General features: G+C 36.7%; 6 protein-coding genes and 3 pseudogenes across 11 annotated transcripts; 5 read left to right on the top strand and 4 right to left on the bottom strand.

The window, feature by feature from the left end:
* Positions 1 to 2,666: 2,666 nt before the first annotated feature.
* On the bottom strand, positions 2,667 to 4,250 carry LOC132179721 (uncharacterized). Its single transcript, XM_059592484.1, has one exon. It carries the CDS (start codon positions 3,707 to 3,709, stop codon positions 2,819 to 2,821), a length of 891 nt encoding a protein of 296 aa, XP_059448467.1. The 5' UTR covers positions 3,710 to 4,250; the 3' UTR covers positions 2,667 to 2,818.
* A 1,308-nt stretch (positions 4,251 to 5,558) lies between these two features.
* Positions 5,559 to 7,340, bottom strand: LOC132178021 (uncharacterized). Its single transcript, XM_059590488.1, has 5 exons — positions 7,330 to 7,340; positions 7,085 to 7,157; positions 6,878 to 6,985; positions 5,799 to 6,248; positions 5,559 to 5,687 (listed from the first exon to the last, which is right to left on the bottom strand). The coding sequence occupies exons 1-5, from the start codon at positions 7,338 to 7,340 to the stop codon at positions 5,559 to 5,561; spliced, it is 771 nt and encodes a 256-aa protein (XP_059446471.1).
* A 9,448-nt stretch (positions 7,341 to 16,788) lies between these two features.
* Positions 16,789 to 23,388, top strand: LOC132178989 (2-carboxy-1,4-naphthoquinone phytyltransferase, chloroplastic). Its single transcript, XM_059591589.1, has 12 exons — positions 16,789 to 16,897; positions 17,991 to 18,102; positions 18,758 to 19,004; positions 19,575 to 19,678; positions 21,026 to 21,097; positions 21,209 to 21,347; positions 21,771 to 21,877; positions 21,953 to 22,052; positions 22,137 to 22,175; positions 22,270 to 22,380; positions 22,512 to 22,577; positions 22,889 to 23,388. The coding sequence occupies exons 2-12, from the start codon at positions 18,017 to 18,019 to the stop codon at positions 23,024 to 23,026; spliced, it is 1,209 nt and encodes a 402-aa protein (XP_059447572.1). The 5' UTR covers positions 16,789 to 16,897; positions 17,991 to 18,016; the 3' UTR covers positions 23,027 to 23,388.
* Positions 23,389 to 30,216: 6,828 nt separating this feature from the next.
* LOC132177773 (uncharacterized) lies at positions 30,217 to 42,978 on the bottom strand. Of its 3 annotated transcripts, none has more exons than XM_059590223.1 (11): positions 42,764 to 42,978; positions 41,369 to 41,868; positions 40,919 to 41,008; positions 40,569 to 40,808; positions 34,905 to 35,126; positions 33,798 to 34,104; positions 33,402 to 33,703; positions 33,195 to 33,316; positions 32,572 to 32,678; positions 32,377 to 32,474; positions 30,217 to 32,288 (listed from the first exon to the last, which is right to left on the bottom strand). In XM_059590223.1, exons 1-11 carry the CDS (start codon positions 42,879 to 42,881, stop codon positions 32,199 to 32,201), a joined length of 2,196 nt encoding a protein of 731 aa, XP_059446206.1. In that variant the 5' UTR covers positions 42,882 to 42,978; the 3' UTR covers positions 30,217 to 32,198. The 3 variants fall into 3 exon arrangements, with proteins under 3 accessions (XP_059446206.1, XP_059446207.1, XP_059446205.1); XM_059590224.1 differs by having other exon boundaries at positions 32,377 to 32,465; XM_059590222.1 differs by having other exon boundaries at positions 32,377 to 32,480; positions 42,764 to 42,977.
* Positions 42,979 to 52,938: 9,960 nt separating this feature from the next.
* Positions 52,939 to 64,456, bottom strand: LOC132178932 (uncharacterized mitochondrial protein AtMg00820-like). Of its 4 annotated transcripts, none has more exons than XM_059591518.1 (2): positions 63,561 to 64,452; positions 52,939 to 53,021 (listed from the first exon to the last, which is right to left on the bottom strand). In XM_059591518.1, exons 1-2 carry the CDS (start codon positions 63,942 to 63,944, stop codon positions 53,019 to 53,021), a joined length of 387 nt encoding a protein of 128 aa, XP_059447501.1. In that variant the 5' UTR covers positions 63,945 to 64,452; the 3' UTR covers positions 52,939 to 53,018. The 4 variants fall into 4 exon arrangements, 1 of the variants encoding a protein (XP_059447501.1); XR_009439872.1 differs by lacking the exon at positions 52,939 to 53,021 and adding an exon at positions 58,479 to 59,352 and having other exon boundaries at positions 63,561 to 64,456; XR_009439873.1 differs by lacking the exon at positions 52,939 to 53,021 and adding an exon at positions 58,479 to 59,343 and having other exon boundaries at positions 63,561 to 64,456.
* Positions 64,457 to 65,778: 1,322 nt separating this feature from the next.
* Positions 65,779 to 72,568, top strand: LOC132177580 (eukaryotic initiation factor 4A-3). Its single transcript, XM_059589955.1, has 8 exons — positions 65,779 to 66,241; positions 67,556 to 67,796; positions 67,904 to 67,984; positions 68,560 to 68,667; positions 68,793 to 68,912; positions 70,322 to 70,489; positions 71,418 to 71,504; positions 72,169 to 72,568. The coding sequence occupies exons 1-8, from the start codon at positions 65,931 to 65,933 to the stop codon at positions 72,280 to 72,282; spliced, it is 1,230 nt and encodes a 409-aa protein (XP_059445938.1). The 5' UTR covers positions 65,779 to 65,930; the 3' UTR covers positions 72,283 to 72,568.
* Positions 72,569 to 73,162: 594 nt separating this feature from the next.
* LOC132178020 (14-3-3-like protein A) lies at positions 73,163 to 81,392 on the top strand (annotated as a pseudogene).
* Positions 81,393 to 87,405: 6,013 nt separating this feature from the next.
* LOC132178837 (uncharacterized) lies at positions 87,406 to 104,648 on the top strand (annotated as a pseudogene).
* Positions 104,649 to 109,764: 5,116 nt separating this feature from the next.
* LOC132178019 (ferritin-like catalase Nec2) lies at positions 109,765 to 111,043 on the top strand (annotated as a pseudogene).
* Positions 111,044 to 131,141: the final 20,098 nt, after the last annotated feature.

The raw sequence follows: 131,141 nt of genomic DNA, 5'->3' as shown, positions 1-131,141 counted from the left end.
AGTGATCAATTGTTGTGAGCCTTATTATTCCTTGTAGAGGATTTGTGTTAGTTTCATTATGCTTAATTGAAGTCTATCGGAAGGGTCCGATAAAGGAGAATCACGTTGAAAAAGATTGTGAGCGCAGAGACAAGTTGGAAGCTTGTCGATCTTATAGAGTTAAGGTCTTATATCGGTTTATAAGTGTTCCTAGTGTCTGTAATCTCTAGGTAATCTTTTGATAGTGATTTCATGGGCTTGGCTACCCTAGAGAGGTTTTACTTTTAAAACATTTTCTAAAAGGTTTCCTCTTCATCACCAAAATTCTTTGTGTTAGATTTTACATATTTTGGTAATTGTTTGCTTGTTGATAAATATCTGTTAATTCCGCATAAACTGTGATAATTATCCGTTAAGCGTTTTTCAAAGGGTTTGGCAGCCAGCCATATATACATATGTGTGGATGAAAGAAGGAGAAATTTTGAAGTTGTTAGGTGTGTGTGTGATTGTTATAAATACAAATTTTGAGAGCCAATATTTTTAAAAAGGGTTAAATACCTCAAACCCCCCTAGGGTTTACCAACTTTATTTTTTTCTCCTAGGGTTTCATTTTTATCACAGGACCCCCCTGGGGTTTTGATAAAGGACCAATTTAGTCTATCCGTTAGTTGACCGTTAAGACTGACACGTGAACCGATCAGATGTTGACACGTGGCACCTATTTAATTTTTTTTTAATTAAAAAAAATGTATTAAAAAAAAAAAAGGAAAAAATTGGGGGTGGCCTGGCCGGATGGGGGTGGCCAAGCCACCCCTATGGCCAAAGGCCACCCCAAGTTTTTTCCTTTTCTTTTTTTTTTTTTTATTATTATTTTTTTTAAATACATTTTTTTTAAATTTTTGAAAAAAAATTAAATAGGTGCCACGTGTCAACATCTGATTGGTTCACGTGTCAGTCTTAACGGTCAACTAACGGATGGACTAAATTGGTCCTTTATCAAAACCCCAGGGGGGTCCTGTGATAAAAATGAAACCCTAGGGGGGAAAAAATAAAGTTGGCAAACTCTAGGGGGTATGAGGTATTTAAGCCTTTTAAAAATTACGTGTCGTTTGAATAGTAACACACTGTTCAAACAACACATTTCAACGCGTGAATAGTAACAATGTTCAAACGTCGCCTAATAGTGACGCCAATAACACTATTCAAATGCCGCGTAATAGTGACATGTGAATAATAACATTGTTCAACGCCTAATAGTGACGCATGAATGGTAATAATGTTCAAACGCTGCCCAATAGTGACGTATGAATAGTAATATTGTTCAAACATCGCCCAATAGTAACGCGTGAATAGTAATAGTATTCAAATGTCGCCTAATAGTGACATGTGAAAAATAATAATACTATTCAAACGTTGTCTTTCAACACGTGAATAGTAATATTATTCAAATGTTACTACTTTATAAATAGTGTTGTTTGAACAATAAAATATCGCAATTTAGTGACGTTTTTTCGAACATCATTAATTGACCCTTCTTTTTCTTTTTTTTTTTAGTGTGATGTAAGACGAAGAGGCCCTCCCTGTCTGAGCAACTTGTTTGAACACGATGGGTGGGCCCCCTTAAGCAAACAGTCTTTATTGGAGAGGGCTCTCTCTTTCAGCCTCTGCCCAATTATAAGATGGGAAAGGAATAATAACACTTAACAATTGTTGTGATAATTTGTAACCAAGTCTAACCACCATTTTGTAGGAAAAGGATGCAAAAAACCACAAAAATATTGGCAGGAGAGTGAAGAGTGTTGTTTCACCTTTCATTCTGTTAAGTCAAAATGACAATTAATAATAAAGTTGGAATCAAAACAAATTAATATAATGATTCTTACATGTTAAAGTAAACTAAAAAACGAAAATTTGAATATAACTATACATTTCTGTGTGTATATATAATCAGCCTAAACAAGGAAATAAGTCAATCAAACAAACAAAACAAATATCAAAATATATTCTTAAATTCCACCTCAAACTTAAAGGTGATAATGTAAATGTCAATTTGAGTTTGGAGATGATATTACGAAAATGTTCAGATGGATGTGCTTTGGTGAACATATTAGCTAACTAATGACCAGCATATGCAATAAGACAAAGGCGAAGAGTTTCATGCAAGAGATGGTGGCACGCAAAATAGCAGTCAATCCTTAATTTGTTTATTGCGTTTGTGAAACTGTGGTGTTAATAAGAACACGGTACTCAACTTTAGTACTACAATAGGCAATAATTCACTATTTCTTGCTAAGCCAAGAAATGAGAGAATATGGAATAGAAAACAATAATTTGTGGTGGAACCTACTCAATCAACTTTTGAATACACATGTAAGTCTAATGATCAGTGAGAAGATAAATGCAAACTGTGAAACAATGTGCCCTTCACATAGAAAAGGATTCAAAGAACAAAAACATAGTGAACTAAATGCAGTGCGATCATGAACTCACTAACAAGATGAACAGTATAGGCAATGTCTTGTCCTATGACAGTAAGATAGATGAAAATCCCAACTAATTGTTTATGGAAAGTGTCATCTAAAAGTAATTCACCATTAGTGGCCTCTTTTCTTTTCATTTTTTTTTTTTTTTGTCTCTTTTTTTTTGTTTCTGTTTTTATGAATAAGCAACTTCATTAAAAGCACAAAACCAAAACACGAAAGTAGCACCAAATACGCCCTACCAATGGGCTAAAGCACAACCTCACAAAGGCCTAACCAACCAAACTAAACCAGAAAACACAAAGCTGCAGTAACATCAAAACTGCAGGAAAAGAAACCAACAAAAAAATACCAACATATCAAAACCCCTCAAAACCATAAACAAACCTCACAGAGAACAACCCTAACAACAAACAGACCACAAAACATAGCCTACAGAAACAGCTTACAACAACAAATCTGTAGGCAGGTTCCACAAAGACAGTAAGACAAGACGCTCTCTTAGGAAATTTTTCCTTCCCAACTATTCTAGCCCTCACTTCCCAAAGAATTTTCTTTAGAAGTTGCTCTTCAGTGTTAGGCTGGCCAGAGTGCTTAATCTCATTCCTTGTGCACCAAAGATTATAGATTACAGAACCCAAAACTAGGCGGCAGATGAGACCTTTGAGAGCCTTATTCCCCCAGTTGCTGATTCGTAGCTGCAAAATCTCATCCCAAATTACAAAAGGGTTGTCCACTCTGCATCGAAACATAAAAAACTTCCAAATTCGATAGCTAAAATTGCATTCAAAGAACAAATGATCTCTACTTTCAGTTTGACTATGGTAGAAAAGACACTTGACATCACCTTTATAACCCCACTTAAGCAAACAATCCCCTGTGAGGAGCCTATCCTGCATAGCAAGCCATAAAATGAAAGCTTGCTTGGGTATGGCTATAGGGGACCACGCCAGTTTCCACCAAGCTGTCTCCACCTTCTTCTTTCTAAGAATCTCCCAAGTTTCTGAGCTAACATAGCAGTCTTTCCTAGAAGCAGTCCTTATAGGCTTATCATGAAGACCTAAACATACTTCAAGAAGCCCAGATTGAATTTCAACTAAGGTCTCAGATCTAGCTGGTCTCCAAAACCAATCTCCATTAAGGATAATAAAGGAAAGTTTAGCCTCCACACTGCTCTGAGCATCATAAACCACCCTCTGTCCAAAAATCTCCAATAGAATACCAAAAGGATGCCATGGATCCCGCCACATTTGAATATTCTCCCCATTGCCATCCTCAAACTTCAAGAACCTCTTAGTAATGTCCCTCAACTTTAAAATCTTCCTCCAGCTCCAAGAACAATTTTAGGGGATACCAACACTCCAGAAACTCTTTCTTTTTAGCAAGTTTTCCTTCACCCAAGCCACCCAAATAGAACCAAACCTAGCAAAAAGGCTACAAACATGCCTAAGCATAGAAGTTTGATTCCAAACTTCCAATCTTTTCAACCTCAAGCCTCTTTCCCTCTTAGGAAAACACAAATCCTTCCAGGAAACCTTTGTCTTAGGGAGAATAAAAATTCCAGTCCAGTACACTTACAAACTGTACAGAACAAAGGACATTAATTGGAGCCTACCTACATAGGAAAGATTCCTAGACAGCCAAGAATCAATGGGCCCTGAAACTCTATCCAACGAAGCCCCACAATCTGATGCAGACAATCTAGTGGAAATGAGAGGAACCCCAAGATACCTTACTGGAAGATGACCTTCATTCATCTTCAATTCACCCAACAGTAAATGCTTCACTCTACCCGAGAGACAAGAACGAGAAAAAAAAAAAAAAAAAAAAAAAAAAGCTCTTGGAAGGATTAGCTTTTTGTTTTTTTGACATGTCCACACAAGAGAAGGGGGAGTGGAGATTCGAACTAATGATATTCGCTTCATGAGACGTGGTTCACAGCCGATTGAGCTACCTCTTGGGGATAGAAGGATTAGCTTTCAAACCAGAAAGTTCTTCAAACTCAAGCAAAGCAGCTTTATTGATGTTTATGGACCTCAAACTAGCCTTAGGAAAAATAAGAAGATCATCTGCAAAGCACAAGTGAGTAAGTTTTAACTTCAAACACTTAGGGTGAAACTTAAAACCTGAACCATCATTTGTATGGTCAACCATAATCCTAGCAATCACCTCAATAGCTAGCCTAAAAAGATAAGGAGATAAGGGATCCCCCTGCCTCAGCCCATTCTTTCCCTCAAAATAACCAACCAAAGTTCCATTCAGACAGATAAAAAACCTATACAAGGTAATACACTCCTTAATCCATCTTAGGAACTTCTCTGGAAAACCAAAACAATGAAGGCTATGTATCATGAAATCCCAATTAACAGAGTCATAGACCTTCATAAGGTCAATCTTCAATGTACACTGAGCATCCCCTTTATCTTTGTGATCATTTCTAACAATTTCCTAAGCCAACAAGACATTTTCAGAGATATTTCTTGAGGGGATAAAAGCTGATTGATTCAAGCTAACCAAATCACTCAAAAGTGGAAGCATCCTATTTGAGATGATCTTAGTAATACACTTATAAACCACATTGCAACAAGCAGACCAGAAGGATTCACCTTCTTAGGAACCAAAGTAAGGATAGTAGCATTTACTTCTTTAAGCAGCAGACCAGAGGCAAAAAAAAAAAAACCTTTATAGCTGCCACCATCCCTTCTCCAACTATAGACCAAGAAGCCTTTAAAAACTCAGCTGAATAACCATCAGGACCAAGAGCGTCAATTGCAGGCCTATGAAACAAAGTATCCCTTATCTCCTCAGCAGTAACCTCCCTCTCCAACTTAGCTACCTTATTAGAAGGAATAGCAGCAGGAATAAGAGACCTAATCCTATCTACTTTCTCTTTAGTAAACTGCATCTAATTGGTCCCTAATAGCTTATCATAAAACTTCACAACCACCTATTTGATTTGCTCAACATCCTCCACTCTAGTTCCATGCTCATCCCATAAATGAGTGATAGTGTTCTTTGCATTTTGAATCCTAAGGCAATGATGAAAGAAACTATTATTTTGATTACCCAGCTACAACCATTGGTTCCTAGATTTTTGTTTTAAGAAAGATTCCTCAGCTTTTGTGATAGACACTCCCTCTCCTTGAGCAAACAGTAAGCCCTCCCAAAAGAAGCAATAACTTCCTTATAAGCTGGATCAAGATTATCTTGAGCCTCCATAACTCTCTTCTACAGATTCCCAAAACAAGATAGGTTCTGCTTCTTTAAAACAACTTTCACATATTTGAGCTTAGCATACAACTAGTACATAGGAATCCCATCCGCCTAAATATCCCATACCTCCTTAACCCAACTCATAAAATCCTTATGGTCCAACCAATAATTAAAAAACTTGAAAGGCTTAGGACCAAAACTCTGCAAACTGCCTACTGAAATAATAGCAGGAGAGTGATCAGAAATGCCTCCTGAAAGGAATTCCACAATAGTCTTTACAAAGTAGCTCATCCAGAACTCATTTACCAAAACTTTATCCAGCTTCCCGGCCACAAACCGAGGCTCCTCACTCTTATTAGTCCAAGTGTAAAAGCAGCCACTTGAATTGAGGTCCAAAACCTCCAAATCATTTAAACACTGCCCAAACTCAACATCATATAAATTCAACTTATCAGACCCCCACTTTTCTGCTAAAGACTTAACAACATTAAAATCTCCACAGATCATCCAAGGATTGTTAGCTACTCTAACCTTCATAGAAGCTAGATTGATCCACAGCAGCTTCCTATCCACACCCTTGTTATCCCCATAGATAAAAGAATGATACCAACAGAGATTATTCTTGAGGGAATTAATGACACAATTAATGCTTTAAGCACTCTTATCAAGCACAGTCACAGTAAAATCTGACTTCTTCCAACAAATCCAAATCCTCCCCTAAATATGTTGATCATACTTATATTAATAGCCCCAATCAAGAACATTGCAGGATCTAATTTTATCAGCTTTAGGCAGCTTAACCCAAGTTTCAATTAGGCAAATTAATCCAATCTTATGAAACCTAACCATACTCTTCACCTCTTGTTGTTTAGAATGATGATTCAAACCCCTCACATTCCAAATCAAGAAGTTCATGTAGTAGGAGAGAATCGTCTCATCAAGACCTCCTCCTCTTCCCCCATTTTGCCTTTCCCTTTAGCTAGCAAGAGATTAGCACTCTACTCATTCAAAGCATGCTCAATAACTTTTTGAAGAGAGTTAGAAACAGCACCTAGTCCTCTCACCTCCCTTAATTCAAACTTGACATCAGCTCTAGCCAACAAGCGAAAAGAATTAGTCCAATGCCTTTGACTATCACGAACAAATGGTTTAGAAATATGAGTTCTCCTAGCACTTCTAACTTCATTTCACTGGTCTTTAGCTACAACACCAGGAGTAGTCACAATCTTAACCTCGGTGACCTTATTAGTCACAGAACCAATTTGTTTAGGCAATTCCTGCTGAACAGGTTCAGACCTTCTAGGAACCCAAACCTACCTCTCAATTTTAGTACAAGCATAGGTTAAATGACCAAAGGACTTACACTTCTTACACTTAACAGGTAGCCAAGGGTACTCAATACCTACTACAACCCTCTCCCCATCAGCAGCCACAACTTCAACCTCCTTAGGAAAATAAGAATCAACATTCACATCAACCAAGACCCTAGCAAAGCCAAGCCGAAGCTATTCTTCATTAACAGAATCAGCACAAAGAGGCTTGCCAACACCACTAACCACATAACTCAAACAAGTAGAATTCTAAAACTGAATTGGAAGATTATGTAGCTTGATCCAAACAGGCACTGTAGATAATGAAATCTTAAGGAACTGCATACCTGGAGTCCATTTCCACAAAATTAGAGGTTTATTTGCTATATGCCAAAGTTTTGCCTCTAAGACCTCATCTATGATCCTTTCATCAGCAAATCGAAACAAGTATAGACGATTCTCCAATAAAAACACCTCAACTTTTCCATATTGAGCCCACAGAGTATCCACAGTACGTTTGAAAATATAATAGGGAAGAGGTGTTTGTCAAGAAATTGGGCTACCATAGATGGAGACCAATTCGAAATTCCTTCCTCAATTGCTTTCTTAGGAGGTTTCACTACAACTTTACCATCCTCACGAGAAGGTGCAAAGTAATGCAAAGCACCTAAAGATTTCTCCGATCGAAACAATTGCCTCCAGTCCTATGCTAAATTCTTCTGATCCAGCTTTTCAACAGGAACAACAACTGTTGGCTCCCTCTTAGTCTCAGAGAAACCAGGATTTCGCAGAACCACCATCTCAGGAGTAGCTGAGATAACCTCCACACCATTAATAGCCAATTTAACAGTAGAGACACTTCCAGCAGGTCTCCAAGCATCCAACTCCGAAATCACAACTTCACAGTCCAGTGATTCATAAATCTCCTCCACCTCACTCAATTCAGCATCACAATCCAAAGAGTGTGAAGCATTTTCCAAAGCAACTGAAGCCTCTTGTACACGCAACTTCGAATTCTTCTTCCTGCCACGACCCCTATTTGCTCGCTTAGCCATAAATTGCCAATTGAGCACTCCGCCAGGTAGGGATTGTAAGAACCAGAAATATCCAGCAAGTCTTCACCGGAAACACAGTCTTCGGAGAAAGCATGCGCCTGCGTGCACGAAAACAGAAGAACGCGTAGATTAGAAACGCAGGAAAAATAACTACCTCAAAAAACGTCAAGGAGACCTTTGCCATGTTAGTAGAGGACCCAAAAACCTGTCACCATCAGTGGCTTGAAGCTTGACATAAGAGGACTACCAACGATCTTACAATCAGTAAGTCTAGCAAGTGAGATAATATCATAAGCATATTTAGCCAGAGAAAGATAGCTAATACCATCTAATTAATTAGAAGACACTTCAAATCCTAGAAAGTAGCTTTAGGAGCCCAAATCCTTTTATGTCAAATTGTTAGCTCAAAAAATGCTGAAGGCTACTAATGTTGGCATGATTATTATCTATATATATTAAAAGAAGAATAAGATCAGCTAGAGATGTACGAATAAAAATTAAAAGGATAGTTAGACCATAATATAACTTTTTTTGTGTGTGTTTTTATTTTTATTTTTTTGGCGCAATGCATAATGTTTCATAAATTTACGGACATGTGCTTCACCGGTAAGAAAGGGACATTGCGAGACTCGTTGAGTATGGGGTCTCTGAGCATCACGTGTTGATGTTGCATCCATGATCCAGCAAACTGAGTTCATGGATGACGTAGTGCGTGTGCGAGACTCATTGAATATGGGGTCTCTGAGCATCACGTGTTGATGTTGCATCCATGATCCAGCAAACTGAGTTCATGGATGACGTAGTGTGTGTTTGGAACACTACTTTTTTTTTTTTTTTTTTAATAATAATAAAAATAGATTAATTTGAGATAAAGGTCAATTTTCTTTTCTTTTCTTTAAAACGAAAGTTAAGAAAATTATTTAGTTATGTGAAAAAAAAAAAAAAAAAAAGATTTGACTTTTTTTTTAAAAGAAAATTAAAAGTTGATTGATGTAATATAAATGTAAAGTGCTTTTTTTTAAAAAAATAATAATGAAAAAAGAAAGTGAAGATAATATGTTTGGAACACTACTTTTTTTTTTTAATAATAATAAAAATTGATTAATTTGATATAAAGGTCAATTTTCTTTTCTTTTCTTTAAAACAAAAGTTAAGAAAATTATTTAGTTATGTGAAAAAAAAAAAAAATTAAAAATTGATTGATGTAATATAAATGTAAAGTGATTATTTTTTTTGCAAAAAAAAATTGAAGATGATATGGAAAAATGCGTTTAACCATTTTAAAAAAAAATAATAATTGCTAAACTGGCTATGATTACAGGTTTGTTGGACAAGTAATTTTAGAAATAAGACTCGTGTCTCATTTGAATACTCATAAAATTGATGTAACTTTTAAAATTATTATTGAATCAAATTAAATAATGGTCAATACAAATTTACTAATAATTTCAAAAAAGACAAAAAAAAAAAACATTTTTTAAAAAACATTTTTTTTTTAACAGTATTTTTGTCCGACATGCAAACTCGATAGGAGGCAATTAATGTATTAGTATTGTACATGCAAACTCGATATAAGAATGACTATAATCTTCTTAATGTTCTTGTAAATGTGACGTAAATTTTAAAATTATTAATAAATTAAAAGTTAAAAATTAATAATAATTATATTAAATTTAATAATAATTTTAAAATTTATGACATATTTAAAATAACTTTAAAATAATTCTAACCATTTTTATATCATTACTCGTACGTCCGAGGTTGCCATCAAGCACAGCAAATAACAATAATGCGAATACAGAGAGACATCAATCAATCAAAATAGTATGGGACTAGTGCAGTACGATTGAGACAGCTGTAATAAATTAAATATGGGCTATAAATTTTCTTGTACAAATTACTTGCTGTAAAAGTCACAATAAATTTTCTGGTACAAATTGCATGTTGTACTTGTACAGTTATATTATATCTAAACGCCCTGATAAATTTGCTGACTCATACAGTTTCTTACGACCACAAAAACTTACACGTAGTCACGTAAATATCTAACAATTGTAAATATATCTTGAGAAAAATGATTATCTTTCTCATCTTTAGTCTGATTTTTACAAATTTATTATTAAATTTGTGAGACTAAAAGTGTTTTCAGTTATCATTAGACATGTGATTATTACTATTAAATTCTAAAATTACATTATTTTTAGAAGGATAGAAGAGAAACTTTAAAATTGCTCAATCCAACAATATCAAAATATTTCCTCATTGTAAAATGTAACATGCTATGTGCATATATGTACATCCAACAGGAACAATTAGAGAAAAGTCTACACCCCCTTAAACTACTATCTAATTGATAATATTTTTCTAAATTTTTAATTAGGACAACTACAATATCTCCCAAATTACAAAAAAATTGATAATGTTCCTCCCAAATGCCAATCAAAAGACAAAAATGACCTTAATTTTTTGTCAATAAAACAAAAATGTTTTTTTTTTTTTTTAATTTTTTTAATTCCACTCCCTTTTTTGTTTAATTTTAGTTTTATTAATGATATTTTCGTCATTAATGGGGACATTGATAATTTTTTGATAGTTTGGGAAAATGAAACATTGTCACAATTAAAAATTTGAAAAAACTATTATCAATTAAGTGGTAGTTTAAATAAATATGTGTACTTTTCCCAAAAGAACAAAGACAAAGACAACTGCAAATTTCAAAGGCAACCACCACAAATACCAATTATAAATATGCACTTACCACCATAAACAAAAAGTAGAAAAATCATTAATAGCAAAATATTTCTTCCTCATAATACATAAGTACGTAACATGCACATGCATGTACATCTAACACAACAATAAAGACAAACCATCTCATATCATTATTAGGGGTGTATAATGGGTGAACAACCGAAACGGTGTTTGTAATACCCAAATTATTTATTAGGGTTAAATGAGCCTTGGATGGGCTAATTAGTTTGTTAAGGTTCATTAGCGACCATTGGGAGTAAGAATTTCGACTTTTGTTTCAATCGAACGTTCAAAGTGGATAGCTGAACATTCAAGTCAAACTCTAGGTGCAATGTCTGAACATTCAACAATAACCCTAGACACTAACATTCGAAGTGTATGATATGAATGATTAATTAAAAATCAAATGACGATTGGTCTAATAGTATACTGAACGTTCGAAGGTACACCATGGATGTTCAGTAGTTGGCAATACTATAGATAAAGCTTTACCTTTATTCTCAGACTATAACATTATGGTTTCATATTAAAAAAATAATGAATAATCCACATAGAATGTGTGGTTTATAAGGATAGTAATAAGTCTCACATTGCCTAGTTATTATGTGAAATTAGGCTTTATAAGAAATTTTATGAAAGTTTTAAATTCATTAGTCATGTTGGAGCGATAGCGTAGATGTGGCTAGCACTTTTTCTTGGATCATTACAAATAATATCAAAGCCACTTAGTAATGCCAGACCATGTGGTATTTGAGCACTACATGATGTGGCCTTAATGAAGATATCTAAAGTTTAAGATGGAAAGTTTTTAACACCCTGGTCCTATATTAGAAAAATAAATAATAGCCCACATAGAGTTGATGATTTATAAAGATAGTCGTGAGTACTAAGTCTCACATTGTCTAGTTACTTAGGTAAAACTAGACTTTATAAGAAATTATAGGGAAGCTCCAGATAGACTAATCATTTTAGGGTGATAGCGTAAATGTGGTTAGTGTCTTTTTCTAAATCGTTACACGGACCATTGGGCATCTATAAATACACTCCCCTCCCCCCCGCCCCGCGTCAATGCCCTTTCAGTCTATTTCCACCCCTTGCAATCCTTTTCTCTCGTGTGTGTGTGTGTGTGTGTGTGTGTGTGTGTGTGAGTAATTTGGTTGAGAAGGAGTCTCTTGGTCCTTTGTGCTTCTAAGGAGGTAATTTTCTTAGTTCAACTCATTCTTGTAGTCGTTGTTTCACTATTGGTTTGTTTTCATAATATAAGCTTGTAGGTTTAAACCTCTAGGCTCTAGATGTTATTTGTTGACTTTAATACTAGTTTAATGATAGATTAACATATTAATGATATTTGACATATTATGGCTTAGGACTCTGTTAGAGATCATGTTAAGACTTTAGAAGTCAGTTGCAAGTTTGTGTTCATTCAAAATAATAATAATAATTTGTTTAGTTTTGGTAACACTTCTTTGATAGGAGATGCGATTTTTTTTTTTTTTTTGTCGTTATTATATATATATATATATATATATATATATATATATATAGGGACTAGGGAATGGTCCAACTATTAATTAATTGTACAGAAAATCAATTCCAAGATCATGATATTTCTCTAGTCATTGCAACACCAAAAAAAAACAAAAAGTATTGGCCGGATATGAATTTGATATTCCTTCGCTATATATATATAAAAAAAATAATAATAAAAATAAAAAACATGAGCTTATAAACCGTAAAAAGGCCCAAAACACTAAAGAGGCCTAAAAGGCACATTATTTAGAAAATGTTAATGGTTAATAATCGACCTTTAATAACCACATAATCACTTATTGTGGTTAACCAATAACTGGCCCAACGGTTGTGGTTAATTTCTAGCCACAAATCTTTTCTCGACATTTAATTTAGCCACCAGTGAATAGTAAAAAAACGATGTCAAAATAGTGACTCATTTATTGACTTGCATTATAAAAGGTCGCTAAATTGAAAATTCTAAATATAACGTCCACTTAATCCCTTCAAATTATTACTTTAATGATAATTTACCCATCAAATTATCAATTACGACAATTTACCCCCCAAATTATCAAAACAATGACAATGTACCTCTCCAAATACTAGCAAAATGACGAAATTACCCATATATAATTTTCAATAAAACAAAAATACCCTTAAAATTTTGAAGAAAAAAAAATAGTATTTTTGTTTTTATTTTAGTAAGGGTAATTTTGTCATTTTGTTAAAAGTAGAGGTACATTGTCATTGTTTCGGTAGTTTGGGGGTAAATTGTCGTAATTGATAGTTTGAGGGGTAGATTGTCATTGGGGTGGTAGTTTGAGGGGATTAAGTGGACTTTACATTAAATGTTTTATAAACTCCGGCATCTTCTAAATATATCTACGTTGTATAAATGCTAGAAACTTCTAAATTTGTAGGCATAAATGTTGCTTATTTCTTATTGGAAAATGCTAGGTTTTTCTTCTAGTGTTTTCTTGGTGTCCTTCCAACTGTGACGTGACTTTTAAAATTATCGTTGAACTTGAGATTATTATTATTGACTTTTAATCTATTGATGATTTTAAAAATCACATCATAGTTGAGAGGACACCAGAAGAATAATAGAAGAACATTAACATTTCTCTTTCTTATTTTTCGGTGTATACGCATTGCTAGTCAAAGGTCAATTTATCGGCTAGTTATGCATTTATAGAAAATGTTAGTAATTTTTACATTATTTTATATATATTTGTATACATTTAGCATTTTTTAGAACATCCAAACACAAAAACTCACTAACTTGAAATGATCAAATTCAATCAATACTGCATCATCCATGGTGGATGAGGAGCCAAGATCAGCAGTGGGCCGCTTAAAATCTCTTTTATTTTATGCTTTACAACACTAATTTAGTTGTATTGAGGTTTATTGTCGGGTTACCCAGCCCATTTGTTGTGTTTTGATATGTTGTAATTGTTTCCTTTTTCCCTTTTTCTTTATTTCCTTGAAAAAAAAGTAAAAAAAGAAAAAAAAAAAAAAAAAGCAGAGATTTATGTATAGACATAATTAGGGGTGTAAACGAGCCGAGCTTGAGCGAGCTTCCCTTGTTCAGGCTTGGCTCGTTTAAATTTTACTCGAGCTCAAGGGCGAGCCAAAAAAATCGAGCTCGAGCTAATAATAAGTCTAGCCGAGCCAGCTCATTAATGTTTTTGTTTTTTTTTAAAAAAATTTAACTTCAAGTACTCTTAAACAGCTTAAGAAGTTAGTTTGCATATGAGTATTTGCTTAACCTGGCTAATCGAGTATGGAGCCTGAGTCAATACAGCAAGGCATTTGGTTTCAAAGAGAGAGGATATGCAACCTTTTATAGATAAGCAAACTTGGAGATTAATGTTTTCTTAACAATGTGGGACAAGTTAACAGGTTACATTTAGACTGCATTGAGACAACGCCCCTACAAAAAACTATTTTTTCAACGTCTCTCTCTCAATCCCCCTCACCAGTCACAACGCATCTTCCACCTGAACTCTCATTTCCCACTCTCTCACTCTCGCTCATCAAACAGGTAGTGATAGTGTTTGAGTCTGTATGATTCTTCAATAGTTTATGCCTTTTGCAATCTCCCTCAATAGTTTCTATTTGATTCTTCTTCCTTTCGTTTGGGTCTGCTCTAATTGAATCGAGGTTTTTTTAATGATTGCTCTCTCTCTCTCTCTCTCTTTAATCACGAAGGGTTTAGAATTTTTCATTCTCTAACGCTTAAATATAAATGCAATTTTAAGATTTTAATAATTATGAGATTTATAATTAATTATGTATTACTTAGTTTATATATATATATATATATATATATATATATATACACACACACACGAGCTTATACGAGCTTGCTCACGAGCCTAGCCAAGTCGAGCCGAGCTTGCTTCGTTTAATATTCGAGCTAGGATTTGTGTTCATAAAGTGCTTCATTTAATATTCAAGCCGAGCCTGAGCTTGCTCGCCATACGCTTCGCTCACTTAACAGCCCTAGACATAATATGTGATGTTATGTTAGTTTCGAGAAATGCTATGTAACTAATCATGGGCGTGTGCTTCATGTAAGATTGTGCTTGGACTAGCTTTTAATTGGGTCGGTGGGAGATGTAAGTTGCCATTTCAGTAGTCTTTTGGACTATTTGTTCAAGCCAATGAGAATTAAGTTAAAGATGAAATCATGGGCTTTCATTCGATTTAAAAATAGTAGGCGCTATTTCATGGGTAGTTGAAAATATCTTTCCAAATATTTGGTTTCTAATTAAGACAATTCAAATTTGTAATTTGTCCCTTTTTGCAATTTTGGGATTTTTTTCAACTCAACAAAAACAAAGCGGTGTCATCAGCCCCACAAGGATTAGAACCACCTCCATGTACAACACTACTCCTTAAACCACTAAAAAACATGTTACTTTCAAAATAATTTTGAAAAATAGAATTTTTAACTAATGGGCCATTATGTCTGTTTTTTTTTTTTTGACATGTTCGCACAAGAGGGGGAGGAGAATTCGAACTAGTGACATCTACTTCATTAGGCGTAGTCCCAGCTGATTGAGTTATCTCTTGAAAACTTCTTTTGAGCTGTTAGAGTAATTAGAAGTGACGTGGTACATTTTTGAACGAATGTTAATTGGGATAACATAATTTTTACTATAATTTTTTTTTTTTTTTTGTAAATTTAATGTAACTGTTTAAAATTGGTCAAATAATTATAAACAGTCACATTAATTTATAAATAATAATAATAATAATTATCCAAAAAATAATAATTAGTAAAATAATTAAATAAAAATATTACTTATCAATTCAATTAATTAATGACTAGATAGTCAACTATATACTTTTAATTATTAAACTAATTATGAACAACCACATGATCAGTTGAAAATTACAGTAAAAACATTCTTAAGGAGCAGCTCAATCAGTTGTAAATCATACATCATGAAGTAGAGATCATTAATTCAAATTTTTTTTCCCTTTCACTCCCTTGTGCGGACATGTCATTGGTAAAAGCTATTCAGCCTATATACCATTAGCACTTTTCTTTATAATCATGTATTGGAACAAATGAGAGGAAACTCAATTGGAGAGAGTGGTGAACAGGTTTATGAGATTTATGGATTTCTGCATTATTTAGGTGGAATGTTTTGTCGATTTAAACTTTTATGGGGAAAAAGCAAATTGTTATTTTGTTTTAAGCCGTTACCAATTAATTCTTTTGGTTTTCAATTTTATCAAATAGCATATTACATTTTGGGCCATTATCAATTCTGTCCATATCTTATTACTTCTTTTTAACAAATGTGTGGAATTATTTGATAACAATTCAAAATAGACAGAGTTAATTTACTTTGTTTTTGTTTTTGTTTTTGTTTTGTTTTTTTTAGAAAATACACTTTAACCTCTAAAAGTATTAATCATTTTACGCTTGTACTTCAAAACTTAAAAAAATGACATTAGGGTCTTCCATACTACTACTCCGTGTCAAATTAGACATTTTTACATTTTTTTTTCCAAAATACCCTTAAGTTTATTAAAAATTAAAATTATTAAATAACTAAATTTTTTTAAAAAAAATTAAAAATACCAAAAGGGTTAGCGCCCCCCCCCCCCCCCCCTTTTTTTTCAAATAAATGTTATTTTGTACATTTTTAATTTTATTTATTAATAATTTAAAGAGTATTTTGAGAAAAAAAAAATGTATAAGAGCCTAATTTAACACACAATGACAGTATATGTCGTTTCAACGTTTTACAAAATAAATAATAATTGGAGGAACTAAAATATATTTTCCTTTTTATTTTTTCACTTAGTGAGCTCGTCTTGGTGGGTTCCATTTGTAATCCTAGGTGGCGATACTTTACTGGGCACGGATTCATTAGATAGATTACAGGATCAGAGTGGATTGGGGCGGCACCCTTTCGACAGTCCACTCTTTTACCGTTAACTTTTATTGTATTCCCAAAGAGACCCTGACAACAGCACCCCTTATCTTGTCTCAGATACATAGCAAAAGGAAGAGGAGGAGAGAGAGAGACTCAGAAAGATGACCCTTTTCCAGGTGCTAGAGTGACCCTGCAAGGTACTTTTCTTTCTTGAAGCACAGGAAGTCTAATATATATTACTAGGATATTTTCTTTTTAGTTCCAAGTTTTGTATTTTTATTTGAAATTGTCTATCTATGGAATGTTAAAGAGTACGCTATGATTGTTTGCTAAATGAAATCTTCCCAGTCTGTGTTCTTAGGAAATGTTATTACTGAGTGTTGGAATCGTTTGAAAAAAAGAAAAAAAAGAAATGAGTGAGACATGTAACTATAAGCGCTAATTACATTTGCAATATCACTCCAAAATAATTGCAGTTTTCGAAGAATCGCTTATTTAGGAGTACTTATGAGTGTCTTTATTAACCGCTCACTCTATGTGAGCTACTATTTTTCTTAATATGAGACTGAAGTGTTACATGACATGTCATGTCACCGAATCGACTTATTCTAATTTAAGTTCATCCACAACTAGACTAGGCAGAATCCTTTGGGGAACCAAGAAGGATGGGGAGCCTGCAAGAAAATACTAGTACTATAGCTGAATTATTATTTTCATTTTTACACTTTTGGGTCAATTATAGGCTGCATTATACTTAATAACTAAATAAATCATTCACAAACTGTTCTCAGCCCATTCAGTAAGATATAAGGACATTTTAGGATAGAAAAGCTAAAAAATTTAAACAGTAAGCAGCTGGACTTTCTTTGTTATCTACATATCGATTTGATGGAATCTCTGTATCTGTTTACATTGATGACTGACTCAACCTTCTCTCATATTATTTGGTTCATTTCAAGCAATTATTCAAGATGCCAAATGATTGCAATATTCTGAAGTACTTAATTTCTTTATTTTGATTGATGGTTTGGTGCTTCTGTTAATATACAATGTATGAATTGTGCCATTGGATGTAGCAACCAGGCCCCATATAAAACCATGCTGTACATGATCACTGATCTGTCTTTATGTAACCAGGCCTAATAGAAAAATTTTCCAGCCTCAAGTAACTTTCATCATTTAAGTGCAGATCCTTGTTACTATTATTCTTTTCTTTTTGTTGTGTTTTTCAACTGTTATTCTCTATGCTTATAGCTCAATAGCAATAAATGTCTCTCTCCTTGTTTCTAGATAATAATGATTCGAACAGATTACCAATGGCCTCCACATTCTGTAATCTAAACCCAGGGTCTGGTCTGAAGAAACTAAATGAATACCTCCTGTATCAGAGTTACAGGACAAGGCAAGTTTCATTTCTTTCTTTTACTCTCAGAACACTAGGTAATTGTTCTCGTGAGACTGGACTTCTTTGGTACAAGAATGGCTTCAAAACAGGATTAATGCTATTGTGATTACTTTAACGGCTTCAAAACAGGATTAATGCTATATTGTAATTACTTTTTTTATTTTTTACCTTTCAAATGACTAGGACAAGAAAACACCAATCATGAGATAGTTCCTTCTTATACCTCTCAACTAAATTGAGTTCTGTATTATTCTTAGAAGCTTTGAATAAATTTAAGACATTCTGTTTGAAGTTTACAGATACTTGTGATTTATGATTCCAATTTGTGAGGTCTATGAGTGATCTTATAAAGGATAGTGGAACCCATCCAATCTGGCTTTTTGTAGAGAGAAAGAATAGTTCTTTTGCATGGTGAAATGCTAAGAATTTAAATTTTTGGAGCAGATAACTTTTTGGGAAGCATGTCTTACTCTTACTGATTATTATTTGAGACACCTTCTCCTTAGATTGCAAGATTGATGATTAGCTAAGAGTTAAGATTTGCCTTATTTGGTTTTTACTCTAAAATAAATTTTCTTTAGGGTGGACGAGTGAAAGGGAGAGAGGGCTCATTACCAAATTTTCAGCATTCACTGACATTGCTCATTTCTAGGTGTAATCCGGACTCCAAAAGATCATCATGTTTCTTCAACAATGGTAGACAACTTTTCCAAAGAACTTGCATAAGACAATTAAAATTCAAAAAAGGGCACCAATCTCGACAAGTAATTTTGGATAGTAAAGCAGACCATTCTGGCACTACCAATGAAGAGGAAAAAGAAGGTGCTGTTTCTAAGGCAACCTTGATATGGAGGGCAGTTAAATTACCAATATACTCTGTTGCTTTGGTTCCTCTCACGGTGAGTTTTTCTAACACTTTAAGTACCATTCTAATCACTTAAGATTATAGTTGTTAGCATCAGAAATAAGTTTTTGGTAAAGCAAATCTCTTAATTTTTATCTTACTCTTTAATTTACATATAATTTCAAAGTCTTTGTGTGTGTGCACTTACTAAATAATTTGTCTGCAACCAAATTTACTTATGATAGCACTCAGTGTCTGCTTCGCTAGTGGTGAATCCTGAATCAAGGTTTTGGCTGGCAAAAGGACAGTTCTAAAGTTGTTGAGAATTTAGGAAGAATGTTGTCTAGCAAAATGACAGTTCTGAAGGAGTGCAATGTACTTTCTTTTCTAGAAATGTGAACATAAATTAAGGGCTGATTTAATCTTTTGTGCTAATTTGGTGAAAAGTTTGCAGTCTTTATCCATCCACTCACTTTTTATTTGTCACAATGAACTTTGAATATGTTACTGTCAACTGGGATCAGAATCTCAATAATGCACTCATCTGTGAGTCTTTTTCCCTGCAGATTAAATCATATACGCTTCGTTTGTGTCTTACTCTCTTCATTTTATTATTCACAAGCAGGTAGGCAGTGCAGCTGCTTATTTTCAGACAGGCGTCTGCTCAGCAAAGCGTTATTTTGTTCTCTTGGCTTCCTCAGCTCTTATTATCACATGGCTTAACTTAAGGTGAGTCATTTATTTTTTCCTATTCAAAGGGGAAAAGGAGGCTAAAGGGTTAAGGTGAGTCATTTGCTGTTTCGGGTAGTGAGTTGAGTATGAGTTGTGTCTGAGCAAGCTTAACTGTGAATCTGATACAGAGCTACAGTTTATCTAGTAGGCATTGAAATATGACATTTCTTTTGTTTTTATTTTTTTTAGGTTTCAATCATTGTTTTGTTGTACTTGCATACATTTATAGTATGAGGACACACACATATGGAGTAGCTGTTATTTTCTTGTTGGATTCCTTCCTCAGGAATCCAACAAGAAAATAACAGCTAGTTGCTTTTTATCATTAAGTACCTAACCAGACTACAACATCCACCCAGTCTCAGACCTCCTATACATGAGGATTCATAACAGATTTGCTTCTTTCAATAGTTCCTAATAATCCAGTATAAGCTGAAGGAGAGTCTTTAACTATTTTGCACAATAACTTGTTATATTCTAAATGAGTCTTTTGCTATTCTCAAGCCATAGCTCTCATTTAGCAACTTTGCAACTAATTGTCATGCTCTTGGCACTTGGCAGGTTGACTTCCTGTTTCCTGCAATATGTAGAAAGTACACGCTTGCCTTATACTCGACCTTCGGCACTATTTCCCAATCCTAACTCCTCTGATAAGAGGGTTTAAGACTCCATATGCTCATGTTCCTGATCTTCATTTCATGCACATACTTCACCTACAAGAGCTTTAGTCGTTATAGACCACAGATGCCATAATAGAGAAGCTACATCCACTCTTCAAGCCTTATAAGGTCCTCTCCCTTATAGTACTGCATGTGCCCTTCCAAGCCACCAAACCAGCTTTTCTATGCACATGGGCCATCTCATGACATTGCTGTGCATTTCTGATACCAATTTGTTGCGAAGAAACCTAGATCCAGTCAGATTTCCAACTAAATTCAATGACACAACCTATAAGTAAATGGAAGCACACTGACATACATGGTTTGACCTTTGGCATAGGTTCACAAGCAAAACTGACAGTGTATCTCAATAGAATCAAGGAGGTTATAGTTTTTTGTTTCAGACAAACCCTGACCCCTAAATGCACCTAAATTCTTGATCCTTTTCTACTCTCTTTTCTATTTCTCTCTCTGAAATAACCCTAAGTGGGCCCTTATGTTAGTGGTCATTGCAAGAGAAGACGATCCGGTTGCATCCTATAATTACATGTGTAGAGTCATCTAATGAGCTTAAGTCAATATTCCAACAGAAATCCTTATATTCATAACTGTAATTTGTTGACTCCCTCCTACTAATTATCTTCATGACAGATTTATGCTAACTGCTTTCCTCTGGCCTCTTCAGCAATGACGTTTATGATTACGACACTGGAGCAGATAAGAACAAAAAAGAATCTGTTGTAAACCTAGTTGGCAGGTAAGTTCTATTTTTTGTTTTTGGATGTTATGAAATTTTATTTTTAATTCATTCTATGTTTTAATCTAGAATAACAATTGGCTAATTACAGTATGTAATGCATTTGGGAAGCCGTACAGGAACCTTAGTTGCTGCTTATTCATTTCTTGCCCTTGGCTTCATGGGGCTGACTTGGGCCTCTGTGGAGGCTGGAAATATGCGTTCAATAGTATTACTGGCATGTGCAATTATTTGTGGTTATATATATCAGGTATAGACATGACTGTTGGAATTTTTGGAAGTAAAATAATGAATTCTAAATCTTAGGTGGAAGAACTAATATGAACAGTTATGTATGTTACTTAGATGCCACTCTATGCAAAAGGCTTTTCATGCTTTTTACTAAATTTTTACTTAGCTTCCCATTTTAAAACCATTAATTTTATTCAGTCTCTTAAGTAGTAGAAGGGTCTTCAAGCTCCTGGATTTTGAAATATTTATAAGAACTTGATTCCCCAGTGGGCAATAACTTTCAACCTAAACATTGGAAAACCATGTTTTCTCATTGCTATCCTAGTGCCTTGGTTTAGTGGCAAAGGGCTGGGGTTCGGCTTATGGCAGGTCTTAGGTTGGAATCTTACCAGAAATAAGGAACAAAGGTTTTTGCATCTGTTTGATGTTGTCTCTATTGCAGTGTCCACCATTTCGGTTAAGCTACCAAGGATTGGGAGAACCCCTGTGCTTTGCAGCATTTGGCCCATTTGCTAGTACTGCTTTTTACCTAATGCAGGGCAGCCCAAGGTTATTTGACCTATATATAGCTTTATATTTCAGTTTTTGCATGGCTATAATATTGACTTCAGGTGGTTTTGACAGTGAGATGAACTATCTTCCCTTAAGTGACACAATTCTTTCTGCATCAGTCCTTGTTGGCTTCACAACAGCCCTTATCCTTTTCTGTAGCCACTTTCACCAGGTATTTTACTTCTATAGCAACAAACTCTGCATTCCAGTTTCCTTGGTTGACTGTGTCAGCTGACATGAATTACCTATCATTCAGGTGGAAGGAGATAGGGCAGTTGGAAAAATGTCCCCTCTGGTGAATAATCTTAACTGGCCTATTAAGTTTAAGACATTGAAAGAGAAACAAATAAAGTAATATAATTTATCTGTATTTTCATATTTGTATGCAGGTAAGGGTTGGCACCAGAGGAGGTTCAAGAGTAGTGAAGGTGGCTGTCATAGCACTTTACTTCTTTTTGTTTGCTTTTGGTCTAATCAAGGCCCTCCCTTTTACTTGCATTGTAAGTCCTTTAATTGGATATATGGCAATATATTTCTTTTTGTTTCCTCTTCCTTCAACTTTCTGCCTGGTTAATTACTCATTTTAGACCGGGTTCTCGTCGCTCATTTGCTCAATAATGGCTTATTCCAGATTCTCTGTGCTTTGACATTGCCCATGGGAAACATGGTCGTTAGATACGTCGAAGATAACCATAAGGTCAGTGGTGAACTTGTAAGATGCCTCAATTCTTAGATTTCAATTGTCTCTATTTCTGATAGAGCCATTACATATGATTTCACAATTGTGGCATCATGCCATGGTGAACACCCAAAGATGCAAATTTGCTAAAAAAATGCAGTCCAAGTGATAGTTGTGCCAGATGGTATATGTTGGTTGTGCTATGATTGGGAAGTGTATGGGATGGTGAAATCAGAAAGCAGAGGGAATGCAGACCCTATTCTTTTTTCCTTTTATTTACTAACCTAAATTTGGATTTTAGCTTAGTTTTATAAAATTTACTCTTACAGGACAAACAAAAGATCTTCATGGCTAAGTACTACTGTGTGAGATTGCACACATTATTTGGAGCTGCATTGGCTGCTGGACTGGTGGTGTCTAGAATGGTCACTAAAGGAGGATATGTTCCAAGGCTTATCTTCTCTTGAGGCCTCAAGAACATGATAAACTAGAGTTACATTAGCATTAGAATTAGAAATTATGTTAGATTAGAATTTGTATTGAAGTAGAATTTTAGTTAATAAGGATTATTAGTTATCAATTAGGTTAAGATGTTTATTTAAAATTAAGTCTATCATTAGTTGAGTATTATCTATCTTATCTTATTGTAAGTGTCTATTTAAAGACATGAGAAAAGTTAATAAAATAGTCAATGAGTTAATTTATCAAATGTTTACCTTTGTTATTGGGAGGTTTAGGGTTCCTCGAACTACCCTAAAGTAAGGAGGCCTAAGTTTCCACGAATAATCCTGTAAAAAATTATTATTTTTGTAATTTTTCATCCCACATTATGTAGCATGTTACACATTATGGATGACGGGATAAGAATGATTGTTATCGGATACAAGTTAGATGTGTACAAGATAGTTTGATGGATTGAGAAACAAACTATGAGACTTGGTCCTAGACAAATGTTTTGCGTTGTCATACAATATTTTGCAATGATTTTAGGGAAGGAATGTAACACATTGGTCCTATATTGAGAAGATGAGGAGTAGTCAATATAGTGTGTGATTTATAAAGATAGTCATAAGTACTACGTTCCATATTGCCTAATTACTTGATAAAATTATGCTTTATAAAGAATTCTAGAGAGTTCCAAATTGATTAGTTATTTTAGAGTGATAGCGCAAATGTGGCGAGAGCTTTTTTCTGAGTCGTTACAAGGAACCTTTTTGTATCTCTTGAGATACCTATAGTCTTAAGGCTAATCTAGCATCAACAAACATGTGATCGAAATGCATTCATCCAAGTTTTGAGATTTGAGAGGATTTGTTGGCTTCAGATTATTTGTAGTGTGAGGACTGAAGAAAATCACAAAGGAATTACAAATACATAACGGAATAAATGCAAAATAGGGACGGGTTTTTATGTGGTTTGATTTATGACCTACATTCACATGATAAAGCCTTTGCTCTTATTGACTTAATAATCTGATTGTGTACAAAAGACTCTATTTATAAAGCTTAGAGATGATTTGAATTTATTCAAATCTAATCAAATCTCTAAATGTAGGGTAATCAAATATACTCTAAAAAATTCCCTCAAATTTAAGGTGAAAGATTTTGGAAGGTTGAAGTTGAAAGGAAAGCTTTTTCGCCATATTTTTTTGGAGATGGTAGGTGACAGCCGAGGTTAGAAACTCGTTGGAGTTGGTAGCGGCCAGCCGCAATGACTAGAGGCGATCAACAACGTTATTAAAGATGGGCTTTAATAACAATTTTCGGATGGAATACGCTCATGTTTTTAGTCTCAGCTTGCGGGCCCATTTTAGTATAGTAAACGTCAGAATTTCAAAAATCCCATTTCATCAAAAGTTGTACACATTTTAATTAACTTTCCAATTACACTAGTTTCACCTAAATCCGATTATTTAGCCCAAAGTTATGCTTGTGATTCGATTTTTTCTACTTTTGAGCCACGTCACAATCTTTTCTCATACGGTCACCATCGTATATGAAAATTTAGGCACAACTCATAGGCTTTTGTCGTCTAAGATGAATAATCTCCATTCTCCAGCATAAATAAAAAAATTAAAAAAAAAAAAAAAAACCCTTGTAAGTATATCTGAATTCAATACACTTACTAACTATAAAATACAATTTTGGGAAAACATAATATCAACATTTCATGAATATCACTACCCTCTAAGGAGGTGGTGGAGGTAGTTCAATTGGCTAGAGACCACGTCTTATGAATCGGAGGTCACTAGTTCGAATCCTTCATCCCCTCATGTAAGGTGGTGGAGGGGAGCTATTATAATGCCCCCAAAATTAATTAAAATGTTTTCATATTCATTGATTATTATTTATCATGTACATATAAATCGTCCTTGGATTATATTCAGTTGACATGTAAAAGTAGACTTCTGGATAAAATTTGGACAACGAAGTTGATGAACAAGTCTAATTGGCAAACGAACAAATCATAGGAATAATGCTAAGGGTCATAGTTTTATCCTCCCAAAGTTGACGTGGCTTTTAAAATCACAATTGAATCAAAATTCAATAGTTATCCATTACAAATTTAATGGTGATTTTAAAAGTCGAATCAATTTTAGATGGTGAAAAGAGGATAATAAGATGGTTCATATCATTACTTCAAATCTTAGATCCTTATTTGCCCAAAAACATTTTCCTTTTCCATTTGTTGAAGCGATCCAATGACCGCGTTGTACGGATTTTCATTGCTTCATACTTGAATCCTTGAAGAGAAGGAAAAGAATAAATAAACAGACGGGAAGAGAGAGAAAAAAAAAAAAGAATCCATAATGGCTTACGGCTTAGTGCTTGAAGTCTCAAAGAGAGGAAAAGAATAAATAAACAGAGAAAAGGAGAGAAGAAAAGAATCCACAATGGCTTCCCGCTTGGTGCTTGAAGATAAGAAAATAATAAAGAAAGAGAGAAGGAAAAAAGAAAGAAAAAATCCAAGCCTTTAAAGAAATGAAAATAATAAATAAACAAAAGAATGGAATGGGGGAGGGGGAAGAAGAAAAGAATCCACAAAGTGACAAAAGGGTTAAGAGGTACAAATAGAGAACATGTTTGAAACAGAGAAACAAACAAAACCCATAAGAAAAAAATTTATACAGAGAGAGAGAGAGACTGAGAGAAATCTTGAAGGATATGGGGAGCAAATATTTCATCCACGAGCATCCATTGATCTTTATAGAAGATTTGAACGTTGAGGGAGAGAAGGAAGTTGTTTGTGGGGTATGCGAGGAAGCACCATTGGGTCCCGGGTACAAATGCTCCGAGTGCAATTTCATCTGCCATAAATCATGCTTCGAGCTAGCCGACGAGATACAACATCCCTTGCACCCAAACCACACCCTTCGAATCCGAGCACCACAGCATTATAGTTACTGTTATGCTTGTGCAAAATGTTGCAAAAGTTGCTTCTTTTACCATTGCAATGACTGTGATTTCAACTTTGACACTAGATGTGCTTCTCGCTGGCGAGTGGATAAGGCTGATTGTCACCAACACGTGTTCACTCCCTTCTTGAAACAAATTCAGGTCACATGCGAGGCTTGTGGTGAGGAAGGCAAGGACAACATATTCCTATATTGTAGTATATGTCTACTCTTTATTCATGCCAAATGTGCTTTTCTTTCACGCACCATCAAAATTCTAGATCATGATCACCTCCTCACACTCACCTATTCTATTAATCAATTCAAGGAGCATGCCAACATATTATGTAGACTTTGTTATAAAGAGATAAACACAAAGTATGCAGCTTACTATTGTCATAAATGTAGTTACACTTCTCACTTGAGTTGTGCAAAAGAGCGTGAGTTGGAGGAGGACGGCGTGAATACAATCATTGATTCGGTACCCATTGGATCCATTGGCCATGTAACTGGCTTATTCAATGATATCAATCGAGCAGAGAATGAAAGCGGTCTACCTCAGGAGATCAATCATTTTAGTCATCAACATGTCTTGACTCTCAACTATGAAGCGGCCAAGGATGATAAACCTTGTGATGGGTGCATGCAATTGATCTCGCCTCCGTTTTACAGTTGTGCGCAATGCAATTTTTTTCTCCATAATATATGCACTAAACTACCCACAAACGCTAGACACCAGCTTCTTCCATTTCCTTTCACTCTTTTGTCACAAGCACCTTTCTCTGATGGTGTGTTCAAATGTGATGCTTGTCAACAATATCGCCATGGATTCGCCTACAATTTGGAAAGTGATAAGGTAATATTGGACATTCAATGTTTTGCAATTCCAGAAAACCTAGAGCATAAGGGTCACCAACACCCCCTATTCCTAGCTAAAACTTCCCATCAAAAATGCAATTTTTGTGAGGAACATGGTATTTTTGTATGCTCTACTTGCAATTTTGCCATGGGTTTTAGATGTGCTACTCTTCCACTTGTATCCAGCCACAAGGATGATGAGCATCCCCTCGAACTCACCTACATTACTGAAGACAAATTTAGTGACTATTATTGTCTAATTTGTGAAGAAACAAGAGATTCAAACCATTGGTTTTATTACTGTGTAAAATGCGACTTTTCTGCTCATACTCAATGTGTTCTTGGAAAGTATCCATACGTTAAGTTTGGAAAAACCTATAAAGATGAACATCATCAACATCCTTTCACTATTGTTCGAAAGACAAAATACTCCCATTCATGTGATGTTTGTGGCGACCATTTCGACGAGGTGGCCCTAGAATGTACTCAATGTAAATTGACCGTTCACCCGAGGTTTGGTGATCTTCAAAAAGATTGTTTGCAAAAACTAGATAAACATGGAGTAAAATGATTGTGGCAAGCCACAACAGCAAGTGATTGGGGACCTACAAGGGACTTCCAAGCTGCGTTGTTTATAGAGTTGTTATTAGAATAGGAGGATTACCTATCTTGTTATCTTCATTAATAATTGCTTAAGTGCCCATAGTGGGTTACATCTCTATGAGTGTAGCTCCATTGTTGTCGCACTGCTTTGTAAGCCTATAGAGCCCGATTGGGTTGGTGAATAAAATTTGATCAAAAGTTAATTATCTCAATTTTTGTAGTTGTTGGGATGTCTAGAGTACGTACCTCAAACTACCCTGCCACCTTCTTTTAAGTCTTGAAATTATTATTACATTGTCTACCATAAGAAAATTAACTTAGGAAGCAAGATCCTGCAGCCTTTGCCCCTCTTCAACGCTATAACAACACGTTCTCGAGCTCAGACCCCATAATCTAGGGGGTAATTTTTTTTATATTTGCTTTAAACCCCATAATCTACTAGGGCGTTTTAACCCTCCCAAGGAGTTTGGCTCAAGTGGTAAGGATTTTTGTATTAGTGGTATTTCCATCACGTCTAAGGTTTGAATCTTCTTGGGTGTAAATAATTTCTTAGGGCTAGCCCGCCGGCAAAGATTACTTGATTTCCTGTGAAGGAAGCGTTTTGCACGGGTCCGAAGTTTACCCAACATAAGTAAGTTGTCGTAAAAATAAAAATAAAATCTACAAGGGCATTTTCAATTGGGTCCTCTCCCAATATCACATAAATTTCTAGTATAACCCACTTTAATTTCATCTCTATTATGAACTATATTTTTTAATTAACTTCAAAATCATATGCAAAAATTGATATATATATATATATATATATATATATATTTCTCCATCACAATGAGTGATAAAAACGTAGCTAGAGTTGTGGTCCAAAGCCTTAAAATGCGTTCATTGGTCACGCTGGAGGTGTAAGGATTTCATATTTATAACAAATTATATATTTTTTTGTCGTACAATGAATTATTGATATTTTATTTTATGCATTTATCTACAAATATAGGCAATTACATTCTTGACTCGTATTTATTAACCTATTCAAAAATATATTATTATATTTGAGTTTGTTAGTTTTATTTTTTAAAATAAACTACCATGAAAGCACTCAAAAATTCGAGCGAACCCAAATTATTTATTAATAATTTGATTTGCTTATAGTCCTAATTAATAGGTATTGGAAGATGACTCGACAATATACTCATTATTCATCCAAAAATCCAATTATTACCTTATAATAAAATTATAATTTAATTAGTCATTTTAGAGTTATAACACGTCTAATTGTTACAAATCACATTTAAAGGGTTACCCTCCCAAAAAGCAGGTGGGCCCTCTTTCTCCATAAACTCTCTCCAATTAGTAGTTTAATTTCATAACAATGAATTGACTTAAATTTGGAGGCTCTCACGTCCCCCGGGAATTAGTGCTTTTTCAGTAATTTTTTTCATTATTTTACAAGAAACTTGGGTCTTATTTGTTTGGCTCGTATTCCTCCATATTATAACAGATCGTTGAGTTAACTTCACTGAATTTGGCAAGCATCAGCATGAAATCTCAATAAAATAGAAGGGAAAAAATATATATATCATTAAGCCCCTTTTTTATTTGGCAATCCGTATCCTTAAGTATCAAACCTTTACCATAAAAAAATAAAAAATAAAAAAAATAAAAAAACTTTTACCATAGAAAATGTAAACACAAATGAATATGGGTGAAAAGGCGCTAAAACCATTAACCATAACCACCTACGCAGTTAATAAAATTCACTAACTGCCTAGACAGTTGACTGGCGGTTAGTAACTCTAATAACCGTTTTTTAAAAGAAAAAATTTAAAATTAAATAAAAAATTAAATAAAAAAACTGACGTTTCTATAGTAATACGATAATATCATACTATATACATTGTTTCATGTATATATATGCAGTTAGTAGTTAACGGTTAGCAATGAAAAAACCATTAACTGTAACCACCTAGGCGGTTAACAGTTTTTTCTAACCGCCTTAAAAAACAGTTAGCCTAGATGATTGTTTGCTCGATCGTTGTTGTCGACCCAGCAGGAAAAACACCAACTCAATGACGAATTCCTGATATTTTCCTCGGCATTCTCGCTTATGATTTCCTATGAAGCACATGGACTCAACATCTGTGAGTGAGTCCATGTAACAATATACTTATCTCCCACCCCCCACCGGCTGCCTAGTATTAGGCAATGTACACTTGCACGTGTATCAGATAATTGAGGAGACTCGAAAAACCAATCTCGTTGGGTCGTTGTATTACATCAAACAAACGACCATTCGAGCTAACCCTCGCAGGCCAAAAGGTTATATCTTTATTACAGGAGTGAACCATGGACCTGCTTTAGCCCAAAGGCTGTAGGCAGGGATCCTCATTTCGTCACGAGAACAGCACCAACCAGAGAAGAGAACCACACAATATCTGGTTGGCAAAATGGTTAGTGAAAATTGCAAAACTTTATGATTGCTTCTGGCACGAGATCCGGAGACATTTTTGAGTTAATAAATGCAGTTTAACTCAAAACATTATTAATTAAATGTTTGTTCATACTCGATTACATAAAAAAAAAATATAATAATAAAAAAAAAAAGTTTCAAATGAGATTAAAACTTATTCAATTTTCCAATTACAGGCTCTTTTTTTTGCCCTCAATCGAACATAACATGGATCAGGCCAGTAAAAAAGCAATCATTTTTTGTGCAACACCAAGTTTCTATGCTAAACCTGCAACGGTAAAATCCCACCCATTCTCATAACATGTATCATAACTAGGGATCATATCAACAAGAACACGAGCACAATATCAACCAGATAGACATTTAGAAAATAGCTACAGAAAAGTTTAAGGTGCAATTTGTGAATTTACAGGCTACAACTCTCCCTGGAAAAGCTACTCAGTTGTTCGATATCCATAAGAAGCCACCAAGAATTATAAAATTTGTAGATTTATCTCCTAGAAAATAATCCCTGCCGAAATCAATCTCCCAATGATTTTGGCACTACCATGTATTTTGAATCTCATACAAGGAGCAACCAGCCCCTTAGAGAAATTGAGCACGTTTGGATCCACGAAGACAATCGCTCGGACGTTCCCCTAACCCAACCCGGGAACAGACCGGAGGGAACTGCAGCATGGGGATTGAGCGGAATAGTCACTTTCTCAAACTGATGTCCCCAGCAGGGATTAATATGGTTCTTGCCATCAATAAGTCATCCTATCAATGTGACCTTATTTTCAAACTCATATGCATCAAAGATTCAAATGACTGCCAGAGTTTTTAAGCCCTTCAGATTTGAGAGCAACATAGTGCTCATAAACTATACTCGCTAATGCAAGGAACAACTCTATCAATGTGACCATCACATTAGGGATTTACCATCATGATCAATCAGGTGTTCACAACTCACCATAACACTTCAGTATGTTAACTCTCTATCGTTTGTTTCTTTAATTATTTTTGTCAAGCTCCAATGAACATACCCATAATCCTAGATCTCCACAAAATAAGTATATCATGAAGAGTGGAGATTACTAAAAGCAAATGTTGATACCACTGAAATCGGTCAAAACCTAGCTGAGCAGAACCATAGAAAATTTTCTGAAAGTATTTTACTGGTGTCAGATCCATGGTCCTGGATAAATCATGTTTTGTTTCTCCAAAAATTACTGCACTTCTAGGCAATCACAAAAATGCAGTAGCTATCCGAGTATTTATTCCTTTGAATCACCAAAAGACTAATTTCTTAAAAGTTCATAAGCTACCGAAGTACTAGATAACTTATGTCAAAATGCATGTGTTCTTTATAGTGAATTAGCTGAAAATAATTGTCTTTCACAACAATCAGAACCCAAAGTCCAGAAGCCGCAGCTCCCATTTGTAATTTGAAGCAAACTTCTTAAGCAAATTTAATCAATAACCATTTGATCTCAGTACAATCATTCACAAGCTTTACTGGTCAAATAACTCTTCAGTTATGGAAAGCCCTGTGCAATGCAAGTCCACCTAATATATAAAGTAAATCAACTTCTTTGAGATTCCATCATTAATCCAGGTGTGTGTAAATGGAAGTACATTAAATGTATAGAAAACTCTTAGGGGATAACTTCCCCCACAGTCATTTTAGATACTCATCATCCCACCCCACTTCAATTGTTTTACTAACTCAAGACCATAATTTGTTATCCATCACAAAGCATTCCATGAAGCTTATAACTGGAGTTCCACAAAATATTCAAGACCATAAACAATATTAACAGCATGTGCTGCTGTTTTATAACACTTTAATTTACCCACCTACTTGGGCAATGCCAAACAGAAGAATCAGCAGCATGAGCTTCAATTTTGTACATAACAAGTCCATAGTCTCTCATCCTCTCCCTTTTCATTTGTTAACCAAGGGCCAAAGACATTGTAATTTTCATATATCCTCTAAATAGCTTACCACTGCAGATCTCATCCTCAAACCTTCCTCTCTTAATACCAATTTCTTAGTAGATTAACTTCAGAATACATATGATAAATTGGACAAGGCAAACATTTTCTCTGAAGGTCTTCAAGTAATGAGAAGCCTTACTCTCAACACCAAACTCATTCTGGTAATGATGCAGCGAGTCTCCAAGATAACCACTAAATCAACCCCCAAAGGAGCACTCCAACTTGAGAGGCTAGTTTATAGACGCAAAATGTGCTATTTGATACACATCCATACAAGGTCCTTTTTTTGGCTGAATAAAATTCATACAAGGTCTTAAAGAAAACCACACATAAACTCACCTTAATAATATGAGCCAGAACTTCTGCCACTTATGTAGTTGTCATCCAATTGACGGGTGGAGTAATCAGATGGGTATGGACCTGCACCTAGCTGCAAATATAATCATGTTAGCCAAAGAAAAAATTTCTAAACCTACAAATCATTGCAAAATAATAATTTCAAGAACAATAAACCATACATCTGATTGAGAAGGCGCATAATCCCTAGACATATAGTCCCTTCCATATCTGGAATACACCCTTTCTGCATCTCTTCTACTAATCTCGTCTGTTAGAACTGAATCTATGAAACAATATCCAATATATAACTAGCAAGCAGATGAAGAATGATATATTTATATGCATACGTGTGTTGTGTGCCTGTTTTGAATTACCTCTTCTGTACCCAATAGTTGATGTTTTTGTGTCATACAGTCCACGAGAATGCCCTGCAGATCTCCGACTTCCTTCATCGTACACAAGACGAGACCCACGTCCCAGCCTAACAAAATAGCTACAAAATCAGCCAAACAAAAAGCAAAAATAATGATGATGATGAGGATGAGGATGGGAAAAATAGCAACACTTGCTCTGTCCCAAAATGACAATCAGGTTTGAGAACATCAATTATTAAGGAGAAATAAATTAATGTTTTGTAAATAAACTAAATTTTGTTGAACTCTAAAAAAAATTAAATAATAAAAGATTGAAAGTTATTTAAGTGAGAAAAAAATAAATAAATAAAATAACATAAAATAAAAAGGAAAATGCGCCAATGCCATCTTGCACCACTCCTTTAGATTTGATGTTATAATACAATGAGGGGCATTTTGGGGAAGTGATATAAATGATACCATTGACTTTTCAAAATTACCACTTACTAGGGGACAAACTAAATAAGAAGAGAGACTAGTTGCAGGACGGAGGGAATAATAACAATAACGTAAACAACAATGACAAAAGTAATAGATGGTAGGCCAGAAAAGAAGAAAGGTAAAGCACCCAAGCAACAGACAACCTTGTAGAGTTACTTCCATAAGACTTATCACTGTAAGGCAAGTCAGAACTGCTTCCTCCATAATCATAACAATCTCGTGATTGCCTGATTGAAGCTTCAGCATATCGAGGGTGAACTTCCTCCTAAAAAACCAGGGTTATACTTAATTAAGAAAAGATGAGGAAATACAGCAGCAAGCGTAAAGAGACTTTCAAAAAGATAACTGACAATTGTAGAATGGGGTCGCTTTGAGCTGGGATTAGCACTGTAATCACTGATATGACTGTCACGATAGTTTGAGGGTCGTTCCACGTATCTGCCATAGTCATAATCATCATAAGGAGGAGATGGTCTACGAGCAGCAGCACGAGAAACTTTCCTTGGAGGACTTCCCAAATACCCAGATCCACGTGAAGGGTAAGCATCTCTATAAGAGTGTCTATCGATAGGAACTCTCCCATAATCAGATGGCCTGGGTAATAATTCATCTTCCAGGATGTAGTCCCTCTTTGAGCTGGTCTTTCCATAACCTTGAATTGTCACAAAAGAGACAGGAATAAACCAGGGGGAAAAGGGGGAAGCAAAATACTAGAAGTGCTATGATTACAGACAGTAACATCATACCACTGGACCTGCTACTATACGATTTCTCTGGTGAAGAAAATTGTCGTCCACTCCTAACTCCGTACGGTACTGCATCTCTGTCTCTTGAACCATATGATCGGTTAGGGCCACCATCAATCAGGCCACGACTTCGAATGCTTCTCCCACCATGATCTATAGACCTGCTAGGATCAATGCGAGAACTACTAGAGCCCCAGGGATCCCTGCCACCCCGACCACTGCCATGTGCAACAACAAAGCCTCCTCGAGCCTGTCTAGCTGACTTACCTCTCTGGCGTGGCCTAGACAATCTTGCCCGTACCTTTAACTGAAAAACATTGCAATATATCTTTGTGAACCTACAGTATGTGGAGTCTAGCTTGCCAGTGAATATGGATAAATGCCAATTCAGTATTACTGGTAATCAAGATGAATAACTGTGAAAGAATGTTACAAAATTCAGAAGTAAAATAAAAGTATAAGATTAGAATGTAAAATACTCACAGCTACAGCTACATTACTTTTTTTTAGCAATTCAATCTCATTAGAAAAGCGCATAGCGGGCACAACCCTAGTACAGGGAAAATATACAAGAGAACCCCCAATTAGAAAAAAAAAAAAAAAAAAAAAATTGTCCAAGAAGTCAGAAAAACTACATAACTATGGAACCTCATGATCTTCTATCTCACTCTTTCTAAGCAGTTAAATTTATTTACTTACTTTCCAGATAGCAGCCATGTCCCTCACCACTTACATTAAGGAAGATCACGATCTAACATTTCAAAGTCCCCCACAACCCAACACCCCCCCAAAAAAAAAAAAAAAACAATATTCAATTAACTTGACAACTCTGGTGGATTCCAGTAGATGTCCTAATTATGTTTCCTATGCTTGATTTGAAAAGATATTATAGAAGCACGAATAAAAATCATGTTTACATCTACATATTTTCCCCTTTTCAGATACCTTCTACCTTTTATCACTGGAAACTTAATTATGTTTCTTTATGATGTTAGAGAGAATATAAGCGTATACATTTTCTACAACATGACTGTACAAAATATCATAATTGCCACAAGAATGCTTAAAGATCAAGCAAACATGATTAAAAAACAAGCCGCAGCATACCTTCCTATCTCCTTCACCAAGTTCAGCATTATTAACACCATCAACACAAGCCACCGCATCAGTATGAGAGTCAAATGTTATAAAACCAAAATCAGTTCTTTTAGCAGCTGGCATATTCCGAGCAAGTTCCACCTTCACAATCTTCCCAAACTTTTTAAGATGAATCCTGACGCGATCCTCATCCCAAGCAGGAGGCAAACCATCAAGGAATACTGTCCTTACCTGGAAAAGAGAAAGACAAATCTGTTATAACCACTGCTAAAAGCTTCAACATAATCATTAGAAACATTTCTAGTTTTAGATCATAACAACAAAAAGCTGTCATGTTATTGTTTCTCATCAGAGTAAAGTATGATCATTAACAAGAGCATAAACTACAGATAGATTCCAATAAAGGTTGCCAAAAGATGGGACAAACTGCAATGTCATGGTATCATAGCGAATTCAGTGAGTACATGACTACTTTAAAATGGGATAAGAGTGAACTCAAATTTGTGAATCAAAACCAAACAACATGAGTATGAAACTTAAACTTACTACGTATTTAGAAGACTTTCAGAAAGGGTAGAAGATAATTTTCCCCAATCCAAAGAATTCTTCTATTCATGCATACGCAACATAGGAGAAGATAAAATGACAGCCAAAAAAAAGGAAAAGGTGCAACCCCTACTAATCTATTACAGATAACACGTTCAATATCATGCATGTGTATCAGGCACTGAGGCAAAGTTTCTTTGCAAAGAGCTAAGTTGTTGATAATGGAAGTTGTTGGTTCACTGGGTAGGTTTGTATAGGGGTTATAGTTGCTTTAGCTCTACTAAAGTTTCTTTGCAAAGAGCTACGTTGTTGATAATGGAAGTTATTCATCAAAAAAAATAAAAAAAATACATTCCAAAAAACCTATTGAGATTCAGTTGCTATCTATAATTACACCGAAACCTAGTTTTTATTGTTTCCATGCACTGATGTAGGCACTAATGCAACCAGTTGAATAAAGCACTTGCCAAGAAGATTTCTTTTTGACATCATAAAAATCAGATAACACCTCTTCACTTACATCTCACCACTGATTATGACAATTGCCTTAGATATTTGGTGCATTTACCTTGCACTTTTTCTACTCCAAGAGCACCTGGAGTCATTTTCCAACTCAGTGGAAGGAAATATTACCATTAATATTTTCTGCATTAGCATACACCAAACACTTCCATAGATTAGAAAGAAACTAAAATAAAGCACCACCAGCTCATTCAAAATTGTTTCTTCGTTACTTATTCACCGGATTTTATACAAAAGACAAAAATCGGCTCTGCTTTTGGCACGATGTCTGGTATATGGGAACTCCTTAGAAATGCATGTTCCCAGAAGTGTGTAATATAGCATTGCATGGGAAAGTGATAATGGCAGATTATATGGAAATGCCAGTTGCACCTACGGTGTCCAAGATTCCTTATGGAATCCAACATTGGAAGTTGTAGCGATTAGTTTCTTTTATGGATATGCCATATGTTAGTGAACTCTGCAAGGTTGGTGAGGGTAAGATGTTTATGGGTGTCATCCAAGAAGTGTCACACCGAGGTCAGAACTTTCCATATAAGGAGGGTGGAGGAATTCTGACCTTGTGAAGAAATGCAGGCTTCATTTTTTTTTCCCCTTTATATAAGGTAAAGGCAAAACAAGGGGAGAAACCCTAACACGTAGGAAGTTTATAAGAGAAACACCAAAAACAGAAAAAAAACACACAAATACTGAACCTGGCTTCAAAGTTCAGAGAAACAGAATAGGATAACCCTTTAACTTGCTCAATCATAGCCCCTCAAATGTTTTATTGATTTTTCTAAATGTTTTAATGTGTACTAGGAATCATTATTGGAATTAATTATATATTGCATTTCAAAACTGTGCACTTTAAGTTGATCAAATTCACATAGCTGCTTTGCACTTTGCACCTAGGCTCCATGAGGCCTTTGAGATCAAGGGTGCCTTGATCTTTTAACAGAAATCATTACAAACCTTTTTGAGCTTTTCAGTGATTTAGTACCTTCCAAAAACAAGTTCTCTCTGTATAGACAAGCTCACCAACAAATAAGATGCAAGGAGGGTCCATCATAGGAGCCCACGCTTGCTAGATCATCTGTTTGACGGCAAAATATGAAAAATTTAGGCCAAAACAGTCCTGCCATCTTATAATCCTCAACAATCTATCATCAGCACAAAGCATACACCAGAATTATGTGACTTAAACCATGCAACTCTGAGTGTTTCACATACTATAAGCACAATAAAATGTAAGAGATCAGTATCAGATATCTTCACACCAAAGAAACAAAGAACATAAGAATTACATGAAGAAAAAAAAAATACTGAAACAAGTTCAAGGAACCAAAAAGTAATAAATGCATGCCAATGTCTGAAAGTAATCTATCAAAGCTTATATTCTAAGCGAAGTTCTTGGAGACCTAAAATGGATAATCAATTTTTTTAATCAAGTTCACCATGGCATTTTTCCAATCTTGTTGGGCTGTGGTGAAACATAATGTTATGGCTATTTTTTCTAAATTCCATCGAAGACGTCAGTTGGTGAAGAGAATGAATGTAACGTTTGAGTCCTTGGTTCCAAAGAAGGCGGATGCGATAGAGGTGAAGGATTTTCAGCCCATTAGCTTGGTGGGAGGGGTGTATAAAATTTTTTTTCAAGGTCTTGGCCACTAGAATGAAAATTGTTTTAGGAAAGATCATCTCTAACTCTCAAAAAGTTTTTATTGGTGGGCGACAAATATTAGATTATGTGCTCATTGCTAATGAATGTTTGGATGGTCGTATGAGATCAGGGGTGGCAGGTGTTATTTGTAAATTGGACTTGGAAAAGGCTTATGACCAGGTTAACTGGGACTTTTTGTTGTACTTTCTAAAAAGATGTGGGTTCGGAGAGAGATGGAGGGGCTGGATAGAGTGGTGTATTTCATTGGTCAAATTCTCCATTTTGGTAAATGGAACGCCAGAAGGTTTCTGTAATAGTTCGCGGGGGATTCGGCAAGGGGACCCGATGTCACTGTTACTTTTTGTGTTCGTTATGGAGGCTTTGAGCAGGATGGTGAATGCGACAATAGAGTAAGGTTTATTGTCAAGTTTCTCTATGGGGGAAAGGGCCTTTTCAGATTTGGTGGTTTCTCATTCTTTATTTGCTGATGATACTTTGAATTTCTATGAAGCATATCCTAAGCAAATCCGATACGTATGCCTTATTCTCTTGTGCTTTGAGGTGGTTTCGGGGCTGAGAGTTAATCTTGGTAAATCAGAACTTGTTGCAATAGGGGAGGTGGACAACATTGGGGCTTTGGCTAATATTCTTGGGTGTAGTGTTGCGGCTTTGCCCATGAAATATCTGGTTTTGCCACTAGGGGCTACGCACAAGGCTACGTCTATGTGGAATGGTGTGCTTGAGTAGATGGAACGTCGTATGGCATGATGGAAGAAATTGTATCTATCAAAGGGAGGTCGATTAACTCTTATAAAGAGTATGCTGTCTAATCTTCCAACTTATTTTTTATCTTTGTTTCTTGTTCCTATGAGTGTGGTCAAAAGGATTGAGAAACTTCAAAGAGATTTCCTATGGGGAGGAATGGGAGATGAACAAAACTTGCATCTTGTTAATTGGAACCAAATATGCCGTCCCCTACGGGCCAGCGGTCTTGGCATTCAAAATATACATAAGTTTAATCAAGCTCTCTTGGGGAAATGGTTATGGAGATATGTGACAAAGAGTGAGGCTCTTTGGTACAAGATCATTAAAGCCAAGTATAAAGATCAGGATGGAGGGTGGTGTTCGAAGGAGGTGTCGGGTTCTTATGGTGTGGGTTTGTGGAAGCATATTAGAAGAGGTTGGGATACTTTTGCAAAAGGTGTGAGGTTTGAGGTGGGGATGGGGTTGAAAGTTCGCTTTTGGCATGATATTTGGTGTGACGATCAACCGTTGAAGCATGCTTTCCCTTCCCTGTTTAGTATTGCGAGGTACAAAGAAGAGTGGGTGAAGGATAATTTTAGTTGGAGGAATGAGATAGATGAGTGGAATGTCATTTTTGTGCGCTCCGCCAAGGATTGGGAATTGGATGTGGTCTCATTTTTCTTTGAATTGTTGTACTCTTGTAAGGTTTCTTATAGTAATGCAGACCATATTCAATGGTCCTCATCTAAAAAGGGTACGTTTGAGGTGAAATGGTTCTATAAGGCCTTGTCCATTCCAGATTGTGAGGTATTTCCATGGAAGAGTAATTAGCACTCTAAAGTGACATCGCGAGTGGCATTTTTTGGGTGGACTGCGGCTCTCAGCAAAATTCTGACACATGAGAATTTGCAAAAGAGGAGAATTGTAGTAGTGGAATAGTGTTGTATGTGTAAGAAGAATGGGGAGTCTGTAGATCATTTGATAATTCATTGTGAAGTGGCTACTCGGTTATGGAACTGTGTTTTTACTTTGTTCGGTATTGAGTGGGTCATGCCGCAAAGGTTCCTTGACTTGCTTTCTTGTTGGAATTAGCTGGGGGGTAGGGTTATCTCTAAAGTCATTTGCAGGATGGTTCCTTTGTGCATCACATAGTGTATTTAGCGGGAGAGCAATGCCCGAATGTTTGAAGATAAGGAGTGTTCGGTGGATGGGATGAGGAAGAATATGATCTCTATGCTACACTTGTGGGTGTTGGCTCATCATTGTAGTGTTGTCCTGACTAAAGATGAGTTCTTGAATATGTGCTCTCTGTATATTCCGTAGGGGTTTCTACTGTATATATTTTTGCATTAGGGTTGCGTCCCTCTGCGCTTTTTCAATAATATTTACATTACTTATCAAAAAAAAAAAAATGTCTGAAATCACTGGTCCAAAATAACAATTAATCCAATATATTCAAATGAGCATACACACACGAACATGTAAACATACATATATTCCTACATACATTTATACATTTAAAAGAAGAAGAAGCTCTAAATTGTGTAACTAACTCTTAAAGCACTAGCAGCAGACCTCCCTCCCTCCCACCCTCTCCGTCTTCTCTCTCTCATCTTCATCTTCTTAGCGAAATCTTGGGGAGGTTTTGAGTTGTGGAGTTTTGGGGTGTGAATTTGATCAATGGGTGGTGGTCAAATATGCATTTTGAGGATTGTTGAGGCGGTGGTGGAAAATTCAATGTTTTTGGGTTGAAGATTTTGTGCATTTTGTGGTTTATGCGTTTTGGGGATTTTGTGGATTTTATGTGTTTCAGCGTTTTGAGAACTTTGTGGTTTATACGTTTTGAGGATTTTGTTCATCGTTTTTTTGTTTGTTCAATCCTCTGTTCTTGAGAGAGAGAGAGAGAGAGAGAGAGAGAGAGGCATGAGGCGAAGAGGGAGGTAGGGGTGCTGCGAGAGGAAGAATAGGGGATTGGGAAGCGTAAGAGAAGAGAGAGCGTATGATTTTTTTAGGATTATAATAATCCATTGGGTAGCACTGTAGCTACCCAATGGTTTAAGGAATCTATAGGGCATCTCCTACTGGTGCTTTTTTGTAGTTTTTTAAGATTTCTCCTATATTTAGGGGAGGGAACAAGGTTTTAGGGTATCTGCTTTTAGTGCTCTTAGTTCCGTGAGATCCAACAACAAAAAAGATTAAGACAAGAAAGAAATACATACATGTGCCATAATTTCATCATCTGGTTCAATGAATGTATCTGCAAATGCAACCCTTGCTGTTCGATCTGTACCAAACACAACATCCCTCTTTTGTAATCGCTTGCAGGCTTCCAAGGCTTCTGCCCTACATGAGAAATCTAAAAAAGCAAACCCTCGATTCATCCCCTCATTGTTCATATCCTCCACTAGTGTCAAGTCTTCATATTTATAAACTCCATAATGTGCGAGCTTTTCTTTCAGCTGAAATCAAAAAACAGCCATCCAACATAAGCAAACTCACAGAACCTGATTATTCAGTGAAAAGGTGTGACTTCAAAGCCAGAAAGGTAGCACAGAATTAGAACACCTACATCCTCCTTTGCCCAGGTCTTGCATACATTACCAACAAAGAGAGTGTCACTATCTTGACTTGGAGCTACCCCACATTGCTTCCCATTAACCTGACAGTTCAAATTTCAAAGTCATATGTGATCATCTTGTTGATAATTAATAAGCCTCTCATTTTTTAACTGTCCTTTATGACGGCCATGCATGAGTTTTATTTAATGCATCATGGATCAGCACGCCACAAACAAACAAAAAAAAAAAAGGATCATCTTAATAGAGAAATTTTTTTCATTTCAAAAACTGAAATATTGGCAAATAGTTGAGTTCTTAGAATATTACTGAGAGAGGAGCTTCCTAGAACCATTAAAGAACCTGCTTTCTTTTTCTAATAATAATAATTACAGAAAATACTTTTTGATAGTACCTACAGTAGAATGAAAAACAAGGAACAATAAAAGAGAAAAAATAAATACCACTGGATGCTTCAGCTCATAAATAGCACGTCTAGCCTGCTCAACAGTTGCAAACCGCAAGAAAGCAAAGCCCTTGTTCTTTTGAGTTACTGGGTTCTTCAAAAGTCTCACTTCAGTGATCATACCCACCTGACAAAAAACCTTTCTAAGATCTTCCTCTGTAGCATCCCGATCCAATCCCCCCACAAAGACCTCGAACTCCTTACGCTTCCTCCTCTCTTTAACCACATCATGATGCTCTTCCTCATACTCCTGTACTTCTCCATGCTCATCTCCAACATACTCCTCAACCACCTCTTCCTCTTCCTCCACTTCCTCTTCTTCCTCCACCTCAACTTCAACAAGTTCTTCAATCATGTCATCTCCCTCAATTCCCCCTACCCCATCTTCCTCATTCCCATCCACAATCTCTTCCATCACTAAACTTTCACCAGCATTCTCTTCTGCTTCAAACCGCTGTTCATCATCTTCAAGCTCCAATCTTTCTGATCCCTTTTTCTCTGAAACAACAAGGTAATAAGTCTCCTTTTCTCAAAAGCAATTCCTTCTTTTCATTTATATAACAGAAGGTACAAAACAACAACTAAACCATATATGCGCTTCCAGTCAAACCATGACATCAAGGTTGGAGGTATATTTTTCCAAGAATCAAAATATGCATAATGCGTGCAAGTGTACAAAAATATGTTAGGAATGCTAGTACTTTAGTTGTTGGCGCTTTGCATATGATCAACTCAATGGTTGCCAACCTTTTTTTTTTCTTTTTTTTTTATGACGAGGAACCCTCCAAGACATGGCCGCTTCGTGCACCCACCCCTATCGGATAAACCTCGAACCCGTGTAAAGCGCCCCCAAGGGGTTGGCTCAAGTGATAAGGCCTTGTTGGCATTCCATCATGTCTAAGGTTCGAATCCCCTTGCAATTTCAATTAAGCACAAGGCACCCCCTTTGAAATTCCATTTTCCCCCTTTGAAGAAAAAAAATAAAAAAAAAAAAAAAAAAAACCTAAGCACTAGGCACTAGGCACAATTGGGTAGAAAGTTGACAATAAAGATGTTAAATTTCAAAACATTGTAAATCGATTTGTTTCTCTTAAATGTTCCAGCAACCAATCAGAGTATAAATAACGACCATTGAATGAAAACTATTTTCTCAGGCGGGATACAAACTGAATTATCTACTTCTCTTTCCACATTTCTTTGCAACCAAGCAGTATAAATTTCGGTAATCCCACCTTCAAATAAAATACTCCACTGAAATTTGGACAAAGACTAACCCTGATTAAGAAAACTTTTACTGTTTGAACAGATAATGAAAACTCCAGAGCCAAAAATCCATCCCTATTTTGCTCTATTACCCTTTGTGCTCTAAGGTCTTTCAGAGTGAGAGTGGTACCTGTAGTAGGAGGGACCGAGGGTTTGCGTGATACGGCGTCGGTTGGGCGGATTGCTGGCTTCTTCTTGAGAGGAGTGGTGGTGGCCGTGGAGGGTCGCTTCACTGCGCGTGGAGGCATCCGTGGCTTTTCCAGTGACAAAACAAGTGATTTTTTGTTTTGGAAATTATGCAGCGAAACCGCGCACTTTAGGGACGAACAGGTGAGGTAGGTGTAAATTATTATTATTATTTTTTTTTTTCAGTGGGTGTAAATTTTTAGAAGCGCTGAGACAGACAGGTCGCGGTTTTAGATAATAATATCACCGATCCCGCCGGTAGGCTGTTGGGTGTCGCCGTGTCGTGGGGAGTGGGACTAGATTGCGTGAATCTGAAGGCGTTCGGTTTTCCTTTTGTGATTTGATGGAAAAATATATATATATATTAAAAAAAAAAAAAAAAAAAAAAAAAAAGCAATAACATACATAGTAAAAAAAAATAAAAAATAAAAAAATTTTCAACTTTATTTCTTCCATTTGCCTCATATTTTAATTAAATATTATTAACTTTTATATATTAATATTTTGAAGAAAAAAAAATGTGCTTATTTTTAGGTAGTGGAGGCTGACTTGTTACATACAAATATAAATAAAATAGAGAGGTGGTCGTCCTCAAGAGGTAGTTTGAATCATCCTCCTCTTTCTTGTGCGGACATGTCAAAAAAAAAAAAAATAGAAAGGTGGTCACACCGTCACGGACATAGTTTTCCAACTTGATGATCTCCAAATAATGTATTGTTCAGGGTCCCCAAAGGCAATCGAATTGGGCGATTATTAGTTTTTAATAATCGTCATGGTCCCTAAAGGCAACCAACTTGGGTGATTATTGGTTTTTAATTACTGCAACGCGGTTATAACCGACAGTTAGCGACTATTCAATCCAATAACCGGTTATAACCGCTTTATTTTTAAATGGGTTTTTGGGCTTTTTAATTGTTTTGGGCCTTTAATTTGCTATTTTTTAGTCTTATTTAAAGGGTTTAAGGCCAAAATGTTCCCAAAAAAAAAAAAAATGTCCAAATAAATTCTAGCCCAAAAACATGGCTAAAAAAACATAGCCCAAATCCATTAATCCAAATTCAAATGAAAAAATTAAAAAGACAAATCTCAAATCTAGATACATATTACGAAATACAAACCAAATGGAAAGCAAAGCAAATATAAATATAATAAATATTTATATTTATAAATATAAATATTTAATATATATTTATATTATTATATATAAATAAAGGGGATTATCGATTATGACCGTCTTTCCCTACCTCTAAAACCGCTAACTGCAACCGTCCTAGTCGATTAGCGGTTTTTAATAACTGACTACCAAATCAGTTAGTAGTTTTTAATAACTGACTACTAAATCGGTTTGCGGTTTTTGGTTGGCGGGTCAGTTGAACACCCTTACATTTTGAGTAATTCTATAAGTCATTCTTGTGTCCCTCTTGAGTCCCTCTAAGAATGATGTGATTATTAAAATCACAATTTGATCAAAATTTAATAATGATCAATTATAAGTCCAATAGTGATTTTAATAGCCACATCATTCTTAGAGTGACTCGAGAGGGACACAAGATGGACTTGTAGCATTCCTCTTATATTTTTATACAAAATTGCTAATCAAAACCCACTTTATCTAGTTTAGCTAATGAGTTTTAAAAGACATCATACATCTGATTATCTATTTTTTTTATCTATATCATTTAAATTTTATTTTTTTATTTTTTTATAAGGATTGCATTTTTCCTAAAGATCATATTTTTCAACTTTTGGAAAAAGATATGTGGAAAGAGAAATAATATGATAAAATTTTGGGAAAAGAGAGATATAGAAGAGAAATGGTAGAAAATTTTTTTGAGAAAATAGAGATGTAAAGAGAGAAATAGTATATTAATGAGATGGATATGTGAACCGTGACGCCTACATGTAGCGGTGAATTGTTCACAAATGCAAAAAAAACAAATTTATTTTGCCTTTGAGATGCATAATCCAATGTAAAGGGTTTTTTTGTGTTTTGCTTATCTATTTTAAATAAAAGTAAGAAATAGCTAAGCCATTGTGAGTACTCTCAGAATTTAATCAAAATTACTAAAAGCCGCATGCTATTTTTTTTTTTTTTTTTCAACTCATATTAAAAGTAAGAAATAGCTAAGCCATTGTGAGTACTCTCAGAATTTAATCAAAATTACTAAAAGCCGCATGCTATTTTTTTTTTTTTTTCAACTCATATTAAAAATAAAAAATAAAGTTGGTAACCGGCCACCCACAAAAACGGCTGAGAGTGGCGAGACAACTCCCGACAGCCTCGCGACCACCCCATAGAACCCATGGATGGCCACAACCCCGGTGCACTCAACTAATATTGTGTGTGTTGTTGTAATTGTGTGTTACAAACATTTGTTTTCAACTCTTTAATTTTTCAGCCATTGGTTATTAATAGTTTTATTACTATTACTTGAAATTATTTTGCCATTTGACTATATAAATTATCCATGAGTCTTTATTCCATTTTACAGTTTTGAACGTTGGAATTAATTGTCAAGTTTTTATGGCAATTGATCATTTGATCATTAACAAATATTTTCCATTTTTTATGTTATGACATTTGGTCATTAACTAATTGATTTTGGTTTTCCGTTTGTATCCGTTGGCCATTAATTATCTTTCTTTTTTGACCAAATGATTTTCTCTATTGGTGAAGTTTAATGGTTTTTATCTTCAACCGTTTTGACTGTTTAGTACGCTTGGAATTAAATTTCTTTCAAGTTTTACCAAAACTTAAGTTGACACTTTCTAGCAAAATAGTAATATAAAAAGACTACTTTTGTTATGGTTTGGTGCGTTCTTTTTAAAGAGAAAAAAAAAACAGTTATATATTTAGATCCAATTTTTGGTGGCATCTTTATCTAGTTTTTGCCCATAAAATAAAAGTCCACATAGTGTCTTTTATTCGGTGTTTTTTTTTTTTTTTTTTTTTTTTTTCTCTATGTGGCTTTTCATCAAGCAAATCAAAGGGTTGTTCTATTACTCTTTGTTATTGGAAGTGCGTCCTTAACGAAGATAGATGCTATAGTCTAATCCTAGGAGGTTGCGTGTCAAAGGATCCGATCGCACCGAGTTATACACTCCGGGAGGCACGAATCAACCTTTAAGGACAACGCTCTTGCGTGATTCTATAGCACATTGTGAGATCTTTCCATACTCTACTTTTCATCTCTTGTATTTTATTTATTTTATTGTTAATTTTTAGATTGTAATGATTTTATATCAATGAGAATTTGTGCACCATCCAAAATTATTTCCAACATGTGTGACATGAGCCCATTTTTTATTTGTTAAACTTCTCTCTGTTTTGTTTATTATAATTCATTTAAACACAAATTGATCGATTTCTCAAAACCAAAGTAAAGCATTTCTGCACATATTTTAGAAAATTCAATGCAATGAAGCGATTTGCATAATTGTCAAGGTAAAACTTCTTTTCCGTGAAAACTAAACAAGGCAGACTTTTCTTTTCACTTGAAAAATCAAATTGAACTTGATACTGGCTTTGATACTCTCTTTCAAACATCTAAACATGTACATATAGACATAGATCAATTTATTTGTTGGTAAAGTAATAAAGAAGAAACGTACAGAATACAAATTATGTTTATAAGCATATAATTGAAAACTATATTGAATTAGTCGTTTAATTGTACTAGTCCCTTTCTCAAGACTAATGTTGAACTACCAATTCTTGTTCAATTTGGGCATGTCGAGCATAAAAATCATACTTAACCTCGAGCTCTAATGTTTAACCCCATAAGGATTAGGCTTGTCGAGTGTGTAACCCTACTCGACTTAGGGCTGCGATGGTTAACCCCATGCAGGCAGGATTTTGTCGAGTGTAAACCCTACTTAACGTTGGGCTTCAATGTTTAACCCCATATGAATTGAGCTTGTTGTAGGGACAAAGTTTTCCTCTAAAAATTAGCATATGAGAGCACATAAATTTTTAATAAATTTTATTTTAGCATTGTCCTTACTATTTAAAAAACATGTAATTTTCACATGTTATTAAAAAAAGTGACACATATCATTTTTATAGATTGAGTTTGAGGAAAACTTTGTCCTTGTTGTAGCACTTCGCAAAATAATATCCTTTTAAAAATGCGAACCCTTTAAAAATAAATGTGCTTTCAAAACAAAGTTTATTTTCAATACTGATTTGGTTGGTTTTTTCTTTTTCTTTTTCTTTTTTTTTTTTAAATAGAGAGAGAGAGAGAGAGAGGAAGGGAGGACGATCCATCACTTTTCAGAATCAATCATAATGTGACAAAAACTCATTTTTAAGCGCCCAAAACCTTAGGAACTCGACATTTAACTTATTTATAACCCCACAAACCCTATGAGACTGCATTAGTTTGAAAATACAACCTACAAAAGCATGAGAGTGAAGGGGAGACATGAGAGAAGCCCGAAACTAACGCTCTCTATCGATTCCAAAGTCATATTTGTGTTATTTCAATCCGTTTTTGCAAGGCAAAGCCTACAACTTCTATGTTTTTTATTTTATTTTATTTTTTTATTTTATTTTTTATTATTTTTTATTATTTTATATTTTTTTATGTATTTCTCTTCTAAACCTATAATCCTTTTAGTTTCATGTTGTATTTTTGTCGTAGGCATGTCATTTAAAGTTCGGGTTGTGTTTTTATGACAAGATGATTTGTTTTCAAAGAAAGAAAATTGATATTCTATGTTTCTCGTCGTTTGATGATTTTAAAATAAAGGTTTTGATTTTAATTTACAAGTTTATGATTTTATGTATTCATTTAATGTTTTAAATGAATACAAACACGTGATATTTTTATTTCAGGAATAACTTTATTTTAGACTTCTAAATTATCATGCGATTTAACAAGTTTCCCGAACTTCAAAACATTTCAATTTGAACCCTTGAACTTTTAATTGCAATCAATTTACCCCTAGTTCAATTTTTGCCGTTAAAACCCTTAAAAAGATAAAATTACCCTTCAATTTTCTTCTTATTAAAAAAAATTGAAAGAAAAAAAAACTTTGAAGAAAAAAAAGGGTCACGAGGTGGCCCAACCGTGGGTCACCTTGTGATTTTTTTTTATATATATATATAAATAATTTTTTTAAAAAAACAAATTAATTTGAAATTAAGGGTAAATTTGGAACTTTATAAAAAAATAAGGAGTATAAACGTTATTGTCTCACTTCTAACATTTAAAATTTGACGGAGGAGTTCAAATTTTTTCTTTTTTGAAACTCATTGCAATATCATTATATCAAATGAGGGAAGGCAGGAACATTACATTCTGCCTCAATAATCAATCGAATACAATCTAGGGGATCAATACCCCACATTACTGTTCACGCACGCCGCGTAACTTGAATCATTACTCCTAGCTAAAACATGGGCAGCAATCTTTTACGTCAGCCACTAAGTGACCTCTACTTCTCTCATCCATTTCCTTAGAATTCACTGTATCCACTAGCACCTTTGCATCACTCTCCATTACCAGTTTTTGGATCCCCAATTCTTTGCACAGGTTAATGGCCATTAACGCAGCCAAAGCTTTCGCTGATATGGGATCCAAAAAACCTGGGTGTGACAGGCTTTTCGCAGCACACAAATTCCCCTAATGGTCATGAACAACTGCCCCTAGGCCCAGCCTCCCATTCCTCCTGTCAACTCCTGCATCCCAGTTCACCTTGAACCATCAATAGGAAGAAGCTTGCCATTTGAGAGAATTACTGGGGTCAGGAGGGGAGCTCTCACGAAGCAACCCCAATTGAGAGTTTTTGAAGTCCTTAGAAGCTTGTAAAGCTTGCTGTAGAACAGTGTTTGGGTGCATAAACAAAGCTCCATGAACCAACTCATTTCGCCTATGCCATATCCTTCAAGCTACTCCCACGAATTGTTGGGATTCCGTAATACTGCACTTCCGGAACATACCTTCAACGACTTGCAGGAAATTTGGCCCAGCATAAGAACTCTTCTGAAATTTTGCATTCCCTACACTCCATACGTCCATAGCCGATAGACATTGCCACAAAATATGAAATGTAGTTTCAGTCTCTATGTTGCAATTGAAAGTTTATAGGTTCAAATTGAGAAGTTTTGAAGTTTGAAGGGCTTGTCAAATCGCATGGTAATTCAGAGATCTAAAGTGAAGTTACCCATTTATTTTATGATTGTATTAACTATTAAGGTAAACTGTTGATGGTTCTTGTATTAAGAGCATAACCTTGAGACCTGAAATTTGTTTAACATTGTTCGGTGTGTTAGATAGAGGTGGGCCAAAACCACCCAACCCGACCAGTCCGCCCTGCCGTGCACAAACCAGTTTCCAGGGTTAAAATTATGGTACCTAATATGACTTTTAATTACCTGTATTTAGATTGAAATGAATGATAAGAGTTTTGAAAATCGCGAATGAACGTTGGAGGAGCTTTTATATATATATATATTTTTTTTTTTTTTCTTTTAAATTCTTTATCTTAAGACAACGGTTTTTGTATCTCCTTTTGTGCTTAATTTTCATAATTTATTTATTCTTTTTTCTCCTCTTTGTTAGGTGTTTCTTTCATGTATATTTCCTATGTATCGGGAGAGCCTTACACTTTTTTATATACGTCTTAATTTCTTATAAAACAAAGAATATAGTACGGAGAGCACACCCACTTGTCTTATGATAATACTACAAGAGGGTTAATTAATAAGGATCAAAGAGTGGGTTAGGAAAATATGAGTAATTCTGCAAGTCTCTTTTGTGTTCCTCTAATAATGAGGTGACTTTTAAAAACACAATTTAATCAAAATTCAATAATGATCATCATAAGTTCAATAGTGATTTTAAGAGCCACATCATTATTGAAGAGACACAAGAGTAACTTGTAGCATTACTTAGAAAAGAGGACTAAAGAATGGGTTACATGGCTATTATAGCTTTTCATAATTAATCCAAGCTTTGCGTAATGAGGGAACGTGTTGGAGCTAATATGGTCAATTGCTAGATGACACGAGGGTCAACTTGAACAGTCTTCAAGTGTTGAAGATTGCACACATATGGAAGGAGTCGAACAAAGCAGCTCATTGATTAGCAAAAGAAGCAATCCATCAGTCTCTAAATAAAGTGTGGCTAGCAGCGAGTCCAATTTTTATACAAAATATTGTAAGTGCAGAGCAATTGTAATTCTTGAGTTTTTGCTATATAAAGATTGATGCTTCATTTATAGTAATAATAATAATAATGAGAAATTACACTTTAGGCTCCTAAACTACTGTATATTTTGAAAAGACCACTTAAATTTAAAAAACTCTTAATTTAATCTACTGAACTTTCAATTTGATTCAATTGACTACCCTCCGTCAGATTTTAAACGTTAAAAGTGATAAAATGACGTTTATATCACTTTTTTTTTTTTTTATAAAATTCTAAATTTATTCTTAATTTCAAATTTTTTTTAAAAAAGACCCATGGTGACCCAGCGTGAGTTTGGCTTGACCCACGGGTCAAAAGGTGATCCACGGTAGGGTCACCTTGGACCTTTTTTTTTTTTTTTTAAGGGGAAATTACACTTTACCCCCCAAAATTTCAGATAATTTTCAATTTAGCCTCCAATATTTCAAAAATTGCAATGCACCCCATCAAAGTTTTAAAAAAATTTAATGTGGCCCATCTGTTAACCATTTCCGTTTTCTTTAACGGAAATAATGAAAAATACTAAATTGCTTTTACAATTTTACTTTTTAATTAAAAAAACTCAAAAAAAAAAAAAAAAAAAAAATTGGTAGTGGCCATAGCCACCCCTTTGGCCATGGGGTGGCTTGGCCACCCAAGCCACCCCAAGTGGTCAAATGAGGGTGGCCAGAACCTCCCCCAAAGGGCCACCCCTAAGTGGCCAAAGGGTGGTGGCTATGACCACCCCAAAAGGCAGGGTTGAGGGTGGCGAGCCACCCCCACTAGCCATGAGGGGTGGCCGACCGCCCCCTTTGGCCACTTGGCCACCCCCAAACGCCCACTCCCAAATGGCCGAATTGGGGGTGGCCAGATGTCCCAAGGGGGTTGCTGGCCACCCAGGCAAATGGGGGTGCCCAATTTTTTATTATTTTTTTTGGCTGTGTTTGCCAACAGATCGGGCCTACACTGAAGCAGGAACGACATTGTAGCTACAATGCCGGTTAGAAATAGGGTCCACTAACACAGGCTGCAGCACTCTTCTCCAAATATTATTCACATGGTTCCATCCCATTAACCCAACCACCCATCTAACCTAACCACCACATAACTCCACTCATTTTCAACGACAAAAAAAAAAAAAAAACAAAAAAAAAACAAAACAAAACAAAACCCTAAAACTTCTTCTTCCTTCGCATAGCTGAAACTTCTCCCACATTTTTGAAACCACCTCCACGCATTTTCATTCTCTCAAACTCCTCCTTCCTCTATACACCGACCCAAACCAGAATACCCATCTTTCCATCCCCAAAATCCTTCCTCTTTCTCTATACACAGACCCAGGAGCGTTACCTTCTTCTTCTTCTTCTTCTCCAAACTCCTTCTTCTTCTTCATCTTCCTCTGTACGTTAATCCACCCCCCAACCCACAAACACAACCTAGCCAACTGAACCCATCGTCTTCTTCTTCTTTGAACCCACCTTCTCTGTGGGTGCACCATGTTTTCTGACCGACTGTGCGACGAGGTTAGTAGCATAAATTGGTGTTGATATGTAGGATTTGTGGATTTGTGTATAAATTAGTGTTTATCTTTAGGCTTAGTGGCCCATTATTTATTGGTGCTTTTTACTAATTTATTTTTGTTGTTGATCGCAATCCGTGTTGGGTTGGTGATAAGTGATGATCAATGATTTGGGTAGTGATTCTTGCCATCTAAATAGATTGCTAAATAATGGTTTAACCGATTGACAAGCCAATTTTCTGGATATAAAGTGAAAAGAAAAGCCATTAACATATTAACAGATGTGATTATAGGTTTTCGGTCTACTCTTTCAATTGGGCTTAAATACATGTCACTACAGGTAGATATTTGTCTCGTAGGAGGTATAGTAGTATGTAAAAAAAAAAAAAATATGACACGGGTTGGTTGATCATTATTGTTGTCTTTGAAACTTGTATTCTTTTCTTATTATGGTGGCTATCTCAAGCTAGTGCTTTGTATCTTGCTTTGTAAACGTGCTTATTTTGTGTAATGATGCCTCTCGTACAAATATTTTTAACCATGAAATGGATTTAATCACTCTCTGACTGACTATCCGACGAGGTTAGTAACATAAATTGGTGTTGATAAGTAGGATTTGTGTATAAATTAGTGTTTATATTAAGGCTTAGTGGCCCATTATTTATTGGTGTTTTTAACTTATTTATTTTTGTTGTTGATTGCAATCCATGTTGGGTTGATGATAAGTGCTGATCAACAATTTGGGTTGTGATTCTTACCATGTAAATAGATTGCTAAATAATGGTTTAACCGATTGACAAGCCAATTTCTGGATATAAAGTTAAAAGAGAAGCCATTAACAAATTAAACTTGCTTCATGATATTAATTGTGTAACCTACGTATGAAAATTTTGCAATTATATTTCTTGCCGAACACAACAGTAATCGTTACTTCTTTGGCAGTAACCATTAGTTATTTCGCATCTCTTCGAATGATAGATCATTTTTGTTCAAATGCTTATTTATCTATGTAGTTATAATTGCAAAAAATTTAACAAACTGAACAATCATTTTTTTTTTTAACACATCTGAACTACAATTCTGATTTTGCCAATGAATTTAACATTATGTGTAGCATTATGAGTCACGAGAGCTCGAAACACCCAATACGGCCATCTACCCAAACTAAATCTGCTACAAAGGTTAGTGGGTTAATTTTCGTTATCTTACGTACTGATTGTACATGAGCCTAGTAATTGCATCTCTATCAAGTTGTAAGTAGATAATTTTTTATATTACCGATTTGCTAGGTGTTCGACAACTCATCGACCTCTTCCATACACAATCACAGTGAACCCAGACAATGCTTTTGTGGCTTGACCTCATATATGAAAACGTTACGGTCCGAAAAAAACCATGGTAGAAGATACTTTGGATGTCCAAAATATGCCAGGGAGAACCATACTGCAAATTTTTCGAGTGGTATGACGACCCATCATGTCAAATCTATTGCGAGATTTTGCCTGAGCTTACTGCAAAAAATACAATGATGACTGTTAAACTTTGTAGCAAAGACACAATCATTAGGCAGTTAAAGTTAGGTTTGGTAGCATCTTGCGGTTATATTTCATCATTTTTTGGGTCCTTGTAAATTAATCTGTAAACATATGTTAAAATTTATATAACTATATGTATTCCAGTTGTGAGATTACCGTTATTGTAATTAAGTATGCAGTTACAATTAAGCAGTTGGTCATTTTTGTTTGGTACTTATTATTATTCTTTATTGTTAAGATCAGCCTAATACATCCAAACAATCCTTTGCAGTGAGATGTGCATCGTGCGATATATTATAATCTACAAAACGGCTAAACAAATATCACAAGTAGTGTAATTTCAAAAACACCAAATGATTATATTAAAAATAATAACTAAACAACAAACAAACCAACCATTGCAAATTCAACTAACTTCCAATACAAACAATATGCATGATATCAAACGTCGTATACATGTCCACTACTTTTCAAATGTAATAATTGAAAGTGCCACTTTCACACATACTATCAGTCATCCAAAATACGAATTACGTACCAAAATGCACCATAGGGCACATTACAAAACAACAACGAAATCTAACAAGCTGACAATGGCCAACACAAAATACCAAAATGGCATCCACTCCATTGTCCATACCCATTACTCTTCGAAACTGTCATGTTCCCATATATAATGGGCCAGTGCATCTCGAATTTTTTCCCATATATCTCGTGTTGTCGCTTGATTAATTTGGTTGTAACCCACGTGATATATATGGGACCATTACCCCTTGTTGTAGCACGGTAACATCAACCCACGAGTTCAAACCTTTTAGAGCTTTCTTAAATAATTTGTCTTCCACTTTAAAATGTTTTCGAATAAAGTTGTGTATTGTACAACAAGCAATTACAAACAATCGCTGATACCAGATTGGGTACAGAGGCATTTCCTTAGGACGGGAAAACGGTTCTTCAACACTCCGAATGCGCGTTCCACAATTGACCTCAAAGACGCGTGTCTACTATTAAATCATTCCCTTTTATTAATTGGTAAGCCCCCATTGTAACGTCCAAGATAATTATTAAGTTTATTATTAATAACTTCATAGTAATCTAAATTAATTAATGTGATAAATTGCACATGAGATGATTTAGAATAATAGATATAATAATAATAATATTTGGGAGATAATAATATAATAACAATATTATTTAACGATGATATATTTATGTAATGTAAGTTTTAATTGATAAAGAGATTAACTAATGATAATGTTAGTGTGACAATTGATCAATAAATAAAATGGGTTAACGATATTAGGATAATAATTCCTAGTGTGGTAAATAATTATATGTATGGGTAAATTGTAGTTGAAATAAATGGTATGGGTAAAATATAAAATTAAGAAAGATGAATTAAAGGTAGTGGGGGCAAATCTTGCAATTCTAAATAGTTGGGGCTTTAAAATAAAAAGAGAATCTTATCCCATGCCACATGTCAATTTGTCATTGGCCATTGGAGATACCTTATCCCCTTAGTTTTTTTAAAAAAAATGCAAAAAGGCAAGCCTTTTTGGTGGGTCCCACATGTAGCAGCCCCCTATCCTCTCTTTCTTTTCTCCTTTCTTTCTTTTCCCCCTCACCCCATCTCACGCACAGCACCCCCCCCCCCCTTTTCCTCATTCTCCCATTGTCTCACTCTTTCTCCTTCCACACACAAACACATACGGCCTAGATTGAGAGAAAAAGAGCTGTAGATTGTGAGAGAGAGAGAGAGAGAGAGAGAGAGAGGTGCTGCTAGCCGTGAGAAAGAAAGAAGAAGGAGAAGAAGAAAAAAAAATATTTAGTCACGTTTTAATCAAGCGGGTTGTCATAGAATTTGGTATCAGAGCGAATGGTATCAAGTTCTGTAGGGAACTTGTTACCATAGTAACTATTATATCATGAGCAACTAGGTTAATAGATTTGAGTCTAGTGTTTGCTTAAGAATAACACCAGAGCTGTAGGAATCCTAAAAGTTTTAAGAAAATCTAATAGGACAAAGTTTTATGCGATTATGATTGTCTTGTTTGTGTGGGCGTATCGTAGATTTGCTCTATATGCTTATTTGCGATATGTTGTTGTCTATGTGGTTTCTTCTGCATTGACTTGCACAACCTTGCAGAGTGATGCCACCGAGACAACCTCCACGTCGTTATGGGAGGCAGAGGATTAAACAGGATTGTTGTGAAAGGTTACCGCCTCCACCACCTCCATCTCCTCCTCCTCCTCCACCGCCGGGTGTTCTTGAGATAGCACACTCCTTAGCAGAAGCAGCACGTTATATGGCTGAGATTATGGTCAATCAACGCCAGGGGAGAAGAGAAGGGTGTCCTTCTAAGACTTTCTTTAAGCACAACTCACAAGTGTTTGCAGGGCATGAAGGCCCTAGGGAAGCTGATTACTGGTTTGCAACAACACAGAAGTTGATGGTAGCCTTTAAGTGTACCGATGCAGAGATGGTAGAGTATGGGGGTTTGAAACTTAAAGGTGAAGCATCCAAGTGGTGAAAGACCACAAGGGCCAACCTGAAAGGTCAATTAGGGGAGGGTGTCCCAATAACATGGGCGCACTTTAAAGAGAAGTTTTACAAACAATATGTTCCTCCTGTCCAACAATAGCTGTGGGCCAAGGAATTCCTAACCCTCACCCAGGGCAACATGACTGTCTCCCAATACTCCACAAAGTTTAGGGAGTTGTCGAGGTATGCCCCCACACTTATCCCTAATGATCGGGCTAAAGCTGAAAAGCTCCTAGATGGTTTATCGGCGCGCATCAAGGAAAGGATCTCTATCCTCGAAATCAATGAATACTCTAAGGCTGTGCACACTGCCATGATAGTTGCGCAAGCTATTAAGGAAGCAGCTGCAGAGTATGTACAGAAGAAGAGGTCGATGCCGGAAGCTGTGCATTCACCCAAAAGGCAAACTGTGGGTGGTAGTAGTTCAGAGGCACTTGTGAGGAGAAACATTCCTCTAAGCTACGAAAACCCGAGAAATCTGCCATGTAGCAAGTGCGGGAAATCGCATCCAAGGGTATGCATGGTTGGAACAAATAGCTGCTACTAATGTGGCAAGACAAGCCACTATGCCAAGGAATGTTTGAAAGCCACTTCAAGGAGTCAGGGACCATTAGCTATCAATTACCAGCCTAGGCAGCCTACTCAGGCACGTGTCTACTCCCTCACTCTAGGAAATGCTACAACGGAGGTGAACAATGTCAACGTTGTCATAGGTACCATTTCCTTGTATGGTAGCCTTGTTTGTGTATTGTTTGACTTAGGTGCTATTCACATTCATTCATTTTATCCGCATATGTGAAGCTATATGATTTGAGCTCAAAACCACTAGAGTAAAATATAAGTCTATCTACGCCCGTTGGTAGTGTAGTCACATGTAGTAAATGTGTGAAAAATTGTCCTATTCTCTTAAGAGGGAGGACTTTACCGGCAAGGTTAGCGGTGTTTGGTATGTTCGGATTTAATTTTATTCTTTGTATGAATTGGCTTTCAAAGTACGGAGCCAAGATTGATTGTCGGAAAAAGGATGGGTCTATGCGATTGTGCATAGACTATTAGGAATTGAATCGAGTATTCCATAAGTACCTTGAGTGCTTTGTTGTTATATTCATCGACGACATATTAGTCTATTCGACTAATTATGTGAAGCACGAAGAGCATTTGAAGATAGTGATGGATGTGCTAAGAGGAAAGAAGTTGTATACCAAGCTCAAGAAGTGTGAATTATGGTTAGAAGAAGTAGCATTTTTGGGGTATGAAGTTTGTTCCAAGTGACGGGTGTTGTTGGCCCCTTGGTATACAGAGTTGAGATGCCATCTTGCAAGACTGGAATACATGATGTGTTTCATGTATCTCAGTTATAGAAATGTGTACATGACCCGTTGCACATAATCAACTATGAGCCACTTAACATTCAACCGGATTTGACTTATGAAGAGGTTCCGATTTGAATTCTTGACCATAAGGAGCAACAATTGAGGAACAAGACTATACCTCTAGTGAAGGTGTTACGGCAAAGCCATAATGTCGAGGAAGCTTCGTGGGAACTAGAGCGGGATATGCGCAAGCGATATCCTCATTTGTTCGAGTGAACCTAGGTACCTACATGTTTTACAATACAATATAAATGCACATTGATGAAGTTTGAAGTATGCCTTGGTTGTAAGCATGTTAGTGAAGTATGATCTAAATTTCAAGGACGAAATTTTATTAGGAGGGAGGGATGTAACGTCCAAGATAATTATTAAGTTTATTATTAATAACCTCATAGTAATCTAAATTAATTAATGTGATAAATTGCACATGGGATGATTTAGAATAATAGATATAATAATAATATTTGGGAGATAATAATATAATAACAATATTATTTAACGATGATATATTTATGTAATATAAGTTTTAAGTGATAAAGAGATTAACTAATAATAATGTTAGTGTGACAATTGATCAATAAATAAAATGGGTTAACGGTATTAGGATAATAATTCTTAGTGTGGTAAATAATTATATGTATGGGTAAATTGTAGTTGAAATAAATGGTAGGGGTGAAATATAAAATTAAGAAAGATGAATTAAAGGTAGTGGGGGTAAATCTTACAATTCTAAATAGTTGGAGCTTTAAAATATAAAGAGAATCTTATCTCATGCCACATGTCAAATTGTCATTGGCCATTGGAGATACATTATCTCCTTAGTTTTTTTTAAAAAAAATGCAAAAAGGCAAGCCTTTTTGGTAGGTCCCACGTGCAGCAGCCCTCCCAATCCTCTCTTTCTTTTCCCCCTCCACCCCATCTCACCCCATTTTCCCCATTCTCCCTTTGTTTCACTCTTTCTCCTTCAACACACAAACACATACGGCCTAGATTGAGAGAGAGAGAGAGAGAGCTGCTGCTGGCCATGAGAAAGAAAGAACAAGGAGAAGAAGAAGAAAAAAAAAAAATTTAGTCACGTTTTAATCAAGCAAGTCGTCACACTAGTCTTGCCACTCTTGAAGATGGTAGCGTTCTCTTCTAAAAGGTGTTAAGAATCCTCAGTATAAACTATAACCCGAGTCCACCAAGTAGTAGGTATCTATAAATGAAGTATAATATGTAATTAATCATTAGTTAATTTATTCAAATTGTTGACCATAAGAACAAATTATTTTGTAATTTTTGAGAAGTTGATATGGTACAATGCCTCTTACTGGAGTCGAAAATTTTAACCTTAAATTGTTAACGCACATTGTGAAAATACGTGCGTCATGCATGCTCCTTTCCCATCCAACATAAACATAAATAAAGCAAAGATCCATATTCACAATGCACATGACATTTTGAGTTGTGGTGCACTTCCTACCTCAGTAGTGAATATGCTTTTTACGTGATACATGCACATCTATTTGTGTTCCATCAATTGTTCCAATACAATCCTGAAAGTAGGAGTGGTGTTAACAGTAAGAACATAGTTGAAGCACACAACAAATAATTTTGTCTTTAAATAGTAATATCATGATATCATCCATTTATCCTTTCAAAAAACGTAAAATACAGTGTTTTGATATCTTACCGCAAACCATGGGTAGTACATAGCGTTATTGACAACATTGGGATGCAGTAGTGGAACATGATTGGGTTGTAAAATTGATTTTTCCAATTAACAAAGTGCTCTTGCCGATTTTCTATCATAAATGCTTACGAAGAATGTTGAGCGTTGTAGCCTGTCAGCCACGGATCGTGCTGACCAACCTTGTGCCATGACCAAACAAAATGCAGCCAGTTGATCTGTTACCTGGACAGCTCGGGTGCTGCATAAAAACTCATTATGTTCTAATGTGTTACAAAGAGCAATATAGGTGGCTGGCCACATTTTAAATCGCTCATAGCACGTATTTCGATTAGGATTGTGAAGCACCCGATGTACCCACATCGCTCCCGTGAAGCCAGAAGTCCTTTGAGGTATACCTCTCATACGCTGACCTTTTAACCCAAATTCAAATTCATGCAGTTCTAGTTGCAATCCCATGATTTTTAGCTCCATCACACATAAAGGGCCAAATTGACCATTACATCATCCATGCCATCATCATCGCTTACATCACCCACGTCGGCATCTGGATCGATGGTAGGAAAGATTGTTCCAGTGTATCATACCAATGTTCATAAATATAGTTTGGATTGTCAAGTCCCCACTCATCCATGTCTATGTCATCCACCCAGTTGTCATCCTCGTCTATGTCATACGAGTCTATGTCATCCATAAAATCCTCACTCATGTCTACGTATCCTACGACATTCAAATCGAGTGAATTAGTTTTGTTTGTTCATATTCTAAATAGGTTTTTATTCAAATCACACATTAAATGAAGTATCATGAAGAAAATATACAAATAATTAAGGTTAATCTAAATAAAATCTAAAAGACAATCTAATAAAGAGTAGGCTAAAATGCATGTATATATAACCAATCTACAAGAAAACACTTGAGAGTTAAACATAGGAGTGCATACAGGTCAAATTAAAAATTAAGAAATTGTCCTAAAACATTCAATCCTAGTTAGTGGGTTCTAATGTAAAGGCAAGCTAATCCTACACCTCCTACCAAACTATCTCAGATGGACCTATCAAATATATTTAAGTAGCCACTTCTTCTGAGATGCATCATTCATTTTAATAATCATCTTTGCACAATTTGGGTTAGTTATATAGTGGGAAGTTTGAAAGAATTTATTATCAGGTATGTCTAACTCTTTGTTGATCTCGTTAAGTATGTCCATTGCAACCTCAACAGGGTCCATCTTTATGCTAAATGCACATGACCTTCTCGATACGCCTTCCTTCATAATTTGAACCTCGCCCAACATATCATCCAGTCGAATTTTTAAAGCCTTAACCTCTTTGTCTTCTATGGACGCACGCTTACTGGCACATGAGTCACGTAACCCACTATGTGATACTTTTCGTTTCCCTTTGGACTTGGACGGACCCTTTGGTGCCGATGCACCGTCACCATCTGACAAGTCGATGAATGGCGTTGGGGTATTAAAGTCAAATCCCCAGTCCCCCTCGTCTAAAACAAGTGGGGTGTTAGTACTTGCATGACCATACTCCCTAGTAGCAGTTGTTCTAACAAATATATTGCAAATGAGATCAAAGTACGGTGGTCCACTGCCTCTAAAACGTGACTACTTCTCATGGTATTCCTGCAAAATTTTACCTTGATGGTCAGTTGCAAATAAGTAGTTGAGATTGTTAAAATTTGTAATGGATTGTGAGAAAGGAGATGAGAGGTATTCATATTTCAGTTGTTCCCAATTTGCATCCGAGGCAAATACAACATTTATTAGAAATAGGTATTGGGCCTAACTCAGCTCAAAAGCTAGTTCAAGAGTTGATGTTTCCCCTCACCCTTATAAATGACTCATTTCCTTAATATCCAGGCAATGTGGGACTTCCAATATACCCCCTCACATGTGGCGAGAGGACATCCAAGCCAACACGTGGGACAATGGGTTACGGTGGGCCACAGCCAATTGGGTTAGGCTCTAATACCATATTATAAATAGGGCTTGGGCCTAGCTTAACCCAAAAGCTAGCTCAAGAGTTGAGATTTTCCCTCACCCTTATAAATGACCCATCTCCTTAATGACAAACATGCAATCATCAAGATGCATGTTAGAAATAAGTCTTAGGCCTAACTCAACCCAAAAGCTAGCTCAAGAGTTAAGGTTTCTCCTCATCCTTATAAATGGACAATCTCCTTAATACCCAGGCAATGTGGGACTCCCAACACGCCCCCTCATGTGTAGCGGGAGGACATCCAAACCAACACGTGCGATAATGGGTGACGGTGGGCCACAGCCAATTGGGTTAGGCTCTGATACCATGACAAACATGCAATCAACAAGATGCATGTTAGAAATAGGTCTGGGCCTAACTCAACCCAAAAGCTAGCTCAGGAGTTGAGGTTTCCTCTCATCCTTATTAATGGCTCATCTCCTTCATACCCAGGCAATGTGGGACTTCCAACAAGTCACTAGATTCCAACCAAAACCCGAGATCATATCCCCTTTCAAGAGTTCTGAGAAATTCATGTAATTAGTTTTAAATTTTTAAATTTTATTCTTTACCTGGTTGGATGTGAATTCGCGTGGACGACTATAGTTGTTCAGACTGGTTGTGATCTCATTGACCAATTTTTGGGGGTATGGGGATTTTATGCCAACAGTTGCCTTGTCCAGCAGGATATATAGCAATTGAAGCTCGTAGTCAGGAATCCATTTGGCAACCTCTTTTGGTGCGTGATTATTGCCTGGGCCTAGGTGCATACGGGGTGATTTGCGAGGTATCCCGTGCGTGGACATCTATGAGATAGTATGATATGTGTAAATATATTGTAGACAGTGAATGAGATAACACTATACATTAATCATCATAATAATGCAATGTATAAGTAATGTATTTTATAGACTAATAAAAATCATACATTTGAGATTGATTTTTGTGGTCGTAAAATGCTCGATGCAAATGGTCTAGAGGTAGCCTATTTGCCCTTCACTAATGATTGAAGGAAATACCCCACATGTAGCACCATGACAAAAACCATGACGATACCTCACATTAACGAACAAGAAACTAAAAAATATAAATTACCAGTAACTTCGAAAAACAAACTAAGAAAACCAGTGCACATTAGTGAACAAGAAACTAATAAATTTCAATTATCAGTAACGTATAACGAGCTAAGAATACCAATGCATATTAGCGAACAAGAAACTCAAAAATTCCTATTAATAGTAACGTATGACAAACTAGGAATACCATTGCACATTAATGAATAAGAAACTAAAAAATACCAATGAACACTAACGTATGACAAACTCCAAATACCAATGCACATTAACGGACACGAAACTAAAAAAATACCAATTAACACTAACATATGACAAACTAAGAATACCAATGCACATTAACGTATGTTAATACTCAAGAATATCTACTTTGCTACCTTACCTTCAATTGGTAAAGGCAGTTTTTATATATAGATAAAATCTGTTTACAATGTAACAGCATGTACTTGCTCTAGGATTACAATCCTATCTTTAACTAATTACAAAATGATATTATCTTATCTAAAGAGGTTGTATTTAAACATTCCTCTTATCTTGTATATCTTGAATATTTGAATTCAAAACTGTTGATGATGGATTATCCTTTACATGCCCCCTCAAGCTTAGTGAGGGTGCAACAACTCTGAGCTTGTTACGGAGTGTAGAAAAATGGCTTGCTGACAAAGGCTTGGTGAAGACGTCTGCTACTTGGTCTTTTGTTGAGATAAAACGAATATCAATGGATTTGGATGCTACCATGTCCTGGACAAAGTGAAAATCTATCTCCACATGCTTAGTTCGAGCATGAAAAACTGGATTTGAGGCAAGATACTTTGCCCCTATATTGTCACACCACAAAATTGGAGGTGTCGAAATAACAATTCCAAGTTCAACCAATAGAGATTTTAGCCATGAGAGTTCAGCTGCAGTGTTGGCCAAAGATTTGTATTTAGCTTTAGTGCTTGAACATGCCACTGTTGCTTGTTTCTTGCAACTCCAAGAGATAAGATTTTTTCCAAGATAAGCACAAAATTCACTTGTAGAACGACGATCATCACGACATCCAGCCCAATCCGCATCAAAAAATGCTTGGAGTGTGTGAGAAGAGCACTTTTGGATTTTTAATCCAAACTGAATGGTTTGTTTGAGGTACCTCAAGAGACATTTTGCAGCTTGCTAGTGACTTAATCGTGGATTGTGCATAAACTGAGAAAACCTATTTACTGAAAAAGCAATGTTGGGTCTTGTGATTGAAAGGTATTGAAGAGTACCAATAGTACTCCGATACAGTGTAGGATCATTAAAAACTTCACCATCAAACAAAGATAAATGCACAGAAGTTGCCATTGAGGTGCAAATAGGTTTGGCATCAGTCATTTTTGTTCTCTTACGAATATCCAGCATATAACGTTGATGAGACAAAAAAATGCCATCCTGACCCAGAGAGACCTCAATACCTAAGAAAAAATTTAAATTACCCAAGTCTTTTACACCAAAATCAGACTTCATCCGAAGTAATAGATTTTCAATAGCTGTAGAGTCTAAGCTAGTTAATTATGATTATGTCGTCCACATATATCAATACAAACATGGTGAGTGTAGTAGATTTATAAATAAATAGAGAAGTGTCAGACTTAGATGCTTGAAATCCAAAATCCAATAACTTGTTACTCAACCGAGGAAATCAGGCTCGTGGTGCCTATTTTAAACCATAGAGGGCATTTTGAAGGCGACATACATAGTTGGGATGCTAAGGATGAGAGTAACCAAGAGGTTGAGACATATAAACTTCTTCATTTAAAATACCATGAAGGAAAGCATTTTGAATTTCAATCTGTTTGATAGACCAACTAGAGGAGATTGCAATGGACAAAACCAAACGTACCGTAGTAGGTTTTATTACCGGACTGAATGTTTCTTCGTAGTCAATACTAGTTTGTTGATGGAAGCCCTTGGCCACTAATCTGGCCTTGTATCTATCAATGGAGCCATTTGCCTTCCTCTTGATCCAAAAAACCCACTTGCACCCAACTAAATTGTGTGCCTCCGACGCTGGAACAAGACACCATGTGTCGTTCTTAAGAAGAGTGTCAAATTCGGAATTCATGGCTTTATGCCAGTTTGCATCTGTGCTAACTTGAGAGTAGCATGCATGTTCAACCTCCTTGAAATTTCCTGCAATCAAAAGAGCATGGGGAAGGGGGTGTTTGGGAGAATCATCATGAAATTTCTTTGGCTTGGTGATGTTGTTTTTGGCTGTTCTAGTCATGGGGTGAGTATTTGGAGCAGGTTTGGTTGATTGGAAACTAGGAGATGATTATGTTGTTTCATGAGAACTGGAAAAGGGTCGAGTGGTTTCATGGGAAATGGGTTGAATCCGTGTGGTTTCATGGGAACTAGATGGAAAAGACATGGTGTCATTTTGAGTGAGTGAGATATGTGGAAGATTTGGCGTGTTGGAAGGGGAGATAAGGTGTGAGGATGATGTGTAATGTAAAGGGTGTACTTGTGTTTCAGGAGGATAAGGTTGGGTTGTGGTAGGAGACAAATGCATGTGAGGAGAGAGAAATTGAGCGGGATGCGTGGGATATGGTTGTGTTGTGGTAGGAGACAAATGCATGTGAGGAGAGAGAGATTGAGTGTGATGCGTGGATTGTGGGGCATTTGGAGAAGATAAAGGAGTTGGTATGTGAGCCAAAATAGGTGTAGATAGAGGATAAGTTTGAGATGTGTCAGATGAGTAGGAATTGTTTGTAACAAAGAATGGAAAATTTTTTTCCTCAAAAACAACGTCTCTTGAAATATAAAGACGACCAAATTTTGGATTTACAAGACGAAAACTTACCGACAGTATAAAGGTTCTAAAATGGAATCCAAGGGCCAAGCTCATGTAGGAGGGCATTGCAGATTTTTTCCCCGAGATGCTGTGGAAGCCATTGAATCACATTTGCAACGCACACGGTTTGCCAGAAAACAAAGTGCACCCACAGATAAGGTGGGTTCAAAGAAGAAGAAGACAGTGGGTTTAGTTGGCTAGGCTGCATTTGTGGGTTGGGGGGTTGGTTAACGTACAGAGGAAGAGGAAGAAGAAGGAATTTGGAGAAGAAGAAAAAGAAGGTAACGTTCCTGGGTTTGCATACAGAGAAAGAGAAAGGATTTTGAGGATGGAAAGATGGGTATTCTGGTCTGGGTCTATGTATAGAGGAAGAAGGAGTTTGAGAGAATGAAAATGCTTGAGGGCGGTTTCAAAAATGTGGGAGAAGTTTCAGGGTGTTTTTTTTTTCTTCTTTTTTGTCGTTGAAATTGAGTGGAGTTATGTGGTGGTTGAGTTAGATGGGTGGTTGGGTTAATGGGATGGAACCGTGCAAATAATATTTGGAGAAGAGTGCTGCAGCCTGTGTTAGTGGACCCCATTTATGACCGGCATTGTAGCCGCACTGTAGCTACAATGCCGTTCCTGCTACAGTGCGGGCCCGGTCTATTGGCAAACACAGCTTTTATTTTTTGTTTTTCCTAGTTTTGGTTTGACTTAGGGACATTTTTAGAATTTATTAAAATACATGGAGACAATTTTAAAAATTTAAGACAAAAAAATACATGTGCCTAGCACGTAAACAATTTTCAATCAAATTGGACGAAAATAGTTAATGGATGGGCCACATTGAAAATTTTTGAAACTTTAATGGGGTGTATTGCAATTTTTGAAACATTAGAGGTTAAATTGAAAATGGCTTGAACCTTTAAGGGGTAAAGTGTGATTTTCCATTTTTAAATGAAAATCAAATGGTAATTTGGTCTTTTTAGGCATTTTTGTTAGAATTTAACGGCTATATTTGACGGAGGGGGTCAACTGAATCAAATTGAGAGTTCAGAAAGTTAAATTGAGAGTTTTTAAAATTTAAGGTATTTTCTTAAAATGTACAGTATTCAGAGATTTAAAGTGAAGTTTTCCCTAATAATAATAATAATAATAATAATAATAATAAAATCTAAGGTCTAAATTATATTGCTGGGCCGCTGGCTAAGAAATTAATCAATTTTAATTTTTTTTGTTCTCCGTTTATCCAAGCTTTAGCCTAAAAAAAAGTGGGCAACACCAAATAAAAGCTTCACTGGAAACAACTCGTACTATTTTCTTTTGTCTTCCCATCGAAGGCATCGAGTCCAGTCCCGGGTACGTTTCCGTGTCCTCGCTTCACTTCCCCTTGAGAAAATAACAAACAAACGCAGCGACGCAACAGCCCTAGCTGGAGCCATGGCGGACGTTGGCGGAACCAGCGTGGTGCGGCCGAACGCTCGGCGAGTGAGCGCGCCGGAGGAGGCGCTGGAGTTCGAGACGTCGCGGGAGGTGCAGGTGGTGACCAGCTTCGACCAGATGGGCATCAAGGACGACCTGCTCCGCGGCATCTACAACTACGGCTTCGAGAAGCCCTCGGCGATTCAGCAGCGTGCCGTGGTGCCCATACTCATCGGCCGAGATGTTATCGCCCAGGCCCAGTCCGGCACGGGCAAGACCTCCATGATTGCCCTCACCGTTTGCCAGAAGGTCGATACTGCCACCAGAGAGTGCGTTTCTTCAAATCCCTAATTTTCTCATAGAAACCCTAATGTCTCTCAGTTTCGCTATTATTTTAGGGCATGCTTGTTTTTATCAAAAATATTGTACTGGGCTTTTTCTCTGGATTTAAATTGTATTAAGTTGTAGGGTTCTGGAATTTTATGTTATGGTTCATGAGTCGATCTCTGAAACCCTAATTTTCGAGGTGGGAAATTTAGGAAAAAACCCTAATATTAGTAGAGAAAATAGAGACCCTAGAATTTCTAATATTTTGCCTTTTAAACTTTCATGTGGTTTTCTTTTAGGGTTTAGGAGGGTATGGTGAATTGTTTTAGGGTTTGTTTCTAGGTGAATCGTCTTAGTGTGAGATTTTCTTTATTTTTATTCCCGGGGTTGAAGTAAGTTATTTGTCTGATTAAGTGTAGATGTCATCCTTGAAAATTAGGGGCGCGAAGTATGTTTTAGGAGTTAAGCTTTGAAACCATGATTCGGGAGGGGTAAGATTTTAGGAAAAGATAGTTTATTGTGTGTTATGTGCTCGTGTTCTGTTTGGTCGCTTATAACCTTGGTCTCTGTATGTTTCAACTGGAATTTTTTCTAAGGAACAGTTCTTATGTAAAAAGATGAAAGTTTGGTTTGTAGGCATTTATTGTTTAATTTAAAGATCTTAGGCTTTCTAGAGAATCCGTTATGGTGCATTTGATGCTCTTCTACTCGCTCCAATAAAAGATATTTGAAACAGAAATGAGATGGTGTCAATCTGTTGCCGTGTTATTTGCCGTCCTGATCCAGTGTGAACTTGTGTGAACGAATCACAGAATCAGTGTGCCACTATACTAGCGTTTATCAGTCCATTTATAGTAAACAGAACCTTAGGAGGAGAAGATGAGGTAGATAACCCATGTATTCAGGGAAATGTCTTAGGTCACTTTGACATGATATAGGTTGATTTGTTTACTTTGATACTTTTAAGCTTTGGGCAAGCCAGAATGTTTTAGCATTGACATGTTTTTGTGCTATGATATACACACTATGATCATAGTTGGTGAGGTGTTATGTATTGTCAGTTAGTTGTGTCATTGAAGTCTTTTATACTCTGTTTTTCGCTGGTTTTACTTGTTGTGTGTGATCATGTCATATGGCTTCATGAGATAATCTCACTATTACTTGGTGGATTTTTCTAGGTGTTGCCATATGTTTTGTAATGACCAACTTGTATAAACGTCTCCAAAAACTGATAATATGCTTGCCTTCTGTTTCATTCTCTGCTGGAGCTGCTTTATAATCGTATCATTTTTTAAAAATATTCTTAACTTAAACAGAGTTCAGGCGTTGATCCTGTCACCAACAAGGGAATTGGCATCTCAGACAGAAAAGGTGATTTTGGCAATTGGTAATTACATAAATATTCAAGTACATGCATGCATCGGAGGCAAGAGCATGAGTGAAGATATCAGAAAGTTAGAACATGGAGTTCATGTGGTGTCCGGAACTCCAGGCAGAGTCTGTGACATGATCAAGAGGAGAACACTGCGTACGAGACATATCAAAATACTAGTTCTTGTGAGTTTATGACTTGTGCCCTCCCCTATTTTCACACTTTTAGAACTTCATTTATGCTTTTAATATTTTGGTGGGGTTTAGGTTTAATTTTTATTGTTCTCCATCAGGATGAATCTGATGAGATGTTGAGCAGAGGGTTCAAGGATCAGATTTATGATCTGTACAGATATCTCCCACCAGAACTTCAGGTTCTCTCTCTCTTTCTCTCTCTCTCCAAACAAAAAAATTAATTAATTTTTTACCAAGCTTATTAAATGTCTGCTAAAAATGACCCGCATATTGCCTTGCTGGTAGCATTGGTTGAACAGTTCAGTTTGTGTTAATATATGGATTTAATTCTGCAACAAGCATCTGTTTGTAGCTATTGTTAGTAATGGCAATGGAAGAGAACATAGGGTTTAATGGAATGCTGGAGAAAAAAAGGTACTCTAATTGAGACAAGTTTATTTGTTTTTTTGCCCCTACTAGTTAGGTGGCTCATTTTGTATACTCCCATTTAGGGGGTGCCTTGGCATCAATCGTAGTCTAGGCCGACCTGATTATAAGTTGATTCATTGTTCCTAATCATTTCAAGGATGTGCAAAACATTGCATTGCTAGTGTACTTTTACAACATTATTGTTACTGCATTTTTTTTTTTTTTAATGTATGCATCGACAGTTGAGCATAAAGTAATAGTATGTTGCTTCCTGTTATAAATAGTATCTTCCTAAGTTATCTGACACATAGCATGTTGGTTCTGAAATTTGTTATCTGCATTATAGGTTGTCTTGATTTCTGCTACACTTCCTCATGAAATTTTGGAGATGACAAACAAGTTTATGACTGATCCTATACGGATACTTGTGAAACGTGATGAGTTGACTCTGGAGGCAAGTATTGTCGTGTGATATAAGCTGTCTTGAATGCAGATTTGGAATTTGGTTCAAGCTTTTCTTGTCTTGCACAATTCCAGAGTTTAATACAGGTTTTCCTTCTCATCTTTTTATGATGACAGGGCATCAAGCAATTTTTTGTTGCAGTTGAAAGGGAAGAGTGGAAGTTTGATACTCTATGTGATCTTTATGACACCCTCACGATTACCCAAGCTGTTATATTCTGCAACACGAAGCGAAAGGTAATAATGTTATTGATCAAATTTTGGATTCAAGTTGTAAGAGTGGTATCTTCGGGGCGCCTACGCTATTAATAAAGTCAGCTACTTACTTATCAAAAAAAAAAAAGAGTGGTATCTTGCCTAATTTTAAGAACATAAAGAAAGAAAAGCATTCTAGGATTGGTTTTGTTAGGTTCCCAGTTTACCCAGTGATATTCTTGGACTTATCCTTATTCAAAGAATTATGGCTTTATACAACTGCAACTGGCTAACATGAACAGTACATAGCTCATATCTGATGCTGGTATATCTAATAATTCATGTAAGCTGTTCTTCTAGTGTATGAGACTGGTTGACTCATATTCCATTTTTAAAAGAATAGAGACAAAGGAAAAGTTTTAGTCTCGTTGGTTTTTTTGCCAGTCTGAGAGTAAGATGTTCTTTAAACATCAATAGGGAGTAAAATAATCCCTCCAGGATTGGGAGTTGGATGTGGTCTTGTCTTTTTTTGAACTGCTGTACTCTTGTAAGATTTCTTATGGTAATGCGGATCGTATTCGCTGGTCCTCGTCTAAAAAGGGTACGTTCGAGGTGAAGTCGTTCTATAAGGACTTGTCCATTTCAGATTGTGAGGTGTTCCCATGGAAGAGTATATGACGCTGTAAGGTGCCCTCGCAAGTGGCATTTTTTGGGTAGACTGTGGCTCTTGGCAAAATTCTGACACATGACAATTTACGAAAGATGGGTATTGTGATAGTGGAATGATGTTGTACGTGTAAGAAGAATGGGGAGTCCGTAGATCATTTGTTGATTCATTGTGAAGTAGCTACTCGGTTATGGAACTACGTTTTTACTTTGTTCGGTATTGAGTGGGTCATGCCACAAAGTTTCCTCGACTTGCTTGCTTGTTGGAATCGGGTGGGGGGTAGGAATATCTCTAAAGTCATTTGGAGGATGGTTCTTTTGTGCATCACTTGGTGTATTTGGCAGGAGAGGAATGCTAGAACTTTTGAGGATAAGGAGTGTTTGGTGGATGGGATGAGGAAGAATATGATATCTATGCTACACTTGTGGATGTTGGCTCACCACCGTATTGTTGTCCCGACTATAGAAGAGTTCTTGAATATGTGCTCTTTGTATATTCCGTAGGGGTTTCTCTTGTATATATTTTTGCATTAGGATTGCGCCCCTCAGCGCTTTTTCAATAATATTCACGTTAATTATTTTTTTTTTGATAAGTAATAAGAAGTTTTATTGAAATTCACGTTAATTATCAAAAAAAAAAAAAAAAACCCTCTTTCCCCTTTGCTTAGCTAGTAAAGTGCATTTGTCAGTATCTAGATTTCATTCTATTTTGCTGCTCATGTTTTCATTGTTACTTGTGGCTTGTATGTATGGCCGATGGATATATTCTAATATTATTGGAACAGGTGGATTGGCTAACTGAAAAGATGCGTACCAATAACTTTACTGTTTCATCAATGCATGGAGACATGCCTCAAAAGGAGAGAGATGCAATTATGGCCGAGTTTCGATCTGGTCAAACCAGAGTCCTGATAACGACAGATGTTTGGGCACGGGGGCTTGATGTTCAACAGGCAAGTTTTTTTAGCTCCTTTTTAATACATGATGTTTTAATATTCTGCAATTAGCCAAGTTTTTTGATATTTAAATGCCTATATCTGAAGTTTCAACTATTAAAAATACCAATTGTTTGGATCTAATGAGGTGGCAAATGATTGCTGCCCAATTGGACCAAGTTGATTGTCGAAATCACTTGCTGATATGCATTAGAGTGGCTTGTAACTTCTAGGAGTACATTATGAAGTATGGGACTTTGATGTAGGACGCTACATCTGATTCATTGTGGCCAAGTTGATTTTTATTCTAATTTTAATTAAGACTTTATTTCTTTTCCTTTTTAGGATTTAATTATTTTCTTTCCCAATTAGGATTAGGTTTACTTTATTTACTAGGATTAGGTTTACTTTCATAAATAAGAGTAGTTTTACTATCTTTACAAGTATTTCTTTTTTGTATGCATGTTATCTGTAATGTAAAAGACACAACTTGAATTATTTTAAAATCTGAGAATCTGCTACGTCAACTTCTTGGTACAGTGACCAATGAACTCTAGTCCTTTTGGTATTTGGGGCATATAACTTGTTGTATGCTGGTGGTGCAAAGCTGAGGTGTGTTTCTTGTTGCCATGTGTTAATGTGTGCAGGCACTTGAATGAAAAATGTATAGGGAGGGTTTTGGAAAATAATCTTCTAAGCAGAGCCCATAATCTTGGATTCTGAATTTTGTCCTCTGTAGACAAAGATTATAATTCATTGTTGGTGGTCTACTCATTAAGTAGTCTATTTCACTTACAGATGATCACATCCTTGTGCATTTGAGCTTCCACAGCTGTGGTATATATGCACTTTGGAGATTAGCTTTCTATTGTTGTCTTAATATGTGGAAGAATGACTTGTGGTGTTTGGACTTTTCTGTTCATATTATCTTCATTTTTCTTGTCAGGTTTCCCTTGTGATCAATTACGACCTTCCAAACAATCGTGAGCTTTACATTCATCGGATTGGTCGTTCTGGTCGTTTTGGAAGAAAGGTATTTATTCCATATGTTTTGTGAATAAGTTTAGATATTGGCCTGCTGCCTGGCCGCCTTCTGTGCAAGATGTTTATAATTTTTTCTGGTAAAGAAATTCGAGGAGATTGATTTGTTTCTAACGTGTAAAATCGAACGGATTAACAACATATTGACTGCAATATTGAAGTTGACATTGAACAAACAGTAAACTTAGAAGTGCAATATTTTTTGTGAGTCAACTTAGAAGTGCAATTAAATGTAAGCCGAAGCCTCTTTTCTTTTTGTAATATGTGATAAGTTTGCTCAGAAAGAGATGAAGTCTATTATAGAAATGTTCCTAAAGAAAAATTAAAATGATCAACAAAGTCTCTTCTAAGGAAGGGAACACTGTCAAAACCTGTAGACCACTCATACAATGACCAGGAAATGCAGATTTTAGCTTAAGAGTAGACAAGGCATTAAACACTGATTTTGTTTTCAGAAACTATGTTTTCTACTGGGAAGTATTTTAGTGTATCATTGTCTCATATTTCTCTTGTTTTAATTTCTGCTATTCTTATTCATGTCTTTCTGGCTAATTTGCTAGCTAATGTTCCTGTTTTCCTTGCCTTTCTCTATAGCTGTCCCTCAGCTAGTTGATCTGGAAAACTGTCATTGAAGTGGCTCTGTTTTATTTTTGTAGGGTGTTGCAATAAACTTTGTGAAAAGTGACGACATTAAAATCCTAAGAGACATAGAGCAGTACTACAGTACTCAGATTGACGAGATGCCAATGAATGTTGCTGATCTGATATAACACTTGCTGGCCATCATGTGTGTTGATGCCTAAGAGTTCAGTTGACATGACTTTCTTTGCGATGGTTTGTACACTAGTGGATGCTGAAATGACACTCAGGGTTGTTCTGTGTCAAGATTAAATGGAGTTGATGCATTATTTCCGTTGAGATTTATTTGATTTAGATTTTCAGCACTTCTGCTCAGCTTGTATGGGTGATAACATCAGATTTTTAATTTAAGTAATTTGCTAGGTTTTTGTGATGAGGAGATATTTTGGACAATTGAATCACCGTGTTTCTGTTGAAGAGCAATGATTTATGCTACATTAGTCGGTAATTCCATATTAGTATTGCATGAGGGATAAAAGTATAGTTTATAGCATTACTCTTCTAGTGAATAAGATCTCTCTCTTTCCTTGTAATTACTCTGTGCAAAAAGTACAGGGTTGGGGTTTATAGGTGGATGGTGCTTGTTAATGCAGAGCCAAAAAGGGTCATAAATCCAGGGGGTGTACGTGCTCCTTGGCTATGTAGCGCTACATAGTTTGGCAGGTTAACCCTTGGCTGGAATTGTGTCGGCAAATAGAGCTTTTGTTTACGGGAAAAAAAAAAGTCGTGTCATATAAAAACGGGCATGTTTATTAAAAAATTTTAAAAATGATTTTTTGACTTTTTTATTATAAAAATTACCAAAACACTTTTGACAAAAATTTAACAAAGAAATTTTTGTTAAGAAATATTTTTTAACTTAAAAAAACTCTATTTTTAAAGTGTAACCCAAAACAAACTCTTAAATTTTTAGCACGAAGACAAAATAATTAGCAACCAAGTAATTAATCTATTGACTAGTTCATAAGAAGAAAGAAAATTAATAATCATTGACTAAGACCTGAAGATCTTATGCAAATCACAGACCTCAGAGGAGAGCTACATCGCTTCCACGGTAAAAGTCATGCATTTCGAGCCATCTTTTCATGGCTTCACAAGCTGTCACATTACACATACCACAATCCCATTATTCCCAGTTCACAGTTGCAGGAGCTAGGCTGCGACAACTCGGACCAAGTCGACGCTGTTGGCAACTACTGCGTCAAGGTCAAGTTCGAGCTCTCTTCCATCTGTGGTGACATTCTCCGCCTGCTCAACTCCCATCTCGTCCCCTCCTCCGACGAGTCCAAGTTCTTCTATCTCAATATGAAGGGCGATTATTGTTGATGCACGGTTTTCCGATGATGACATGGCACACCTTGTCGGGAAGTGCTCTAACGTTGGAAGAGGAATCAGGCTGAAAATAGAATAAACAAGAGGATCAAAGCAACCAGTGGTGTTCCAGCGGGGGAAGCTCCGATGCCTAAGTCAATATTTGAAGGAAAGGAATATAAGCAACAAAAGCTATAGAGTAAAGTTGCGATTACCTGAAAGTTCCGATATGACTTGCATTTTATAGGCCTCGAGTAGCTGTAGTCCTGTAATTGACGGCTCTTGTATGCCTCAATATTTGCTGTGTAGTTATTGGGCAAGGATATGGGTTGTTAGCCGTTCCTAAATCTCACGGGTTTGAAATTATAGGATAAGTGGTTTTATCTAAATAACATCAGATTTGAATACCCAAGTTGTTCTCGGATTAGTGTCTGCGTATTGATATGTTGACAGCTGGTCCACGTTGTGGATAGCCTTTTCAAATCTGGGATAAGATCACTCGTTTAAATTGAGTATGTAGATATCCGTGTTGTGAAATGACCGACCTACCCTCGGCACTTGACTATTTTGCCCCTGATGAGTTGGGTCTCGGACTAGGCATCTAAGACCTCATTGGGCTATGTTGTTAGAGGCCTTGTCGGGTCTGTCGGCTTGCTGAAATCAGGTTTAGGATTCGTTGGGCCTTATGAAGTTGATCCATGACCCAATAGTTACCCCCCAATTTCCTAGTCTTAATGACTATGAAAATTTCATGTTCTTCAAAGATGGATCGGCCTTTCGAGGCCCGACTCCATGCAGAGAAATGTCCGAGGCTTTCAAGGCGGGAAGTTTGAATTTCAAATTTTGGCGGGAATCACATATGTGGGGAGGCATTCCGACACCCCATGGACCATGTTCTTTATACCATGAACCTTATCACCATGTTAGAGAATGTCTTACAATGAGACAAAACGTACTAAATATTATCTATTAATTTAGGTAGTATTTGGCACAACAGGTGGCGATGGTGGCCTTTCGTAAGACCAGATCTCCAACCCTGAAGCTTCTATGCTTGACTCTTTTGTTGAAGTACCGAGCCACTTTCTCCTGGTAAGTTGACATGGTTACTTGGGCCTAATCTCGTTTCTCCTGTAGTAAGTCCAGGTGTAGCTGGAGGCCTTCATCACTGTCTTGGGTTGGAAGGTCTCTACTCGGTAGCTGCCTGACCCCACATCGGCTGGGATGATTGCCTCGGTCCCGAAGGCTAAGGCGTATGGGGTTTCCTTGGTTGGAGTTCTTCTCGTTGTCCGGTATGCCCATAAGACTTCCGGAAGATCATCTTCCCAATCCCCCTTTCTATCACCAAGTTTTTTCTTCAAAATTTTGAAGATTGTCTTGTTGGTGGCTTCTACTTGTCTGTTAGCCTGGGGACGACCCGGAGAGGAGTAGTAGTTCTTATGTGGAGCTTGGTACACCATTCTCGGAATGAATTGCAGTCGAATTGCTTTCAATTATCAGTGACGAATGCATGTGGAATACCGTATCGACAGACGACGTTCGTCCACAGGAACCGCTCTATGCTCTTGCTATGATGTTCACTAGGGCTTCTACTTCTGCCCATTTGGTGAAATACTCAACATCTATGACTGCAAATCGAACACCTCCTTTCCACGAGGTAGTGGTCCCACTATATCTATGATCTACCCCCCATTGTGAGAAGGGACATGGTAAGGAGATTGAGCTTAAGTCCTCAAGGGGCTACTTGGTAATGTTGGCGAATCGCTGGCACTTGTCACAATTTTTGACTGTCTTTATCGAGTCTCGACTCATGTTCAGCCAATAAAACCCTACTCGGACTGCTTTGTGTTCTAGCATTCTTGCTCTTGAGTGATTGCCGCAGATGCCCTTATGGATCTCGCGAAGGACGTAATCACCTTCTTCTTTAGAAATACACTTGATGAGTGGTAGCATGAAACCTCGTTTGTATAAGGTCCCATTCACCAGGGTAAACCTCGCAGCTCTAGTCCTCAGTTGGGTTGCCAATTTCTTATTTGATGGGAAAACTCCCTTTCCCAGGTACTCGACTATGTCCCTTTGCCATTCGGGTATTACCTCAATTACCAAGACCGAGACCACCTTGGTTATGGCAGGTCGTGTTAAAGTCTGGATGGGTTCTTCAGGTTCTCCACTGTCATCGCCGACCGTCGACACTATTCGAGATAAATAGTCTGCTCTTTCGTTCTCTTCCCTTGGGATCTTCATGATGCAGAATTTCTTGAAAGAATTTTGCATATCTTGTACTTTTGACAAGTACAGCTTCATCTTATGTCCCTTGGCTTTGAACTCTTCTCGGATATGCCTGACAATCACTTGAGAGTCGCTTCATAGCTCGACAAATTCGGCTACCATTTCACAAGCCTAGTCGAGTCCTGCAAGGACTACTTCATACTCGGCCTCGTTGTTGGTAGTCTTGACTTCCAGCTTCAAAGAACTACACAACTCTTCTCCGTTTGGTGTGATCAATACCACACTAGCTCCGCCATGCCTTCTCGTGGATGACCCATTAACATAAATTACCCACGTCTCGTCCCTTGGCCATTCTCCGGTGTCAAGCAGATTGGTGAATTCCGCTAGGAAATTTGCCAGTGCCCGGCCTTTAATAGCATTCCGTGGGAAGAACTCAATGTCGAATTCTCCGAGTTCTATTGCCCAGTTGGCCAATCTGCCGGACAGATCTAGCTTTCGGAGCACTTTTTTCAATGGGTACTCAGTAAGAACTCTTATGGCGTGAGCTTAGAAGTATGGTCGGAGCTTTTTGGACGCAATATTTAGTGCGAATGCCAACTTCTCTATTTGGGGATACCTCTCCTCGGCTCCTCTCAAGGCTTTGCTGATAAAGTATACTAGCTTCTGTATGCCTTCCTCTTCTCGGACAAGGGCTGCACTAACCGCTGTTGGAGAGACGACTAAGTACAAATATAGTGCTTCTCCAGGAATAGTTCGGCTCAACAGAGGTGGATTGACCAGGTACTTCTTCAATTGCGCGAAGGCCTCTTTGCATTCCTGAGACCACTCGAAGGCTTTCCTCAAGATTTTGAAGAACGAAAGACACTTGTCGGTTGACCAAGAGATAAACCGATTTAGCACTGCAATCCTCCCTGTCATCTGCTGAAGCTGCTTAGTGTTCTTGGAGGATTACATGTCCAAGACTGCTTGGATCTTCTCAGGGTTGGCTTTTATTCCACGGTTTGACACCATGTAACCGAGGAATTTTCCCGACGAGACTTCAAATGAGCACTTTGCGGGATTTAGCTTCATCTTGTACTACTTCAATGTTTTAAACGTCTCTTGCAGGTCACGTGTATGGTCTTGGGGCAACACACTCTTGACCAGCATGTCATCGACATAGACTTCTATGTTGCGTCTGATCTGGTCTCGGAACCTTTTGTTGACCAGCCTTTGGTATGTTGCTCTAGCGTTTTTTAGACCGAAGGGCATGACTTTGTAAAAGTAGAAGCCTCGATCTGTTATAAATGCAGTCTTCTCTTGATCCTCTAGATGCATGTAGATCTGGTTGTCACCAGAGAAAGCATAAGTAAAGCTTAACAAACCTTACTTGGCCGTCGAGTCTACCAATGCATCAATGTGCGGCAGAGGAAAGCTATCTTTCAAACATGCCTTATTGAGGTTGGTGAGGTCCACGTACATTCTCCACTTCCCGCTGGATTTTTTGACCAACACAATATTGGCCAACCAGTCGGGATAGTAGACTTCAATGAACCGAGCTTTGAGTAGCTTCTCCATCTCCTCGGCTATCGCCATATTTCGTTCTGGGGCGAACTTTCTCTTTTTCTGTTTCACCGGCTTCATGCTTAGATCCTCATTGAGTTGGTGGAGCATGTCATCAAGACTGATTCTTGGCATATCCTCGTTGGCCCATGCAAACACCTCAAGATTTCCTCACACGAAAGTGATGAGGCCGTCTCGGACTTCTAGGATGAGTTGTGCATCGTCCTTCACAACTTTGGCCACTCCCACAACTACCTCCTCCAGTGGCTCAACTGGTTCACCTTTCGACTGATCTTTGTTTTTGCTTCCCACTGTGCCGATTGTTAGAGGAGTGGTGTCCGAGGCCTTTTTGAGAGAAGTGTTATAACACTTTCTCGCTGCAACTTGATCTTCCTTTACTTCTCCGACTCCCTCTTCTGTAGGGAATTTCATCATTAGGTGATAAGTCGAAGTTGCAGCTTTCAATTTGTTCAGGGTCGGCCGACCAATGATTGCATTGTAGGCAGATTGTCGGTCGACCACTAAGAAATCCACCCTAACAGTGGATTGCTTGGGGCTGTCCCTACTGTGACTGGGAGAAAGATGAGCCCTATGAGTTGGACTTGCTCTCTTGCTAATCCTACCAAAGGCGAACAAAATGGTTGGATCCTATCCCGGTCAATGCCCATTTGTTTGAAGATCGGCCAATAAAGAATATCAGCCAAGCTGCCATTATCCACGAAGATTCGGTGGATCACGTGGTTAGCCATCGTCAGCGTTACCACAAACGCATCATCATGTGGCATCACTACCCCCTGGCATCTTCTTCAGAAAATGACAGAGCCATTGAGTCCTTTCTTGCTGCTTTTGGAAGCCTTTGCAAAGAGAAGACCTCTTCCGTCTGCATTCTTCTTGCATGAGCCTTCTTGGCCGAGCTAGATTCTCCTCCACTAGCTATCCCTCAGAAGATGGTGTGGATCTCCCATACTACATCTTGATTCTGAGGCGGAGGATGAGCATTCTGATCATGCCTCGGTTCTGCTTGCCAATTGGGTATTTGTTCGGCGTATCGATCATTTCTCAGACCAACATCTTGCCTTTGCCTCACATTTCGGTCTTACCGGGCTTCTCGATTTCCCTCAAATAGCGGGGGTTCTTGAGGGTCTCTTCCTCGATTCCGCTCATTTGCCAGGAATCTCACCAGCTTCCCGCTCTTAATGTGATTTTCAATCTCCTTGCGTAGAGTTATACACTCCTTGGTCAAATGACCGTGGTCGTTTGTGGTACTCGCAGAACTTTTGAGGGTTCCGTCTTCTTGGATCACCCTTCAACTTGCCTGGCCATTTAAAGGCAGGATCTCTCATAATTTTCATAAACTCCTCGGTCATACTGGTGTTCAGTGGAGTAAACCTTGGGCCCTGCAGTCCCTAAGGATCCACCTTTGGAAACGGTGGAACAGTCTTCTTTCCTAACTTCTTCAGGCTCTTCTCTTCTTTCTTCCTTGAACTCACCGGTATTACCTTGTCAGTGCTGCCCTTAGCTTGGACAGCCTCATTCTGAGACTTCATGAGAGCCCTTACTATTTCTTCTTGGTTGATATACTCTTCAGCCTTATTCAAAAATTGGTGGAGAGTCAGCAACGTAGACTTATTTGCTAGCTTGGCCATTAGTGGCCCCCTCAGCTCTCACCCCGTGCATCAAAGCATCGAGTATTGTTTGCTCATTCGGGCTGTCTACCGTAAACTTCTCCTTGTTGAACCTGAGCATGAAGTCCTTCAAAGACTCATCTTTCCCTTGAATAAGGGAAAGCAAGTAGGCAGGGTTCTTCTTCCTCTTCCGGGTGGCAAAAAACTTGCTTAGGAAGAGGCACCCAGGGATTTGAAGTTATCCACCGAGTTGGCAGAAAGCTTTCCAAACCATTCTTTGGCTATTCCCATCAAAGTTAGGGGGAACGCTCTGCACGAGATCTCATTTGGGGTGCTATGGAGGATAAAGTGTGCACGAAGACTCTCCATGTGCTTAGCAGGATCTTCGCTACCATCAAATTTGTCGACTCAAGGCATCTTGAACTTGACAGGTAAGGGGAAGCTCATGACCTGATCAATGAAAGGCAGATTGGTGTGCTCCATGAATTCGCTTGCCATTAACTTATCCCCGCCAACGGCCATCTAGCGAGCCATTTCTGAGTACTTCGTCTTGAGATCCTCCAGGTCAGCGTTAACATTATTCTTATTACGCCCATGATTATGAAGTCTAGTATGATGAGATCTCTCAGGATGAGATTTCTCCAGATGTGACTTTTCGCGACACTCTTCATTCTGGACAGTCGTATGATGGCTGGCTTGAACCAAACTTGCATCATCTTCGTGATCTTGGTTCTGGTTCTGGGCTTGCTTGCCTTTGCGAATCCGTTCGCACTTTGCTTCACGCTCCTAGTCCTTCCGCCTATTACGGGTTTCAGCTGTAGTGAGCCTTGTTGCGATATCTTCATTTGCTTTTTCAACGCTTCCATAGACTTCGTCATTTGCCTCATGAATTCGGCCATGTCTTGATTAGATGTCCTAGGCGCACCAACCACAACAGCATCTGGTGCAGGGTGTGAACTTGTTTGCACCATATCGGATTGTAGATGATAAGAACTGATGAAATCGAGTTCCTACAAACGGCGCCAAACTGTTGATGCACAGTTTTTTGATGATGACGTGTCACACCTTGCCAGGTATTGTTCTGACATTGGAGGAGGAATCGGGCTGAAAACTAAACAAACAAGAGGATCAAAGCAACCAGTGGTGTTCTAGCGAGGAAAGCTCCGATGCCTAAGTTAGTATTTGAATGAGATAAATATAAGTAACGAAAGCTAGAGAGTAAAGTTACGATTACCTGAAAGTTCCGATATGACTTGCATTTTGTAAGCCTCCAGTAGTTGTAGTCTCGTAATAGACGGCTCCCGTATCCCTCAGTATTTGCTGTGCAGTCACTGGCCAAGGATATGTGTTGTTAGCTGTTCCTAAATCTCAAGGGTTTGAAATTATAGGATAAGTGGTTTTATCTAAATAACATCATATTTGAATACCCAAGTTGTTCTCGGATATGCGTAGCCTTTTCAAATGTGGGATAAGATCACTCATTTAAATTGAGTATGTAGATATCTGCATTGTGAAATGACCGACCTACCCTCGACACTTACTATTTTGCCCACGATGAGTTGGGTCTCGGACTAGGCATCCGAGACGTCATCAGGCTATGCTATTAGAGGCCTTGTTAGGTCTGTCGGCTTGCTGAAATTGGGTTTAGGATTCGTTGGGCCTTATGAAGCTGATCTATGACCCAACAATTATTACCGATACTTGGCCGAGTTCAAATCTGGCGCCGACGGCAAAGAAGATGCTGAGAACACCCTTTCCGCCTACAAATCTGAACAGGTTCAATCCACTTTCGCTTATTTTCGATTTCGGATTGTAGCAGTGATAATATTTTTTGCTGCAATTGAACTTCTTGTGTGTATTAGTGTATGTGTTAATGTATTAATGTTTCCAGGAAATTGCGATTTCTGAGCTGGCTCCAACTCATCCTACCTTTGTCTTTTATTACGAGATTCTAAACTCTCCTAATCATGCTTGTAGCCTTGCAAAACAGGTAAAGGAATTCTACTTTCAAAGTTTAGGCTCATTAGTTTCTCAGCATGAAAAAATAATAAAAAAGGAAAAAAAGAAAAGCTGTTGTATTATCTGGTTTAGGTTATTAGTTTTGTTAGGAAATTATCCTATTTTACAAAATCGGTGAGATGCGAAAAATCAAAAAAAAAAAAGGGGAATTTCATTTAAATCATAGCGCTCCCAACATCGAACCACGGCAGGTGCAAACTGGGTCGAATACAAAGTTGGCTCTAGCTATGTCTTCCTGTTTTATGATCTTTTATGCTGTAATTAGGCTTTTGACGAAGCCATCGCTGACCTGGATACTCTGGGAGAGGATTCATACAAGGATAGCACTTTGATAATGCAGCTTCTTTGTGATAATCTCGCTTTGTGGACTTCAGATATGCAGGTTTGATCCTGATCCTCGATTCCTTTTTTACTCTGCTTTGCATGCATGCATGCATACATAGCACATTCTTTATGTAGTAAATTGTTTACTGATAATTTGGTCGAATGCATGCATGTAAGATGATGGAACAGATTAGCCAAAAAAGCACCAAGTGAGCAGCAGTAGCAGTTGTTAGGGGTGAACACCAATTTCAGATGCTCAGCGGAATTAATCTACCCCTCTTTGTGCAAATTAAATAGTAACACAATAGCAAAATAATAATCAAGCAAACCCACAAGCAAGACACCAAGATTTTTATGTGGAAAACCTCCAATGCGAAGGTAAAAACCATGAGACCTAGTCTAGTTAAATCTTCCACTATCAACAATAATGAGTTTACAATTTGTCTTCCCTAGAGAAATATCTAGAGGTTATCACCACATCAAAAATACATGCATTCTTGGATTAAACATAAATTCATCACCCTAAAGTGGATTCCAACAAGAATAAAGAAAGATTTCACCAAGTAGGTATTGGCAAACAAGCAATTGGAGAGGAATTTCAACGATCGACACCAGTCAATACGTAGCACTTGTCGTCAGGAGCAACACTCTAAAATTGCATCAAGATCGAACCACAAACGACCTTCCAATCTCTGACGAATATGAAAAGGCCTAACCTTTTTTTTCTTCTTTTTCTTTTTCTTTTTCTTTCTTTTCCTGCACCGCATTGTTTCCTACACCGCTTCTTTCTTTCTTCTCTTTTTTTTATTTTTTTTTATTTTTTCCTTTTGTCTCACGTTATATATATATAGCACACAAAAGGGTTTAAAACCCTTTGTTGCTGCCACGTGGGATGGTCCCCACATAAAGAGGGACCACCCCCAACAAATCTCCCCCTCCCAATTATGTGGGGGGCTCCACCAAGCCCGCCGCGCTTCTGCAAATTTCAAGCTTTTGCATAGGCAACAATTTAGTCATCATATCTGACCCATTATCATCAGTATGAATTTTCTCAATCTGTAACAACTTATCCTCCAGTGCATCACGAATCCAATGACACTTAACATCGATATGTTTCGATCTTGAATGAAAAGTTGAATTCTTATTGAGATGGATGGCACTCTAACTATCACAATAAAGCACGTACCTCTCTTGCTGTAGACCTAGTTGTTGTAAGAATTTTTTCATCCATAACAATTCTTTGGCTGCTTCAATGATAGTTATGTATTTTGCCTCTGTGGTAGACAAAGCAATACACTTCTGCAATCTGGATTGCCATGACACTGCTCCCCCTGAATAACTAATCAGGTACCCTGAAGTAGATTTTCTAGAATCAATATCCCCAGTCATATCTACATTTGTAAACTCATCAAGCACCTGTTGACCACTGCCAAAGCACACACATACTCTCGAAGTACCTTTGAGATACCTGAGAATCCATTTCACAGCTGCCCAATGTTCTTTGCCAGTATTAGAAAGGAATCGACTAACAACTCCAACTGCATGAGCAATATCAGGCCTCATACACACCATGGCGTACATCAACCTACCCACGGCTGATGCGTAAGGCACTTTCTTCATTTCATCTTTTTCTTTCTCACTTGTAGGACTTTGCTTTGAACTTAACTTCAAATGACCTGCAAGTGTAGAGCTCACCGGTTTTGCCTTGCTCATGTTGAATCTGTCTAATACCTTCTCGATATAACTCTCTTGTGATAGCCACAATTTTCCTTTCTCCCTAGTACGAGAGATCTTCATACCAAGGATATGCTTTGCGGGTCCCAAGTCCTTCATAGCAAAGGACTTACTCAATTCTTTCTTTAGTCTGTCAATTTTACTAGTGTCATGACAAACAATCAACATGTCATCCACATATAACAAGAGAATAATAAATTCTCCATCAGAGAATTTCTTCACAAACACACAATGATCTACTGTAGTTCCCACATACCCATGATCAACCATAAAAGAATCAAACTTCTTATACCACTGTCTCGGTGCCTACTTGAGTCTGTACAAGTTCTTTTTCAACCGACACACTAAGTGTTCTTTGCCTTTAGCTGTGAACGCCTCTGGTTGCTCCATATAAATTTCCTTCTCCAAGTCACCATGAAGGGAAGCAGTCTTCACATCAAGTTGTTCGATCTCCAAATTCATTTTGGCAGCCAAACACAAAACAACTCTAATAGAAGACATCTTTACTACGGGTGAGAAAATTTCATCAAAATCAATGCCCTTCTTTTGACCGAACCCCTTTACAACTAGTCGCGCCTTATACCTTGGCTGTGATCTGTTTGGTTCAATCTTGCATTTGAACACCCATTTATTCTTGAGAGCTCTCTTGCCCTTAGGCAGTTCCACCAAATCATATGTGTGATTCTCATGCAAGGATTTCATCTCGTCTTGCATGGCTTCTAACCATTGATTTTTCTGGTCATGTAGCATAACCTCTTGATAACTTTCTGGCTCTCTCCCATCAGAAAGTAACACATACTCATTGACTGAATACGTTCTGGAAGGCTGTCGGTTTCTGGTAGATCTCTTCAACTAAATCTCAGCGGCTGGTTCTGAAGAAGCTTCCTCTAGATGCTCTTCTGACTCCACATTATCAATTGCAGGCTCACCATTTTCTCCAACTATATCAACCTGTTCTTCTTGTACATCTCCCATGTGTTCATCATGCATCACACAAGGAGGAATAACTGGACCCAAATCAACACGGTATTCATTGAAAGACTCTACCTTTTTCTGATCCAAGTCTTCAATGGTTTGATCTTCAAAGAATAAGACATCTCTGCTTCGTATGATTTTCTTATTAACTGAATCCCACAATCTGTAACCAAACTCCTCATGCCCATGAACCATGAAGATACATTGCTTGACTTTGTTATCAAGCTTTAACCTCTCATCTCTAGGAATATGGACCAATGCCCTGTAGCCAAACACTCTCAAGTGCTCAAAAGAAACATCTTTCCCTGTCCAAATGCTTTGAGGAATGTCACCATCCAAAGGAATTGAAGGAGAAAGATTTATTAAGTCAACTGCTGTCCTCATTGCCTCACCCCAAAAATGTTTAGGCAATTTTGCATGAAAGAGCATACACCTGATTCTCTCACAGAGTCACAGATGGTTCTGTTCATTCTCTCTGTTACGCCATTATGCTGCGGAGTCTTGGGCATAGTTTTCTCAAGCCTGATCCCATGGCTTTTGCAATACTCTTCAAACGGTCGCCTGTATTCACCACCATTGTCTGCACGGACGCATTTTAACTACCTTCCAATTTCTCTTTCAACCTTCATATGAAAGACATTGAACATACCCAATACCTGATCTTTGGTTTTCAAAGCAAACACCCATACCTTTCTAGAGTGGTCATCAATAAAAGTTACATAATAAAGAGTACCACCTAAAGTTTTAGTGTTCATAGTGCAGACATCAGTGTGAACTAAATCAAGAATATTAGACTTTCTTGATGAAGGGGATTTTTGAAATGAAACTCTTCTTTGTTTTCCAACAAGACAATGAGTACAGGGCGTTAGTGACATACCTTTATTATTAGGTAGGAGTTGTTCCTTGGCGACACTCATGTGACCAAGCCTCTTGTGCCATAGCTTAGTGGAGTTTTCATTCTCAACAACAATCGCATCTCCCTTGACTAGTCTTGCAGCTGTCTTGTAGAGAGTGTTGGTCTTCTTTCCCTTGGCTAAGATAAGAGAACCCTTGCTCAGTTTCTACTGTCCACCTCCAAGATAGTTGTGGTAGCCTTCATCATTAGGTTTCCCAATAGAAATCAAGTTGAAGCACATTTCAGGAACATGCCTGACATCCTTGAGAATCAATTTGCACCCAATGCTGGTTTCTAGCTGTATATTTTCCATGCCCACAACTTTACACTTTGCTTCATTTCCCATCCTAACCCAACCAAAATCCCCATTGGTGTAAGAAGAGAAGAAATCTCTATGTGGAGTAATATGAAAAGATGTTGCTGTATCAACTACCCACGTAGATTCATCACATGGGAGATTAGCATAGGCTTCATCAAAAGTAAATACCACATCAACATCAAATGCAACTGCTGCAGTGTCTTTTTCTTCTTGACGCTCTTCGTCTTTTCCTTTCAACTATTCCCTCTTAAACTTTCTGCAATCTTTTCTTATATGCCCAGGCTTGCCACAGTGAAAACATTTTATGTCTGTTTTTGAATAAGACTTTCCTCTTGACTTGTCACGACTGTCATACCTGTGAGGTTTTCTGCTTTTACTTCTCCCCCGCCTTGCTATAACAAGTGGCTCTGAATGAGAAGAAAGACCTTGCTCTTTTCTTCTTGCCTCTTCATTGAACATGCTGTCTTTTACCATACCCATAGTTATTACACCGTTGGGAGCTGAATTACTGAGCGACACCACCAAGGTTTCCCAACTGTCTGGCAAAGAACTCAACACAAATAATGCTTGCACCTCATCATCTAGTGCAAGTTTTATGGTAGACAACTCATTCAACATTCCCTGAAAATTACTCAGATGCTCCGTAACACTATGCCCATCTTTGTATTTCAAATTCACAAGCCTTCTTATCACAAAGGCTTTGTTTTGAGCAGTCTTTTGTTTATAAAAACTCTCTAACTTCTGCCAAAGACTATAAACATCAACTTTTTTAGCTACGTGATGAAAGACACTTTGATCAACTCACTGCCTAATATATCCAGTGGCTTTCCTATTCAATTTCTTCCAATCATCATTGGTTGCAACAACTGGTTTGACACCTTTCAACTCAATGGGGTCAAATAATTCCTTGCAATACAAAATATCTTCCATCCTAGTCTTTCAAATTGAATAATTGGAAGCTGTGAGTTTAACCATGCTATTAGATGACTCTTCCATTTAATTCACATAGAACTCTACACGAACAATGAACCAAAGGCTTTGATACCACTTTGTTAAGGGTGAACACCAATTTCAGATGCTCAGCGGAATTAATCTACCCCTCTTTGTGCAAATTAAATAGTAACACAATAGCAAAATAATAATCAAGCAAGCCCACAAGCAAGACACCAAGATTTTTACGTGAAAAACCCTCCAATGCGAAGGTAAAAACCACGGGACCTAGTCCAATTAAATCTTCCACTATCAACAATAATGAGTTTACAATTTGTCTTCCCTAGAGAAATATCTAGAGGTTATCACCACATCAAGAATACATGCATCTTGGATTAAACATAAATTCATCACCCTAAAGTGGATTCCAACAAGAATAAAGAAAGATCTCACCAAGTAGGTATTGGCAACCAAGCGATTGGAGAAGAATTCCAACGATCGACACCAGTCAATACGTAGCACTCGTCGTCAGGAGCAACACTCTAAAATTACACCAAGATCGAACAACAAACGACCTTCCAATCTCTGACGGATGTGAAAAAGGCCTAACATTTTTTTTTCTTCTTTATTTTTTTTATTTTTTTATTTTTTTTTATTTTATCTTTTTCTCCCTGCGCCACAGTATTTCCTGCGCTGTTTTTTTTTTTTTTTTTTGTCTCACAAAAGGGTTTAAAACCCTTTGTGGCTGCCACGTGGGATGGTCCCCACATAAAGAGGGACCACCCCCAACAGCAATAAAGATGAAGGGTGTGTTTGATAAAGAGTTTTGGTCTGTAATAAAAATTGATTGATAAAAAAAAAAAAAAAAAGTCTTTTTTGATAAAGTGAAAAAGTAAAAATGTTTTGTATGAAAAAATAAAATAAAAAATTGTTTTGTAGTGATTTTTTTATTTATTTGAATAATAATAAAAAAGTGATTATTGTAATGTAAAAAATAAGACAATGTTAAAAAAATGAAAAAGTGAGATGAATTCTATTGAATCAAAAGCGTTTATAAAACGGACCTGAAGTACTTGGCTTCTCCTTTGTTTGTTTCTTATTGGAGAGGTTATTTGGAATTGCCCCGCTAATCTTATAGGGACTTGGCCTTTCATTGAGAGAATGACACGTCGGCAAGAAAAACATATATATTTTTCTTTCCAATTTTTTATTTTTTTATTTTTTAAAAAAAATAGTTTTGAGGACACGTGTGGCTTGTTTATAATTTACAAATTTCAGTCCGTTAAAGATATCCTCCCGCTCCAAGAACTGGAAACCAAAAACGCGCAAAACCTCCTATTGACCGGTTCTCCTAACTTCTCCTTGAAATCAAAACGTTACAAAAAGCTTTCAACGGCCAGACCTCTTCCTCCGGGAAGAAGAAGAAGAAGAAGAAGAAAAATGTGGGTTTTCTATCTTATATCGCTGCCTCTGACAATGGGTATGGTGGTGATCACCTTGAAATATTTCGCGGGACCCGGCGTCCCCCGATACGTTCTCTTCACCGTCGGATACACCTGGTTCTGCTCTCTCTCCATCATTATTCTCGTTCCTGCCGACATTTGGACCGTAATTACACATTCATTTTACACATTATATTGCGCCATTTCGTGTTGTCTATGGTGATTTCTTATTTTGAAAGCTGAACTTGTTTTTCTGGTTGCTGGATTGTTTGGCGGTTTCGGATTTGAGTCTGAATTGTTCCGCTCTGACTCAAATCATCACAAAGCGGAGCGTCATGATTGATGATTGATTCCTTAACAGCTCAAAATGATCAGATTTTGGGATATGAGAGGATTTACAGAACCAAACAGATCAAAATGATAAACATAAATCTATAAAATTATAATAAAGATGGGTATCCTCAGAGGTTCTCTTTGATTAGTGGAGCAAAATGGTGTAGATCTTTACTTGTTTTGGAATGTGGAATAGTGTGGCTTGTATTAGAGGAAATTTTTTTTTTTTTTTTTTTTTTTTTTTAAAATTGAAATGAAGCCTTCAATTTATGTGTTTCACTTTGTTTTTTTCTCGCATAATAGGCCCTCAATCTCAAACTGTTGAGTGCCTAAATTGTTGCAAATATGCCATGAAGCGGATTGAGATTCAAAGCAATTACTTGCTTGAATGGTTAGTAATTTGGGCATATAATGTGAGAGACCCTATATAGAATTTACTTGCCCTAATGTTGGGATGTCCGGCCACCTACCGAGGCAGGTGGGTCCTATAGGAGGCCTCTCAAATTATCTATCCAAATTAATAGCAATTCGTGCAGGTAATTGCTGTCGATCCTTATCAGTGTGGTGAACCATGCATGAATTATTTTTATTTTTGGTCATCTTAAGTATTTTTTGTTTGTTTGATTTGATGTTGGGGTAATTGGTTTGATGATTGCGAGTTGATTTTATTTATTCTTATCATGCAGACTATAACGAGCCACTACAACGGGGGGATATCCTTCTTTTGGAGCTTGTCATATTGGAGTACTTTTTTACTTACTTGGTAAGCTATTTTGTAATTCGATTGTCTTTTTATCCTCTTAAATTTACTTATTTTCTGAGCCCCTATGTTAAAGGAGTTTGGCTTTCATCTCAACTAGTCTAGCTAATTATGGAAATCCTAATATTTAAAACTGGTTGTATCTTATAGTTAGAATTCTCTAGATTATTTTATTTATTCTTTTGTTCTATATTTCATTTAAACTTATATTTGTAACTTTTAAGGATGATTTTGTAGTCAACATTTAAGAAAAATTGGCTTTTGAGGGTTAATAAAATGCTGTTTCGCAACTTAATCAATATTTCTTAGTCATTACTTCCTTTTGCAGAAGCCAAAAGAGTTCACTTTTGAGCCTATGCGCTCATCTGCTTAGATTTATTTGCTTATGAATGTCCTGATTTACTGTGTTGGAAATTCTTTTGTGTGACTTTGTCTTACAATGTTTTGGGTAATTTTTGTCAAGCATTTGTTGTTAGTAGAATACATGCATTGCAACTTCTTGGCGATAACAAATCTGCAGTTTTCTTTTCCAAAGCCTTCTAAACACTCAACCAAATATTATTCTTGACACATCTAAAAAAAGGCAGGCAGGACCTGCATCTTTTAGGATCAATTAAAAAGAATAAGTGCAGGCCATTAGTGTGTTATCCATAATTTATTTCACTAATTTGTAGTGTGATCCAGAAATTCTTTTTACCACTCTACACTTGACCGAATCAAGGGCTAATCATTATGAGGTAGACTCCTATTTTGGTATTTATGTTACTCTAGACTTTATTGTATGTTTATTCTCTGTCATGTAGTGTGTATATATATGTTTAGATGAGCCAGTCTTTATAATCTGTACACCTTTTGCCCACTCGTAGAAAGTGAGTATAATTCTTTTACTGACTTGTAAACCTTGATAACTAACACTTTTGACCATAATTAAGCGAATCCCCACTTTCAACTAAAAGATAAGTAGAAACCAAAAATAAAGACTTAATTTTTATTATAGTGCCACATTAACGACTTGAATCTAGATAGTGTAGTGTTTAATTACAACAATTACTTGCTACTTTAGCTTGAAACTTTTCCCCTCTAAATACGAAATGTGTTACTAAGCAAAACTATTGAATATAAAGCTCCAAATAAAGCCAATTTAAAAGGAAAAAAGAAAAAATCTTTAGTGGCCAGGAAACCTCCCAAATGAGCCCAGCCATGTTTTTTTTTTTTTTGATAAGTAGCCCAGCCATGTTGACAATGTCAAATCAGCTTTCTGGAGCGCATCAAGGCGTTTGGAACTTTTTTTGTTCTTTTCCTCTCCCCATATTTTAAGCTGATTTTGATCCCAACCAACATACTATGCTGTAACTGAAACTGTGTAATGTGATTTATCCACTTTAAAGAAAAATAAAAAAGAGAAGAATAATATGTTCGTAAGATGACTATTCCTGAAATGAGAATGCTGAAATGGATGATTGGAACAATATAAAGATAGATTAAGAAATGAAGATTCTCATTGAATGGTGACGGCAGCATCTATTGTGAAAAGGATGAGGGAGAGTAACTTAAGATGGTTTATTCATGTACAAACAGTGTCATGATTCAATTTAAAGGTCTCAAAAAGGAACTGAGAGGGGCCTAATGGCTAGAAGTAGCAAAGAAGGATATGCTATAGAGTGGTAATGGAGAGTGGAACCTTAGATAGTATAGAATCATGAAAAAAGATACAAGTAGCCAACTTTAATTAGTTGATAAAGGTATTCATAGAGCCGACCCCAACTAGATGTGATAAAGACTTGAGTTGAATCGAGTATTTGTAGAGTTCGTAGGATCTAGGATTGTTTTTGTTCAACTGTAAGGTTCATGATGTTTATTTGCTTTGCTCCGGTATTGCTTACCTTTTTAAGTAAACACTTTTTGGGGCCTTAAAAAATTTATAGCTTAGAGAAAGCATGTATGCAGTATGCTCATAGATTTATGTGAAACTATTTCTCTAAGCAGGGTTGTGGTGCCCACTATTCAGGGTTATGAAGATGCTGGGGACTTCACTGTGACAGAAAGATTGAAAACTAGCATTCATGCAAACTTAGTCTTTTACCTATGCGTTGGCAGTATTGGACTTTTTGGACTTGTACTACTGATTCTTTTACGCAGAAATTGGTTTGCTTCTTACCCTGCTAACATGTTTTTTTTTTTTTTCTCTTTCTTTGACTGTGAACCCTTATTATTTTTATTCTGTTCCTTTTGCTATAATATATTTCTTCCTTTAAGTGTCCACACATGACCTTCATTTTGCGAAGGATAGATATGTTTAAATTGCATGCATCAGAAAATGGTTAAAGTGAGATCACACCAAGCTGGTAGAGAAGCAGGACGAGAATAGGTCTAATCTCAGGTAACCACACTCGAAGCCATAAGGAAAACACCACTTGGGCAGGAAGCACCCAGCATAAAGCCATTGGCTAACGCTTGTTTTCTTTCTTTAGTTCCTTCTTGAAAGTTGGCTAAAATTCCTATTTGTCATGAGTGAATCAAATACATTAATTACCTGTCATTTTGCAGCGGCTAGGGTATCTGTGAAGCATGTTCCTAGTTTTCTCTAATTAATAAACTAGTATCTAATGCCCTTTCCAAAACTTCCATTCAGGCTCAGCTTTGGGGTATGAAGAATGTTTATTGTCTCATGTTAAAAGTTTTGTAAATGAGATAATTATGTTAGAGAAATAGGAAGAGAATCTTTGAAAGGAAGAGCTCGATTCTATCAGCCCTCATTCCATTATTTCTGCGTATGTAGGAGGATCATACATTTACAATATGACAGAATATTCTGGAAAGAGACAGCTGGTAGGGACAGCTGTACAGGAACATCTCACCAAGTGATTCTTCTAGAAGAGTATAGCATTCTCTCTTTAACACTCCCTCTCAAGCTTGTACAGGAACACCTCTCGAAGTGATTCTGCACGATAGGCATGCATTCGTCACTAATGTAATCTGCTAGAATATTTGATATTATTTACTTTATTATGTTTCCTTACCTATTCTAGGGTTTAGTCTAGGGTTTCTTGCCCACTACTTTTTCTCTCTCTATAAATAGAGAGCTATGTAAACATGTCATAATATAGAAGAGAATAATACAATTTAGTCCATTGTTATGCTTCCGATCTCTTTCTTCTCTCTCTCATTCTTCTGCTCTCTAATTTATTCACAATATATTTAACATGGTATCAGAGCCACTTTCTTGTGGCCTCCAATAAACGTCATTGACGTTTTCCGGCATTCTCTCTGGCGATCTCACTATTCCAATCGTCCGCGCGCTGCCAAGCTCTCCATCTTCGCTGTCAATCTCTTCCACGCCTTCACCGCAACACAATCTGGAAAAGTAATCCCATAATCAAGCTTGCGAGGCATATATCTGTTGATATGTGGAAGACCTGTCACCAACAGCCACCGCACATGCCACCACGCGCCCACCGATATTTTCTCCTTGCGCCCCATGCGCCTCCACCGTGACTCTTCTCGGCCAGTCAACCACTGAAAGTGGTGTCCTGGCCCCAGATCGGTGGTTCTATGCAATTTCAACCTATTTTAGCATTGCACGTGCTTCAATGCGCCACCTGGAGAAGCTGTTACCAAATCCACGCACTTCCACACGCCTCCCACGTGCCTACACGTGCATCCACGCACCGGGATTTTCTTTCATGTGCCTCCACGTGCCGGCTGCATCTCCCACATGCGTCCACGCGCCGGCACACTCTAGCACGTCTAATACACCTGCTTCATGTGCCTCAAAACCCTATCTAGGGTTTGGAGTGTGTCGTGCACGCGCGGCGAGTGACCGCAGCCCCTCGCGGGGGCGATCTTCTCTTCTTCTCCATGCTACCACGTGTCCCACAGGGAGCCCGCCACTTCAGCCCTAGCCCTCTGCCACGTGTCAGATTTGAAATATATATATATATATATTCATCCGGATCCAAGCTTTTTGACCCGGTTCAACGGGTTAGAACCGGATCATCTCATTCGGGCCAGACCGACCCATTCAACAGTCCACGGGTTTCGGCCATTTTGGCCCAATTAAACCGGTCCACTCATCAAGTCGGTTCCAAACGGCTTCAACCCGATCCAGTGGGTCTCAAATCAAGTTCGGTCCACTAGGTTTAACCCGAACTGGATCCTCCAAGGCTTCCAAAACCGGTTTCTAACCGATCCAAAACCGTCGACCCGGTCCAATGGGTTAGACCCAGATCCACCGGGGCAATCCGATCCATCAACTCGACCAAGCGGGTCTCATTTCGGTTCGGTCTCACAACTTGGAGCGGCCCAATATTTGTTCTAAACCGATCCAACCAGGTCAATTCCTACAACCCAGTTCACTGGTTTAGACCCGGGTCATATCATTTTCGGGTCAGACCATATTCAATGGTTCATGGGTTTTGGCCTATTTTGGCCCAATCAAACCGGCCCAATTTAATCTACCCTATAAGGCTCCCATCCAAGTTCAAGCCCAACATTTTGGGCCCAATTGCCTCCATCAACTACCAGCAGCCAGCTCCCGCTGCCGCCCTCCGTCTATCGCCACCGGTCGCCCAACTCTGGCCACCACTTTGGCGACCCAAAAAAAAAAAAAAAATTCATTATTTCCCTTTCTTTTTCCTTGAGTTTGAGGGGGGATGTTAGAATTTTTGATATTATTTACTTTATTATGTTTTTCTACCTATTCTAGGGTTTAGTCTATGGTTTCTTACCCACTACTTGTTCTCTCTCTGTAAATAGAGAGCTATGTAAATATGTCATAATATATAAGAAAATAATACAATGTAGTCCATTGTTATGCTTTTGCTCTCTCTCTTCTCTCTCTCATTCTTCCGCTCTCCAATATATTCACAATATATTTAACACATTTGACCAAATCAACGACTCATGAATCTGTTCACTAAAAAAAAAAAAAACAAAACATCTGAAACCGATTCATTCCCATTTTCTTTGTTCTAATATTAAAAAATAAAACCCAAATCTTTTTTATCCTGATCCCAACTTATCATTTTTTTCTTTTTCTCAATCACTCTTGCTTAAAGAGTGCCTAAAGTTGGAGCCATTGCCAAGTTGAAGACACGCTTCGCTACCAGAGCATCGTCTTCATCAAGTTCTGGACATAATAGCTGCTTCCGGCTAGAGTTGCCAATGTCCAAGTTCTAGTCATAGCAGCTGATGTTCTAATTCATGCTATAGTAGTCATTCTTCAACCATTGAATATTCAAGAGATCAACTCTTGCTAACGGACCGTTCATCTTGAGAATGCATGATAACGATAGAAATCATTTCTGATAAATGACTTGATTTGTTTACCGTAATTTAAGGGATTTGTTTAGATTTAAAATTATTCAAATCACATGTAAAGCTCTCAAAATAGTGCCTTGTACACAATCAAATAAATAAAGAAAATATGTAGCCTCTAAAGCTTTCACCTGTGGATGTAGGCCTATGGCCGAACCATGTAATTTCCTTGTCTTTCTTCTCTACTTCCATCTATTTACTTAATTATGAATTTGTACATGGTATCAGAGAAAATGTCTTGAGTTCTAACTTTGTCTCTGCCATTTACCCCTATTTCAATTAGAATAGTCCATGCATTGTCTAGTCTTACACATGAAGGGAGTATTAAAGTATTACTTAAATGATTTAATTTATCCTTTCTTATCAACTTAAACTCTTGAGATAAGTGGTGATTTAAATTAAAGTATTTGCATCTTGGAATTTTATGTTTTCACGCATTTTCATTAGGAAAGCATTGATTCAGATGATGAAATTTTCGAACCTCCTTACTCTTTATACAAGTTGAATGTCTTAATCTCTGTTTTTCCTTTCTAACTACTATGAGTGCCTAGTTTGCTTGTTTCCAGCTGATTGTAGTCCTTTTTTCTTTTCATTCTTTTGTTAGTTTTTTTTTGGGCCCATTTCTTAACAGTCAATATTTTGCAGGAGTGGTGGTATTCTGGGTTTCGCCATGGCTTGCTCAAATACTTTTGGACTTGTTACTGGTGCATTTCTTCTTGGCTTTGGTTTGGGTGAAATTCCAAAGGGCATTTGGAAAAATGCAGATTGGACTGCTCGCCAAAAGGTTTTGACACATAAAGTTGCCAAAATGGCAGTGAAACTTGATGATGCTCATCAAGAATTTTCAAATGCTATTGTAGTAAGTGTAACTCCCTTTGTAAAAGTCAAAGTTTTATTTGGCAGATTAATATAAGTGCCATGCAAGCATTGATTTTCCTTTTAATTTCTTATGTTTTTACTGATTATATTTTTTGGAAGAATGACTTTAGCTAGTTTAATGAGTTGAAGTTTTTGTTCATTTTATTAACAGGTTAATTTGCATTTTTGTTTGGTGCTTTAAAACTTCAATCTTTGCCTGAATTCCTGAATGTCTTATATTGTGTTCCCTTGGAGCTTGTTAGGTTTTATGTTGGCCAATTTGGTGTCCAAAAACAATCTGATGCAAGTCAAATTTGGTTAAAGTTGGTACTTAATTTAGAAATCAAAAGGTTGATTACCTTTGAAGAAACAAGCTCGTTTGGAGCCTTGGTTGATTCTAGTCCAGACTAGTGAGTTTCCGAAGAAGTTCTTGAGACACTCGTTCGGTGCTAGTCCAGATGAGGTGATTTAGAGCTGTTTGTTAAAATGGACTCGAGACACTCGTTTGCAAGCTTGGCTGGAACAGGTCCGAACGAGCATGTTTCATTGAAGATACGTTGTTGCTCATTCGCTGGTGGTCCAGACAAGATGAAGATCTCAAAGAAGCAATGTTGCTCTTGATGGTGAAGATCCGAACGCCGCCAAAAGGAAACTATGAAACCCTAGCCTAGTCCGGACAAGACCACTTAGACATTCGAACGCCGCCTTTGAAAATAGCTTTCTCAGTGGTTAAATGCATTGAAACACCATGTTAATCTCCAAGTCTATATAAAAGGTCTTCAATACATGATACAAAGACCTAGAGGCTATTGATTTGTGAGCTAAGAGAGAATTTTTGTTTTGAGCCTTGACTTAATACCTCTCTTAGAGTTTTGTTAAACCACACTAAAATTCCACAAAAACCTTCCACCACTGGAGTTTCAGGATTGCAAGAGGAGACTCAATAGAAAAATTTTCCAGAAGTTTTACAGGTACTGTGGTAGGAGACAAGCAAGTCATTTGTGAGGGTGCACATCAGGTTTAGTTACAAAGGTTTTGTAAGTTAAACTGTGTGTAATTTAATTCTTCTACAGTGGATGAGTCTCTTGGGTTTGGCTGTTCCCGGAGTGGTTTTACCTTTGAGAAGTTCTTTAAAGGGTTTCTACTTCGTCACTAAATTGCTATGTTTGGTAGTTTTATTATTTTGCTTATTTTTGTTATTGCCATGTGATTGCTATAATTCTTACTTGGTTGAATATTCTGGAAAACATCTATTCACCCCCTTCCAGGTGTTGTTTGGGTCAATTGGGAAATTTCAATTTCAAAGCTTTGTTCAATCTCTTTGGATTAACCTCTTGAGTATGATCCTTGACCCCAGTCATCATGTCTCAATCTCAATCTCTGTCGGAATAAATCCACAACTAATATTGATGCGTTGTTTAAGGATGAATTGAATGCGTGCAACTGGAATAGTAAAGGGGTACATGCCATCTTATGGCTGTTTACCAAACGAATTCAAGAGAATTTCAATGTGTGAAACTGCCAAGGAGGCATGGGACATTTTAGAAGTCACTCATGAAGGTACTAAAACTATTAAAAATTCAAAACTTCAGACGTCAACTTATAGATTTGAATGAAAGATGATGAAACTTTTTATTATGCTAATTTGAATGATGTTGTTAATTCCAGTTTTAACCTAGGTGAGAAAATTTCTAAGAATAGAATTGTCAGGAAAATCATGAGGTCTCTGCCTTAGGGTTTTAGAGCTAAAGTGATGCCATAGAGGAGAGTAGAGACCTGGACAATGTGAAGGTTGAAGAGCTGGTTGGTTCTCTTCAAACCTATGAACTTTCCCCGCCTCAACCCAAAAGAAAGACTTTGGCTTTTAAGACTGTTGGGAAAGAGGCAAGTGATTCCTCTGATGAGGACTCTTCTGAGGATGATGAACTAGATTTGCTTACTAAGAAGTTTAGAAAGTTCTTCAAGACTAAAAAGGGAAACGATGGGAACAAGCCCTCCAAGTTTTCTGAGAAATTTAAAGGTGATTCCATGGAGCCTCCCAAGGAAAGAAGGACAAAACCAAGAAGGAAAAGAACTCTCAAGGCATTCAATGTCATGAGTGTTCGGGTTTATGGGCATATTCGGGCTGAATGTCCAAATTACAAGAAAACCAAGGGAAAGGCCATGAATGTTATCTTGAGTGATAAGTCAGATTTTGATGACTCAGAAAAGCCTGTTGACAAGAACAAGAATTTTATGGCTTTTACCACCTCTGTGATGAGTGGTGGTGAGTCCAATGTATCTGCCTCACTTGATTTGGGAGAGTCATCTTAGGATGATTCTAATAATGAGGATGACTTGCAAGTTGCTTTTACCAAGCTTTTTGAAGAATGCATTAAACTGAAAAAGTTGAATAAAAAGACTTTTACAAAGCTTAATGAGGTTGAACTTGAAAAAGAAAATTTGCTTGTTAAGTGGAATGACTCATATGCTTTGAATGATAAGTTGAAACGTGACATTATTGTGCTGAATGATAAAAGCAAATTGCTTGAGAATGAATTGAATGAATCTAAAGATCAATGAAAAAATTCTCTTGTGATAAGCTTGATAAGATGGTAAGTGTTCAAAAGAGTCATGGTGATAAATCTGGATTTGGTTTTGTTGGTAAGTAAGAACTGTGAAGAGATATGTTGGTATTGGTTCTTTTATATTGATCTTGCTTTGTAATTTTCCATTGTATCATCATGGAACATATGAAACCTCCAACCTCAATCTTATAAATCATTTTTCCTTTTTCCCCTAAAATAATTTTTGATGTTGTGCATAACCAGATTGCTCAGGCAACATCAAAGCAAATGTCCAAGCGTGATCCTTTGAGACCCTACATGAATATCATTGATGAGATGCTTGTTCAAATGGTAGTTCTACTTCTCGCATATTCATTCAAGTGTTCTTTGAAGTGCTCTTTTGTTTGCTTTAATCTAAAATTATTAATCTTATTCCAGTTAAAAGAGGATCCTTTCTTCAAACCTCAAGGAGGGAGATTAGGAGAAAAGGATATGGACTATGATACTGATGAGAAATCAATGGCGACGCTAAGACGTCAGCTTTGGAGAGCTCGAGAGGAGTATTACCGGTGTAAAAGGTAGATTCTAACTGAATTGGTTGAGAACTTTTAAGCGTTGTCTGTTAGTAAAGTAGGTTTAACCCAAGAGTTTTCATGTCTGTATGCAAGTATTTGAATGCCAAATGAAAGCTGCAACTTTTTTATAAGGTGTCTTTCAACTGAACATTTTTTTTTGTCCGTTTCTTTAATCCTTTCCTTGTCCTAGAACTGTGCAACACTCATCTTCCCCCCCACTCCCCCCCCCAAAAAAAAAAATGATCAAAATGCATTACACATAAAAGAAAGAAAAGTGCATAGGTAGGTCTTTAACTCATGGTATTACTATTCTTTTTATTTCAAAAACCCATAAGCATGTGATTACATTGTATGCAAACACTACTGTTTTTCTGTTAAGGCTTAGTGTTACAGTTTGCTTCTGATCCTTTTTCTTTTCTTTTTTTCCCTAATATTTTCTAGTGGTAATTTTAAGTTAACTTTCAGTTTTTTACAGCGAATATTTGAAATTTGTCTTGGAAGCCCTTGAGCTGGAAGATACTATAAAAAATTATGAGCACCGGAATGCCACAGGATGGTTTGTTCTTAACCCACTCGTTTTTCACTTCATTATGTATTACACATGTCGTCTTCTATTGTAACAGATTCAACTCATTTAGATGCTGCAATAGTATCCAACATATGGCTGTGCATCAACTATGTCAATTGGGCCAGCATTTCTGATTCTAAGAATTTGGACGTTTATCTGCATGAATCTTAAGTAGGGACCATAAATTTGCTCCCCCAGCAGCTAACCCCAAGGGTTGGGAGAACAGCCAGGGACCACTCATCATGATAGCAGTGGTCACTGGTTCACCTCTCCCCATTGGCCCACTTATCAGTAAAAGAAGCAAAAACCTGTTGCTTTCACAGATTACATTACCGTGTGGTTACATTACCGTGCGGCTGATACTTTAATGCTGCCTATAGTCAATGTACCCAGAGAGAACAGAGTATAGTTTTTAATGCTGAGTGTATATTTTGAAAAGCATAGTTGAAATGAGGACATTGAGATGGAGGGGTGACAAGTAAAAAGGGATATTAATTTTTGGAAAGTTGGAAGAAAAGATGAAATCACGTATGGCTGTTATGATGAGATGGTAGAATTGATACCAGTCGGGACCGGATGAAGTTGGCTAAGATGATATGATCAATAAACGAAACCATTAATATAGAATATGGTTTACCTTGAATGTTGAAGGCTTGTTGGAGGTAGTGGGAAATTTTAACTTTTAATTATAATAACCCAATCCTAGATGGAGCAGAATGGTGAAATAAGATCTTTATAGCGGACTGTAAATAGTTAAGTCTTTGCTGAATTGAACCATAGCTCGTGTGCTCATTGACATCATTATTATACATTATCATGTTAAACTCATGCGGTAACAGTTGCCTATGGTATGAAGTCAACATGGAGAAGTTGACTGTAGCCTTTCCTTGCTTTATTTTCCTGTGTTATTTACTGGCCCTTTTTATTGAATCTGTTTTGAGTTACATTGCATGTGTCAAGTTAGAAGAATTGTCTCAAGCCGGAAGTTTCTCTTATCTTTATGGCTTGTCAAAATATTGGAAGCAATTATCTGATGTTTATAGAAAAAATGTGATTATATCATCAATAGTAGAGCTTGGCACCTTTTCTGTAGATTTATCATGGCTTCATGCTGCTTTTCCTTGATACTAGTTATTAGTATTTTACTCTTGCAGGAAATATATTTCAAGCTTTAGGCCTGAACGAATGGGCACACTAGGCTCTCTTCTTGATATGATTGGTAATTACCAGAATCTGAATATTATTGCTTTATTTTTATATGATTTCAACTTCTTTTTTTTTTTTTCAAAATGCGGGGCACTTTGAGCATGGTAGACGTGATACCAACTTCGACAGTTAAATTATGGTTTCGATAGCATTCTCCTGACAATCTTACAATGATATTTTGGACAACCAAAGCTACTGAACAAGGGGGCTTTTCACATTCCAATATAGTAGAATGAGTCAATGTTCTTTTCATTAACAATTCAAGGCACAGGTTTCTCTTTTAGGATTGAATTACTACTAGAATTTGATCCCTTTTTTCCATAAATTGAGTAAACCATCAATAACCATATAAAACAATAAAAGGACTATTTGTTGACTTTATAGAAACGATTTGGCATATGAAATGAGGTAAAATTCTTTGGTTGCATGATAAATGAAATCGAGATTCACTTAGTTATGTTTATTGATTTTTGTGAATTAATTAACCATGCAAATATATTTTAAATGATTTCTATCTAAAATCAATTAGTTCTCAAGGTGATTAGTAATTCTTTGCAGAGTTGATGTGGCGGTGCATACTAAGGAAACAGCTCAATAAACTTTTGGCTATTATATTGGCTTGCATGTCAGCTGCAATTCTTTTAGCGGAGGCTACCATACTGCCAGTGGAGTTTATTTATCTCTCTTCTCTCTTCTCATAAATTCTGTAGGAAGGCAAGAGGTACTTGTGCAGGTAATTTTTTTTTTTTCCGAGGCATGGAATTGTACCCATTTTGGAGAATTGCTCTCTGGTGTAGAGGTTAAATTGTATTTGCTAAATCCATTTTTCAGATTATCTTACATTATATGTGGTGGTCTTAAGTAAATCATATCATTTTCAGTTACATAATATGGTTTCAAAACACTTTAAATTCTACTTTCATCAATATTATTTCGCTAGTGGAGTGTCATTGTGGTCAGAATCCTGATTAAAGATTGTATTTTGTTATTATTTGCAGCATCATGTAATTATAAAGTTGAAAAGTGTGCTATTTCCATATTAATTTTTTCAGCTGGTATTTATAACAAGCCCTAACCTTCTCGTTCTTGATACCAAGCAACTCCAAGGAAATTTTAGTGAGTTTGAGTATCTTCATTAATTTCCTTAAATTTATGTACAACAGCTAACTAATTAAAAAAGAGACACTGGTGATTGCCTACCTGAAATGGGGTTTCCGCACTCATCTCCAGTTTTTGTCTTCTATTACTCTTGGTGTAATGTTTTTAAATTCAATAACACAGTTCTGCAAGTCCACAGGTTCAAGGGCCATTCCCTATTTGTTTGGAATGTATTAATGTCTCCATTGTACTCCAATGCGGTTGTGTCCAATCTTGAGGTTTCCTTATTTGATCATGGTTAGTTCTTGAATGTTTTCTTTTTGCAGGTAGCTGCTTTTATTCCTCTGATGTATATGTGCGTGTGCACATATTATTCCTTGTTTAAGATTGGAATGCTGATGTTTTACTCGCTGACGCCTAGGCAAACAAGCTCAGTCAGCTTGCTTATGATATGCTCGTAAGCCTTAATTTTTGTCCTTCATTAGTTTTGCAACTTAATGGGTTTTATTTATCAGTATTCTCATTGAAAGGAAACAATAATGAGATCTCACCTTAACGTTTCTGCTAGGATGGTTGCGCGATATGCACCTCCAATTTCATACAACTTTCTCAATCTCATTCGTCTTGATGGGGATGAAAAGACTATCTTTGAACAGGTCTTTCTCTGCTGCAATGTGCATTATTCACAAATGGCTAGTCATACCCCAATAAAAGTCATATTCTCATACATCATTTTATGATAAATTGATGTGATACATCTTGAGGATAGGAGAAATTGTTTTCAATGATTTCTCTGTTTACAACTTTTTGATCTTTGGAAGGATTTATTTTACGCTTCATTAGAAGTGAAGTAATTGATAAATGGGCTAAAACTCTAATGAGGATGGAGGATATGATAATTTTCGAGGTTCCTTTGATTAATAAGGATGATTATTTACAATCATACTTCTTGTGTGTGTATGTGTGTTTTCAGGCTTATTTCCCTCTTACTGTATATACTCTCTCATTTGCACTAGGTTGTCTTTTTTTTTTTTTGGTTATCTGGGTTTTAGCATCTTTGATGTATTCACATGTCCACCAGTTCCGGTTTTAGGATTCCTAAAACTCTCGTGTTGCTTGAGGTATTTATTGAATTTCACATTGGGGAAAAGAATGAAGAAAGATTAGCTAGAAAAAACGTGTTGGACGTGGCATGGTATTTTTTTTTTTTTTCCGGTCCTTTTGTAGATTGTGTAAGGCTGTAAGCTAGTTAATAGGCTGAATAAATGAGTGAAAAGTCAAATAAACAGGACTCTTTCTGGAACAGAAGTAGAAAAACGGATCCTTCAATAAATTTAGTAAATTGAGATGTTGTACATCTATAGAATATGAGTAATACTACTCTTCATATCCATTTCACACCGATTTATGTGTGAAGAATAATATTACTCATAAAATATTACTTGTCCAATAAAGTGAAAGACCCTGACTCTTGTCAAATCAGAAAGTCCTGCAGTTTGATCTAGAAGTATTGATGGTAAGCAATCAGATTTCGTAAACACATCCAGTCCAATCCAGTAGATCAATAGAAAGAATCTAAGTGCAAGTGAAGGTTTTAAGAACATAGCTTAACAGAACATGATCAATAGCTATTAACCCATTTGAATTAAATGAGTTACTTATTACCACTACACCACTACAACCAGTTTTCCCTCTAATTTCATATCAAATTTTGATATGCCTATACAATTCATAGTATTAAAATGTAATTATTGTTTTGTTGGTGGGAAGGGAGGTTGGTTGCTTTTCAAAAGAACTGGTTTAGGTTGGTCTCTTAATGAGCAGATACTGTTTCAATTTCCCAATAATTTATTTCAATTAATTCACTTCATCAATATCAATTTTTACCTCTTTTTATTTCGTAATGCCGATTTTCTCCTTTTACTTTGATACTCACGAAATTAAAAGCTTTGTGAAAATAAGCAACAGAGTAATAAAATTTTGGAAAATTCTTCTAAATACTTCTCAGCATACAGAGACATCCAAAAGAATAATGGTTTGTGCTTTCCTTAGTGTAGTTTACACAGTTAATATACATTTTCCTTAACTTTCTGCATGTTCCATCTATTGGCTTAGAACATGAGTGATCCCAATTAGCTGAGGAATCATTTTGAACTCTACATAGAAACATTCCATTATGAGCTTCTCTCTCTCTCTCTCTCTCCCCCTCTGAGTTGATTATTTTGCTCAAAGTGTAATAAGGTCTTATTTCTGTGCAGAGAATGGGAAATATCGATGACGCTGTCCCTTTCTTTGGAAAAGGATTCAATAAAATATATCCCCTTATTATGGTTATATATACCCTGTTAATTGCAAGCAATTTTTTTGACCGGCTGATTGAATATTTTGGGAATTGGAAGATATTCAAGTTTCTAAATGAATCAGATGATATGGATGGATTTGATCCATCAGGAGTAATTATTTTGCAGAAAGGTGAGCACATTACTATATGTTGCCAGTATGCATGTTTAGTATCATTGTTTACTTAGTTATAAAGTAGTCAAAGGTGTTAAAATATAGAGGAAACCCCTGGCTAACAGGCTTGCACTCTAAATATTACTTGTCGAAAAACAAGAAGTATAAGAAGAAGAAGATAATGATGATGATGATGATGATAATACTCAGAATTGTTCACATATATCATATCTGAGTAAGCATGAAAGTTCTTCATTGTCAGTTGAATTCAATAATAATTTAATTTGTTTCCTTCTCAGAACGGTCTGGGCTTGAGCAAGGGCATAAAGTCGGCGAGCTTGTCATTCCGTTGGCAAGGAATTTCAACAATATTAGTATTTACATTGAATCTGGAAGCAGTAGCACAGTATGTAAACTCATCAGAATCCATTGCCCTTTTTATCATTCTTATTAACAAAGCATTCCAGTATGATATTCATGCATTTCTTACGTTTATAATGCCAACAAACAACTAGTTAACAATCCTTATATTTTCTCTATTCTCATAATGCACTACAAGAAATTTGGTTTTCAGCGATGACAAAAAGTCGTCGCTAAACAATTAGCAACGACTAGTTGTAGCTGTTGCTCTGTCGAAAAAGGTCATCAGCAATGACTTGATTGCCATCGCTGATATTATTTTCTTATCAGCGACGACCCTTTGTCATTGCAAAAAAACGTAGGAACATGAATGACATGTCGTTGCTGCTAATTTATCAACGAAGACTACTTGTCATTGTTGCTAACTAGTTGTCGGTGACTAATTAGTTAACGAACCTCATATTGTCTCTATTCTCACAATGTCGGTTACTTGAAAATGATAACAGGATAAGGATGACACTAAAACGAGAGCAACTGATGCCATAGAGGATAGAAAGAGAGATCAATTAAAACCTCTTAAGGAAGAGGCCCTATATGAATATGGACTTGATAGGGAAAATTATAGAGAAGCCATCAACAAGAAGCACACTGCTGGAAGGGAAGGCAACAAACAATCATCCAATATGGATTTGATAGGGAAAAATGTAACCTCAACAGCTGATGCATCATGCAAAACTCAAATCATAGCAGCAGGACCATCATCTAGATTAGCCGAAACCATGAAGTCTGGTTTTCAAAATTTCAAGTCTTACATTGGTGCCAAGAGCTCCATTCCTTTAAGCCTGCAGGTTGAAGAAAACAAACTTGACTCACATGTTGCCTCACCAGAATCACTTGATGAAATATTTCAGAGATTGAAATAGCCACTTGTAAACCATAGAGGGTATCGTGAAGATGATTATGATGATTATCTTTATGGTCATGGCATGGACATAACGAAGATGGGACCATCCAGATAGTCTGTTACACAGTAAGCGGAGCCTGTGCATACTGTAATATAGTGTCTCTTGATGCTGATAACTTAAAATTAAAACCAATTTTGAATATATAGTTGTTATTAAGATTTTGTTTCATTCTTTTTTTTTTTTTTTTTTTTTTTTTTTTTTCTTATTTGAATGACAAAAATGTATTTAGCGACCCACCGTATCATCATTGTGCATATCAGTGTTAGGATATACGGAATATTTTCCGTATATTCCATAATTTGGTTGATATCAAATATTCTCTACTTATGGGCTGATTAGCCTGATTTTAATCAAATATTGGATTGTAATCAAATTAATGGGAATTGATTACTATACTTGTATTTATGCATTACCCTATAAATAGGGACCTTTGTATTATAGACAAAATCAAGTTAATGCAAAAACTACGAAATTGCGCACAGAGGATCTTTATCAAACTTTTCATATAGTAGCTATTATGAACCATTTTACCCCTCCAACAAATATTTTAAAATAACGTATTTTCATCATATATGAAAGTTCATTGTAACACCTTGAAGTCTTTTTTTTATTCTTTTCTCTCCTCTCTGTCCCTCTTTCTCTATCCCTTCTCTCTCACTCTCTCTCAACTTCCACAATAAAAAATACATCAAAAAATAATATTCAAAGAAAGTAGAGAGTTGTGATAAATAATCTGTTGGAGTTTGTATTGAAAACCTAATAGTTGGAATAGAAACAAATATGTATTTTGAGTAGCTAAAATAGTTACCATTGCCGGAGATGATAACTATTGCTGAGGGAGGATAACGTGTAATTTATCCTAGCTAATTTGATACAGTGTGAAGTTGCCAAGAATTTTCTCATCTTTCTTTGACCAACTCGTATGCTTTTTACGGTGCAAATAGGACATGCTTTCTTTCATATCCCACTAGTTTTCTTTTGGGGAAAATACATTTTATTCTCCTAAATTATTCACGCAATTGCGTTTTGGCGCCCAATGTTTAAAAATCAACAAAAGAGCCCCACAATGTATATGATGTTGGCAAAAAAAACCACCCGTCCATCAAATCCTTCTATTTGGATGGAAACCAAGTCAAGCGCGAGGCTGTAACATCCCAAAATCTGGCTTTGACCAATCAAGTAGGGTTACTAGCAATTACTCCAATTCAGCTAACTGGGGAACCACCCCTCTTTAACCTAATCAGAGTAACTGCATGGGAATGTAAAGTTATGAGGAATCTAAAAGTCATAACATAAACGTGTGTTATCATCAAACACGCATTTGATGATTAGTAGACATTGGGCTACTAATCAAATTATAGATATTCTAGTCAAACATGATTATATAAGGTAGGTCTCTCGCTTATCTTGTGATCGCGCCACTGTCTTCTTCTCATAAAGAAGTTTCCTACAAATTGTAATAATTGTGTAAGTCTAAAAACTTAGTAAGCAACTCTCATAGTTGAGTATTGAATGAGCCAATTATTTAAGAACCAAAATAAACTTGCATTTTCGTGTAAGAAATTCAATGAGATGTTGTCTCTATTATTACACCATAAAAATATAGTTTCTATTTTGATAATGATTAGGTGTAATTCACTAATTCCAGCGGCAATCACCTATACTTAAAACAAAAGTTTTACGTACAAAATAAAAAAATAAAAAAAAATAAAATAATAAATAAATAAAAAACTAAAAAAAAAAATTGTAAATGCACCCCATCAAAGTTTCAAAAATTTTCAATGTGGCCCATCCGTTAACCATTTTCGTCCAATTTGACTTAAAATTGGTCACGTGTATTTTTTTGTCTTAAATTTCCAAAATTGTCCCCATGAATTTTAACAAATTTTAAAAAAGCCCTCAAGTCAAACCAAAATGAGAAAAAAATAAAAATAAAAATAAATTAAGGGTGACGAGCAATGGGGTGGTTGGCCACTCCACCCCCAATCTGACCGTTTGGGTGTGGTTGAAATCACCCCCATTTAGTCCCTTGGGGGTCGGCCACCCCCCATGGGCCATGGGGATGGCTCCCCCATGGCTAGAGGCCACCCTCAAATGGCCAACCCACCCTTAATTTTTTTTTTTTTTGGTAATTTCACTTTTAACTTCTGAATTACCACACGATTTGACAAGTCCCCCCAAACTTCAAAACCTTTCAATTTGAACTCTTGAACTTTTTATTGCATTCAATTTGAACCCTTCGGTCAATTCGACCTAAAATTGACTGCAAGGTTTTGAAGTTTTGAGGGCTTGTCAAATTGCGTGGCAATTTAGAGGTCTAAAATGAAGTTACCTTTTTTTTTTTTTTTTTTTTTTTTTTTTTTTTTTTTTTTTTTTTTTTTTTTTTTTTCTATTTTTTGAGTTTTTTTTTTAAAAAAATAAAATAAAAAATAAAATTGTAGAGGCAGTTTAGTATTTTCCATTATTTCCGTTATAAAAAATGGAAATAGTTAACATATGGGCCACATTGAAATTTTTTGAAACATTGAAGGTTAATTTGAAAATGACCTGAAACTTTTGGGGGGTAAAGTGTAATTTTCCCCCCCAAAAAAAAAGGAAAAAAAAAAAAAGAAAAAAAAAGAGAGAGAGGGATGACCGAGCCATTTAGGGTCATCCCCTCGATTTGGCCAAGGGGGTGGCTCGACTACCCCCATTTGGCTGACATAGGGAACCAAACCACCCATGTGTCCCATGGGGGTGGCCGAGCCACCCTCATTCGGCCCGTCTGGGGTGGTTTGGACAAAGGGGATGACCAAGCCATCCCCCACTTTCTATTTTATTTTATTTTTCTTTTTTAGTGTTTTTTTATTTTATTATTATTATTTTTTTCTTTTGTATATAAACTTTTTGTTTTAAGTTTTAGGTTTAGTTTAGTTTTTATTTATTTTTTATTTTGTATATAAACTTTTGGGAAAACTTCACTTTAGTCCCCTAAACTTTCATGCGATTCGACAAACGCCCCATAAACTTTCAAATCTTTCAATTTGAACCCCTGAACTTTCAATTACTCTCAATGTGGACCTCTCCATCAATTTTAACCATTAAAAATACCAAAAAAGACCAAAATATCCCCAATTTTCGTTTTTTTAAATAAAAAAATGTTTTGGAATTAAGGGTAAAGTTGAAATTTTATATAAAAGTTAGGGGTATAAACGTCATGTAATGTTTAAAATCTGACGGATGGGTTCATATTGAGAGCAATTGAAAGTTCAGTGGTCCAAAGTGAGAGATTTGAAAGTTTGGAGGTTGTCAAATCACGATGAATTTCAGGGGAAGTTTCTCCTAAACTTTTTGTTTTAAGTTTTAGGTTAGTCCTTTTTTTTTTTTTTTATTTTTTATTTTTTATTTTAAAAAAAAAGAAAAAGAAAAAGAGAAAAGTTAGTTTTAGCTTTTAGCTTTATTTATTTTATTTATTTATTTTGCTTTTTTTTTTTAATTTCTTTTATATATATATTTTTTTTAAGTAAGCGTTATTTTTTTATTTTTTATTTTTTTTAATGTTTACACTTTACCCCCCGAAGTCATTTATGTTTACACTTTACTTCCTGAGGGCATTTTCGAAAGTTTTGATTGAAAAATGTCAGGTGCCATGCACGTGACTTGGTTTCCATTCAAATGGACAGATTTACTAAACATATGGTATTTTTCGCTAACGTCAAATACATTGTGAGGGTCTTTCGTCGATTTTTAAACAATGGGCACCAAAACGCAAGTACATTGATACTTCAGGGGGTGGTAAAGTATATTTTCCTCCCCCTTTTTTTTCTCCCTTACTGAACTTACAAAAAAAATTTATATCATTATTGAATCAATACAAATGAGAAGAATGCCCTTCATTCGGGCATCAATTCATTCACCAAACACACACCATGTTTCAATTTCTCTCAAATATAATAATTGTTTCACCTCACGTTTATGAGAAGTTAACTTATTTTTTTGGCTTAGTAACTTTTTTCGTATCTGGATTTTGAGGTTTTTTAATTTTTCTCTCTAGATTTTAAAACATGACAAAACTAGTACCTTAGATTTTGGAAAAGACCGAATCACCACCTCCAGTTTGAAAAATTCTATTGGGATGGCCAAACCACCCCCACCCCCAGTTTGAACTTAAGGGTGGCTCAAGGCCGGTCTGGAGTTGGCCGAACCACCCCCAAGGGCCATGGGCTAGGGGTGGTTTCGGCCACCCCCATTTTGGACCTTAGGGGTGGCTGAACCTCCCCCTTGGGGATGGCTCAGCCACCCCTAAGGTCAAACTGGGGGTGGTTCGGCCACCCCCATAGAATTTTTTAAACTGGAGGTGGTGATTCAGTCTTTTGCAAAATCTGAGGTATTAGATTTGTCTTTTTTAAAACTTAGGGGGCAAAAAAATTAAAAACATTAAAACCTAGGTACCAAAAAAGTTATTAACCCTATTTTTTTTTTTCTTTCAAATTTATAATATCTTGATATGTTTAGGTTGTAATGTTTTTTTCATTTCAATTTTTTTCTAGTCCAACAAATTTTTCTTTTGGTAAATAGAGAAATAAAAGAAATTGTCAATAATCTCTCATATTAGCTTTTTATTTATTGTAGGCATCATTCTAGAATATTCTCGGATAGTGAATTTGGACCTATTGTATTTGATATCCAAGTTTAGTAATTAGGTTTTGGATGTTTATTCTTTAAAGCTATGAATAAAATTTTAATTCTTATTTGATAGTTTTTCTAGACTGTAGCTTTTAGAAGCTTTTAGGAATTCCGGTTAGATTTTTTTTTTTAATTTTTTTTACTTTGTTTATATGCTTTATATTTGTATTAGTTGTTTGTCTTGCAATAATGCGTAATCTTTCCCCCAAATAAAAATAATTGTCCACTTTTTGGGTAGGAGAACACAACAATAGCTCATTTCGATAGGAGAGACCACAAAACAACACTTAAGAAGGGAGAATACCACATATTCAAAGATACTTTCTCAAAATGGTATTTAAATAGAATACAATATATAGGATGACACCTAAATTGATATATCTAAAAACTCCTAATTAATCCCAATACTAATATTGAATAGTCTAATTCTAATAATTCCAACTCAAATACTAAACATATCTCATTCACCCTAACAATTCTTCCCTCTCTATATATATATAAGCTGGTAATGCATGCCTCAATCATGCAAGTACCTTTCTAAGCTGCTTTCTTTAAACTTTATAAAAAATGGCTATCACTTTCTTCCCTGTCTTTATCTTTCTTATTTCATTGAAACTTAACCAAGTGATGGGTTCTCCTAGTTGTGGGCCAGCTGTAGCCGATGATACTGATCGGATTCAATTTGCTTTTAACCTTGAATTCCTTGAAGCTGAGTTCTTCCTGTATGGTGCACTTGGTAGAGGACTTGACACCATCGCTCCGACTTTTGCTGGCGGTGGTCCGCCTCCCATTGGTGCTAAAAAGGCCAATCTTGACCCTATAGTTGGCCGGATCATTGAGGAATTCGCATATCAGGAAGTTGGTCATCTCAGGTCCTATAGAAAAGAAAAACAATATATTTGATTTATTTTCATTTACTTATTTGTAATCACCACCATTTTTCTTTCATTTTTGGCAGATAAACAATATTTAATAAATTGACAACAATTTTTCAGGGCTATAATTACAGAAATAGGAGGAATTCCGAGGGCGCAATTGGATCTTAGCCCTCAGAGTTTTGCAAACCTATTTGACAAAGCAGTTGGTTTAAATTGAGCCCTCCATTCGACCCTTACTTGGACACAGTCCACTATCTCTTAGCATCTTATGCGATCCCTTACGTAGGACTTGTGGGTTATGTTGGCACCATTCCAAGCCTTACCAATGAAACTTCTCGAAGTGTAAGAACCTATACCACTCCTATTAAATTACAAAAAGCTTAAGCTAATAAAAAATAATTGATTTAATTATTTAATTATATTCTAAGTGATGAGTAATGGTGATGATTGATGAGGCAAAAAATTATGAGACGGCCCATGTGTAGCTTACCTGTCTTGGCCTAAATGACTATTTACCCCTAAAGCTTAAATCATTTCTGTTCAACCATGCAAGTATCACCCTATACCTAATCAATACTCTTTATTTGTACTTGGTGGTGTCGCTTTTAGGTGTGGAGTCTGGACAGGATGCGGTTATAAGAACATTACTATACGAGAGAGCTGACCAAAAGGTGCTGCCATATAACATGACCGTAGCTACGTTTACGGACAGAATCTCTTGGCTTAGAAACAAGCTAGGCATGTGTGGCAACAAAGATGAAGGCATAAAAGTACCTCTCTTTCTTTCAGCGGAGAATCGTACGCACAGCAATGTCCTCTCTGCCGATTCTAACTCTCGTTCATATGCTCGGACGCCGCCGAAGGTCTTGAGGATAATATATGGAAGTGGTAGTGAGTATAAACCTGGCGGATTTTATCCTAATGGTGGAGGCGGGAACATCGCAAGAAGCTTTCTTCCAAAAGCCTAGGAGCCTCTCTACTCGAAGCTCGCAATGTTAATTATGGTATCGTGGTATACCAATAAATTGATAGGTGGATGGATGTATATTACAATAAAATCAATGGTTGTAGCTTTTTTAAAATGCTATGAGCCATCAAAAAACGACAATATCTTATACAAAATTGACATGTGTAATCATAAAGGTTTGGAAGATTTTTCCAAGTGTTGCCCTTGAAAACTATTTTTACTGTTGAAAATTATTGAATAGTCATTTGGAGTCATCAATTTGAGCAAGGAATGGGGGCTTTGTAATACTGTGTCTTGTTCGGATCAACAAATTTATTTTTTCACCTAAACATAGGTGCAATTAATATGCTAGTTGATCATTTTATCATATCCACTTCACACCATTGACGTGACATGAGCCGAATGGATGTGGAAAGTTTTATTTTTTTAAGTGGCCATTCAACACATGCCACATCAATTGGTGTGAAGTGAGTATGACGAAAAAAGCATAAGAACCATCTGCCTACATAACACTATTCCACAATCACGGGTCTAACAGGTGGTAGATAAACAAGGAGTCTCATATAAAGAAGGGAACCATCCCAAATTGGATATAAGAGCTCTTCTACCCTCTCTCTCTCTCTCTCTCTCTCTTCTTCTTTTTTATTTCTTCTTCTTTATTTATTTTTTTTTTTTGGCAAAAGTGATGAGATAGGGATAAGATAAGGTTGAGTTAGAATTTAATTAGGATTAGATTAGATTAATAGTTGAGTTAAAATAGGATTTCAATTATTTAGGATTAGGTTTATTTGAATATTTGATATGTTATTTTTTAGGTGTTATCATGTTATCAATTGTAGTCTATTTATAGACCATTTTATTAATGAAGAAAGGAGGGAATAGTTTAGTCAAATTGTGGTCTTCTCCTACTCTGAGTGGAGTATTGTGGTGTTTGCCTACCCTAAATGAAGAGTTGTGGTCTCTCCTATCTGAAATGAGCTCTCAAATCCCATCTCACATCCTTACCCAACCTCGGTTACCTATCATGATGGAACTTCAGGGGGGATTGAGCGAAGTTTCTGCTATATAAAAAATAAAAAATAAAAAATAAAAAACCTAAAATACCCCTATTTATTTAGTTTTCCTCCATATTCTAGTTTGCCAATAACTCAATTTGATTTGGGACTCTTAAGTGGTTATTCTACAGTCATTTGGGTCACACTATTTGTTTTGGCATCACAAGTGAAATGGTTTAATTATTTATTATTGCACCATTGTTTGGCACGATTCTTAGCTTTGTTGTTCTATGGGGCTTCATGAGATTAGTAGTAGAAAGAGTCCATACTCAAAGGTACCGTTTTTCTTTAACCCTATAAATCGTGTTTAGTTTATTTTGCTAGTTGTTTATACTATTTTGTGTTTGTTGTTTGTGATACACTGAAATTAAATTTAAGACTTCTATCGTGTAGAGAGATTATACGTAGCTTTTGTATTAATATAAGTCCGTCTGCCCAACTTATAAATAAATAAATAAAGTCCCCCTCCCCCCACACCAAAAATCTTAGCTCCACCCTGTGTGTGTTAGTGTTGATTATGATTATACAGGTTTGTAGAGTTTGATATTGAGTATTCGTGATGATTAAATCAGGTGTCAAAAAATATTTTTCTATTCATTATTTGAGAAGCTAGAAATATAGATGTTAATTAGGTGAAAAAAATGAGTAAACTTATTAGTATACCCAATTTTTTATATTAAAATAAAATAGTTTATCATGTAAGGGCATTTATTAATTTTAAAATTTATATATTGTCTAACATTCAAACAACGTGCAATTTGGAATCATTTATCATTAAACGTCGTAAATAATAATTACGTCATTTAGGTGAAAGACGTAAATCATGACATCGTTTCAGTGAAACAACGTAAATGCGAATGCGTGATTTAACTATGTTAACTTTCTTATGTTGTTTAACACTAAAATACATCAATTATTGTTGTTCGACATTTAAATGACATAATTTTTTTTTTTTCTCGACCCCATATTGTTGTTCAAAGAAAATAACCAAATGATGTAAACCCGTTTACGTCGTCTATTTCCTCATTCTCATCGTTTAAGAAACAATGTAAACATGTCAATTTTTTGCAATGATAAACCAAAGTTTATAACATTTAATTACCGTAGAGAGCCTTGATTGGTTCGAATAAAGGTACTCATTGTTAAATCACAAATTATTCTAAAAGTTTAAGCTAATAATGATAGGAAGATGTAAATTTAATAATTTAATCAAATACTTTTAACATTATTTCTCACGTGTGGATTTAAACTCTATTTTAATAGGTAATGCACAACACATGAAATATTTAATTAAAATGGGAGTAGATGATATAGTCAAGGTTTGAACTCAAGACCTTTAGATCTAATACCATGTTAAATCACTAGTTATCTCAAAAAAATTTGAGATAAGTGGTGATTTAATACTCATAAATGTAGAACTATGACCCTCGCTGACTTGTTCCAAAGTGCTCATAATATAAAATAATATAATTTTTAGTCTAATATATATTCGTTCAAGTCGGGTTTATGAGCCTGGCCTTACTGGAATTCAAGATTTGCTACTGACTAACTGACAGGCCCAATTTAACCCCATCAGTTTACGTTAGAACGTTGAGTCCACAGGTTTCGGCCAACCTGAAAATAGCTCCAGTGATGAATGTAATGGCGTAAACCTTAGATAGATAGTATCATTTTTTTTTTTTAATCACATGTTTAAGAAATGAATTTTTCCATGTATAAATACTTGAGGAAGGAAAGTGCTCTATTTTCTCATTTCTTCGTTTCCAATTTCTACTTTGGCAAATTACACGTGCCTTCCTTAAACTACTATATAATTTGACAATGTTTTCCCAAAACTACCAAAATTTTTTAATATTCCCCTAATGACAAAAATACTTTTAATAAAATAAAAAACAAAAATACTAAAAATACAAGAAATAAAAAAAATAAAAAAATAAAGGAAAAAAAAAATTCTAGGGGATAGACAAATTAAGAAAAAAAAAAAAAAGAGTTAAATACCTAATACCCCCTAAGGTTTTATTTCTTTATTTTTTCCCCCCTTAGGATTTGATTTTTATTATAGGAAATACATGTGGTTTTGATAAAGACCAAATTGATTGGTTCTTCCGTCCATTGACCGTTAGTTGACTTAACGGAAATCCATGTCACTGACACATGGACCAATTAAAATTCGACACTTGGCACAAGTGGCCACGTCATCAGTGATGTCGTGGCCACCTAATTAAATTTTTTATTTAAAAAAAAAATTAAAAAATATATCTTTTTTTTTTTTAAAAAAAAAAAAAGAAGAAAAGAAAAGAAAAATGGTCTTTATCAAAACTACAGGTACCTCATGTGATAAAAATCAAACCTAAGGGGGAAAAAAAATAAAGAAATGAAACACTAAGGGGTATTAGGTATTTAACCAAAAAAAAATTGTTTTCCTAAGAATAATAATAAAAAAAAAATTGTTTTTAAAAAAATTTAAAATTATTTTGTTTTCCTTTTTTTTCGAATTTATAGGAGTATTTTTGTCTTATTGAAAAATATGTAGGGTGATTTTTGTCTTTTTCTTCTCTTTGGAGGGACATTGACAATTTTTTTAGTAGTTTGGTGGGGGCCATTGTCCAAATTGAAAGTCTGGAGGTAATTTTCAAGTGGGCTAAAGTTTGAGGATGATATATGGAGTTTTCCATCTCTTTGAGTTTGTCTATTAGGAAAAATATAAAAAGGCCTCCCAAACTGACAGCCGTTTGCGAGTTGGCCTCACGATGTTCAAAAGGTACTAAAGTAACCCAATAAACTACCGATATGTGTCAAAGTGGTCACTCCGTTAGTCAGCCCAGTCAATTTGGATGGAAAATCGATCACGTGCTATCCACGTGAGTTTTTTTGACTTGAACTTCCTAAAATGCCCTTATGGGAAAGTTGAAAGACTCCTCACCCATCCCTTGACATGCGTAAAACTTAACCCATCTAATTGCCTAAACGACGTCGTTTGAATTGATGGAAAATACCCTAAGTGTTGTCCCTATCCTCACGCCTTAGTTGACTCAAGCCAACCCAAGAACCTAGCGACCCATTCCCTCAGCAAACTGTACCTCTCAAAACCATTTGAAGATCGTGGTCATTCCTTGTAGCTCGTCAACGATGGAGAAGGTTTCAAGTGACGTCGCTGACGATGAAGTAAATGCCTGTGGACTGTCGGTGGGAAGTTCGTCGACAATGTCTACCAGTAGCAATCCTACGCGTACAAAATGCCTATGCAGAATTGAATCACCAGTAATGATTCCATGGATGAAGGAAAATCTTGGTAGAAGATTTATTGGATGCTGTAAATACAAGGTACAAAAAGCATAAAACAAATTATCTTACTTAATTATGGAACTAGGGGTTTTGCAAAATTAGTAATCTTCCAATTACGATTTTTGTGCGGATTACTTTCTATGGTTGTTGTGAGATAGTGGGTTCCATGTTGTGGATTTAGGGTTTGCCAGAAAATTGTGGATTTCGGGTTTTGTGAAAATTATATGTATGTACTTCTATTTTATTGCAAAATTTGTAGTATATTTAATACATTTACATAATTGGAATTGGTTGTTGTGAGATAATGGGTTTCATGCTATTGATTTAGGGTTTGCCTGAAAATTATGGATTTCGGGTTTGTTTCAAAATTGTGGATTTCGGGTTTTGTCAAAATTATATGTAAGTACTTGTATTTTAGTGTAAAATTCATAGTATATTTAATATATTGACATAATTGGTTACTAATTCTCCTTTGTGAAATATGCAAAAAGAAGGTGAGCATGGTTGTGATTATTTTATCTTGGTCGACAAAGAAGCTATGCTCCATGTATCACAATTCAATGCCCAAATAGCTGATCAGAAGAAGGGTTTTGAAATTGAACTGGCCAAATTGACTCTGCAGATTGATGTTGAAAAGTGCAAAAATAATAACATGGAAAAAAAACTTAAGGATATCATTGGCCACTTGTTTGATTTTAGCATTTTTGTTGTTGTGTTATTGTGTTAATGATAGGGAGAAACAACATTGCACTGTTGGTAGGAAAATATTGCCGTGAGAGGGAGAAACATTATTAGTTTAAGGACTTTTTTATTTAGTGGCCCAAAAACAATGTTGCCTAAAAGTCCCTTATCTAATGTACTACGGTTGTGTTGTTAGTGATGCAAATATTGTAATGTAAATTTGGTTGAACTTCTCTTGTTGTTGCGGCTATTAATTTATGAACTTTTTATTCAGTGACTTGTCTTAAATTTGAATTTGAATTTGTCAATATGGTATCGAAGACCTTCATATTTGACAACTTACCAATTCCACATTCATATAACAATTTGTAATACAATTTAACCAAAACTCATCATACCCAAGGTCACATATTTGACAACTTATTTTGACAACTTCCACAAAATGGGAGTATGCATGAAGCCATTAAAAATGCATTAATACTCATAACCAAAACCGTCATAATACCTACCTTTATATTTGACATCTTTGATCATACCTTTATATTTAACATTATACACATAAATGTCATAACAATACACATAATGTTGTTTCAAATTAAATGTCACATAATATTGTCTTCACCCTAAATGCAAAGACAATGTACATAATATTGTTTTCACCTTAAATATAGAGTTTAAACCTAATCTTGTTTTTTCCTTAATACATAGGCATAACCATTAAGACTTGAACAAAATGATCAAAAGCATATACATAACCATTAACCATTATATTACACATCCAAAATGACCAATTGTTGCTTCCACAATCCCTTTCTCTTGAAACCACAAAATGTAGGATATAATATTTTTGCCAATCCGGCGTCTTCCTCTTTCTCTTGTGAGCCTCCATTACTACAATTGCCTTCTCCACTTTTGATACAATATTTTTGTCTCTTCTGGTAGGCTTTGATATACTTGAAGTAGTACCTCCTTTAATCTCATCCTCTAGATCAATAAAAGTTGGGCATTTATTCCCTTACCAAATTTGGACTTCAGCCGATCTAATGCCCTTAGCCTTGTTGCAATCCCACCTCCCACAGTTTGGGTTGAGGATGAACCTTTATTCCACCCCTTAAATCGCTCCATTAGTGGTTGAGGAGGCTGAGAAGACCCACTTGGTTGAGAAGACCCTTCTAGTTGAGATGACTCATGTTCCTGAGAAGAAAAGTGTGTGTTCACATTAACCAACCAGCAAATTAAAAAGAAAAGAAACACGTAGTGTTTAAAGTATTCACAGTAGCACAGGTATGAGGCTATTGCTGATGTGCCTGAAGAGGTCCTTACAATCTTACTGTGTTGACAATACCTTTGGAGTAGGCAACATGAACAATTAAAAAGTCATTAAAATCTAATGAATTAAATTTTGTACATTCAAAAGAATGCAATACATTGCATGGAGTGCTCACACTAGCATTGCTTTGAGACTGTTGTGTTTGTTATTGAGTAAGTCCATACAACCGTACTGTGTTGACAGTACCTTGAAACTATGCAACATTAAAAAATGAAATTTCATTAAAAAAGTAAAATATACATTAAATTAAATGAAGCACAATTAAATATGATTGTATGGATGGCTCACACTAGCCTTGCTCTAATATTGTGGCATTTCAGATTGAGGAGGTCTATACGATCCGGCTGTATGGAATGTACCCTGAAACTGACCTCCCTTAGTCCTTGGCCCACCTCTATGCAGTCCAAAAGGCTCTCCCCTAGTCCTTGGCCCACCTCTTTTCAGTCTAGGAGGCCCTCCCTTAGTCCTTGGCCACACTCTTTGCAGTCCAGGAGGCCCTTCTGGGGTAGGTTGACTCCTACCCCTACCTCTACCCTTACCCCTATTACTCCCTCTACCTTTAGAAGATGCAGAAATAGCTTGCAAAATTTGCAAAGATGATGCAAAATTTGTATATTAAATGTAATGAAGTTAGGACAATGAGTAATGACAGATTAATAGTTTGGAACTTACAGTTTTAGCATCAGTGGTTGGCTGGGGAGTTGAGGTCAGACCATGTAAACTTGGACCATCACCATCTTCTATCTATGATAAAAATTTTGTCAAACATTAACATAGTATAACCAACAAAAAATATAAAAATAAATAAATTAAAAAAAAAAAAAACTTGTATAAACATTACTAGTAGTAGCTTACCTCAAGTTGGCTTGCACTCATGTCTTCTCCCTTGTAATTCACTGCCTCTCCTCTTCTCTGTGGATATGTTCTGGTATTGTGTCCAATCTCTCTGTATTTGAAGCGTCTCATCCTAACCTCACCCTTCCTCATACGGTATGGATTCACAGGCTCTTCTATATCCCTGGTCCTTACTTTTCTGGGCCTGTCTGGTTGTATTCTATGTAGTGAGGGGTCCACATGGTTGTAGTTTGTCTTCACCCATTGGTCCTCTCAAGGCATTGGATAAACAATCTCATCATAGGCTTTTTTATACATCTCAACAATATACCAATCATCTACATAATCCTGGGGGTTTGCATTAAAAAACCAAATTGCCGACATTGCATGTGCACAAGGAATTCCTGTCAAGTCCCACTGTCTACAGCCACAAGTTCTCCTCACCAAATTCATAACATACTACTTGTTATTGTGTGTGAGTTCATATAACACAACTCCAGCATATGTCTTGTAGCAATGCCTAGAAATCAATCCAATTTCATCCAATTTTGCAACCACTCTTAGACAAAGCCTACTAATCATGGTTCTAATGCCATCGCTCTTTGTTTGATATCTCTTCATCGACTTCTTCCTTATCATTTTCAGCGTGGAGATGATTGGCAGGTCACGTGCTTTCAGAATGTAAGCATTGAAGCACTCGCACAGGTTTTTCACAAGTAGATCACACTTGGGTAATGTATTGAACCAAGCCCTGGACCATGAGCTTTGGCCAATTTTTGACAAATAGTTGTATGCATCCTGGCTTATAAGTCTCAATTCCTCCATTTCTTTATGAAATTCAGCTTCAGTGTATGCTGCAACCGTAGCTCATAACTTGTCCTTCAATGCCACACCGTGATGGCCTATGTCTCTATAGTTTGCATATAAATGTCTTACACAAAACCGATGGTCAACCCAGAAAATCACCACATCGAAAGCTGGTTGTAGCCCTTACACTTAGTCATAATTGTAATAAAAAAACATCACATACTTTGTTTTGATAAGTAAAATAAAAATATTAATAGTAATAATAACTTTCACATACATATCAAAACAAACTCATGTATGAAGAAAAATAGAAACAAAGAAATATAATGAAGCTTAAATTATGGTTACCTTTTGACGATAAAAAATAAATGTCCATCCTTTTGCAAGGGGTGCCAAGATCTGAAAGCAAAATCTTAGGAAACCATATCCAATTGTCTTTGGTTTTTGCCTCAGCAACTGTAAGTGCCATTGGAAACATGTTATTATTGCCATCCCTCGAAATGGCAGACAAAAGTTGTCCCTTATAAGGCCCCTTTAAAAAACATCCATCTAATCCAATGATAGGCCTACAACCAGCTCGAAAACCTTTCTTCATAGCAGCCAATGAGAAGTACAACCTATGGAAACATGCTGACTGATCATGTAAAGGTCTATAAACCTTCATCATCACACAATTACCCCGGTTTGTTTGCCTAACTGTTTCAAAATAATCCCAAATCATATTATATTGAAGCTTCAGTTTACCAAGAATCTTATCCTTTGCAAGTCTTCTAGCCTTATACATCTTGCAATTATTAACATCAACACCCCACTTATCTTTGACTTCTCCAAGGATTGCCTTTAAAGGCATGTTAGGTTGTGCTCTAAACTTGTCAATTAGTTTGTCAACAATCCATGCAGATTTGACAATAAAATTCCTATGCTTCCTTGTACAACTGTTTTTAGGCTGTAATTATTTAATTTCAAATGAGTCATCATCCTTTCATTTACGAGCGTACACCCTATACCCACAACCTGGATCCCTGCATACCACAATACATTTAGCCAGGTAATTCTTTTTAAACATTATATCCTTCCTATTTCTTAAATCGTTCTCTCTAATAGCTTCTCTAAAGACTTTGATTGAGGGAAATTTCTGCCTAGTACTCAATTGTGGGTTTTGCATGTTAAAACTCTATTCGCCTAGTTACACATGTGGCAAGAAATGAAACCTCAATCTCCTCATCACTTATGGGAGAGGATACAAGAATGTCACTTCGTGCCATGTCTGAGTTTGCATCATCATCAACCTCATCACCATAGCCTTTACCCCTTCCACTAACTTATAAAGCTCCCTCTGCATTTACATTTTGATTATCACCATCCTCCTCATCACCCTCATATTCCATATCATCATTACCCTCCTCCTCATCATCATTATCCTCCTCCTTATCATCAGACTCATTACCCTCCCCATCACCCTCAACACCACCCTTTTCAACATTGCCCCCTTCTATGGTTGGCCCAGAAACGTTGTTGTCTTCATCAAACAAGTTCGATTCTCACACCTCGTCCCAATAAGAATCATCTCGATCAATCCTACTATGCCCACTATCTTTACCATCATTATGATCATTATTGTCCTCATATTCCTCATCAAGCACTATAGGCTCATCAAATGAAAGAATGTACAACTCAATAACTGGTACCCCTATATGTACAACAACCATTTCCAACACATCATGGTCTGATGAAATTAATTTCAGACCATTTTGAATATGACTACCTGGGTATAAGTAATACACTAGATCTCCTGACTTGTATCTACACTTTTTAACTATACCCTCAATCTCAAAAAAAGGACAACTTGTGCTCATCAAACTTCTCTTCATACACATCTATATCACCCCCCACATATGTGCATATAAACCTCCTATTGACCTTATCCCTGTAATGTACCTCGAATACAAACTCCCGTATAGTCATCTTAACAATAAAAGAAATAAAGAAAATAATGAAATCAATAAAATATTAACTTGTTTTTCCTATTGCCAATAAATAAAGATTCAGTATAGCATACAAATGCAATAAAGAAAGTGGATGTTTAACTGACCACCAATCAAACTTAAGTAAATATTAGAGTCTTAGTTATTAATAAATGCTTAGTTATTAATAAGGTCTTAGTTATTAATATGGTCTTAGTTATTAATAAAGTCTTACTTATTATTATTCCTTAAGATGAGTGTTTGAGGTCTATTTCACATATATGATAGTTAATTAATTTAAGTTACACATTAATTAAATGGAAAACCTCCTATGCGGTCAGGCTGCAAAAGTGGTCTTTTGTAGCCCCCAATAGGAGATTGACACATCAACTAAAGCACAAAAATGTACAAAACTAACCTACAACCTAAAACACTAGATTTCGAAGGGTTTCTTCTGCTTCCTTATCCTTACCCATCTGCCGACAACTCCTCTTCCATTTCTTCTTCTTCCTTATCCTTGTCATTTAAGAGAGAAAGAGAGATGCTGTGAGAGAGAGAGAAGCACAGGAGAAGCTGGAGCTCAAAGAGAGAAACAAAAAGACCCGTGGGTCTACTGAAATGCTAGCTGTGGGTCATTCTAGACCCAGGGCTGGCCAAACCCAGCCACCCAGGCGGCTGGGTCTCCTGAAATGCTGATCGTGACCCACGGCTGGGTCATGGCAAGCAGCTTCTCTCTCCTGTGAATCCCTTTAGGGTGATAAAATCCGTAAATGGTTAACCTTCTGATGCAGGAGAATAATAATAATAAAGTAGATTTATTATTTATGCTTTAGTGTTCCTTTTTCAATAAGGATTGGGTTTTTCCTTTCCTATTAGGATTGTTTTCCTATTTTGATTTGTTTTCCTTTTTCAATTAGGTGTGCTTTTTCCTTTTCCTTGTTAATTTAGAAGGTGCCTAGCCTAGATAAAGGCATCTAATCTTTGTTATTTTTCAATTTAGTTTATACAATCAATTAAATTTAAGTCTTTCAGAGTTATTTCTTTGTTTGCTTATTTGGGGCACTTAGGGATTTTCTCTTTTCCTGAATTCCCTTTTCTATCTTCAAATCTTAGTTTCTACTGCTTTTATACGCTGTCAGAACAATCTTAGTTCTGCCCGACGTCAATTGGTATCAAAGCTTAGCGTCTTCTTGGGGTGAATTTTTCATCAGTTTTTATGACTGGTGGTCGTGGTCGTGGTCGGTGTGGGCAGGTTCCGAATAAGGAAGTCCCCTACCATGAATACAATATACGAGACGTGACGATTGAAGATTTGGAAAGGCAGGTTGCAGAGTTAACCCAGCGTCTAGTGGCGCAAAACTTGGAGAGGGATCACGAGATGGATGATTGCTATTCAAAATCCAATTTTGAGAACCCATATCACAATCCTGTTCTAGGTCGGGAATAGCATGTTCGGGATTGGTGGCATGGAGACTTAGGCTTCAAAGTTGAACTTCCAGAATTTTCAGGCACTTTACAAGCCAAAGGCTTCATTGATTGGCTGCATGAGGTAGAGAGGATCTTTGATTATAAGGAGGTTTCAGATTGTATGAAGGTGAAGCTTGTCGCCATCAAACTAAAGGGCCGCGCATCTGCTTGGTGGGAGCATCTAAAGCGATCGCGAGGTAGACAAGGCAAGCAAAAGATTTGTGATTGAGAGAAGATGAAGAAAAAGAAGAAGGGACACTTTTTGTTGTGCAAAAATATATCTACATTAATAGGTAAATAATTGTACGTTTTACCTGCAAGTGCACAAGGTCAACATGGTAGTATAAGGTGCAAGTACAGGATCATTCCCACGAGGATTGCTGAATTTATGTTTAAAAATAGATTCCCTAAGCAAAAGCAAGTTAAAGATTGATTGTTGATGTGATGATAACAAAGGGTAGGGCTTTGATATCCACCACTAATTATGTTAAACTTGTATATCAATATGTCAATGCTTTGATCAAGTTATGCATATTTAATGTTTGCCAACCTAAGGGTTAAACTCTAACTCCTTAAGCTATTGATTTCCCTAAGCAACGAGTTAGGCATGAGCGTATACTCTAACTCTTTTCTTTCCTAAAGGATTTAGCATGGTATATACTAAGTTGTTCTTTAGAAAAGCATATGTTCTATGGAAATCGACAAACACACAGGGCCTAGGGCATGGGTGTATACTCCCGGTTCCCCATGTTGATTAACCCAAGAATCGCGGTGTGGATTCTATTGTTACTTAAGTTAAACCCAGGACTCGGCCATCCAAATTGATTTAACTAACAAGTCTATACCACATGCACATGTTGATCAGGCATAGACATATGAAGAATTCATGCAAGCGGGCATTAATCAAGTTAAATAGCACAACATGATCATTACAAGGCGCCAATATTGAAATATTAATTTAACATAACTAGGGCTTCAATCTAGCCCTACAAAATAAATTAGCTACACATAGAGTTGATGTTAAACATCTTCATAAAATAAAATAAAATAAAATAAAAGAAAGAATAAACCCAAGACTTGACTTGAGAGCTCATCTTCTTCTCCCTTCTCCAAGCCTACCTATTCTAAAGGCTTAGGAGTCTATTTATAGGCTTTAGAAGTCCTTGGAAAAGTAGTAAACCCTAGGGGTTTCGCAGGGTTTCAGTCCTATTACAATTTGGAGTTTGAAAAACCCTAATATGGAAATAGGGACATTGTAGCCGCCACTTGGAATGCCTCCTGCGCATGGGTGCGCTCGATCGCAGCCCGTGTGAGCTCGATCGAATGTCTGCGATCGATCCTTCTTTTGCCTGGGCTCGATTGCTCCTGGCCTGGCTCGTGCAGCATCTTCTCTGGTATTGCACTCGATCGCAGGTACCCTGCGATTGATCACAATACCAGGGAGCTCCAATTTTCCCATATTCTCTTTTTGAGCCAAATCACCCAATTTTACTTCACTTTCTTCCAAAAGCCTGTAAAAACATCAAAAACACAAAAAGGAATTAAAATGGCCTAATTAATTACAACCAAAGAATTAAAACATGTAAGATAAGGGCTGAAAATATGAATATTTTAGCGCTTATCACTTTTTACCCTTCGGATACACACAGACATTATTTTAGCGACTTCATATGTTGAAACAAGGTACGAGATCTGTTGATGATTACACTGAAGAGTTCTACAAGTTGGTTGCTCAGAATGACTTATCAGAGACTGACGAGCAGTTGGTGGAGTGGTACCTAGGCAGTTTGCGGCAGTCCCTACAAGACATCCTTAGTCTCCACTCAATTTGGATGATTTCTGAAGCCTAACAACATGCCTTGATTGAAGAAAAGCAGCAAGCTAGGAATAATACCAGATCTACAGCGAGAGGAGATCATACACTAGGAACCCCTTCTCAAAAGCCTCATCCTAATCCTCGATCTAAGCAAGGTCAGAGGTCCAATTCCAACATTCATTGTTTTAGATGTGGGGAGCCCGGTCATCGATCAACAGATTGCCAAAAATCTGCTAGCAAAACGGGTAAGAATCTCTTGATTGAGGATGAGATAGTAGAAGAGCATGTCGACATTAGAGATCCTATATTTGATGAAGGTAATGACGAGGATATTTTGAGTGGAGATGGGAACGAAACTCTTATTGTCAGAAAAAGCTTGCTTTCTCCAAAAGATGATTCTGAAGAAGACTGGTTAAGAACCAATATCTTTCATACCACATGCACAATCACAGAGTAGGTTTGCAAGCTTATTATTGACAATGGTAGTTGTGAGAATGTGGTGTCAGAGGCAGCAATTAAGAAGCTTCAGCTGAAGATTGATCCCCATCCAAAACCATACAAATTGTCATAGTTAAAAAAGGGGAGTGAGGTAACAGTAGATAAGAGGTGTTTGGTCTCTTTTTCAATTGGTAGAAAATATTTTGATAATGCATGGTGCGATGTAGTGTCTATGGATGCATGTCATTTATTATTAGGCAGGCCTTGACAGTATGATCGAAGTGTTATTTATGATGGGCGACGAAATACCTACACCTTGAGCATCAAGGGAAAGAAGGTGGTATTAGCACCTCAACAAGAAGGAGTCATTCATGGACTAGTGATTGAAAAGGGCACCAATCTCCTGTCAATGTCTCGATTCCTGTAGGAAGCAGAAAAAAAGTGAGTTGTATACACCTTGATGCCATTTGAAGAAGGTGCCAGCGTAGATGATGAAGTGTCCATAGAGTTACAAGAGGTGCTTACAGAGTTTGCTGATTTGATGCCAGAGAATGCACTCCCTGGTTTACCACCCATGGGAGATATACAGCACCACATTGACCTCGTTCCAGGGTCAAGCTTGCCAAATTGACCATCTTATCGCCTTAGCCCGAAGGAATCTGAAGAACTGCAACGCCAAGTGATAGAGTTGCCAGAAAGAGGTGACATCCGAGAGAGCATGAGTCCATGTGCACTTCCTGCTCTCTTAGTTCCAAAGAAGGATGGGTCGTGGCGTATTTGTGTTGATAGCAGAGCCATCAATCGAATCACGGTGAAGTATAGGTTCCCGATTCCTTGCTTAGATGACATGCTAGATCAGTTAGTAGGTTCTAAGGTTTTTTCCAAAATTGAACTTAAAGATCATAATAAGGCCTGGAGATGAGTGGAAACAGTGTTCAAAACACATCATGGGTTGTACAAGTGGATGGTCATGCCTTTTGGGCTATCCAACGCTCCCAGTAAATTCATGAGGCTCATGCATCAGGTGTTGCAGCCTTACATGAGGAAGTTCACTGTTGTGTACTTTGACGATATTCTCATCTATAGCTCCTCACAGGAGACACACCTAAAACACCTCAATGTGGTTCTTGACACGCTATGAAAAGAGTGTCTATATGTCAATCGGAAGAAGTGTTCCTTTCTTACTACTACTTCACTTTCCATGGATATGTTGTGTCTATTGATGGTGTTTATGCAGATCAGTCTAAGGTGACAACAATTCTAGAATGGCCAATGCCCAAGAGTCTACATGATGTCTGAAGTTTTCACGGATTGGCATCATTCTATCGCCAATTCATCCAAAATTTTAGTTCATTGATTGCACCAATCACATAGTGCATAAAGGGTCGGACTTTCCAGTGGACTGAAGAAACCGATGTAAGCTTTCAATTGGTGAAGAAGAAAATGACGGAAGCACCTGTTCTCGCTCTTCCAAACTTCGAGAAGATTTTCAAAGTTAATTGTGATGCATCTAGCATTGGCATTGGTGGTGTCCTAAGCCAAGAAGGACGTCTGATTGCCTTTTTCAGTGAAAAATTGTCGGGGTCCAAGAAGAACTATTCCACCTATGACTTAGAGTTTTATGCCATTGTACAATCTTTGAAACATTGGCGTCATTACCTAGTCCAAAAGGAGTTCATCCTTATCACTAATCATGAGGCCCTCAAGTATATCAATGGCCAACATAAGCTTAGTCCCAGACATGCCAAATGGGTTGTTTACCTTCAGGAGTTCACTTTTTCTTTACAGCACCAATCAGGGAATTTGAATTGAGTTGATGATGCTCTGAGTAGGAGGGTTGCACTCCTTACTACTATGCATACCAAAGTTGTGGGTTTTGACATTTTTCGAGAGTTGTATACGGAAGATCCTTCATTCGGGAAGATATTTGCTAAGGTATCTGTAGGTAAGAGCAGTGATTATGTTACTCGTAATGGTTATTTATTTCGAGGCTTACAGCTATGCATTCCGGATAGTTCATTGAGGGAGCAAATAATAAGAGAGTCACATGGAGAACGTCACTTTGGGCAAGACAAAACCTTGGCCTTGGTCTCATCAGACTATTATTGGCCCAAGCTAACTAGTGATGTGACACGTTACGTCGAATGGTGTTTATTTGTCAAAGGTCTAAGAGGACCCTCACAAATGCGGGTCTATACACCCCATTAGTAGTGCCTGATGGCCCATGGCTCGACGTCAGCATGGATTTTGTTTTAGGGTTACCTTGCACTCAAAGGAGCATGGATTCTATTCTCGTGGTGGTTGATCGATTCCAGATGGCGTTTTGTTGCTTGCCGGAAGACGATGGATGCCGCCCGAATTGCTTACCTGTATTTTTGGGAGATTGTTCGCTTGCACGGGGTTCCAAGATCTATTAGATCGGACCGAGATACAAAATTCATGAGCCATTTTTGGAAGAGCCTGTGGGAAAAGAAGGGGACCAAGCTTAATTTTAGCAGTTCTACCACCCCTAAACAGATCATCAAACTGAGGTGGTAAGTCGAAGCTTGGGGAATCTTTTAAGGAGTTTAGTTGGAAATAAGCCAAAGCAATGGGACCTGGCTTTGTCACAAGTAGAGTTTGCTTACAACCGGTCCAAGAATAGAACGACTCAGTTAAGCCCTTTTGAGATCGTGTATGGGCAAAACCCATCAAGAGTGCTTGACCTAGCACTTATTCCCCGTATTGGTCGATTGAGTATTAAGGCTGATGAGATGACAGATTACCTCTGAGAAGTTCATGACCAGGTCAAGAAAGCGATAAAAGAAAGCAATGTCAAGTACAAAGCACAATCCGACAGCCATAGAAGCAAGGTAACTTTTGAAGTTGGTGATTTAGTTTGGGCTGCACTCACATTTGATCATTTCCCTGTCGGTGAGTATAACAAGCTACTGGAGAGGAAGATTGGGCCTTGTGAGATTTTGCAGAAGATAAATGACAATGCATACCGACTACATCTTGCAAGTCATTTAAAGACCTTCGATGTGTTCAACGTGAAGCATTTGACTCCATGTTTTGTTGATGCGGACAAAGACGACTTGAACTCGAGGGTGAGTTCTTTCAAACCTGGGGAGACTGATGCAGGAGAATAATAATAATAAAGTAGATTTATTATTTTTGCTTTAGTTTTCCTTTTTCAATAAGGATTGAGTTTTTCCTTCCCTATTAGAATTGTTTTCCAATTAGGATTTGTTTTCCTTTTCCAATTAGGTGTGCTTTTCCATTTTCTTATTAATTTAGGAGGTGCCTAGCTCATATAAAGGCATCTAGTCTTTGTTATTTTTCAATTCAGTTTATACTATCAATTAAATTTAAGTCTTTCAGAGTTATTTCTCTGTTTGTTTATTTAGGGTACTTAGGGATTTTCTCTTCCCTATTTGTTATTTTCTCTCTTCCTGAATTCCTTTTTCTATCTTCAAATCTTAGTTTATGCTGCTTTTATACATTGTCAGAACAATCTTAGTTCTACCCGGCATCACCTTCCCCTCTAGGATTTAGTTCTAAATCCAAAAATAAGTTTTGAGGTATTAGAATCGAGTTTTAAGGCATTAGAATCTGATTTCAAGGCTGGGTTTCGCAAAAAAATGGGCCGAAGATGGTGACCCATGGCTGGGTCACGGCCAGACCCAGTCGTGGGTCCCGCCGGCGCCGATGGTTTGATTGTGGGTTTGTTGGCTCTGGGACCTATTGTTTGGTTTTGGGTTTGCTATTATCTCATGAGTGGATGTTGCAAAACACCCATTTTATGCACTATTAATTAAATCAATAGGTTTGACCTCTATTTCAAACAATCAACTTACCACACATATGAACTTAAATAAATTTGAATAAGTTTTCTATTGTGGTAAGTTGAGGTCCAACATTAATTAAATCAATAGGTTTAACCTCTATTTCAAATACTCAACTTACCACACATATGAACTTAAATAAATTTGAATAAGTTTTCTGTTGTAGTAAGTTGAGGTCAAACATTAATTAAATCAATAGGTTTGACCTCTATTTCAAACAGTCAACTTACCACACATATGAACTTATATAAATTTGAATAAGTTTTCTATTGTGGTAAGTTGAGGTCAAACATTAATTAAATCAATAGGTTTGACCTCTATTTCAAACACTCAGCTTACCACACATATGAACTTAAATAAATTTGAATAAGTTTTCTGTTGTGGTAAGTTGAGGTCAAACATTAAGCTCAGAATTAACATAAACATCATTAATCATTTGTTTATTTCACATGGGACATCATGAATTATGTGTGGTAAGATATGTTGTTTTCAGTATAGCATGCACATGCAGCCAATGAGATTGATTAAATGGTCACATGCACATGCACATGTATGAGTACAAGAGATGAAACCTACAATGGGGGCACATCTAGGGACTACATGTACACAATATGTCATTAACTAATAGGCCACATTAGGAATATGATGCCTCAGTGCATCCTTTTCAAAACAGAAAACAACTTCCCAAAGCATATAACATCCATAGGGACCACACAAACCATCAACCATAAACCAACAAAACTACATTATTAAATGGGTTGACTGTGTATAAAAACATATAACAACCATTCAACGAATATATAAGCATAGATAGCAACCTAATAAAGTTCAAAATCAGTATAATATATAAGCATAGAAAGTAGTCCAATAAAGTATTATGACATTAGAATATATAAGAATAAAGCAGCTCAATAAAGTTCATATATAACCACAAACAAGCAAACAACAACCACATGCCTCTCTTCATGGTCAAACCCCAAAATCTAGGGCACTTTAAAAGAGGGCTTTGCGATTTCCTTGTAACAACTAACTAAAAACACAAACTTTGCAAAAATCATACAACTTTTCTGTGAAATCATAACAACTCAAACTAAATTTAAACCATACTCGTACGAAATCAACAAACCCTAAACAGTACAAAAACCTTAAATTTTAGTGCGAAACATACCTTCAGTGGCCAAAACAAGTTCAAATGTTGTTTGGATTGACCGCCAATATTGGTTCAGTTTGGATTGATGTGTACACTGAAACCCTAATTTCAGTTTGCTAAGGGAATGGGTCTCGAGGTTCTTGGGTTGGCTTGAGTCAACTGAGGCTTGAGGATAGGGACAACACTTAGGGTATTTTTCATCAATCCTAACGACGTCATTTAGGTAATTAGATGGGTTAAGTTTTATGCATGTCAATGGATGGGTGAGGAGTCTTTAAAGTTTCCCATAAGAGCATTTTAGGAATTTCAAGTAAAAAAAATTCACGTGGACGGCACATGATCAATTTTCCATCCAAACTGATGGGGTTTGCTAACGAAGTGGCCACTTTAACACATGTCGGTAGTTTATTAGGCTACTTTATTACCTTTTGAACATCATGGGACCAACTCGCAAACAGTTGTCAGTTTGGGGGGTCATTTTATATTTTTCCCTTGTCTATTTGTTTTTTTTTTTTCCTTATAAAACTCATAAAAAGATCATCTATTTGCTTACACTATACTCCCTCAAAGTCATTTATGTTTACTCTTTACCCCCCCTCCCCCTCCAAATGGCATTTTCGAAAGTTTTGGTTGAAAAAGATCACGTGCCACGCATGTGACGTGGTTTCCATCCAAATAGATGGATTTGATGGAATCATGGTGTTTTTTACCAACGTCAGATACATTGCGGGGGTCTTTCATCGATTTTTAAACATAGGGCGCAAAAATGCAAATACATGGATACTTTAGGGGGTTGAAGTGTATTTTTTCCTTTACTTTTGTTGGGTGGTCTTGGGCCTCTCTCAACCCCAAAAGCTAACTCAAAACGTGAGGCTTTTCCTTACACTTAATAAACTGACTACCAGTCCTTTCCACAATCGATGTGGGATAACCCCAACAATCTCCCCTTAACACATCAGGCCCTAAGTTGGAGTAGTGACAACCTGTTTCTCCCATGGACTGTTGGACCGAGATTTGTTGGTTGAACCTGCGCTATGATACCAATGTTAGGTGGTCTTGGGCCTCTCTCAACCCTAAAAGCTAGCTCAAAAGGTGAAGTTTTCCCTCACACTTATAAACTAACCACCAGTCCCTTCCACAATCGATGTGGGATCACCCCAACAATCTCCCACTCACACATCAAGCTCTCGATTAAAACAGTGACAACTCATTTCTTCAGTGCACTATTGGACCGAACTTGTTGGTTGAAGGTGGTCTTAGGCCTCTCTCAACCCTAAAAGCTAACTCAAAAGGTGAGGCTTTTTCTTCAGACTTATAAACTGACCACCAGCCCCTTCCATAATTGATGTGGGATAACCCCAACAATTTCTCCTTCACACAAAGGCCCTTAGGGTGTACTAGTGGTAGGCATGGGCTATATGGGATTAGGACAAGTCAAAGATGGA

The sequence above is a fragment of the Corylus avellana genome, chromosome ca4 (assembly GCF_901000735.1).
Source record: "Corylus avellana chromosome ca4, CavTom2PMs-1.0".
NCBI lineage: Eukaryota > Viridiplantae > Streptophyta > Magnoliopsida > Fagales > Betulaceae > Corylus > Corylus avellana.
The sequence above is the reverse complement of the archived record's forward strand: the minus strand, read 5'-3'. Positions and strand labels throughout refer to the sequence as shown.

Excerpts from the sequence above, each read along its gene's own strand:
- LOC132179721 (XM_059592484.1), bottom strand. The coding sequence starts at position 3,709 with ATGTGGCGGGATCCATGGCATCCTTTTGGTATTCTATTGGAGATTTTT.
- LOC132178021 (XM_059590488.1), bottom strand. Across the intron at positions 6,249-6,877 it reads TTGTGACTACTCCTGGTGTT|GGTGTGGATAGGAAGCTGCT; the intron begins GTAGCTAAAGAC and ends GGGGATAACAAG. Across the intron at positions 5,688-5,798 it reads TTATGAGTTGGGTTAAGGAG|AAGAGAGTTATGGAGGCTCA; the intron begins GTATGGGATATT and ends GGGAATCTGTAG.
- LOC132178989 (XM_059591589.1), top strand. The coding sequence starts at position 18,017 with ATGGCCTCCACATTCTGTAATCTAAACCCAGGGTCTGGTCTGAAGAAA. Across the intron at positions 19,005-19,574 it reads TTGCTTTGGTTCCTCTCACG|GTAGGCAGTGCAGCTGCTTA; the intron begins GTGAGTTTTTCT and ends ATTCACAAGCAG. Across the intron at positions 22,176-22,269 it reads TTGGAAAAATGTCCCCTCTG|GTAAGGGTTGGCACCAGAGG; the intron begins GTGAATAATCTT and ends ATTTGTATGCAG.
- LOC132177773 (XM_059590222.1), bottom strand. The coding sequence starts at position 42,881 with ATGCCTCCACGCGCAGTGAAGCGACCCTCCACGGCCACCACCACTCCT. Across the intron at positions 34,105-34,904 it reads TTGGTGAAGGAGATAGGAAG|TTAAAGGTACGGGCAAGATT; the intron begins GTATGCTGCGGC and ends AATGTTTTTCAG. Across the intron at positions 33,317-33,401 it reads AGCGACCCCATTCTACAATT|GAGGAAGTTCACCCTCGATA; the intron begins GTCAGTTATCTT and ends CTGGTTTTTTAG.
- LOC132178932 (XM_059591518.1), bottom strand. The coding sequence starts at position 63,944 with ATGACTAGAACAGCCAAAAACAACATCACCAAGCCAAAGAAATTTCAT.
- LOC132177580 (XM_059589955.1), top strand. The coding sequence starts at position 65,931 with ATGGCGGACGTTGGCGGAACCAGCGTGGTGCGGCCGAACGCTCGGCGA. Across the intron at positions 66,242-67,555 it reads GTCGATACTGCCACCAGAGA|AGTTCAGGCGTTGATCCTGT; the intron begins GTGCGTTTCTTC and ends TAACTTAAACAG. Across the intron at positions 68,913-70,321 it reads TCTGCAACACGAAGCGAAAG|GTGGATTGGCTAACTGAAAA; the intron begins GTAATAATGTTA and ends TTATTGGAACAG.